This window comes from Oncorhynchus clarkii, chromosome 13 (genome assembly GCF_045791955.1).
Source record: "Oncorhynchus clarkii lewisi isolate Uvic-CL-2024 chromosome 13, UVic_Ocla_1.0, whole genome shotgun sequence".
Taxonomy (NCBI): domain Eukaryota; kingdom Metazoa; phylum Chordata; class Actinopteri; order Salmoniformes; family Salmonidae; genus Oncorhynchus; species Oncorhynchus clarkii.
This window is the reverse complement of record NC_092159.1, coordinates 44,242,085-44,383,656: the sequence shown is the minus strand read 5'-3', so window position 1 is coordinate 44,383,656 and position 141,572 is coordinate 44,242,085. Positions and strand designations below refer to the sequence as shown.

Genomic DNA, 141,572 nt, shown 5'->3' with positions numbered 1-141,572 from the left:
TACTAAATGGCGTGTCTCGGATTTACATACAGAATAAGACAAAATGCTCTGAGATTAGGTATGCTTCACTGCCTCTTTCAGCTTCTAGGGCTAAATGCTCTCATCTGCACAACTCTGAATTATGTATTCTTCTCTCTCCTTATTTAGAATTACAGTCTTAGCTTTTAGGCCACCGCCCTTGCAAAACAGGAATGACACACCCAGAAGCATACTCTGAACCCAACAATACAAAGTATGATTTGGTAAAAAAATAACTAAGGTATAGAAATCAATATGATATTTTACTAGGTTTAACTACCATGTTATTACTTATTGTTTGCCAACATTGATATAATGTATTAATGTGCAGGACTACACATGTGGAGATACATTTATTCACATCTTCAAATTTACTGGGCAGATACTCATGGTGTGCCGAAGAAAAGATTGAGTCTCTACGCTAGATAGGAACTACTACTACAGGCACATTTGAGGAACTTCCAATCTCTCTTGTATTGGATATTAAATTATGGGTCAATTATATACCCATTAAGGGTCAATTATATACCCACAGGTTAGGCCTTAGTTAGCATCCTCAATCTATTTAGCCAGTAGTAGTGGTAGGCGTGGTAGAGTCCGACCGCTAATTGTAGACACCCTCCTCTTGGCCGCAAAGACAAATGTTTTAATTTTTGTTTGTCATGAGGCGGAGAGAAAATGCTACTGTTTTAAAGCTAGTTTCCTGCAATTCCACACATTTTATCATCGGGGTGAGAGAAAATTAAGTCGAAGTCTTTTCTTTTAAGGAGTGTGGCAGTCCCATTCCTTTTGTAATGTTTGCTTTTTTGAAGAGAGTACAATGTGAAAGACAGGGAAGATGGGGTGATTCAAAGGGCAGTGGGCCGGTTTCAAACCCACACCAACTCCGGCATATACGTGTGCCGCTGGACCACACAGAAAATCTGCAGTTTTAAAGCAAATTTTCTGAAATTCTACACATTTTGCCATGGCTTACATGTTCTTATGCTATTGGAGTGAATTCAAATCAAATTCCATAAAATGTTTAGAATTTGAGAATGTAATCTTATTTAAGATATATAGCTCCATTATATATTTTCTACATACTTTATATCTGGTTTAGTTGTTTATGTTTACACTGAAAATGTTTAACCAGCCCGAAAATGTTTAATCATATTTTTTGGAGCAGTGGCAACAATTTAGCAGCGGTGGCTCACCGCTATAGGAGAAACACTGTCCGGTGAGTGCAATTAGCTCCAATGAGTGTCATTTTCTCAATGTTAGGAGTTGAGAAATATAGTTGACATCATTAGAAATAAGATATTATCCTCATTTATATTGTATGTCTAATTTAAAATTAATTGAAACTTGTTGCTAGCAATATTGATAAAAACATTGAAATAAAATAATATTTGTATATTTCCATGAACACCCAGCAGTACCCCTGTATTAGTGTGATCATATTCTGTAACGTTTTGTCTGTCTACAATGGCAGCAGCAAATTCTTTTAAGATGCAATATGCGAAATCACTCACCATTTCCTGGTTGCTAAACTTCTAATACTTTGCCTAATTTAAGTTGGTGACAAAACAAGCAATGTAGAGAATCATTGGACCATCTAAATTGTTGTGAAATATCTTTCCAATAACCAAAAATATAGTATTTTCAGCTGTTTGAAGCTGGTGTACAAAAACAAAAGAATCAAAAATAAAACTTAAGAACATTAAGCATAGAAATAGGGCACATAGAACAGAGCTTTCAATGAGAATGACCACTCTAGAATGACCACATAGAAACTAACATTTCTGTGTGAATTTTCTCAGGTCACCCAAAAAGTTAAACATTGCATCTTTAAATTGGCATAAGACACATTAATAAAGTGAAAGTGAATAATGTTTGCCTTCCAGCAAAATCAGTTTTCATTTGATGGAAGAACAGTTGTGAAAGTTTGACGGTTGTACAGAACAGAAGCATAAATTAATTCTTAATATCCCCCAAAAAGACGTATATAGATTAAACAGACTATTAATGGAGATATTTGGTCAGTACTGTTTTGTTAAATGGCAGTGCTAAATTACTTTTTTCGGACCCAAGATCTCATTTGTTAAGCCCTTAGGAAAATATTGGACAAATAAGGCACTTGCAGTCCTAACCAGCTCAAACAGGTATAAACTGTATTAACTGTTAACTAATAAAGAAAATACACCCCAGGGTTTTCAACAAAACAGACGACTGCTGTCTATTTACAGGTGCAAGTGTCTCACAGGGGACAGGGGCTTCAGTCCTGCAGGAGAAAGTTGTACTTCCCAAAGTCAAACTCGTCTGGCCTGATGAGCATGTCTTTACGGGCCTTGGCCAGCTTCCGCCGCAGGAATTCCCGCCTCTCCTGCCATTCCACCAGCTCCTCAGCACTGTGGGCGTAGTCACAGCTCACCCCCTCGAGACAGCCACTCTCCAGCCTGTCAATCACATTGATCTATTATATACATACGTCAATCACTGTACACCGATAAAACTTGACAGGAACAAATAGGATAAGGGTGTGGTAAGTGAACCCTGCCATATCCCAGGTGTTTTCTGTGTGCATATACAGAGCATCTCTTGATGGGTAATAAGAAAGGAACTACAGTATTGAGCCCCAGTACTGTGACTCTGGGCGAGTGTTACCTGGGACAAAGGGCGAGGCGGAGTCCGGGGAAGCGGTATGTCCAGGTGAGGCTCTCGTCCTCTCCCTCGCAGCTGAATACACGGTCCTTGTGTTTCTCTGAGGAGATGTGCTGCTGCCACTGGCGCTCGCTGTTACTATGCCTCCCACACAGACGACAGTGGAAGCCGCTCTAGAATACACACGCACAGTAAAACTGTTCTTATAGTACGTTACGTATTCATACACACTGACATACGCACACATTGCATGAAGATGCATGCACACTATCAAAATGCAGTCCTTCTTGATAGTGGTAGATAGCTTTTATGTATTGTATGTATTGTTTGAGTTCTACATCCAACAAACAGGTTTTGTGAGTAAGTGCCTTTACTCACCATTGGCTCGGCATAGTCGGTTGGCATGACAATTTGCTTCTCCTCTACGGGTTGGGTGATCAGGGTGTCATCCGGCAGATGGTTTTGATTCGTCATTGTAAGCCACATGTCGTACATCTGCTGCATATCCTTCACTTCAGGATCAGGTTCAAAGAGGAACGTAAGTAACAATATTAATGCGTATACATTGATGTATACACTGCCTCCGTGAGCGTGTTTATTAGCGAGTGCATCGGAGATGTCGTACCCACTGTGACTATTAAAACCTTTCCCAACCAGAAACCGTGGATTGATGCTAGCATTCGCACAAAACTGAAAGCGGGAACCACCTCTTTTAATCATGGCAAGGACACTGGAAACATGACCGAATACAAACAGTGCAGCTATTCCCTCCGCAAAGCAATCAAACAAGCAAAGCATCAGTATAGAGGCAAAGTAGAGTCGCAATTCAACAGCTCAAACACGAGACGTCTGTGGCAGGGTCTACAGTCAATCCCGGGTTACAAAAAGAAAACCAGCCCCGTTGCGAAGATCTTCGTCGTTCTCCCAGACAAATTAAACAACTTCTTTGCTCGCTTTGAGGACAATACAGTGCCACTGACACGGCTCGCTACCAAAGCCTGCGGCTCTCCTTTTCCGTGGCCAACGTGAGTAAAACATTTTAAACTTGTTAACCCTCGCAAGGCTGCCGGCCCAGACGGCATCCATCAGAGCATGCGGAGACCAGCTGGCTGGTGTGTTTACGGACATTTTCAATCAATTCCCATCACAGTCTGCTGTCCCCACATGCTTCAAGATGGCCACCATTGTTTCTGTTCCCAAGAAAGCTAAAGTAACTGAACTAAATGACTATCGCCCCATTGCACTCACTTCTGTCATCATGAAGTGCTTTGAGAGACTAGTCAAGGATCATATCACCTCCACCCTACCTGATGCCCTAGACCCACTCAAATTCGCTTACCGCGCCAATAGGTCCACTGGTGACGCAATCGCCATCACACTGCCCTATCCTATCTGGACAAGAAGAATACCTATGTAAGAATGCTGTTCATTGACTACAGCTCAGCATTTAACACCATAGTACCCTCCAAACTCATCAAGCTTGAGACCCTGGGTCTCGACCCCGCCCTGTGCAACTGGGTCCTGGACTTCCTGACGGGCCGCTCCCAGGTGGTGAAGGTAGGAAATAACATCTCCATTGCGCTGATCCTCAACACTGGGGCCCCACAAGGGTGCGTTCTCAGCCCTCTCCTGTACTCCCTGTTCCATGACTGCGTGGTCATGCACAACTCATTCATCAAGTTTGCAGACGACACTGCAGTGGTAGGCTTGATAACCAACAATGAAGAGACGGCCTACAGGGAGGAGGTGAGGGTCCTCAGAGTGTGGTGTCAGGAAAATAACCTCTCACTCAACGTCAAAAAAAAAAGGAGATGGATCGTGGACTTCAGGAAACAGCAGAGGGAGCACCCCCTTATCCACCTCGACGTGACATTAGTGGAGAAGGTGGGAAGTTTTAAGTTCCTCAGCGTACACATCACAGACAAACTGAAATGGTCCACCCACACAGACAGCGTGGTGAAGAAGGCGCAACAGCGCCTCTTCAACATCAGGAGGTTGAAGAAATTTGGTTTGTCATCTAAAACACTCAAACTTTTACAGTCTAGTTCCAACTGCATTGTCGGAACTAGAAGTACAAGCATTTCGCTACACTTGCTTTAACATCTGCTAACCATGTGTATGTGACAAATAAATTTGATTTGATTTGAGATGCACAATCGAGAGCATCCTGTCTGGCTGTATCACCACCTGGTACGGCAACTGCTCCACTCTCAACTGCAAGGCTCCCCAGAGGGTAGTGAGGTCTGCTCAACGCATCACCGGGGGCAAACTACCTGCCCTCCAGGACACCTATAGCACCCGATGTCACAGGAAGGCCAAAAAGATCATCAAGGACAACAACCACCCGAGCCACTGCCTGTTCACCCCGCTATCATCCAGAAGTTGAGGTCAGTACAGGTGCATCAAAGCAGGGACTGAGAGACAGAAGCTGTTTTTCAATCTCAAGGCCATCAGACTGTTAAACAGCTATCACTAACAGAGGCTGCTGCCAACATACAGACTCAAATCTCTAGCCACTTTAATAAATGGACTTAAAGGTATCACTAGTCACTTTAATAATATTTTCATATCCTACATTACTCGTCCCATATGTATATACTATATTCTATACCATCTACTGCATCTTGCCTATGCCGCATGCCATCGCTCATCCATATATTTATATATTCTATTCATCCCTTTACATTTATGTGTATAAGGTAATTGTTGTGAATTTGATAGATTACTTGTTAGATATTACTGCATTGTCAGAACTAGAGGCACAAGCATTTTGCTAAAATTCGCATTAACATCTGCTAACCATGTGTATGTGACCAATAAAATTAGATGCGTACTGGTGGGTATAATAGGCATCTGAGCCAATCCTGCTCATAGATCAAAGTTAACAAAGGCGATAATGTGGAACAAAAGGTTTAGTGGATAATGAAAATATAGTGTAAACTTACAGCCATTGTTCTTCATATAAGTCCATACTTGCTTCTCCTCTTCACTGTGGGCAAAGGCACAGTTCCCAATGTAGTGGCACTTCTTCTGCTTCACCACATGGGCACATATCTGATGAGGGGGACACGTTATGCCGTTACGCACAGACTACGAGGATGTTTGTGGAAACAAGTTTGCACAGTGTCAATGATTAAGTATTAAATTAAACTGACCAATATATACCGTTACCCATGAGCACACTCTAACATAATAGTTAATTGTAAGTTAAACAGACACAATGATAATATGCTTGGTTGAGTCTATCAAAAATCATTTCTAGCAGATCGTGCATGAGGAGTAGCAGGGGGAAGCACACACGTCATACTGCTGGGGGTAGGTCTTGGCAAAAGGCAACGTCCGCACCATCACCCACTTCTTTCCCTCGAAGAACTTCACCAACAACACCCGACGCTCCTTTGTCCAACTACAGGGAGAGAGATGTAAGAGTTATGGTGGACTTTCCAGAAAGATACTATCCTAAATTACATAGGGCTTTGCTGTAAACGCTCCATACACCTTGGTTTGTGTCCCCGAGATGAACAGTCTCTATTGTCATTCATAAAACTTGAACACATATCTCAGACTACACATCTAATATACAATGGCCATACATTGACCAGTGCTCCCACACATTGGCTAACTGGGCTTACTGCATTGTGTCCCGCCACCCACCAACCCCTCTTTTACGCTACTGCTACTCTCTGTTCATCATATATGCATAGTCACTTTAACCATATCTACATGTACATACTACCTCAATCAGCCTGACTAACCGGTGTCTGTATGTAGCCTCGCTACTTTTATAGCCTGTCTTTTTAATGTTGTTTTATTTCTTTACTTACCTATTGTTCACTTAATATCTTTTTTGCACTATTGGTTAGAGCCTGTAAGTAAGCATTTCAATGTAAGGTCTACACCTGTTGTATTCAGCGCACGTGACAAATAAACTTTGATTTGATAGACAATAGTGAATAACAGTGGTCAGTCATATAGAATTGTTGCATACTACAGTGAAGCATTGGTCTCCATCTGGCTAGGGATGCTAGGTAGAGTGCAGCCTCACCTGTGCCTGGCCTTGGCTGCACAGTACTTAAGCGCTTTGTCCGGCCCGCTGACCAGCCCGTCCCTCCAGCACTGACCACAAACAAACTTTCTCTTCAGGTTCAAGCAATAGCCTCCTCCCCCACTTGAGGATGAAGATGGTGGTGGCATGTACACCGGCTTATAGTCAACAAGTCACAGGGACAAAAACAGAGAGGCAAAAGGTAGAGAATCAGACAAACTACACAGGAGCCGTTGTCTCACCATATTATGAGATGTGGCATAGCAGAGATATTATACCTTGGGTTTGTGCGTGACCTGCTCCTGTTTATGCCAGTGTCGCTTGGATTCCTGAACAATTTCTTCATGAGTGATGCCTAAAGAACAGGCACATACACAGAAAAGTGATGCCTAGTTGAGCCTAGGCATCACTTTTTACAGACAGTATTTACAAACAGTGTTTTACAGTGTTTATCAACTATGACAAGTCTGAACGGCAGTGTCTACTGACACCTACTGGACTTTGTTGAAAGTTTCCTGACTTTTAGTATAGAAACAAACATTTACAAATAAAGATGTTTTATTGTAGATCGGCCTCTACATTTAAAAATGTTTTCACATTTATTAGACAGGAATAAATATGTCTCTCTGTGTCTGAGACCAAGTACAATGTTCATGAGTGTGTGTGCATCAAGTCTGACTGTACCAGAGTCTTGCTGCAGCCTCCAGCACTTGAGCTCTATGACAGAGTGGGCAAAGGAGCAGCTGTCCTCTCGCTGGCAGCCGTAGCGCTGGGCATGGCGGCACACGTCCAACTGGCACTGGGTATACAGCGGGCGGATCTTAGTGTAGTGCACGCTGCTGGACCTCACCGCATGCACCAGGCACCTGCAGGGCAGAGGGGGGGAAGAGTGAGGGTTTGTTTGTGTGTGTGTGTGTGTGTGTGTGTGTGTGTGTGTGTGTGTGTGTGTGTGTGTGGGAGGGAGGGAGGGGAGCAAATGTGACTCACTTGTTTTTGTTGAATGGGTGTCGGGCGCAGGGGTTGGAGCAGGTGGACGGCACCTCCTTACTGTGCTTACTGATGATCCTGGGCTTACTGTCATAGCACTCCTGAGGAGAGAGAAAGGGGGGGAGAGAATGAGGGGGAAAGTTGAGGTAAACAGAGACAAGAAGTAGGGGGGAGCATTGTTTTAGAGGTCTGCGCGGGACAGATTTTTTCCATCACATTTTTATTGCACCTCATCTCACGTTGGTTGAGCGCCTCCACTTCTTTCCATTATCAATATGTATTTATACACTGTAGTAAGCTACAGTCTAATCATATTTAAGTTAACTGCCACGTGATTCTCCGCCCATGTAGGCAGCCAACTCTATTTCAATGAGACCACACATACTAGGCACACTTGAACTCTCACTCCCAACTAGGAGAGGAGAGGTAGGCTACTGAAGTTGAAGCAGTGTGTGAATAATGCGAAAATTGTGCTTTTAGCATACAAAGCAGCAAGACGACCATTTCTAAATAATCTGCGGGACAACAAAAATATTTTAATACCAAAGTCGTCTGTCTGACTGCACGCTCCCCGCACGCAGCATGAAAAATGACGACCGCTCTGCAGCGATCTCTGTCGGGACACGCAGCCCTCTACCATGTTTCACTGGTAAAGCTTGGACATATGGAGGTGTGTCTGTGTAAGGGCACACGTGTGTGTGTGTGCGTGTGTGTCCTACCTCACAGAGGTACATGAACATGCCGTTGTGGAGCTGCAGCAGGCATGTGATGCTAAGCCTGTCATTGTTGGGCCTCTGCGGGTCAAACAACAGCTCTCTGTTCAGGGCTCCCTTCCTCTCCAGGGTCCACACATCTACCTCCTCCTGGCAGTAGGCAAACGTACAGCCCTCCCTATACTTACACTTCTGAGTCTCCAGCACCTCTGCACAGAGGGAAGGGATTACAACATATACAAACTCAGACCAACGCTAACCTTTAGGACCCTTTTTCCACAGATTAAAACGACTGGGTAATTTGAACTATGACACACACACATTATCTTCATCTAAACAGAGCCTCTTTCCCACACCAGTGACTGTTGTTTTCCGTACCTTTGCAGAGCACAAACGGCCCAGTAAAATTGTGCGTGGGGCGGGGTCGCACCCTGTTCCAGACAGGGTGCTCTGCAGCCCTGATCCTGCACAGAAGAATGTCCCGCTTACAACGGTGGGCCAATTCTTCCTGGTGCTGGTAGTCCAGGACCCCTGGACCTGAGAGACAGAGAAAGGGAGGGAGGAGAGAGGGATATACGGGTAAAGGGGAAAAGAGGGGGAGAGAGACAGAGAAAGGGGTAGTTAAGGGGGGACATAAGAATAGACAGGTGAACCTCAGCTATGATGCCTTGAAACTGTCAGTCCTATTAGTTAGAAGTAGGGGGCCTCCCGAGTGATGCAGCGGTCTAAGAAGTAAACTGGGGGAGGGACACTAGCTGAGAGCGAGTTTATCATGTCCACTACTGTACCTATCCAGCTGTAGCACGTGGCACAGGCCTGCATGAAGTCATGGGTGGCTGCTAGGGGGTTCTTGGTCAGCTGAGAAAGCTTGGAGGAGACCTGGCCATTCTTTACCACCTACATCACCATGGTAATAGAAATTAATTTAGGTTAATATGTCAAGGTAAAACTAGCATGACGCTGTAAACGACAAAGTTCTATGTGACCTAAACGTTGCATAATAAATGTTTTAATTTAAATGTACACAATGTACGGGAGGGAGTCCAGCAAATTCTGCTGACAGAAATAAATGGCTTACTGTGTGATTGGACTTCTTGGGCGAACGTGTTGCAGAGAGAACATTGTGGGAGATTCTTGCACCTTGAGATAGTGTGAGAACAAAAAAACAGAACAATCAATTATAACACCTACATTAGGTTCATACCTGCCTTGGTGTTAAATATTAAAAGAAAAATGAACCATGTATACATTGATATAAGCTAACAAGACATTACCACCCTCAATCGACTCACCAGGCAGGTTGAACTCAGAGAGGGAGTCCAGCCCCCCTCCCCCCACCACCACTGGTTTGGCTGCAATTGCGCCCCCAAGTGGGTAGAAACTGTCAAGGGCATCTAAGGCATCAAGTGAATAGAGTGCTGTTGTGGGAGCCGGGGCATCCCCACCACCAAGGCCTGAAACGGTGTCCAGGTTGTTTAAAGTATCTAGAGAGTCTAGTGCATCAAGGCCATCTAAAGATTTCAGAGCACCCAGGGCATCCCCCCCACCCATGCCTGGGAATGTGTCCAGAGAGTTGAGCTGGCTGATGGCTGAGTTGAAGAAGGCTGGGGGGAGCCGGGGCGAGGGGGCGGGCAGGCGTGAGGGAAATGGGAGCTGGATGGGGACACAAGCTGAGCTGGGGAGGATGATGGGAAAGGCACGTTGGGGGGGAATCTGAATGAGAACGAGAAAATAAGAAGTTGCATTGACAGATTCAGGGAAGCTATATCAGAATACTATGTCGACCAGTAGACAAACTCACACAGTCCAGCAGGCTGTCTAGATCGTCTCCCATCAGCTCACCGTCACCCAGATTCTCCGACTCAGGCACAGAGATGGGCAACCGCCGGGGGCCTTGGACAGGGCTACCCAGAAGTTTGGAGTAGACCAGAGGACCAGAGGGAGAGGATTCATCACTAACTGGGATAGCGGCGGATAGAGGCTTGCAGGAGATACCAACTGAAAGACAGGGAGAGGGAACATGTGAGATTAATTTTCTGGAAGTTATTCAATTGTTATTACTACTTTTGACAAATCTTCTTCGATAGTCTTTACATTACAATGAGATAGGTAATTCAACATTTCTGGTAAGGAGAATTACTACCTGATGAGATGTCACTTAAGGAATCCAGACCACTGCCATACATCTTGAGGTGAAAAGAGAAAGACAACAGCTTCTGTTTAAGTGACAATAAATCAACAGGTAAACCAAAGTACATTCCAAATCTCAACCAATTTAAGTGGAAATATGTAACTTTTTGGGCAGCCCAACTAAATTCACATAGAAATGTGGTTATAGATGTATAATTCTACTTGAAAACAAGTCTAAAAGGCGATAGATATTTTCTATGTACTCTCTTCTACGCTTCCTATTCTTATGTTTTGTTTTTGTGTCTATTACTTTTGGTTTTGTACACCAGCTTCAAACAGCTGAAAAAAATATTTTTGGTTATGGAAAATATATTTCAGAGCGGTTTAGATGGTACAATGATTCTCTAAACTAAACTAGCTTATAATTACCTTGTAATTAGGCAAACTATTAGTTTCAGCAACTATGAAATGGCGGAGCGATTTCTGCATAGTGCAACCTTAAAGTGTAATGTGAAAGTTGTTGTACTTGCCTCTCCTGCAAAATGAGCTGAGTTCCCATTACTTTTCTCAGATTTGGCCGACTCCTGCAAAGGAAACAAATACTAACTCCATAAAGAGGCAACCTAATGAAAATGTCAAACTTAATGACTTCAATTGTTATGAATCCAAATTGAGATTTAAACCAGGGCATAAGCAGCTCATGGCAGATTGAGAACAATTGAATCCAAGCCACTTTATCATGGAAGGTAATTTGCCATGCTGTTTGAATCTAGACCTTCTGCTTTGCAAACGGATTCTCACCTGTGTGCTAATGTAGGCTTTGCGTATCTTCAGGCCCAGTTTGTTAGCTAGCTCCTGTGCCAACTCATACACATGTTTGTCCTATGAAGAGTACAAGATAATATATATATTTTTTTTTTTACATTTAAATACGCTTTTTATTAAATTAATTTCACAAACACTTATTCTGAATTACATGATACTGCAAAAGTACGGTGTGAGGTCTCCCCCTCGCCGCATCGTCTTCTCACATTATTTTGAAAAACATCAAAGGTATTCGAAGGAGAGATGGAAATGTGGAAACAAATCCACTTGTATGAAATTAAACTCTCCTTCTCCACTAGCGGATCATCATGAGGAATCCAAAATTACATATGTCAAGTGGTAAAAATAAATTGTTGCTAGTTGTGCTAGACATTTTATAGATAAAAACAATATACTACTTAACCTTTTAAGGGTGTACATGCTTTTCTACTTCAAGAAAACAGCCTCTGATGTGAACATTCATAATGTTACTCACGTTAGGCGTAGTGAGCAGGCAGCCCGTGCTGCAGTTGTAGGCCTCTCTGAAACGGCCCAGCTCCCGCAGGCATAGAGCCTTCCTGTAGAGTGCCCTGCAACTGTCTTTGCACAGAGCCAGCGCACTGTCACAGTCCTGCACACCCTGCTCATACTCCCCCTGAGAGAGATGGAGAGAAAGAGATGACAGGTAACGTGTGGGTTAATACAGGCTAATGAGAATGGGGTAATGATAGATGATACAGGCTCTGTAACTTCAAGGGGATGTTGAGGAAGTGTCTGACTGTTGGCAACATTTCAATGATGAGGCTGAAACACACGTTGCACATGATGCAATAGAACAATGTGATGCAACAACACGAAATACTGAAATTGAGAGATTGCAATGGGTATTCACCATTGGTTCAATATTTACCCACTACAGCACATTTGCTTCCAACACAATTGCTATTAAATATTATATGTAAAAGATGACTTCATACTTTTTGTATACAGAATTGTGAACCTCATTCAATCATCCATATTGTGGATCAAAGACGCATAATCCTGGTGACACACCACTCTGACTCACCATGCTGTGGTAGGCTGCTGCCCTGTTGAAATACAGACTCTCCAGCAGGGCTGAGGGAATTTCTAGAGACTCAGCCTGGGCATAGTGGGCCACGTTAACACCCTCACTGAAGTCCTTTATGGCCTGCTGCCACTCACCCTCCCTGAACATTGCATTCCCCTCATCCAGCAAGTTACACACCAACTGGGTCAGAAACCCCTGGAGGGACATTCAGAGAAGAGGAATATGGCATGGGCGTGAGATAAAGACAGTACACAGGACAAGCCACAAAGGACATGGATGTGTCCAATCAGTATTATGGCTGGTTTTGGTACTTTTTTCCCATGGCAATAATGGACCAAATGTGAAATGGAGAACATCTCTGAAAAGGCCAAGCTGACTGCGAGCACACAACATGTTCTTTGGAACAGTATAGGGGGTGTAGACATGCCTAGACTACGGTCAAGAGAGAAGACAGTCATCGCATTCATTAATCCCTACCTTATAGCCTTCAGGCTTTGGATAAGGCAAAGAAGACCTAGGACACAGAGGAAAAGATAACCTATCAATACAAGTGAACTAGTGCCGTATGGCCGTTTGAGGGTATAGGATGAATGACAAGTAAGAGAGCAACTGGCTACAATTTAGTTGAAAAATTGTGGGAATTGCAGGGGAATGTTTATTTCGCACTGTATGAATCCCAGGGCGTTCTGAATGCCCTCCTGGCGCTTTTGACGGTCCATGTCCATCTCTGCACACTGTAAAAAGAGAAAGGCCCATATCAACATAATTTTGACGTCTACTATCGAATTAACGTTAGGCCCATATCAAAATAATTTTGACGTCTACTATCGAATTAACGTTACCTAGCCAGAATAAATAAACTAGGTTCAGGAGCTCGTGCAAAGTATACAGCAACGAGAAAATACCTGGCCAGTTTAGCCAAATATATATATATATTTTTAGCTAACGTTAAATAGTTAACCATGTCTCAAGTTATCTAGCTTTCATGCTAACTAGCTAGCTAACGTTAGCTGGGCATGATTCGAGGAAGTTACAACCCACCTGGTGATAAAACACATAAATCGACGTTTACTGCTGTGGACAGCCGAAAATCTCGCCACAGAGAATTTAGAGCTGTACAGCAACCAGCCATCCAGTGCAATTCTTTGCAATGGTATTTTTTTCGTGGACAATTTACATGTGAGTTTCACTTCCAATTCCTCAGCTGAACAATGAACACACACTCCCTCCCTAGCTTGTTTTTGAGTTGCTTGGCTCCCACAAGGTCCTAGTGAGATTATTTCAAGGGTAGGGTGAGGTGTGCTCTGAATAAAATGTTTCTTGTTTAGACATGTCATACGGAAGTAATCAATTATACACGAAATTAAAACGTTTGCATTTTTATTTTATTTGAGAAATTCATCTAGCTAGGATAGCTTTCACATTTTTTGTGTTGATTCTCTCTGCAGTTCTAGCGCAAAGGCCGGCAGATGGCGATATTGAGTAGTTTCGTCTCGTTTTACCTCTTAAAGCGAGACATTTGTATTATTTCTAGCTCAATACCGGCAAAGATCAAAGCTATTTTTATTGGTCACATACACATGGTTAGCAGATGTTAATGTGAGTGTAGCGCAATGCTTGTGCTTTTAGTTCCGACAGTGCAGTAGCATCTAACAACTAATCTAACAAATTCACAACGACTACGTTATACACACAAATGTAAAGGGATGAATAAGAATATGTACATATAAATATGTGGATCAATGATGGCTGTGCGGCATAGGCGAGATGCAGTAGATGGTACAGAATACAGTATATACATATGAGATGAGTAATGTAGACATTATTAAAATGGCATTATTTAAAGTGACTAGTGGTACCTTCATTAAATCCATTTATTATAGTGGCCAGAGATTTGAGTCTGTATGTTGGCAGCAGCCACTCTATGTTAGTGATGGCTGTTTAACAGTCTGATGGCCTTGAGATAGAAGCTGTTTTTCAGTCTCTCGTTCCCAGCTTTGATGCACCTGTACTGACCTCGCCTTCTGGATGATAGCGGGGTGAATAAGCAGTGGCTCGGGTGGTTGTTGTCCTTGATTATCTTTTTGGCCTTCCTGTGTGCTGTAGGTGTCCTGGGAGGACAGATAGTTTGCCCCTGGTGATGCATTGTGCAGACCGCACTACCCTCTGGAGAGCCTTGCGGTTGTGGGCGGAGCAGTTGCCATACCAGGCGGTGATACAGCCCGATAGGATGCTCTCAATTGTGCATCTGTAAAAGTTTGTGAGTGTTTTAGGTGACAAGCCAAATTTATTCAGCCTCCTGAGGTTGAAGAGGCGCTGCTGCTGTTGCGCCTTCTTCACAACGCTGTCTGTGTGGGTGGACCATTTCAGTTTGTCCGTGATGTGTACGCCGAGGAACTTAAAACCTTTTCCACTACTGTCCCGTCGATGTGGATGGGGGGGATGCTCCCTCTGCTGTTTCCTGAAGTCCACAATCATCTCCTTTGTTTTATTGACGTTGAGTGTGAGGTTATTTTCCTGACACCACACTCTGAGGGCCCTCACCGCCTCCCTGTAGGCCGTCTCGTCGTTGTTGGTAATCAAGAATACCATTGTAGTGTCGTCTGCAAACTTGATGATTGAGTTGGAGGCGTGCATGGCCACACAGTCATGGGTGAACAGGGAGTACAGTAGAGGGCTGAGAACGCACCCTTGTGGGGCCCCAGTTTTGAGGATCAGCAGGGTGGAGAGGTTGTTTCCTACCCTCACCACCTGGGGGCGGCTCGTCAGGAAGTCCAGGACCCAGTTGCACAAGGCGGGGTCGAGGCCCAGAGTCTCAAGCTTAATGGCGAGTTTGGAGGGTACTATGGTGTTAAATGCTGAGCTGTAGTCAATGAACAGCATTCTTACACAGGTATTCCTCTTGTCCAGATGGAATGGGGCAGTGTGCAGTGTGATGACGATTGCGTCGTCTGTGGACCTAAGCAAATTTAAGTTTTATGGAAGACACATTTAAAAACGTTCTACCCAATGACATCATCAAAGTTAAAAACATTTACATTTTAAAAAACTATGGCTAGATTTCCATCCAATTGGCGACACATTTTAATGCAAATATTTTAAAATCTACATTCAAGAAAATATGTGTTTTTTTCCCACCAATGGTGTTTCCACCAAACTGACTTTTGCGGATAAAAATCACATTTTGTACGTACGTTTTCATGTACAGAATAAAAATCTAAAGTTAAATGTGTTTCCATCGCATTCTCAACTCTACCAATAGTTTTGTCGATAAATAGCAAATGTGGCTACTCTGATCTCCATACATGCGCTCTAACCAACAGCTCTCAGATAGTGTGGTCTTAGTGTTAGTGTTAGTAGTGTTAGTGTTAGTTTACATGATACGATTTGTATGGATAAGCAAGAACGGCAAAAATAAGACCCTTGATATTTATTTATCTCAGTCAGTTAGAAAAGCTACGGCTAGCTTTTTCAAACAGAAATTTGCATCCTGTAGTTCCAAAAAGTTTTGGGACACTGTAAAGTCCATGGAGAATAAGAGCACCTCCTCCCAGCTGCCCACTGCACTGAGGCTAGGAAACACTGTCACCACCGATAAATCTACGGTAATCGATAATTTCAATAAGCATCTTTCTACGGCTGGCATTGCTTTCCACCTGGCTACCCCTACCCCGGCCAACAGCTCAGCATCATCTGTAGCAACTTGCCCAAGCCCCCCCCCCCCTCCTCCCCTCCTGAAAGAGTTGCAAAATCTGGATCCCTACATATCAGCTGGGCTAGACAATCTGGACCCTCTCTTTCTAAAATTATCAGCCAAAATTGTTGCAACCCCTATTACTAGCCTGTTCAACCTCTTTTTCGTGTCATCTGAGATCCCCAAAGATTGGAAAGCTGCCGCGGTCATCCCCTTCTTCAAAGGGGGAGACACTCAAGACCCAAACTGTTATAGACCTATATCCATCCTGGCCTGCCTTTCTGATATAAGAATTTTAATGTTTAAAGGTAATGACTAAAGTATTCCACCCAAAACTGTATAACTGTGTAAAATGTGTTAGAATCATAAGAATATAATCTGAGGATGTGTGTAGCTCTGTTAGAATTCTAGAACTAGGGCATTATATTATTTTTAAGATATGCAAGCAGGGTGCAGCTGTAAAACAGATAACAGTTAACCATTAGAGGTTTTCAAACCAAGGTGCCCCAATCGGGGGGGAGAGGTGAAAGACTTGAAGAATGTGACAAGATTGATAGTTATTTCGCTATTCTGTGGTAGGTGGAAAAATACTGTTTGTTTGAACAGGGAGTAGCCTAAGATAAGGATTTGTGTGTGTATAAAAGACTGTCTGCTTTTGAGGGGCAGAGCGCTCTCTGAATAAAGTGCTGATCCTTTGTATGCTGGACTTTGTCTGTATATTAAAACTTAGAGCTTTACAAGCTAACATACAGAGGGAGTATAAAATTGTTCAGTTAGAACATTGAGATAGAAATTCTCGTGACACATTCTAAAATCTTCGAAAGCCAAATTAACAAACAGATCAACAACCATTTTGAATCCCACCCTACCTTCTCCTCTATGCAAGCTGGTTTCCGAGTTGGTCATGGGTGCACCTCAGCCACGCTCAAGGTCCCAAACGATATCATAACCGCCATCGATAAAAGACAGTACTGTGCAGCTGTCTTCATCGACCTGGCTTTTGAGTCTGTCAATCACCGCATTCTTATCGGCAGACTCAACAGCCTTGGTTTCTCAAATGACTGCCTCGCCTGGTTCACCAACTACTTCTCAGACAGAGTTCAGTGTGTCAAATCGGAGAGCCTGTTGTCCGGACCTCTGGCAGTCTCTATGGGGGTGCCACAGGGTTAAAATCTCGGGCCAACTCTCTTCTCTGTATATATCAATGATGTCGCTCTTGCTGCTGGTGATTTTCTGATCTACCTCTACACAGATGACACCATTCTGTATACTTCTGGCCCTATGGACACTTTTAACAAACCTGCAGACGAGCCTCAATGCCATACAACAATCCTTCCGTGACCTTCAACTGCTCTTAAATGCAAGTCAAACTAAATGCATGCTCTTCAACCGATCGCTGCCCACACCTGCCCGCCCGTCCATCCTCACTACTCTGGACGGTTCTGACTTAGAATATGTGGACAACTACAAATACCTAGGTGTCTGGTTAGACTGTAAACTCTCCTTCCAGACTCACATTAAGCATCTCCAATCCAAAATGAAATCTAGAATCGGCTTCCTATTTCGCAACAAAGCCTCCTTCACTCATGCTGCCAAACATATCCTCTTAAAACTGACTATCCTACCGATCCTTGACTTCTGCGATGTCATTTACAAAATAGCCTCCAACACTCTACTCAACAAATTGGATGCAGTCTATCACATTGCCATCCATTTTGTCACCAAAGCCCAATATACTACCCACCACTGCGACCTGTATGCTCTCGTTGGGTGGCCCTATAGACTTTTTCTATTGTATTATTGACTATATGTTTGTTTATTACATGTGTAACTATGTGTTGTTGTTTGTGACGTACTGCTTGTCACGTTCTGACCTTAGTTATTTTGTTATGTATTTGTTTTAGTATGGTCAGGGTGTGAGTTGGGTGGGTTGTCAGTGTTAGTTTTTCTATGATTTGCTATTTCTGTGTTTGGCCTGGTATGGTTCTCAATCAGAGGCAGCTGTCAATCATTGTCCCTGATTGAGAAACATATTTAGGTAGCCTGTTTTCTATTGTGTTTCGTGGGTGATTTCTGTTTTCTGTGTCTGTGTGTGTCACGTTCTGACCTTTATTTCCTTTGTTTTGTCGTTATTTAGTATGGTCAGGGCGTGAGTTGGGGTGGGCAGTCTATGTTTGTTTTTCTATGATTTTGGGATTTCTATGTTTCGGCCTAGTATGGTTCTCAATCAGAGGCAGGTGTCGTTAGTTGTCTCTGATTGAGAATCATACTTAGGTAGCCTGAAACCCAGGTTTGTTTCCGTGTCTGTGTTTGTTCGCCACACGGTACTGTTTCGGTTTTCGTTTGTTTCACGTTTATTGTTTTTGTATTCATAGTGTTCAGTTTATGTTTTTTTAAATAAACAACCATGGACACTTACCATGCTGTGCATTGGTCCTCCGATCCTTCTCGCTTCTCCTCCTCAGACGAAGAGGAGGAGGAAAACCCTTACAGTGTATTCCACACGAAACTGTTTCGGTTTTCGTTTCTGTCTTTCTATTTGTTATTTTGTATTTTCGTGTTAAGTGATTTTGTTCATTAAAACATGACGAACACGTACCACGCTGCATATTGGTCCGATCTCTCATACTCCTCGTCAGAGGAGGACGAATCCCGTTACACTGCTTTGCTTTATCTTGGCCAGGTCGCAGTTGTCAATGAGAACTTCTTCTCAACTAGCCTTCCTGGTTAAATAAAGATGAAATAAATACTAATAAAATGATTCACATAAAAACTGTGGATGGAAATGTGGTTTATGACTTGAATATCGCCATCTGTCAGCCTTTGGGCTACTGGAGTTCTCCCAAACACTGATATCTCAGAGAACTGATCACAGAAATATGTAAATATAGCTACACTGTTCAGTATCACTGTTTTTTAAAGAATGTTTGCTTTTTGACATAAAATAAAGGTTTAGATGAGATTAGCCACAGTGGCTATTTTGATTGTTGAGATCGATGGCAGCGAGTAGTGTGGACGAAATGGAGAGAGGATTGGTGAAGCAACAGCTGTGCTGGAATGCAAACAATATGGATGACCGTTCTGATGGTATGGAGGAGTAGGGCCGGTCGGTAGTGGAAAGATGTAGGAAGAAGCGAGATCATGATGCAGAAAGCAGTGGAGCATCTGGTAAAGAAAGCATAAAGACTGCCAAGGTAGGAAGCAAGAGTAACTTTGTGTTGGAGTGGAAAGTGGTGATGGTGTTTGATGAGACCACAGGCCTCATTTACACCCTATCCGACTAACTTACTCCATAGAGAAATAAGTCAAATTAGCTTGGTTCATTGGAAATTGTAGATTGTTTATATTTTGTGGTAGCCAGGCTCAGCAAGAGAAGATTCTGAAAATAGAAAAGTTTAATGAGAATCAAATTAAAAGCCATGTCCCAGGTGCTTAAACTAGGTTGAGGGGAGGCATCACTGGGGTCCCAATATCTATGTCCATAGATTATGTTAAAGAAAATGTGAATGCAGTGATTGAGGACAAAAGGTTGATAAGAAGTGAAAGCTTTTCAGTGCTGCTGAGGTTAGATAAGGTTTTGTCTGGAAGAGTACAGATAGGATTCCTTAGTTTAAATGTCAGAGTTATTTGTCCCATCCCCATTGCAGTGTTTTAAATGCCAAAGGATTGGACATGTAGCTGTAGATGGTAAAGGAAGGAAAAGATATGCCATGTGTGGAGGGGAACATGATTCCGGTGAATGTGGGAGCAATGTGAAAGTTAAGTGTTATAACTGTGGGGGGAACATAGCGCAGCATTTGGTGGATGCCAGGTGCAGAGAGAGGCTAGAGAGGCTCAGATATATAGAAGCAGTCATGATGTATTGTATGCAGAATCTGTCAGACAGATTGGTGGAGCTACAGTGTGGAATGATGGAGCTTCCATGGCTGGACCTAATGTCAGGGGTGGGGTTTCTGCTGGTCCTGGCATGAATGTGTAGTGTCAAAGGACACCTTGATAATGAATAAAGTAGACTTCATAGCTTGTATTGGTAAGGTTATCAATGCTACTCAGGTTGTGGAAAGCAGAAATGCAAGGTTGAAGGTCATTGTAGTCATTAAAGGTCATCTCCACTGGGATTCTCTGCCGCAAACCCTATTACAGGGGCTGAGTCACTGGCTTACTGGTGCTCTTTCATGCCGTCCCTAGGAGGGGTGCGTCACTTGAGTGGGTTGAGTCACTGACGTGATCTTCCTGTCTGGGTTGGCGCCCCCCCTTGGGTTGTGCCGTGGCGGAGATCTTTGTGGGCTATACTCGGCCTTATCCCTCTAGTGGTGTGGGGGCTGTGCTTTGGCAAAGTGGGTGGGGTTATATCCTGCCTGTTTGGCCCTGTCCGGGGGTATCATAGGATGGGGCCACAGTGTCTCCTGACCACCCATGTCTCAGCCTCCAGTATTTATGCTGCAGTAGTTTATGTTTCGGGGGGCTAGGGTCAGTTTGTTATATCTGGAGTACTTCTCCTGTCTTATCCGGTGTCCTGTGTGAATTTAAGTATGCTCTCTCTAATTCTCTCTTTCTCTCTTTCTTTCTCTCTCTCTGAGGACCTGAGCCCTAGGACCATGCCTCAGGACCACCTGCTGTCCCCAGTCCACCTGGCCGTGCTGCTGCTCCAGTTTCAACTGTTCTGCCTGCGGCTATGGAACCCTGATCTGTTTACCGGACGTGCTACCTGTCCCAGACCTGCTGTTTTCAACTCTCTAGAGACAGCAGGAGCAGTAGAGATACTCTTAATGATCGGCTATGAAAAGCCAACTGACATTTACTCCTGAGGTGCTGACTTGCTCCACCCTCGACAACTACTGTGATTATTATTATTTGACCATGCTGGTCATTTATGAACATTTGAACATCTTGGCCATGTTCTGTTATAATCTCCACCCGGCACAGCCAGAAGAGGACTGGCCACCTCTCATAGCCTGGTTCTCCTCTAGGTTTCTTCCTAGGTTTTGGCCTTTCTATGTAGTTTTTCCTAGCCACCGTGCTTCTACACCTGCATTGCTTGCTGTTTGGGGTTTTAGGCTGGGTTTCTGTACAGCACTTTGAGATATCAGCTGATGTAAGAAGGGCTATATAAATACATTTGATTTGATTTGATTGTGGAGACGGCAAAATAGATATTGGTATAACAGATGTTACTGTTGAAATGGTTGTTGACATGCTGAACAATCCTAAGTGTGGAGTGTTTCAGCATGATATAGATCAAGTTTAATGGGGTAGGGGGTTGGGGGGGTGGGGCAGAAGTTAGTAGGTATTATTATTTTTTTGTATTATTTTTTCATGCTAGTACAGAATATGGCATGTCATGATTGATCGTACATTCCAGCACAGTAGGTGGCGGCATGTACTTAAACGTTTGTTTGCGGACCGCCATGATGTAATAGAAGAAGATGAGGCAACGAAACTGCCTGGAACTACAAGTCACATGTGTCTCGCGTCAGCCATGGTCATCGAAGTGTTTAAACGTCAGAACCGAGCGGGAGACAGCTTGTGGGACAGACAGCGCTGTTCTGGAAACAACTAGTTATACGCAGAAATTTGCATTTTGTAAGCATTGATACACGTTTCCTACTACTTCAGAGACATTTTCGCTTGCAAATGTATTCAGGGAAACGTTAGTAAGGTCACACGTGAGGGGAGGTGCCATATTTATCAGATCAAGTTGGTCGATGCCCTCCTCTTGCTAGCTTGCTAAGCTAGCTAGCTAGCTAACATGTTATGACTTTACCAAGTCAGAACAACGTTAAGTAACTTGCTTTGATGGCTGTATTCTTGTGGAACATTTCCAGCTTTATCACACCATTGGAAATGATCCACCATGTTCAGCTATTTCCACCTAGCTAGTTAGCCTCAACTATCCTGGCATGAGATGGTGTATGCCAAGTGTTTATAACTACTTACCAGATAGTTACAACGCTAAACATATCTTGCTACTTGGCTAACATTAGTTAGCAAGAGTTTCCACTTCTTCCAGAGAGTAGCACAATGATAGCAAGCTATCAACGTTTACAGACAGAGCAACTTTCCACCCCCTGTGTATATTAGCCAAAGTTAACTAACTAGTTAGCTAACTATGAATAATGTTTATAACATTCAAACTGCATGTGTGTTTGGTAACGCTAGGTCTTTGGCAGGTACTCTACTAGGTGGTAATTGATAATATAGTATGTGTTGCTTAAGTAAGTAGTGCATGTTCTTGTTCATAAGTTAGTATGTTCCTCAGGTGTCCTGATGGCGACAGATGCTGTTGCACAGTTGGCCGACTCTCTGGCCAAAACTCAGGTGACTGAGGGAGAGTTGAGTTATAAAGGCCAAGGACGCAAATTCGACAATGCACAATCTGGTAAGAATTCCAACCATTGTCCATTGACTCATTATGCTTATGCTCCTCCAATTGTCATCCAATAGGTTGTTCAAGTACAATGTGGTGTCCAATGCCAAATGTTTTTTTGTTGTATTTAAAAAAAAAAATGTAACCTTTATTTAACTAGGCAAGTCGGTTAAGAAAAAATCTTATTTACAATGATGGCCTACCCCGGCCAAACCTGGACGACGCTGGACCGATTGTGCTCCTCCCTATGGGACTCCCAAAAACAGCCGGATGTGATACAGCCTGGATTCGAACCAGGGACTATAGTGACTCTTGCAATGAGATGCAGTACCTTAGTCCGCTGCTAACCTCGGGAGCCCAATGTATTGTTCTTCAAACAATCATGGTCTGTCTTTTCAATCTTTCCCTCTGTCTCCTTCTTTCAAGTGGAAGAGATGGTGAAAGAGATCCAGGAGTTCAAGGGGTTGCAAGCGCTCAGGCTGGAGGGGAACACTTATGGGGTGGAGGCAGCACAGGCCATCGCTAAAGCCCTGGAGACAAAGAGTGAATTTAAGGTACCAGTCACAGAGTGATTATGAGATGAGGTGTGTTTTGATTGCATTGTTCGTGGTACAGAGGACAGGTATTCCACTGATAGCCACACAGAGAGAGATGGATGATCTCATATGTTGATTTTGATGAGGTTGGCTCTGTTCTATCTTGCTTTTATATCTGTCATATATATATATATATATATATATATATAAAGCTAGCTAGACAATACTTTAGCTAACCCTTTATATAACCCTCTCTCTCCCTCAGTACTGTTACTGGAGTGACATGTTTACTGGGCGGCTGCGTTCTGAGATCCCTCCAGCCCTGGTGAGACAATAAAAAATAAATAATAATAATACTTGCTCCCTTTGATAGATGAAAGATGGTCCTGGGATTGTAAACTCAGCCTTCATCTCCCCTATTCAGAACTCCCTGGGTGCGGCCCTGATGACAGCAGGCGCCAGACTGACCGTGCTGGACCTTAGTGACAATGCCTTTGGACCAGACGGGGTGAAGGGCATCGAGAAGTTGCTCAAGAGCACTGCCTGTCACACACTGCAGGAACTGAGGCTCAACAACTGCGGCATGGGCATTGGTGGAGGCAAGGTGGGCAGAATGTCTCCAGCTTGATAGGAGCTGCATTGCGTTATTGAGCAGACTCCACAACATAAAGTTGCCCCGTACTAGTTGTAATGTAGTCCGTATAATTTAAGAGAAGATCTAAAGCTAATTTAACTTCTCGTATGAAATATATAGCTTGTGTTAAGGTTGAATAGTGCTATCATTTGAGAAGTGATATCATGATTTAATATCTATCATGACAATCCTAACTTTTTCCAACATAGTTTTTTCACTGTGCTCTGTATGTGGTCTCCTCAGATCTTAGCTGCAGCGTTGACGGAGTGCTATAAGCAGTCCAGTGCACAGGGCACCCCCCTCGGGCTAAAGGTGTTCATCGCAGGCAGAAACCGTCTGGAGAACGATGGGGCCACTGCCCTCGCCCAGGCCTTCCAGGTACAGACACTGGCTCCTGAGCTGAACATATCAGAATTTCTGACAATCTGGACTTGTAGAGTATATGCAGTTAGTCACCACAGTGGTTCACATAGAGCTCTTAGCATTAGTACTGGCAGCAGCATGGATAAAGCTCCTCGAACACTCCAACGTGATGCCACTGAGTCAATAATTAAACTGTCCTGACAGTGACAAGCTATATACTGTCTATATAGCTATCTCTGTCTGATGCTACTGTATGACCTCAGCTGATGGGTAGTCTGGAGGAGGTGCACGTGCCCCAGAATGGGATCAACCACCCTGGAGTGACTGCTCTGGCCACTGCCATGCAACACAACCCCCAGCTCCGGGTCCTCAACCTCAACGACAACACCTTCACCAAGAAAGGAGCTATCGCCATGGCACAGGTACAGTAGTGGTTTGCCTTGTGTACGAAGGCCGTATGACAATGAAACTCATGAAGTTGATGTATGCTCAAATGCACTTGCCATACTATTGACTGACACTGCGTGTTTTGTGCTCCCTTCAGGCTCTGAAACATTTGCGTAGTGTCCAGGTGATAAACTTTGGAGACTGTCTGGTGCGTTCCGAGGGGGCTATAGCCATCGCAGAGGCAATCACTGAGGGGCTTCCCATCCTCAAGGTACAGGGTAGCACTGGTCCCACCCTACTGGGTAGCACTGGTCCCATATTTTTTTTTACCTCTTTGTCAGGAGCTGAATCTGTCATTCGGGGAGATCACAGGAGAAGCTGCACTGCTGGTGGCACAATCAGTTGAGGGCAAAGCCACACTGGAGAAACTGGACCTAAATGGTACATGTTGGATTTGACTTACAACACATGAAATCTGGATTGAAAATGTTGCATCAGCTGGTAGTGTTTTCATAGGATCTGTAGAGTTCATGTGTGACTTTGTGTTGTGTGTGTTGGTACTGTCAGGTAACTGCCTGGGGGAGGAGGGCTGTGATGCTCTCAGAGAGGTAATGGATGGCCTGAACATGGGAGACCTGCTGGGATCACTCAGGTACTGGATTGAAATATTAAATGAGTTTCTACTTTTAGACTTACCCACACTGGACCTCAACCATCCTGTCTTTTATCACAAGCCGCCATGAGAAAATATTTTTTTGTAATCTTTGTCTCTACCTGCAGCGACGATGAAGGGGAGCCGGAGGATGATGAAGATGAGGAGGAGGATGATGAAGATGAGGAGGAGGATGACTATGAGGAGGAGGAGGATGATGATGTGGAGGAAGAAGACAGCAGTGTGAATCAGGTTTCCTCCCCTCTGTCAGTGCCCCGACCCCCAGATGCCTCCTCCTTCCTCTGCTTCCCCTCCCCCGACAAGCTGCTCAAACTGGGCACCAAGAGGGCCCTGCTCTTTGAACAGCAGGTTAACACACCCTGTCATGAATACCTTACACCGCAAACTACTTAGTGGAAACCTGAGGTGACATACAGTGTGTGTCAGTAGGCTGAAATAGGTTGATGGTGACGTGTTGATGGTGACCTTTTGTCCTTGTTCTTCTCTTTCCAGGTAGATGTGGCGGATGCTGGTAAGACAGCGGAGGCATTCCTGAAAATCTCCTCTGTGTACAATGAGGAAGATAAAGATGTTAAGAGTGCTGTCCTAGACAGTATTGGTAAGGGCCACTTATCTTATTTCCGAGTACTTACTGAAGACATGGGGCCAGATGACTGAGTCCATGGATATGCAACTTTTTTCGTTCATCTGTTTGACCGCATGTTAAGTATATGTTCTCTTTGTTCTGCAGATGCAATTCTTAGGAAAGCCTTCGCAAGCCCCACCTTCCAAGGTTACAACTTTATATCATCGCTGTTAGTAATGCTGGGACTCCTCAAGGTATGCACACACGTTCTATGAATTTGTAGAAAAACTCCTGGTTTTCTTCTGCCTTGTATTATTGTAGCCCTTGTGTCTCCCCCTCTCCCTGTCTCATTCAGAGTGAGGACAAGGTGAAGCCGGTGCGTGTGGTACCTGGGCATTTGCAGGCCCTGGAGTACGTTGTGCGTCAGGACTACTTCCCCCAGGACCACATCGCCGTGCTGGAGGCCTTCATGTCCCGGTAAGGGCATGAGTGATGGGTGGCAGCGTAGCTCTCAGGTACCCTCTCCGACTGCAGATTAACACACCACATTGGCACAAAGTTCCCTAAGGATATTGCCAACATGCTCCAAATTGCACAATGTACCCATGTTCTTTTGTTGTCAGGCTGCTGCATTTAACGACAGTAAAGATGAAAGGTGAAACTGTCCATCATTGCAGGTGTATAACTGTATATTTGTGACTTTCAGACACATCCAGGCCCTGGAGTCGTGCAGCAGCGCCAGGAACATCCTCAAGTCCACGCTGGAGCAGGTCAGGCCTGAAAACTGAGTCACACAGGACCGCACAGACTCTCACGGATTTATGAACAGAACAATTCCCACCCCCAGACATATGGGGGCCTTTAGCGCACACAATAAGGACTTAACTGTTGCACTGCACTCTATTTCGCCAGCTCAGAAGACTCACAGCTGGAGCCTTGCCCATCATCTTATGGATGTACATTATTTTATGGATGGACTGATTTTGAAATATTACACACAAACATTTGGGAGATGAATGTTGTATTCTGCCTCACCCTCAGTGAAAGGACTGAAATGTGACCTTAAACACAGGTTTGCTCTCCGTATTTACCCAGTAAGTAATGGTTTATATTAAAAGGGTTAAACGGATATAAAATATAAATGTGTGATATGGGCTGCTGTGGAAATGTGATTATGATTTGAATCAAAAGGGAAGAACTGAATAAATGTGTTGATTTCTTTGTTGCAGCTATTAAACAGACACTTTTTGGGTGTCCATATACTGAATGGCCTGGGAACAATTCAATTTCACAGTTGAGCAAGCACTACCCTGAATAAGGATCTAGTCCAACCATATTTACTTTTTACAGTGGGAAGAAACTATTGATCCGGGTGTAGGTTCTTCTCCCAAATTTTGAAACCTACAGCGAATAAAAATATAAATGCCACATGCAACAATTTCAAGGATTTTTCTTAGTTACAGTTATAAGGAAATCAGTCAATTTAAATAAATTCATTAGGCCTTATTCTATGGATAATGCATGACTGGGCAGGGGTGCAGCTGTGGGTGGGCCTGGGAGGGCATAGGCACACCCACTTGGGAGCCAGGCCCTGCCAATCAGAATGAGTTTTCCCACACAATAGGGCTTTATTACGGACAGAAATCTCAGCACCCCCTGCCCTTTCTGATGATTTTGCAGGTGAAGAAGCCGGATGTGAAATTCCTGGTCTGGCGTGGTTGTCTGCGGTTGGGAGGCCGGTTGGATATACTGCCAAATTCTCTAAGAGAACGTTGGAGGTGGCTTATGTTAGAGAAGTTAACATAAAATTATCTGACAACAGCTCTGGTGGACATTCCTACAGTCAGCATGCCAATTGCATGCTCCATCACAACTTGAGACATCTGGCATTGTGTTGTGTGACAAAACTGCACATTTTAGAGTGGTATTTTGGCATTGTGTAATGATTATGCTGTTTAATCAGCTTCTTGATCTGCCACACTTGTCAGGTGGATAGATTATCTTGACAAAGGATAAAATAACCACTAACAGAGATGAGAAAAATATGCTTTTTGTGAGTATGGAACATTTCTGGGATATTGTATTACAGCTCATGAAACATGGGACCAACAACACTTTACATGTGTTTATAATTGTGTTCAGTGTATAATGCTCCTGTGGCTCATACTGAGCAAGGTGCACACACCTGTTCAAACTTCATTTTTACTTGAAATATTCTCAGATAAGGGAGAATTGGGGCTAAAATGCATAGAGCAAGCCAACTATTCAAGGAAGCAGCAGACCGTTGTACTTGATCCACTTGTATGGGGGGTTCCTGCCACTTCATCTGGGAAAGAGATTAGGCCTGGGGTGTGCTTTTGAATGAATACACTGTTTGTTGGACATTAACTCAGTTGAATGTGCTGAAAAGGTCATAGATATACTACATATCCATAACTGATTCATACAGTATTTCTAATATTAAATGAGTACACCACATCAGACTTTGATCTTTGTTAATTGCATTAACCAATTCAATGGCAAGCTGCTCTACAATTGTTAAACTAGTGAAGGTTAGAGCAATATGCTTTCACCAGACCCATTCTTGGGGACAGTGGGCTGCCTCTTCTCAAGCATAGAAAAACAGCCCTTTGTGAGCACCTGTCAGAACTTTTTTAGAAGGGGCTTTTTAGGTATCATGGGATATAGCCATTTATAGTTTAACTACAGGGAAATACATTTCATTTTATTGATTTGTTTTCCATTAGCTTGTTGTGTTTAAAAATACATTTTATTCAGTGAATTTGCACTCGAGTAACCTTAGGGTAGTGCGTAGTTTACTGGATGTGAGATTGGTAGCCAGCCTGGTCTCATAGACTAGATGTAACATAGTAAATGGAAATCCGGGAACACTAAACGTAGTATATGTTAACGTTTGGTATGGTTACAAAAACAAAAGTAGGGTGGTTGGGTGGTTGGATCGGTGGGCGTATATCGCGAACGTCTAGCAACCCAAAAGTTTTGAAAATCATTGCGGACAATTTTAGCTAATTTAGCAACTTCAACTACTTACTACTCTTTAGCTACTTTGTAACTACTTAGCAACTACTTAGAATGTTGGCTTACCCTTTTAACTAACCCTAACCTTAACCATTTTAGCTAACCCTTCCCCTGATCTTAAAAGCTACACATTAAAAAACTGTCAATTTATAGAGTAATTCACATACTTAGGAATAACCCTGGCAGGTTTGGCGTTAAATTAATTTTCTAATTTCCTTTTATGTAGGTCCTTTTATGTAGGACGCGCACACTGGTTGAATCAATGTTGTTTAACCAACTTGGAATATACATTGAATTGACGTCTATGCCCAGTGGGACAGTTGGCTACCTTCGACCTCTAATCTGTCAGAAAATGTATTGCCAAGGTGTTCATTTGAGGTTAGGTTTCGCAGGGGCCGGGAGTCACGACGAAAGAATTTATCAAAGCAGTGTTTGTGAGACTGTTGCAAGTGCTCAGTCATTCTAGCAATGCAAAAGTCTAGTATATACGTTAACCCCTTGGCGCTCATATTCTCCTTTGCGCGCAGCTCCTCCACAGTGGAAAAATGATATACAGACCTACACTTTTTCTTGAGTAGGAAACTTGATAAAGCTATCTGGGAAGGCTACATACTAAAAGCATTGGATGTCAAATTTGACAAATTCAACCATGAAGGTATGTTTATAATCTTAAATGTACAATAGGAACATTCTAAAAAGTTACAATATTTATCAAATAGCAAATGTTATAGAATGCTGCTGAATAACAACCAGATTCATATTTTTAGATTCAATAACTAAACTTTTACGTTTTTAAAATATGCGTTAAATAAATACATACAATCCTCCTGGCATTGTAAAAGTGATTTTTTGAGTCCAGAGGGAAAGCCTAAGGTTTCCAAGTTGGAGACTGGATTCTCCATGCCTTTGAATATTTTGTTCCATTGTTGCTATAAGAAGTAGTCTATTGTACTATTTCACTGTATTTACAATATATATTCAAAGTTGTGAGACTGTAAAAAGTTGGGTGAGAATTAGTATTTTGAGAGCCGTTCGTGCGTGATATGCATAACTATCATTACGTTAGGCCTACAGTCAAATCCCGTTTGTGTTCGATATCTTTTTCCCAAAACCCCCACAGATGTGTTCCTTTGCGGATTGCCTCTCTAGGTGGCTAGTTGCGGTTTTGATGCTCTTGGTCATACTTTTACCAGCTCAAGCGGGAAAGTGCCCAAAGTTCTGCATCTGCGACAACTCCAAACTCACCATGGCCTGTATCGGCAAGAATCTGACTCAGGTTCCCCCCACGATAGATGAGGTGAGATGCCAATGAATCAAAAAGATCAATGATGGATGTTTTACAAGTTATTTGATATGGTTTAAACCTTCATTTGTGGCATGTATGCAGTGCTGTAATTTTGCTATTCATTCACCCCTTTTTTCCTTTTCCATATTTAAACCTCCCCTACTTTTTCTATTTTTCGTTCCTATTTCCTTTCCCTCAGATTACAGTGAAACTGGACCTGAGTAAAAACGATATCCAGGTGCTGCCGACCCATGCGTTCCTGCACATCCCGCACCTCACGCACCTCACCCTGCAGCGGTGTAACATCAGAGCGGTGCGTGAGGGGGCCTTCCGCACCCTGGGCCGTCTGGTCTCCCTCAACCTGGCCAACAACAACATCGAGATCCTTTACCAGGTGAGGTAGCGGCTGGCACAGTCACCGGGGACATGGGGTAAACAAATAAATGTCAGTTTTGGTGAGGGAAGCACCAGATCAGATTGACGTAGAATCATCTAGTAACATTGATACCTACATGGTACCTTTCAGGTGCAAGTTATGTTGTACACATAGCTGTCACTTCTTGCACAAAGGCCATACTCCCATCCACCAACTTTTCTGGGCCGTTTAATGTCACATGCATCATGCCTGTTTCCTAACTTTCGCTCTCTCCCCATCCATCAGGAGTCTTTTGACGGCCTGTCATCCCTAAAGCAGCTGACGTTGGACCATAACCGTGTTGAGGAGATCCAGCCAGGGGCCTTCACTCAGCTGGGCTTCCTCAACATGCTGTCCCTCACACATAACCAGCTGGTCTACATCCCCAACATGGCCTTCCGGGGCCTGCACAACATCAAGTGGCTGCGTCTCAGTCGCAACTCCCTCAACAACCTGGCCATGGAGGCCTTCGCTGGCCTCTTCACCCTCACACGCCTCAGCCTCAACCACAATGAGCTGCAGTTCTTCCCCACACAGACTATGACCCGGTGGGAAACTTACATTTTCTGTGCAGTTGTCTGACACTATTGTGCAATAGTGTCCTGGTCCAATAGTATTTAAGCTTGATGACACTTGACCTTTTTATGCTCTGTCCATTTTGTCTCCTTTATTTAAGACTGGCTCAAGTTACCCGCCTGGACCTGAGCTACAACCCCATGACCTACCTGGGTGAGGATACTGTCTCCATGCCGAAGCTCACCCATCTCTACCTGGACCACATGTCCCTACAGGACCTCTCAGACACAGCCATGTCCCAGGCCCCCTTCCTCTCCCACCTGGACCTCAGCCACAACCAGCTGCGCTACCTGGAGCCCCTCTCTGGCCCCATGGAGCTAGCCCGCCTCAACCTAACAGGAAACCCCATCCACTGTAACTGCTACCTGAGGCCCCTGAAGGAGTGGGCCAAGAAAGGGAAGGTGAAGTTGATGGGGGTCTGCGCGGGTCCCCCTCACCTCTCTGACGAGCCCCTGGAGGGAGTGGGGCCTATGGAGCTGCGGTGCCGGAGCAGGGAGGACATGATAAAGGAGGAGTTTGAAGAGCAGGAGGAGACCAGGGAGCGTGCACTGCCCACAGCCAAGCCTAAGAAGAAGATCAAGTGTCCTGATAACTGTGACTGCGACGTGAGTTGCTCTTGTTGTTAATACTGAGATGGTGTATGGGGTGCTGAGCGATGGTGCAATGTTGTGCCACAAATAATGTTTAAACTTGCTGCCATGACAGCACACTTGCCATCATACTCAGAGAAGAATTGGGCTGATAATTCAGTCATCCATTAAAAACTGCTCTCCAATTCTTGTTTGGAAATATCCCTCTGAACCCATCTCCCTCTCTCTGTCCCCTACTTAGGTGAAGGCTCAGCACGCCACATGTGAGAACCGTGGTCACACCAAAGTCCCCTACGGCTTCCCCTCTAATTCCCAGCTCCTGGACCTGCGCAGCAACCACTTCCATTACGTCCCTAGCAACAGTTTCCCCGGGACAGACCAGGTGGTCTCTCTGCATCTGGAGCACTGCAAGGTCCGTGAGATCGAAGGCGGTTCCTTCCGGGGCATGAAGGGCCTGGTCTACCTCTACCTGTCTGACAATGACCTCACCTCCCTGGGCTCAGAGACTTTCATTGGGGCCCCTGAGCTCACCTACCTCCACCTGGAAGGGAACCAGCTGGCCATGTTCCCTGGGGCTGCCCTGGCCCCCCTGCCCAGCCTGCTTGTGCTCCACCTGGAGCGGAACACTATCGGTAAGCTGGAGCGGACAGGCCAGCTCTCCTCAGTCCCCAAGTTGAGAGGACTCTACCTGACCAATAACACCATATCCACTATAGCCCCTGGTGCTCTCAACTCCGCCCACCTAGATACTCTTCATCTGGGGTCCAATCAACTTGCTGAGGTGCCTACCGACGGGCTGTCCAAGGCCTCCAGTCTGACCGAGCTCTGCCTCTCTGGAAATTCCATTCGTTGGGTCGGACCAAAGGCGTTCCTTCCTGTGTCCAAGAGCCTAAGGCAGCTGTATATGGATGACATGGGTCTGGAGAAGGTAAGAGAGATAAAGAGGTTTGCGTTGATAAATTATCTCTATCTGCAGAATTGGGGTCAATAGCATTTCAAGTTATCAATGAAAAACTGGCCATTCATTTCTATGAAGAATTCACTTTCTGAGTGGTTGCTTCTATTCCCTCTATAGATGTCCAGAGACTCCCTGGTGGGGCTGGGCTCTGGGCTGACTACTCTGTCTCTGGGGGGGAACCAGCTGGAGGAGCTGCCTGACCTGAGCCCACTCACTGGGCTGGAGGTCATCAACCTGGCCCACAACCCCCTGCTATGTGATTGCACCCTGCTGCCACTCCGCAGGTCAGTAGTCCACTGCTTTGTGAATGACCCGTTTGTGGATGCTGCTGTGCAAGGGAGTCATGCACATGCATGCACATAAATGAAATCAACATTTTATTTGTCACATGCTTCATAAACAACAGGTGTAGATTAACAGTGAAATCCTTACTTACGGGTCCTTCTCCAACATTGCAGAGTTAAGTTAAAAATATCTATATTTTTAAATAGAAATAGTGACACGAAGAAAAAATACACAGTGACTAACAAATAGCAATAACAAATAAAAGTAACATGGTTATATACAGGGAGAACCACTACGGAGTTGAACAAGGTAATTTAGGTAGCTATGTACATATAGGTAGGGGTAGCAGCAGCGTATTTGTACATTTTTTATTAGGATCCCCATTAGCTAAGTCTGTAACGCTAGCTAATCTTCCTGGGGTCCAAATGTGAGAGTGAGTGTGTGTGCCATCAGTATGCATGTGTGCGCGTGTTATGTGCGTGTTGCAATGTCAGTGTAACTATATGTGAGTGTGTAGGTAGTACAATGTGTGTCCATAGAGTCAGTGCAAGAGAGTTGGTGCAAAAAAGGGTAAATGCGGGTAGTAGCAATTTGATTAGCTATTTAGCAGTCTTGTTTACCAGTCTTATTGCTTGGGGGTTGTCAGCCGGTTATTGTCAAGCAAAAGACTGTCGCTCTCACTGTAATTTACTGTTAATTAACATAAACACGTTTAGCATCTCCAGGCCTCCATGCATACATGCTGCATATAAGCGTCTGATGCATGCCTTTGGAACATCTACATTTTAAAATGTCTGATAAATTTAGAAAATGTGGTGCCTTGCAGTCAGATTCCAAGCAGTTGCATAGCAATCGATGATGCAGCCAGTCAAAATGCTCTCAATGGTGCAGCTTTAGAACCTTTTGAGGATCTGGGTCCATGCCAAATCTTTTCATCCTCCTGAGGGGGAAGAGGCATGGTCGTCCCTTCGTCACAACTGTGTTGGTGTGAGTGGACCATGTTAATTCCTTAGTGATGTGGACACAGAGGAACTTAAAGCTCTCAACCCACTCCACTACACCCCGGTCAAAGTGGATGGGCGTGTGCTCGGCCCTCCTTTTCTTGTAGTCCACGACCAGCTCCTTTGTCTTGCTCACATTGAGGGAGAGGTTGTTGTCCTGGCACCACACTGCTAGGTCTCTGACCTCCTCCTTATAGGCTGTCTCATCGTTGTTGGTGATCAGGCCAACCACCATTGTGTCGTCAGCAAACTTGATGATGGTGTTGGAGTCGTGTGCAGCCACGCAGTCATGGGTGAACAGGGAGTACAGGAGGGGACTAAGCACTCACCCCTGAGGAGCCCCTGTGTTGAGGGTCAGTGTGTCGGATGTGTTGTTGCCTATCCTCACCACCTGGGGGCGGCCCATCAGGTATCCAGTTGCAGAGGGAGGTGTTCAGTCCCAGGGTCCTGAGCTTAGTTATGAGCTTGGAGGGCACTATGGTGTTGAACGCTGAGCTGTAGTCGATCAACAGCACTCTCACATAGGTGTTCCTCTGGTCCAGGTGGGAGACGGAAGTGTGGAGTGCAATAGAGATTGCGTCATCTGTGGATCTGCTGGACCAACAAATTAGAGTTGGTCCAGGGTGTCTGGGATGATGGTGTTGATGTGAACCATGACCAGCTTTTCAAAGCAAGAGTGCTACAGGCGATGGTAATTTAGACAGGTTACCTTGGCGTTCTTGGGCAAAGGGACTATATAGGTATATAGGTATACACAAATTATTTAACTCTGCTAACCGTCAGGCTCTAACTACTTTGCGTCCCCATCTCTCTGCTCAGGTGGATGGAGAATGTGAGTCTGAAGATGACAGCCACCTGTGGTCATCCTCCTGAGTTCCGGGGCCAAAGTGTGAGGGATGTCCATGTCTTTAAGAGCTGTCCAGGGGAGAGTGCTTCTCCTGGCAAGACCCTCAAAGGATTCAAGGACACAAAATCAATAAATCCCAAACCCACTCTCCTCAAGGTGACCATGGCAAAAGCCAAGCCAGGAAAGGCTAAACCCATGCCAACCAAGCCCAAAGCCAAGCCTCTGAAGAACCCTAAGGCACCAGCATCCCAAAAAACAAGAAGACTTATAAAAAGTAGAAAATCAGTGATGTAAATGGCTGTAAGTCTGTTTGGGCAGAACTCTATATGCACCAAACGGACAAGTGCTATTTCATCTTAAATCACTGAATGTAATTTGAGCATGCAGAAATGTGTTTTTAAAATTTTATTTTTGAGACTGCAAGTTCATTTTCTGATTGATTTACTGTCTATTTTAGAATCTTATGAAGTCAGGGTTTCGGAAGAGTCGGGATTCAAGAGACCCAAAGCCCTATTTGCAGTACCATATATATCCACCAAGTGTCACGTGACGCAATAAGATTTTTCTGCTCTAGTTCGACCAACTTTTCTATTACTATTCATATAAATTTCATATACAGTGGGGAGAACAAGTATTTGATACACTGCCGATTTTGCAGGTTTTCCTACTTACAAAGCATGTAGAGGTCTGTCATTTTTATCATAGGTACACTTCAACTGTGAGAGACGGAATCTAAAATAAAAATGCAGAAAATCACATTGTATGATTTTTAAGTAATTAATTTGCATTTTATTGCATGACATAAGTACTTGATACATCAGAAAAGCAGAACTTTTTTATTTGGTACAGAAACCTTTGTTTGCAATTATAGAGATCATACGTTTCCTGTAGTTCTTGACCAGCAGGGATTTGGCCCACTCCTCCATACAGACCTTCTCCAGATCCTTCAGGTTTCGGGGCTGTCGCTGGGCAATACGGACTTTCAGCTCCATCCAAAGATTTTCTATTGGGTTCAGGTCTGGAGACTGGCTAGGCCACTCCAGGACCTTGAGATGCTTCTTACGGAGCCACTCCTTAGTTGCCCTGGCTGTGTGTTTTGGGTCGTTATCATGCTGGAAGAACCAGCCACGACCCATCTTCAACGCTCTTACTGAGGGAAGGAGGTTGTTGGCCAAGAGCTCGCATTACATGGCTCCATCCATCCTCCCCTCAATACGGTGCAGTCGTCCTGTCCCCTTTGCAGAAAAGCATCCCCAAAGAATGATGTTTCCACCTTCATGCTTCACGGTTGGGATGGTGTTCTTGGGGTTGTACTCATCCTTCTTCTTCCTCCAAACACGGCGAGTGGAGTTTAGACCAAAAAGCTCTATTTTTGTCTCATCAGACCACATGACCTTCTCCCATTCCTCCTCTGGATCATCCAGATGGTCATTGGCAAACGTCAGACGGGCCTGGACATGCGCTGGCTTGAGCAGGGGGGCCTTGCGCGCGCTGCAGGATTTTAATCCATGATGGCGTAGTCTGTTACTAATGGTTTTCTTTGAGACTTGGGTCCCAGCTCTCTTCAGGTCATTGACCAGGTCCTGTCGTGTAGTTCTGGGCTGATCGCTCACCTTCCTCATGATCATTGATGCCCCACGAGGTGAGATCTTGCATGGAGCCCCAGACCGAGGGTGATTGACCGTCATCTTGAACTTCTTCCATTTTCTAATAATTGCGCCAACAGTTGTTGCCTTCTCACCAAGCTGCTTGCCTATTGTCTAGTAGCCCATCCCAGCCTTGTGCAGGTCTACAATTTTATCCCCGATGTCCTTACACAGCTCTCTGGTCTTGGCCATTGTGGAGAGGTTGGAGTCTGTTTGATTGAGTGTGTGGACAGGTGTCTTTTATACAGGTAATTAGTTCAAACAGGTGCAGTTAATACAGGTAATGAGTGGAGAACAGGAGGGCTTCTTAAAGAAAAACTAAGAGGTTTGTGAGAGCCGGAATTCTTACTGGTTGGTAGGTGATCAAATACTTATGTCAAGCAATAAAATGCTAATTAATTACTTAAAAATCATACAATGTGATTTTCTGGATTTTTGTTTTACAGTTGAAGTGTACCTATGATAAAAATGATAGACCTCTACATGCTTTGTAAGTAGGAAAGCCTGCAAAATCGGCAGTGTATCAAATACTTGTTCTCCCCACTGTATAGCCTTTGTGCAAATGAAGAACAAGGCTGAATATATGTGACATAAGGTTGTTGCATTTTCAGCTGTTACATAACCCTTAGATGCATGTAAATTGATGCACAATGGCTTCTTGCTCATTAAAACTCCTACAACACTAAATCAGTTTCTAACAGTTTTGTTTGATTTTCATGTTCCTGACAGAGGTGTGCAAGGATTGGTCAATTGCATGCTTTATCTGATCCTCTACATAACAATTCTGGGTAAGTACGCCATCAAAGTATTTTATGTAATGCAGCTCCATGCAATACATGTATGTGCCAGTCAGTGGTGCTGTCTTGTGGTAAAGGTGTCATCACATCCCAGGTGCAATCTCATTAGTGCTCTGGCACTATCTCTATTTGCACTGGCACTATCTCTGTTTGCAGAGCTCATCGACTGCCACCAGGTGCCAGAACAGGCCTATGGTGTAAGGGTTAGCGATCTGAATCAAATCTTGGTAGAACCTGACTTTTTACCTTTTCTCTTTTGCTGATACTAATCTTCTCAGAGAGTGGGCCTGCATGGACAGAACCCTGGTCACTGTTAAGAGATACTTTTGACGAGATGGGAAAGTCCATTGGAATTGTATGCTGCGTTAAAAACAACTGGGAACTCGGAAATCTCCTACTTCCGACTTTAGTGCATTTAAGACAACTGGGAACTTGGGAGAAAAAACGAGATCCAACTGGGAAAATGGTTTTGAATGGTCATCAGATTCGGAAATCCAAGTCGGAATCTCTGGCATCTTTCAAGAACCAGGCTGTATCACATCCGGCTGTGATTGAGAGTCCCATAGGGTGGCGCACAATTGGCCCAGCATCGTCCGGGTTTAGCTGGGGTAGGATGTCATTGTAAATAAGAATTTGTTCTTAACTGACCTGCCTGGTTAAATAAAGGTTAAATAAATAAATATATAAAAATAATAATTCTGACTTTCTTACCTGAAAATCAAGTCATGATTTTTACCTAGTTTTTTCTGAGTTCCTAGTTGCCTTGAAAGCACCCCTATTAATGCCCGTTGTGTACATTGCCCATGTGTCATCAGTAGTTACCACAGCCACAAAGTCCTCCTTTAGGGAGGAGGTCAGAGACCTGGCCGTGTGGTGCCAGGACAACAACCTCTCCCACAACGTGATCAAGACAAAGGAGATGATTGTGGACTACAGGAAAAGGAGGACCGAGCATGCCTCAATTCTCAATCGACAAGACTGCACTGTAGCAGGTTGAGAGCTTCAAGTTCCTTGGTGTCCACGTCACCAACAAACTATCATGGTACAAACACACTAAGACAGTCGTGAAGAGGGCACGACAAAGCCTATTCCCCCTCAGAAGACTGAAAAGATTTGGTATGGGTCCTCAGATCTTCAAAAGGTTCTACAGCCGCATCACTGCCTGGTATGGCAACTGCTCGGCCTCCGACTGCAAGGCACTACAGAGGGTAGTGCGTACGGGCCCAGTACATCCCCGGGGCCAAGCTTCATGCCATCCAGGATCTCTATACAAGGCGGTGTCAGAGAAAGCCCTAAAAATTGTCAAAGACTCCAGCCACCCTAGTCATGGACTGTTATCTCTGCTAACACATGGCAAGCGGTACCGGAGCACCAAGTCTAGGTCCAAAAGGCTTCTTAACAGCTTCAACCCCCAAGCCATAATACTCCTGAACAGCTAATCAAAGGGCTACCCAGACCCCTCTTTTACACTGCTGCAACTCTGTTTATTATTATTATTATTATTATTTAAATTTTTTCACCTTTATTTAACCAGGTAGGCTAGTTGAGAACAAGTTCTCATTTACAACTGCGACCTGGCCAAGATAAAGCATAGCAGTGTGAACAGACAGCAACACATGGAGTAAACAATAAACAAGTCAATAACACAGTAGAATTTTTATTTTATTTTATTTTTATTAAAAAAAGAGTCTATATACATTGTGTGCAAAAGGCATGAGGAGGTAGGCGAATAATTACAATTTAGCAGATTAACACTGGAGTGATAAATGATCAGATGGTCATGTGCAGGTAGAGATACTGGTGTGCAAAAGAGCAGAAAAGTAAATAAATAAAAACAGTATGGGGATGAGGTAGGTAAATTATTTATGCATAGTCACTTTTTAACTCTACCTACATGTACATATTAACTCGACTAACCGGTGCCCCTGCACATTGACTCTGTACCGGTACCCCCTCTATAGCCTCGCTATTGTTATTTTACTGCTGCTGTTTAATTATTTGTTACTTTTATTTTCAATTTTTTACTTATCTGTTTTTTACTGAACACTTTTTTTTCTCAACTTCTTAAAACATTGTTGGTTAAGGGCTTGTAAGTAAGTATTTGGCGCATGTGACAAATAACATTTGATTTGATTTTAAACCCCCACCTATTTCTAAAATGTATCTTCTTAAAGGTGCAATAAGAAAAGAAATCGCCCGCAATTTCTTGGTTCCTAAAATTCAAATATTGTATTTTCAGCTGTTTGAAGCTGGTGTACAAAAGTAAAAGATGCAAAAACAAAACTTAAGAACGGGAAGCATAGAAATAACACACATAGAACAGATCTACTCAAGATAGACCACTGCTTGGTGTTTACAAAGGGAGCAAATTAATCATAGAGGGCAGAACAAGCAACATGATGGGCAAAGCCATCATAGTGAGATCCTATTGGCATATTTTAGCATGTATTTGCATATTTCCGTTAAGGAACACCTACTCTGTGAAGTGTGTGTGTGCAACAACTCAATTCGCCTTTGCACTCCTTCTGAATAACACCATTTTTTTGAAACTTTGGCAAAGTAAAGTCTACAAAATTTAGTCCACTCTGTTTGTAACATATTCTAGTTTTCTATACAAAAAAAATTGAGATCAAATGTTTAATCTATGAGAAAATTCTAAGAATGTTGGCCAAAATCCATCTCGCACCATCTTCTCCCACTGCAGGCCACCAGGCTTCCTCTCATCATCACATTTGCTAGTGAGTGGAAATGTCAACCGGTTGCTTCACATTTGTACATCTGGTGAAATATCTGGCTCATTGTTCTATCTGATGATCTACCGCTTCTTAGACTTGTTTTCAAATGAGAATTACAGATCTATAGCTGCATTTCACTGTTAATTTGATCATCACCCCAAATTTTGCCATCATCTGTTTTCATTACTTTTTACGATATAGTCAATTATGACATTGTGGCTGAACTATCTAGTGGAAATGTCATCAATGGGTTGCATGGTGCATTCTGGGCGATTTGTTGGACAAGGAGAGTTCTCCTTCAGTAAGTGAATAGATGCTAATTGGGCGATAGCTAAAACAAAAAAACATTAGGATGAATTTCGTCAACAAGAAGTACAACATTACAAATATTTTCCTAGATGTGAGATAATTCACTTGTTCTCTGTAATATCATATAGCTTTGGAATTGTGACATTATGTACTTCCGAGGAAAATAGACAGGTTTCTCAACTCTTGGTGCTTTTAAGACAACTGGAAACTCTGGGGAAAAAAAACTTGGAAATCATGACGTCAGTGATTACCTCGTTGTACTGTCGGAGCTCTAGAAAGATGCCTGAGTTTCCTCAAATCAAATTTTTATTGGTCACACACACATGGTTAGCAGATGTTAATGCGAGTGTAGCGAAATGCTTGTGCTTCTAGTTCCAACTATGCAGTAATATCTAACAAGTAATCTATCAAATTCACAACAACTACCTTATACACACAAATGTAAAGGGATGAATAGAATATATACATATAAATATATGGATGAGCGATGGCAGTGCGCCATAGGCAAGATGCAGTAGATGGTATAGAATACAGTATATACTGTACATATGAGATGAGTAATGTAGAAAATGTAAACATTATTAAAGTGACGTTATTTAAAGTGACTAGTGATACCTTTATTAAGTCAATTGATTAAAGTGGTCAGAGATTTGAGTCTGTATGACGGCAGCAGCCTCGCTATGTTACTGATGGCTGTTTGAGAGTCTGATGGCCTTGAGATAGAAGCTGTTTTTCAGTCTCTCGGTCCCAGCTTTGATGCACCTGTACTGACCTCGCCTTCTGGATGATAGCGGGGTGAACAGGCAGTGGCTTGGGTGGTTGTTGTCCTTTATCATCTTTTTGGCCTTCCTGTGACATTGGGTGCTGTAGGTGTCCTGGAGGGCAGATAGTCTGCCCCCGGTGATGCGTTGTGCAAGACCGCACCACCCTCTGGAGAGCCTAGCAGTTGAGGGCAGTGCAATTGCCGTACCAGGTAGTGATACAGCCCGACAGGATGCTCTCGATTGTGCATCTGTAAAAGTTTGTGAGTGTTTTAGGTGACAAGCCAAATTTCTTCAGCCTCCTGAGGTTGAAGAGGGGCTGTTGCTTTTGCGCCTTCTTCACCACGCTGCCTGTGTGGGTTGTCGTGACGTTGTATCAGTTAATGTGACGACTGTTGCTCATCGAATGATTAAAGGTTTCTAATTGCATGATTAACTGAATCAAGCAATTATTAACTCATTAACCTGGGGCACCATGGGAAAATTTGTTTTATTGAGTTTCTATTTCCCAAATTAACTCAAAGAATATCAGAATATCGATTTTACAACAGCCGCTAATTAATCAGTTTCCTCTACAGTCTCGTTCTGAACGTCGCATAATCCGGGAATCTGCACAGACCCAGGTCTCACCAATGAGTTCGTACCACACCAATCTTAGTTGAGTATTTATTTACTAGAAAGCTAAAATGATGATAAAAGATACATATACACAGAAACACATTCTAGGCTATTGATTAGAACTTAGTGTAACGGGTCAACACACCATGGTGCGTGTTACCCAAAATGGGGATTTAAAAGAGAGAGATAAAGAAAGTACACGAGAGAAATATACATTTGGGTGAATTTGTCAGCTATGCTTATTCTAACCCTAGCCTTGCCCCAAACTGCCGCTCTTATGGGTCAGAATATAATGATGTAATTACATGTGGAAGGTCTCCGTGGACTCCTTGCGTGGACCGTTCAGGCTGCTCAATGACGCACTTCTCCGGTGCACCTCTCTGTTCGTCCTCACGATGTCAGTGTCCTTTTGGCATAGGAGTCTGTTCCCTCACCCTTGCTCTGGAAGGGCTCTTCTGAGGACAGACAGCTCTGTAGCTCAGAGCTCACAGCGTAGGAATTAAACAGTGTAGATACCACGATTCGATGGGGAGTGGAGGCTAGGTGGTCCGACTTGAATTCACCCGCTTAGACACAGCTACTCATCCGTAGCTTGGGTAGAAAAAGATTTCTTTGTCTTCAAACTTGTGTTGCGTTTTGGGTTTGTTTACTTTTTTAGACCTCGGCTGCAGCTTGGGTGACTTAGTCTGATCTGTTAATTCTTCACTCACAGGTTTTATACCCTCGGGTCAGAAGTGACCGCCTTTAGTGCAATTCTCTGGGCGTACCAAGTTAAGGGCAAGGTCTAGATTTGACTCAAATCCAATTTTAGACAACTAACTTCACATTTCATCTTTACCAAAACATTCTCTTTGATTTGTACATTTTCCACACAACGTACAATGTATAAACATCAAACATATACTAGGAAAACTCTTAACATTACAATGTTTTCGTAATAACGTCATCTATTAACCTTTAATAACAAAACAAAAATGACATACATTTTCATATTCCATTTATCGTCATGACCACCATTGTGGCTGACGGAAACCATTGTTCCAAAGTCCCTTTATTGCATGTTTAATGTTCTGAGGGTGGTTCTCCATATTGAGGGGACACAGGAATGCTGTGTGGCCTAAGATTTACCAGGGGCGTGAGGTGTCATAAAACCCCCACATCTTCAGACCCCTAGATCTCTCCTCCTCTGTTGGGGTTGAGAGATAATCTGTAGGGCTGTGGTCTCCTGTAACCTGACCTGATCAGGACAGTCATGACAGGGTTGACCATTTCAGTTTGTCCGTGATGTGTACACCGAGGAACTTTAAACTTTCCACCTTCTCCACTACTGTCCCGTCGATGTGGATGGGGGGTGCTCCCTCTGCTGTTTCCTGTAGTCCACGATCATCTCCTTTGTATTATTGACGTTGAGTGAGAGGTTATTTTCCTGACACCACACTCGGAGGGCCCTCACCTCCTCCCTGTAAGCCATCTCGTCGTTGTTGGTAATCAGGCCTACCACTAGTTTCGTCTGCAAACTTGATGATTGAGTTGGAAGCGTGTATGGCCACGCAGTCATGAGTGAACAGGGAGTACAGGAGAGGGCTGAGAATGCACCCTTGTGGAGCCCCAGTGTTGAGGATCAGCGGGGTGGAGAAGTTGTTTCCTATCTTCACCACCTGGGGGGCGGCCCGTCAGGAAGTCCAGGATCCAGTTGCACAGGGCGGTGTCGAGACCCAGGGTATCGAGCTTAATGACGAGTTTGGAGGGTACAATGGTGTTAAATGCTTAGCTGTAGCCAATGAACAGCATTCTTACATAGGTATTCCTCTTGTCCAGATGGGATAGGGAAGTGTGCAGTATGATGGCGATTGCGTTGTCTGTGGACCTATTGGGGCAGTAAGAAAATTGGAGTGGGTCTAGGGTATCAGGTAGGGTGGAGGTGATATGATCCTTGACCAGTCTCTCAAAGCACTTCATGATGAAGTGAGTGCAATGGTGCGATAGTCATTTAGTTCAGTTAGCTTTCTTGGGAACTGGAACAATGGTGGCCATCTTGAAGCATCTGGGGACAACAGACTGGGATAGGGATTGGTTGAATATGTCCGTCAACACACCAGCCAGCTGGTCTGCGCATGCTCTGAGGACGCGGCTAGGGATGCCGTCTGGGCCAGCAGCCTTGCGTGGGTTAACAGGTTTAAATGTCTTACTCACGTTGACCACGGAGAAGGAGAGCCCGTAGGCTTTGGCAGCGGGCCATGTCAGTGGCACTGTATAGTTCTCAAAATGGGTAACTATGACACTATGGACACAATGATCACTTGGCTACATAGCTGATGCCTGCTGGACTGTCCATTAATCACGGTACTCCATTCTGTTTATTTCTGTTTATTTCTGTTTTATCTGTCGGCCCCAGCCGCGAACTCAGGCTCTGTGTGTAGTTAATCCGACCCGCTCTGCCTAGTCATCGCCATTTTACCTGCTGTTGTTGTGTTAGCTGACTAGCTGTTGTTGTCTCACCTGTTGTTTTAGCTAGCTCTCCCAATCAAGACCTGCGATAACGTTATGCCTTGCTGTATGTCTCTCTCAAATATCAATATGCCTTGTATACTGTTGTTCAGGTTAGTTATCATTGTTTTAGTTTACAATGGAGCCCTACGTTCCACTCCTCATACCTCTGATACCTCCTTTGTCCCACCTCCCACACATGCGGTGACCTCACCCATTGTAACCAGCATGTCCAGAGATACAACCTCTCTTATCATCACCCAGTGCCTGGGCTTACCTCCGCTGTACCCGCACCCCACCATACCCTTGTCTGCACATTATGCCCTGAATATATTCTACCACGCCCATACATCTGCTCCTTTTATTCCTTGTCCCCAACGCTCTAGGCGACCAGTTTTGATAGCCTTTAGCCGCACCCTCATCCTACTCCTTCTCTGTTCCTCGGGTGATATGGAGGTAAACCCAGGCCCTGCATGTCCCCAGGCACCCTCATTTGTTGACTTCTGTGATCGAAAAAGCCTTGGTTTCATGCATGTCAACATCAGAAGCCTCCTCCCTAAGTTTGTTTTACTCACTGCTTTAGCACACTCTGCCAACCCTGATGTCCTTGCCGTGTCTGAATCCTGGCTTAGTAAGGCCACCAAAAATGTGGAGGTTTCCATACCCAACTATAACACTTTCCGTCAAGATAGAACTGTCAAAGGGGGAGGAGTTGCAATCTACTGCAGAGATAGCCTGCAAAGTTCTGTCATACTTTCCAGGTCTATGCCCAAACAGTTCGAGCTTCTAATTTTAAAAATGAATCTCTCCAGAAATTAGTCTCTCACTGTTGCCACCTGCTACCGACCCCCCTCAGCTCCCAGCTGTGCCCTGGACACCATCTGTGAATTGATCGCCCCCCATCTAGCTTCTGTTAGGTGACCTAAACTGGGATATGCTTAACACCCCGGCAGTCCTACAATCTAAGCTAGATGCCCTCAATCTCACACAAATCATCAAGGAACCCACCAGGTACAACCCTAAATCCGTAAACATGGGCACCCTAATAGACATTATCTTGACCAACTTGCCCTCCAAACACACCTCTGCTGTCTTCAATCAGGATCTCAGCGATCACTGCCTCATTGCCTGTATCCGCTATGGGTCCGCGGTCAAACGACCACCCCTCATCACTGTCAAACGCTCCCTAAAACACTTCTGCGAGCAGGCCTTTCTAATCGACCTGGCCCGGGTATCCTGGAAGGATATTGACCTCATCCCGTCAATTGAGGATGCCTGGTCATTCTTTAAAGGTAACTTCCTCACCATCTTAGACAAGCATGCTTCGTTCAAAAAATGCAGAACTAGATATAGCCCTTGGTTCACTCCAGACCTGACTGCCCTCAACCAGCACAAAAACATCCCGTGGCGGACTGCAATAGCATCGAATAGTCCCCGCGATATGCAACTGTTCAGGGAAGTCAGGAACCAATATACGCAGTCAGTCAGGAAAGCAAAAGCCAGAATTTTTCAAGCAGAAATTTGCATCCTGTCGCTCTAACTCCAAAAGGTTCTGGGACACTGTAAAGTCCATGGAGAACAAGAGCACCTCCTCCCAGCTGCCCACTGCACTGAGGCTAGGTAACACGATCACCACCGATAAATCCGTGATAATCGAAAACTTCAACAAGCATTTCTCAACGGCTGGCCATACCTTCCTCCTGGCTACTCCAACCTCGGCCAACAGCTCCACCCCCCCCGCAGCTACTCGACCAAGCCTCCCTAGCTTCTCCTTTACCCAAATCCAGATAGCAGATGTTCTGAAAGAGCTGCAAAACCTGGACCTATACAAATCAGCTGGGCTTGACAATCTGGACCCTCTATTTCTGAAACTGTCCGCCGCCATTGTCGCAACCCCTATTACCAGCCTGTTCAACCTCTCGTTCGTATCATCTGAGATTCCCAAGGATTGGAAAGCTGCCGCGGTCATCCCCCTCTTCAAAGGGGGAGACACCCTGGACCCAAACTGTTACAGACCTACAGTGCCTTGCGAAAGTATTCGGCCCCCTTGAACTTTGCGACCTTTTGCCACATTTCAGGCTTCAAACATAAAGATATAAAACTGTATTTTTTTGTGAAGAATCAACAACAAGTGGGACACAATCATGAAGTGAAACGACATTTATTGGATATTTCAAACTTTTTTAACAAATCAAAAACTGAAAAATTGGGCATGCAAAATTATTCAGCCCCCTTAAGTTAATACTTTGTAGCGCCACCTTTTGCTGCGATTACAGCTGTAAGTCGCTTGGGGTATGTCTCTATCAGTTTTGCACATCGAGAGACTGAATTTTTTTTCCATTCCTCCTTGCAAAACAGCTCGAGCTCAGTGAGGTTGGATGGAGAGCATTTGTGAACAGCAGTTTTCAGTTCTTTCCACAGATTCTCGATTGGATTCAGGTCTGGACTTTGACTTGGCCATTCTAACACCTGGATATGTTTATTTTTGAACCATTCCATTGTAGATTTTGCTTTATGTTTTGGATCATTGTCTTGTTGGAAGACAAATCTCCGTCCCAGTCTCAGGTCTTTTGCAGACTCCATCAGGTTTTCTTCCAGAATGGTCCTGTATTTGGCTCCATCCATCTTCCCATCAATTTTAACCATCTTCCCTGTCCCTGCTGAAGAAAAGCAGGCCCAAACCATGATGCTGCCACCACCATGTTTGACAGTGGGGATGGTGTGTTCAGCTGTGTTGCTTTTACGCCAAACATAACGTTTTGCATTGTTGCCAAAAAGTTCAATTTTGGTTTCATCTGACCAGAGCACCTTCTTCCACATGTTTGGTGTGTCTCCCAGGTGGCTTGTGGCAAACTTTAAACAACACTTTTTATGGATATCTTTAAGAAATGGCTTTCTTCTTGCCACTCTTCCATAAAGGCCAGATTTGTGCAATATACGACTGATTGTTGTCCTATGGACAGAGTCTCCCACCTCAGCTGTAGATCTCTGCAGTTCATCCAGAGTGATCATGGGCCTCTTGGCTGCATCTCTGATCAGTCTTCTCCTTGTATGAGCTGAAAGTTTAGAGGGACGGCCAGGTCTTGGTAGATTTGCAGTGGTCTGATACTCCTTCCATTTCAATATTATCGCTTGCACAGTGCTCCTTGGGATGTTTAAAGCTTGGGAAATATTTTTGTATCCAAATCCGGCTTTAAACTTCTTCACAACAGTATCTCGGACCTGCCTGGTGTGTTCCTTGTTCTTCATGATGCTCTCTGCGCTTTTAACGGACCTCTGAGACTATCACAGTGCAGGTGCATTTATACGGAGACTTGATTACACACAGGTGGATTGTATTTATCATCATTAGTCATTTAGGTCAACATTGGATCATTCAGAGATCCTCACTGAACTTCTGGAGAGAGTTTGCTGCACTGAAAGTAAAGGGTCTGAATAATTTAGCACGCCCAATTTTTCAGTTTTTGATTTGTTAAAAAAGTTTGAAATATCCAATAAATGTCGTTCCACTTCATGATTGTGTCCCACTTGTTGTTGATTCTTCACAAAAAAATACAGTTTTATATCTTTATGTTTGAAGCCTGAAATGTGGCAAAAGGTCGCAAAGTTCAAGGGGGCCGAATACTTTCGCAAGGCACTGTACGTCTAGTGTTTGAGCCGTTGAATTCCGACTCTACTTTGTCTCTTTACTGACGTTTTGCTTGTTTGATTGCCTCGCGCATTCGATATGCTGATATAATTTCGGGAGAATTGATCTTAGGTTTGCTTTGTTAAAATCCCCAGCTACAACAAATGCAGCCTCAGGATGTATGGTTTCCAGTTAACAAAGAGTCCAGTGAAGTTGTTTCAGGGCCGTCGAGGTATCTGCTTGGGGGGATATACATGGCTGTGACTATAATCAAAGAGAATTCTCTTGGAAGATAATGCGGTCGGGCATTTGATTGTAAGGAATTATAGGTCAGGTGAACAAAAGGAATTGAGTTCCTGTAATGTTGTTGTGATTACACCATGAGTCGTTAATCATAAGGCATACACCCCCGCCCTTCTTATTACCAGAAAGATGTTTGTTTCTGTCGGCGCGATTGCATGAAGGAACCGGGTGGCTGTACTGACTCTGACAACATATCCCGAGTGAGCCATGTTTCTGTGAAACAGAGAAGGTTACAATCTCTGATGGCATGGGAACTCGTGCCTTAATTTCATTCACTTTGTTATCTAGAGATTGGACATTGGTGAGTCTGACCAGTAGGCCTTCTGAGTCTGACCAGTAGACCGCTCCGTTTGCCTCTCCTGCGGCTACTGCGTTGTTTTGGGTCGGCCTCTGGGATAAGATCGCATGTCCAGAGTGGAGGCCCGAACAAAGGATCCTTTTCGGGAATGACGTATTCCTGGTCGTAATGATGGTAAATTGACATCACTTTTATATCCAATAGTTCTTCCCAGCTGTATGTAATAACACCCTAGATTTTCTGGGCGAACAATGTAAGAAATAGTACATAAAAAACTAATAACTGCATAGTTTTCTAAGAACCTGAAGCAAGGCGACCATCTCTCTCGGCACCATCTTGCAAAGGGACTTGGAATCCCGAGTTGGATGACCCTTCAGAATGATTTTCCATAGTTGGAGTTCGTTTTTTCCGAGTTCCCAGTTGTCTTGAACGCACTGAAGTCGCAACTCAGATGTTTCTGGTTCCCATTTGTTTTGAACAAGGCATTCCAACTCGGGAACTCGGGCCACTTGCCCAGTTCAAAACAATTGGAACTCGGTAATCTCAGAATTCAGCGCATTTAAAACAATTGGGAACTCTGAAAAAATGAACTCAGACTGGGAAAAATCTATTTCATTGGTAATGCAACTCGGAATTCCACTCGGGCCTCTTTCTAGAGCTCCAATTTTCCGACCTGAAGATCACTGACGTCATGATTTGACCTCTATTTTTCCAAGTTCCCATGTCATGTTCAAAACAACTGGAACTTGGAAAAATACAAAGCCAAATCATGACGTCAGGGATCTTCAGGTCGGAAATTCGTAGCTCTACAAATGTTCCCGGTACCCCGATTTTGAGAAGGGATTACGTGACGATTAATTTAGCAACTGTGTGACGCAGCATGACAACGTCAGCACGATTGGTCGACATTCTGCTGGGTGGGACGTTACGTCAATCTAGTCATATACCAATGGGATGTCTATCTTCTTCTTTCTCTAATATCTCTGTTCACACGAAAGTTCGATTGTCAACATGGCGGCAGCGATGGATGTTGATACCCCAAGCGCCACGAATAGTGGAGCAAGCAAGAAACGTTTTGAAGTGAAGAAGGTATTTATTTTTCAAATAAATCATAGCAAAATTTTAGACATACTGTAAGGTTCGATATTATCATAGGGTTAATACGGGTTTGGGTACAATCTCCGCGCGATTAGTTAGCATAACTTGCTAGCTCGCGAGCTAGCTGAAACTAGACAGAGTCCCTGTTTGGCTGTATTTAATTTTGGGGAGTGAGTTTGCGTTTCACTTGTAGGGCTGATCGCTACCTAATCAGTTAACTAATCTCACTGTTTGTGGTTATAGTAGCTAGCCAACCACTACTAAGTTCAGCTTTAGATGCATTGACATTTGCTCAACTGGCTAAAGTTAACGTTAGCTTCCTAGTTAGCTTGCTAAAATGACAGGGCCCAGTTGCACTTGTGAGGTTGTCTATTTATTGACACTGAATGAGTGAAAAACTATGAATCAAACACTAACATTTTCACCCTGGCATTGTTTGTGATCAATGTGGATAGTAAAATAGGCCTAACTTGTCTGATCAAATGTAATAGTGATTTGGATGACAAAATGTCTCCTGACACCAGATTAACATGAATAAATTGTGAATAACAATATGCTCCTTTTTTAATACATATTTGAAACAACATCAATATCAAGCAAATACTAACTGCCAGTGATATGATCATAATTTCATGTGACTCTTCTTCTTTACAGTGGAATGCAGTGGCACTTTGGGCCTGGGACATTGTCGTGGACAACTGTGCCATCTGTAGGAATCACATTATGGATCTCTGTGAGTATGCCATTAACATTATTTGACTACTGGGTTAATAAAGGTGTGTGTTACACATTTCTCTTGTCCTCCATAGGCATAGAGTGCCAGGCTAACCAGGCCTCTGCCACATCAGAGGAGTGCACCGTAGCCTGGGGAGTCTGCAATGTGAGTCAGACTTATTTGCTTTTGTATATTTTTCATACATCCTGATCAGTTAGATTGTAAAGTTCAGTTTGAGAGTATTGAAAGAACAACCGCATGATCTAAACTAATCTGCATTATATTGAACTACCCAAAAAGTATAGGATTTTTGAATGTATGTTTTGAGCTGTGTTCGAATACTCATACTAACCCACTAACCATACTATTGGTGACATAAATTGAGTATGTAGTATGCTTATTGGTCATAGTATGGATATAATTCCTGGATGTCGTACTACATTTGCAAAAATACAAATTATACAAGCAGTGGACACTCTTTCTGTGCTTTTTTTGCCCATAAGGCAATTCTTCAGAAAATGGGCGTGGCTTCACAGTGTTTTCAGATTTGAAGAAAATGGCAGGAAAATATGCAGCCGAAGTTCGAGAGCGTATATACAAATTCCTTGCTTTAACTAATTATTACAAATGTTGAGCAATGTAATAAAGTCATGACTTTTCAAAAAAGTAACGTTACGTGTTCCTATTTCGCAACAAAGCCTCCTTCACTCACGCTGCCAACATACTCTCGTAAAACTGACTATCCTACCGATCCTCGACTTCGGCGATGTCATTTACAAAATAGCCTCCAACACTCTACTCAGCAAATTGGATGCAGTCTATCAAAGTGCCATCTGTTTTGTCACCACAGCCCCATATACCACCCACCACTGCGACCTGTTTGCTCTCGTTGGCTGGCCGTCACTACATATTTGTCACCAGACCCCCTGGCTCCGGGTCATCTATAAGTCTTTGCTAGGTAAAGCCCCGCCTTATCTCAGCTCACTGGTCACGATAACAACACCCACCTGTAGCTCGCGCTCCAGCAGGTATATCTTACTGGTCATCCCTAAAGCCAACACCTCCTTTGGCTGCCTTTCCATCCAGTTCTCTGCTGCCAATGACTGGAATGAATTGCAAAAATTGCTGTAGTTGGAGACTTTTATATCTCACTCACTAACTTTAAACTTCAGCTATCTGAGCTGTACACAGCACATCTGTAAATAGCCAATCCAACTACTTACCTCATCCCCATATTGTTTTTATTTACTTTCTTTGCTCTTTTGCACAACAGTATTTCTACTTGCACATCTATCACTCCAGTGTTAATTTGGTAATTTATAATTACTTCGCTGCTATGGTCTATTTTTTGCCTTACCTCCTTACTCCATTTGCACACACTGTATATAGACTTTTTCTGTTATTGACTGTACTTTTGTTTATCCCATGTGTAACTCTGTTGTTTTTTGTCGCACTGCTTTGCTTTATCTTGGCAGGTCACAGTTGGTTAAATAATGGTGAAATAAAAAAATGTTGTCTGACAATTTTTTAGCTACACTATACTTAGGCACAGCATAGCATTACAGCAGTATGTAATGGTATGTTAGCTAGTTGGCTACTAATACATCGATCTTGCCAAGCAGTATATTAACTATAATCTAACGAACTACACAATGTTTGACTTGATTATTCATGTAATTCTTAGCTAAGTGTTATAGTCGTTGTGCGTTCTCAATGGACATGGTTAATTCTGGCTATCTTCTCCTATTTCAGAGCACTCTGAGTGTGCCAGAGCGCAGAATAACTGATGAATTTACAAATGCTCAACACCTGATATGGCCAGTGTCAGTAAACGTCCGGGGGAAAAAAGCGTAATTAAATTGTTGCCAGCAGCACATTTAGTCACCAACGCCCTGGATAACATGAAAACAGCCTAACCAGCTCTGCTATGCCGAGTAACATGGTCAGTGAGGTGTTCTCTCATTTGTGTGGAAATGGCTCACAAGCTAGGCACCGTTTTCCAATCTGCTTGTGTGCTTGACTGCCGTTGTGAGGTCAGAAGGCTCGGATCAACCCTATTCCTCTGCCAGAGCGTCCAGTGACACGCTCCGAGAGCGAAACGCTCTGAATTTATGAGCGGACAATCTGACAACGCTCTGATTTTTCGAACACCCAGAGCGCACTCTGGCACTCCAGATTGAATTCACGAACACACATGAAATTGTAAAATGTCAAGCTAGTCATTTGTTATGCTAACAAGCTAGCAAGAGGTGGCATAGCAACTGCATCAACTTCCGAGTAGACAGGCGAAGCGCGAGTACGCTCAACTGAAAGAATACCGTTCGTTTACAGTCTACTAAAATTAACTAATAGTGTATGTGCTCATTAAGTATGTAGTATACAGTATGTGTATTCAAACACAACTGTTGTCTTGGTTTGCTGTTATGTTAATAATATCTTCTCTCCCAGCATGCATTCCATTTCCACTGTATCTCTCGTTGGTTGAAGACCAGGCAGGTGTGCCCCCTAGACAACAGGGAGTGGGAGTTTCAGAAGTGAGTGTCAATTTGATTCATAACACTTATTCAAAACACTACTCCATGGTCCTAGTGAAAATGCTATCTATCAGAGCTGCAGTATGCTTGCCTTTTGGGGAAATAGATGGATGATTAAAAACAACAGCCATGTGTCCATGTTACTGGTGTTAATGCATTATTCATTGTAGATGAGTTGTGTATGTCAAACAGTTAATAACTAACACTCCCTTTCCCTCTCTTACAGATATGGACACTAGGTGCAATACTCTGGACCATTACTTGGGCTTCTGCAAGTTTCATGCTTTCTGTTGCTTTCTCCTTCTTCGTATGATAGACTCCACTTTGAGTACATTGCAAATACTGAGGACATCCACCCCCACATCTAATTGTTTTAGGCTTGCTGGAAAACAGTATTTTTTTAAGTTGAATTTGCAATGTTGTAAATTATAAATAAACAATGTTCTGTGTAACTGCCTCGATTTGGAATTGAGGACTAGACATGGAAATACAATTTTAGAAATACCATGTAGGCCATCATTGTAAATAAGAATTTGTTCTTAACTGACTTACCAAGTTAAATAGGTTAAATTAAGAGTTTTTTTCTAATGATTAGATACAAAAAATAGTGTTGGAAGTTAGATCATTGGCTGAAAGACCAAATTAACTAAACATTTTTGTAAGATGAAATTATTCATAACTTAAAGTTACACTATGCACAAATTGCTCTGCATTTCCTGGTTGCTAAAACCCTAATAGTTCGCTTAATTTCAGTTAGTGGAAAAACAAGTTAATATACTGTAGATAAATATTGTACCTTCTAAATCGCTGTGAAAATAGCAAAAATAGTTTCAGTTGTGTGAAGCTAGTGTACAAAATTGAAAGTAAGACACAACTTAAGAACGGGAAGCATAGAAATAGCACACATGGAACATATCTACAGCTTCTTAGGCTTGCTTTCAAGTAGAATAAAACATCTATAACTCACATTTCTTTGAATTTGGTCAGGCCACCCAAAAAGTTACATATTGCCACTTTAACACAAATGACCACATCCAGCACTAGCTTGCAGTCCCATTTTCTATTTGCTATGATTCTTTATTGTGAATGACGGTCATAATACCACATTGATTATACTTTAGCTGCTGAGACTATAGTAGTGGTCGATGTGGTTTGTTATCGGACTGGATGGAGGGTAGACCTTTCCAGAACCTCTCATCCCCAAAATGGAGCCATTTAATTGCGGGAGGCAATTTTGAAGAAGATATTTCATGGAGCGAGCATGCACTGTGTGAGGAGCTGACCCACTATTGGTCACTAATAGTCACCGGCAGAAGTTGACCTTGTGAGACCGGGGTATAGTTGGTTTTATATTCAGACATTCGCCAAAAGCCATTTAAGAATGTAAAAATCAATAACTAATTCACCGTTTGTCCCAGAATCATCAAGCTAGATATGATTTAGTCTATGCATGTCTAGCATTCTTAAACTTTGCTTTGAGTAGAAATTCCAGTTTTGATTTGATAGAAATACATAAAATCTCATATTGCATTTAAAGATGAAATCTAAATCAGTGATTGTCTCAGAAAAAAAGTGAAAATATGCATTTATTTGCAATAACTAAAGAAATGTTAATTTCAAGTGCAATTTGTTCTATATGAAGTTAGACAATATTTGCATAAAGTTGTACAATGTTTACAATCTTACATTTTATGCCAAATCAATGTTTGCAACAGTTCCACATTTTAAAGTAGTTACAAGGCACAACAGTCATTTATTTATACATCTCTAATTTAACAGCAAAGAGGCCCCTTCCAATCATTTTCTATTTTGGCTTTGTTGAAGTCCTTCTTTGTCATCCCCAGACAAGCTGAATGGTACCATCTCTGGCACACAGCATTCTATTTTCAGTATTAAAAACATTAAACAGGGTTATGTTTATTTACATATAAATTGCAGTTCTGGAATACCCAAATTCTGTTAGATGCTTTTACAATTAGGAACATTTTCAAATTGAATTAGATTTTTGTTCAATTGCCAAATGTACTTGAAATGACATGCATTTGACCACAACCCTGACAGCAGCACACACAGCTGTGGTGTTAATCATCGTTGAGTATTCAGGCAATATAAATCATATAGTGATAAAGACATACATTTGCAAAAAACGTATGTGTTGATAAAAAAGGTATCACACATCAATGTTGTAATATCAAAAATGATAATAATGGCAGTCTTTGACATCCAAATCAGTTTAATCGTCACTTGTGCCAGATACGTGAATTGCTGCCATAGTATGTATCTAGTATCTCTCATAGTAGAGTAATGAAATATAGTAATGATAATAGAACATTGGAGCATTAACGGGTTGCAAAGAAGACGGAAATGTTCCATGGGAAGTTAAGCCCGGGAATTTAGCTTAAATTCATCAAAAAAGTTTGCTTATAAAAGTTAACCTTTTTTGTGGGATACGCATAAGGCAATTCCAGGTCCTGTGGCATTTTTTGGTTAAACAATCCCTAATAAAATGGAATTGCAACCCTCTGCATGCACAGTGTATTCTTCCATCACATGTACAGATGATTCTCAAGATCTTGCACACTAATGAGATGCTATTGAGCCCAGACTACTACACTGTCTGAGCCAAGCACTAGATGCTTTCTGGTAAGTTTTGATTACAATACTGGGTGGGGTGAATATATTTTATATGACATACATGATTTTTTGTTAACTAGTAAATAGTAGCCTACATGAGTGTTAATTCATTCAATGTTTCCATACATGTTTCATTTTAAAACATTTATCTTACGAAGTTGTTTAATCCAACTGCTTAACTATTTATCTGTACATGGAATTGTATTTTTTTAAATTTAAATTAGCTCCCTTTTTTCTGATCTTCACAAGAAAATGCCATGGGCACTATCTGATGTGTGGAGACATTTCACTGCAGCTAATGTAGATGGAAAAGCTGTGTACATTTGCAAGTACTGTGCCAAATCATATGTGAAGAATACAACAAAGATGCAGAATCGTCTGGCCATGTGCATAAAGTTCCCTCGGCGCTCACACCATCAACCTCTGACAAAAGTCCCTCTACTTCTATTCAAGGTGAAAATTATGAATCAGACACCTTATCGATAGCAATGGCTCATGGTCCTCCTGGAATCAGACACCTTATCGATAGCAACAGCTCATGGTCCTCCTGGAATCAGACGTTTTTTTTTACTCAATGTAGGAACGTAGTCAGAGAAATGCTGATGAATGTCTTGCTCGAGCTGTGTATGCAACTGGTTCACCTCTGATGCTCACAGGCAATGTGTATTGGAAGAGATTTCTGAATGTTCTTCGCCCAGCATACACCCCTCCAACCAGACATGCTTTATCTACTAATTTGCTGGATGCAGAGTTCAACAGAGTTCAAGTGAAGGTCAAGCAAATCATAGAGAAAGCAGACTGTATTGTAATCATCTCTGATGGGTGGTCGGATGTTCGTGGGCAAGGAATAATTAACTACAATCTCCACCCCTCAACCAGTATTCTACAAGAGCGCGCAGACACAAGGGACAACAGACACCGGTCTCTACATTGCAGATGAGCTGAAGACAGTCATCAATGACCTTGGACCACAGAAGGTATTTGCACTGGTGACAGACAATGCTGCGAACATGAAGGCTGCTTGGTCTAAAGTGGAGGAGTCCTACCCTCACATCACACCCATTGGCTGTGCTGCTCATGCATTGAATATGCTCCTCAAGGACATCATGGCACTGAAAACAATGGATACACTACAAGACAGACAATGAAATGGTTAGGTATGCGAAGGGTCATCAAGTTATAGCAGCAATCTACCTCACAAACAAAGTGAGAAGAATAAGAGCACCACATTGAAGCTGCCCAGCAACACCTGTAGGGGTGGTGTTGTCATCATGTTTGACAGTCTCCTGGAGGGGAAGGAGTCTCTCCAAGAAATGGCCATATCACAGTCTGCCGATATGGACAGCCCCATCAAGAGGATCCTTGATGGGGCTGTCACCATAGCAGCACCCACCTGTAGCACGCGCTCCAGCAGGTATAGCTCACTGGTCACCCCCAAAGCCAATTCCTCCTTTGGCCGCCTTTCCTTCCAGTTATCTGCTACCAATGACTGGAACGAACTGCAAAAATCACTGAAGCTGGAGACACATGTCTCCCTCACTAGCTTTAAGCACCAGCTGTCAGAGCAGCTCACAGATCACTGCGCCTGTACATAGCCCATCTGTAAATAGCCCATCCAACTCCCTCATCCCCATACTGTATTTATCTTTTTCCTTTGCACCCCAGTATCTCTACTTGCACATTCATCTTCTTTACATCTACCATTCCAGTGTTTAATAGCTATATTGTAATTACTTTGCCACCATGGCCTATTTATTGCCTTACCTCCCTTATCTTAACTCATTAGCACACACTGTATATAGACTTTTTCTACTTTATTATTGACTATGTTTATTTATTCCATGTGTAACTCTGTGTTGTTGTATGTGTCAAACTGCTTTGCTTTATCTTGGCCAGGTCGCAGTTGTAAATGAGAACTTAGCGTACCTGGTTGAATAAAGGTGAATTTTTTTTTTTTAAATGCTCAAGATGTGGACATTGAGGATTTCCGGGGAGAAGACATGGACGCCTGAGAGGTATACAACCAAAGCTTTAGCTTTTAGCTTTAGCATTTTACAGATGTATGTTGACAACGTTTTTGGGAGATGCGATGGATCATTGGGATCATTCAATATTCTCTTTCTTTTGTTGTTCAGTGAAATCATCCCATGTGAAGAGTTAACTCATTTAATTAAACTTCAATTTGTAACTAAATTGTTTTTTAAATGTCTATTGCAAGGAGTTAATCAATTGCAATTGTCTATTTATGATAAGGTAAAATGTTTGTTTCTGTCTCCATATGATATGGTAAATATATCCAATGCAAAAGACATTACATTTAAATGGTATTAATATTATTTTGCATATATTTCCGTTAATTCCCATATATTCCTGTTAATTTCCACAGAAAATGTCCACCTCTGAATATTCCCCAAAATGTGCAACCCTAGAAATAACACAAGGATAACCCTGCTAAAAAAGTTTCAAGACAAAGTTTCTTACTTCTAAATTCCTTGAAGGATGAAACTACGAGTTTTCATAGCTTAATATTATATTACACCATGATGACATACCCAGTTGGTCAGATTATCATCATTTTTCTCTGAATGATGCAAAGCACACATTGAGCAGTCTTCATTTGCATTGAAGACTGCAAACAAAAGAGGACCACATTTTTATGCATTGTTGACACATTTAAAGACACTTTCTGGAACCATTAGTTCTAATGGTTGTGCTTCAAAGACAAAATCTGTCCCTCACAGTTGCATGCTACATTGTTCTCTCGCTGTCTGTGCTTTGCCCCCTTCCCACGCCCTGTAGCAAACGGTTCCCCAAAGATCGTTTTTCTGCTTTACACAACCCATTGGAGCCAGAAGTTTACCTGAAAACACATAGTCAACCTGGTTGTAAGCTACTGTAAATCTGAGAATTTCCCTCCCTTTTTCTGTGTTTCCTGTTAGCCTAATGCAGAATTTAAATAACACCTCCCCTAATGGCTAAGACATAAAAACAGCAAGGTTCCATGAGATCACCATGTGGGATTTAGAAATATATGTAACATGAATTACAACAACTACAGTAGGTATTTCAAACCTACATCAAAGTACATTAAACCTCCCAAAATGTATTTTCCAGTATCAGTATTTCCTTTTTCGGGCATTTTTTCCTGAGGTAATAGATTCAACTGTTCAACATTTACAGCCAAATGTTTTATACCCCTGTTATTCCCAGAACACATTCTGGAAAGGCTATAGATACACTGGTCACTTTATTAGGTACAACCCCCTTTGCGTCTGGAACAGCGTGAATTCAAAACTGTTGATTAAACTGAGTAAGGAGATAGACTGTTCAAGTTTTTAAGTCCAGTTGGAGTTTACTACAGTCAGTACAAGTTGAGTGTTGGAATTATAAAAATAAAAAAAACTGTTTTTCTGAGTTACAAAAGACCATCACAGACTGTGCTGTCATTTTGCACACTCTAAAGTTCAAACAAACAGTAACAGATTATCTGAATACTTCTCTGCATGCTTTATTGTCTAGCAAGCCAAGACCACTGGACTTGGTGTGTGTAGGAGCAATGTATTTTTGTGAATAGGGTGGTGATCCTAATAAAGTGGCAACTGAGTGTAGATATCACAAACAAATCATTTTGAGCAGTGTGTGTCTGTTATACGTTAGATCAATGGGTATAATTGTAAATCTGATCCCCAAGGTCCTCATTGGCTCACTTGTATATATAGAGTTGGAGGTAAAGAAATAAATATTCAACAAGGACATTAAAACACTGACAGAATTCTTTCATCCACATCCAGTAGCATAAATATGTATTTTAAAGTATAAATACCCTTCTAAGACCACTGTCTTTCTGGACGTTTTAAAAGGTTTGCAAATAGTTCTTTCTGCAAGGAACGTGAATTGAAAGGGATTTGGTAAAAGCTATGTAGGTAACGTAGTTTCTACACTGGTATAATGGGTATAATGTGTGGCAGTTGCACACCTCCCTGCTGAATTATGTAGAGCTGATTTGGGCCAGTTGATTATATTGTTTTCATGATCTTTTGTGAAAAACCTAATTTTCACGTAGGCTTTGTACTAGCAGTTTAAGAGAGCAAATAGCATAGGGACAGCTTGGTTGAAGTCCTAGTTTTTAATGGTTAGTTTCAGTAGATTGCAGAGGGGTTCACATACAGTTCAGAGGCAAATAATAATGTATACATCTTATCCACCCGCGGGTATCTTTCAATACCCATGCTGATATACAGCGGGGCAAAAAAGTATTTAGTCAGCCACCAATTGTGCATGTTCTCCCACTTAAAAAGATGAGAGAGGCCTGTAATTTTCATCATAGGTACACTTCAACTATGACAGACAAAATTATAAAAGAAATCCAGAAAATCACATTGTAGGATTTTTAATGAATTTATTTGCAAATTATGGTGGAAAATAAGTATTTGGTCAATAACAAAAGTTTATCTCAATACTTTGTTGTATACCCTTTGTTGGCAATGACAGAGGTCAAACGTTTTCTGTAAGTCTTCACAAGGTTTTCACACACTGTTGCTGGTATTTTGGCCCATTCCTCCATGCAGATCTCCTCTAGAGCAGTGATGTTTTGGGGCTGTTGCTGGGCAACACGGACTTTCAACTCCCTCCAAAGATTTTCTATGGGGTTGAGATCTGGAGACTGGCTAGGCCACTCCAGGACCTTGAAATGCTTCTTACGAAGCCACTCCTTCGTTGCCCGGGCGGTGTGTTTGGGATCATTGTCATGCTGAAAGACCCAGCCACGTTTCATCTTCAATGCCCTTGCTGATGGAAGGAGGTTTTCACTCAAAATCTCACGATACATGGCCTCATTCATTCTTTCCTTTACACGGATCAGTCGTCCTGGTCCCTTTGCAGAAAAACAGCCCCAAAGCATGATGTTTCCACCCCCATGCTTCACAGTAGGTATGGTGTTCTTTGGATGCAACTTTGCCCTCCAAACACGACGAGTTGAGTTTTTACCAAAAAGTTATATTTTGGTTTCATCTGACCATATGACATTCTCCCAATCTTCTTCTGGATCATCCAAATGCTCTCTAGCATAACTTCAGATGGGCCTGGACATGTACTGACTTAAGCAGGGGGACACGTCTGGCACTGCAGGATTTGAGTCCCTGGCGGCGTAGTGTGTTACTGATGGTAGGCTTTGTTACTTTGGTCCCAGCTCTCACCAGACATCACCAGCAACAACGTTGCCTATGGGCACAAACCCACCGTCGCTTGACCAGACCGGACTGGCAAAAAGTGCTCTTCACTGACGAGTCACTGTTTTGTCTCACCAGGGGTGATGGTCGGATTCGCGTTTATCATCGAAGGAATGAGCGTTACACCAAGCGGGATCAATTTGGAGGTGGAGGGTCCGTCATAGTCTGGGTCGATGTGTCACAGCATCATCGGCCTGAGCTTGTTGTCATTGCAGGCAATCTCAACGCTGTGCGTTACAGGGAAGATATCCTCCTTCCCATGTGGTACCCTTCCTGCAGGCTCATTCTGACATGACCCTCCAGCATGACAATGCCACCAGACAATGAACCTTCCTGTCTCAGCCTCCGGTATTTGTGCTGCAATAGTTTATGTGCCGGGGGGCTAGGGTCAGTCTGATATATCTGGAGTATTTCTCCTGTCTTACCCGGTGTCCTGTGTGAATTTAAGAATGCTCTCTCTTTCTCTCTCTCGGAAGACCTGAGCCCTAGGACCATGCCTCAGGACTACCTGGCCTGATGATTCCTTGCTGTCCCCAGTCCACCTGGTCGTGCTGCTGCTCCAGTTTCAACTGTTCTGCCTACGGCTATGGAACCCTGACCTGTTTACCGGAAATGCTACCTGTCCCAGACCTACTGTTTTCAACTCTCTAGACACAGCATGAGCGGTAGAGATACTCTGAATGATCGGCTATGAAAAGCCAACTGACATTTACTCCTGAGGTGCTGACCTGTTGCACCCTCTTCAACCATTGTGATTATTATTATTTGACCCTGCTGGACATCTATGAACATTTGAACATCTTGGCCATGTTCTGTTATAATCTCCACCCGGCACAGCCAGAAGAGGACTGGCCACCCCTCATAGCCTGGTTCCTCTCTAGGTTTCTTCCTAGTTTCTGGCCTTTCTATGTAGTGTTTCCAAGCCACTGTGCTTCTACACCTGCATTGCTTGCTCTTTGGGGTTTTAGACTGGGTTTCTGTACAGCTCTTTGTGAGATCAGCTGATGTAAGAAGGGCTTTATAAATAAATTTGATTGATTGATTGACCAGTCATACTGCTCATTCTGTGTGTGATTTCCTGCAAGACAGGAATGTCAGTGTTCTGCCATGGCCAGTGAAGAGCCCGGATCTCCATCCCATTGAGCACGTCTGGGACCTGTTGGATTGGAGGGTGAGGGCTAGGGCCATTCCCCCCAGAAATGTCCTGGAACTTGCAGGTGTCTTGGTGGAAGATTGGGGTAACATCTCACAGCAAGAACTGGCAAATCTGGTGCAGTCCATGAGGAAGAGATACACTGCAGTACTTAATGCAGGAGGTGGCCACACCAGAGACTGACTGTTACTTTTGATTTTGACCCACCCCTTGCTCAGGGACAGATTATTTCATTTCTGTTCATCACATGTCTGTGGAACTTGCTCAGTTTATGTCTCAGTTGTTGAATCTTATGTTCATACAAATATTTACACATGTTAAGTTTGCTGAAAATAAACACACTTGACAGTGAAAGGACATTTATTTTTTTGCTGAGTTTAGTAGAACTCGGCTAGGCGAGGACAACATCTGTGCCTCGCATACTCCCTGTGTAGTGCCAGGGCAAAAAACAAAACGCTTGGAACCCGGGGACAGAGTTTGGGAAATCCTGCTCTATACTATTGGATAGAGAGCAATCACTGCAGCTGTTCACGCCATGTTAGTGGCCAAATTAACATCTTCAAATCAAAACCCAACCTTAATTTATCCGTTGTGACACACAGATGTTCCAAAATCCGCTTTAGATGAGACTGACTTTATTACCAAAATGATTTTATTTACACGTTGTAGTCAATTTGGACACTAGAATAACTGTTTCTGACTCAACTCGATGCAACATAGGCCGTTTTCAAAGCGATTCGTTGCTTTTCAAAAGGCAGTCCTTTAAAAAAAAAATGTAAGTGGCAATATTACTGTGTCCCTCTTGCGATGACATAGCAACAACATAGTTTCCTCAAAATAGTTCATCTAAACTAAATCAGGAAATCTGTAATTCGTTTAGATGTTTTGCCGACGAGGTCTGAGAAGCGAAATTGTACATCTAACTAAAATGTTTGGTGCAGTATTTCTCAAATGGAAAAATGTGCACGAAAACTCGTCTTCTCATTGAATGAATTACAAGAAACAGTTCATTAAAGAATCCTGTACATATTTCCCACTGAGGGAGTTATATTACTCTGACCCAGATTGAACCGGGCAATGGCCTGTCACGTCATTGTGGCGGAAAAAGGGAGGGACTGGGCACTTTTTAAATCAAACAGTAAACTGCGCCCGCTCGGTCATATTGTCAACAAGGCAGCATGGTGCATCTTCCAGAAACATACATCTCTTTTACATAAAATACATTTTGCATTTTCCAACTACTTTTCATTGGGATGGCAGATAAAGCGTTTTTTTTTTCATGTAAAAACACAGAATCCTACTCATCACTCAATGTGCTTAATTATGTTACTTTTGTTTTAAGACGATTTTGCTGTCAGCCAGAGTGGGCATCTGGCTCACGCCCAGGAGGCAAACCCGTTCCAAAACGAATGCAATCACTTTTCCTACTCAGTGTAGTTTAAACCGGGAAAGTATGAGTAGTTTAAACCGGGTGAAAGGTGATTGCGTTCGTACTCCTACTCGGAGTAGTACTTATTGACCAGTCACCGAGGAAGCGGGTAGATTTCAGCTATCGAACTTCGTTTTGCATCAACAACAAACAAAAAAAGTGTGTGCACGAACAGCCGACAAAAAAACATCAAAATGAACAGAAACGTCACAAAATGTCGTCTTAATATTTTTGGCGAACTGTTCCGACTGGGAATCATGCGACAGGCTTTAGACACTGGTCCCACGTGACACAAGATCGTAATCCACAGCAGGAAGACAAATAGCAAGGGAAAATTAGCTTTGGTGGCCTTAACTTCATGTTGTTTTGCAATTATAATATTGACAAAGTTCCAGTGAAACTTTCTGCTTTTCATCGGCAGGTTTTCTTTTCATGGTCCTTAATTTATAAACACAATTTTTCTCCACACAGATATTATATATGGAATAATCGGGATATATTGTATAAAAATACCTCTCTGTTTTTAGAATATTGGTTCCGAAATAATATCCTATTGGTGAGCCAACTGGTAAATGCAGAGGGTCTTTTACTCAGTTATAAATAATTCTTATCACTTTACAAGGTCCCTGTAACACCTAAAGATTTTGCAATTGTTTTAGATGCCATTCCCTCAGGTGTTGCTATGTTATTCAGGAACGTGTCAAGACCTGACCCTCAGAGCCTACCTTCTATTGACCCTGTTGACTCATCAGTAGGAAAGATTTGTTTCTCCTTTGGTCCATTCAACAACAGAGCAATACGATCCTTGTTTCAGCAGGATGTTGTAATCTATACCTTATGTCATGCCTTATTGGAATGGATTTATTGATAATATCTGTTGGAAAAAAGTTTGGATGTTGCCACACACATACCTACTTGTTAACAAAATTAAGGAAGTTTCCTTTAAAATTATTCATAAATATTATCCTGCCAACCACTATATGAAGAAGTTTAAGGAAAACATCAACTCAAATTGCTCCTTTTGTAATGACCACCCAGAGACAGTGTTGCATCTTTTTTGGCATTGTATGCGTGTAAGAAAACTGTGGCAAGACATCAGTAGGTTTATAATTGAACACATTTATGAAGATTTTACACTATTGTGGAGAGATGTACTGTTTGGATTCTTTACATACAATAGAAATAAGCTGAAACATTTTTATGTAATTAATTTCATTATTATTTTGGTCAAATTTCATATACACAAATGTAAATTTACAAACAGAAAACCACATTTTCGTACCCTACAAAAAGAAATTGAACTGTATTTTAAGACTGTTAAATGCTCTACTAACAAAAAATCTGTTAGAATTGTAAGTATATGCATGTCCCTTAAGGTCCTTGTGTAATTGTAATGTGATGTTGTACCCCCTAGCTCGATTGTCTATTGTTTGTAATCTATGTATGCTTGTGTTCCCTCATGTGCTTTATGCATTGATTTGTTGTTAATAAAAAAATAATAATACAAATAAAAAAACTGTGAAAATTAGCACAGCAGCCTGTGGTACAGGCTGGAGGCCACAAGGCCCAATTAGTCAGTGGCTAGGTTTCCATCCAATTGACTACAGATATTCATGTTTATATTCTAAAATCAGCATAAAGAAAATATGCGCATTTTCCCACCAGTAACAAGGTTTCCATACAACTTTTTTTATGTGAGTAAAGTCTAATGATAGGCCTGATGGAAACTGAAAATGTTACGTTAAACTATCCAAATGTCGACAAAAAATATGGGATATTTTTCTGTTGGTAAAATTAATTGTGCGAGAAATGTCGGTGGAAACGCTTTTATGTACAAATATTAATGAAGTAAACTTGGAATCACGTGATGACATGTTGTGTGGTCCTCCAACTATGACTCCCCGGGAAAGCATGCAGTTGATTAGGCTACAGATTAAATCAAGTATGTAGCTAATAGCCTACATAATTTGACTATTATGGATAAGAGTGATACTATTTTATTTAGTAAACAGCAGTCAAGCATCGATCATCATCTCACCAGAATCAGAACCTCAATATTTATTGGAAAGGAGCATGAATATCACCGTGCACATTCCGCACCCTTTGAAGTTCATAAATTATTTCATTTTATCCTAATAAACTGCATGGTTTCTTGGGTCGTAGTGGGAGGACCACACACCGGATCATCGTGTTTCCAAGTTTACTTTGATGGTTTTTATATCATTATTTGCGCATAAAGGCGTTTCAATCGCCATTTTCACCACAAGATCCACCATGTCATACTAGCAATTTATCAGTAGCATTTTTACAATAATACCGAAACCTGTTTCCATCAGAGCGGTCTTCATTTTTTTTTTTATATACATAAAACTGTGGATGGAAACATGTTATAGAGCATCAAAACTGTGATCTATCATGGGTGAATTGGGACCGACTGACTTATCTACAAACAATATTAAATAGTTATTTATGATGCAAGGTGATTTATAAATTAGTCAGTCACGCCTTGCATTTAAATTCGTCTGCAATGACGAACGCGCCCAATGATTGCCACTGCCTTTCGAAGCATTATGGAGATAACAATTGTCTGACTTGCGCCTGCCTACGTTTGTTAGGGCGGAGGCAAGCCATCTATCTAATCATTATATACAGTATCCCTGCAAGTTTCTGCAGTTGCTCTTCAACAACTTCATTCTGCAGCCATCGCCTGCATTGTGGGAGGTTCTACTGTCAACCAATATGTTAGGGTGTTTGTTTGACCCACGTGACCAAATGCATGACTGAAATGGGAACCAACGCGATTCATACAGTGGATATCAGTGGAGGCTGGTGAAGGGAGGACGGTTCATAGTAATGGCTGGAATGGAATACTCCATCCACAAATTACATTTCATCTACGCCATTCCAGCTACTACGGCCATCCTCTACTCACCAGCCTCCACTGGTGGATATATACAAATAAATGTGATATTCATTCTGATTGTAGCCAAAAATGTACACACCTTGTGCCTCTTGACAAGTAGATTAATGATACATTATTGGGAATTAATTGACAAATGCACCAAGGGCATTCAGAACTGGTGAAATGAAACAACGTTTTCCTAATGCCATGATCCGTGTTCACTATGGGGAATAATGGGAACTTACATTTTAATAACCAACTCATCTGATTAAAACAACCATGACAAAATAATTTGCAACAACCAAATATTTATTGATTTGATATTTCCATTACGGTTTCAAAATCAAACAATCAACAAGAGTAATATACTTGTTTTTTTGCATTTGGAAGGAGAGTCAGACATGAAAAAAAATGTACGTTACAGTGAAAGTGAGTAAAACAGAAAACCTGAGGGAAATAGTTTTACCACATCCACTCCTGATAGAAAACAAATAGCCATAGTTTTGATTGGCTCAGTAGAGAACACAGAAGATGACAACTCCATATAATAATGTCTCTAAAATGTTTCTCAGAGCTGGTGTCTAATGTGTGAGTCCTGTTTGACTATTCCAGATTCAGGTAAAAAACAACAAGGGATGGGGTGGGTGGCAAGAGAAGTCAATGGGAATTCTAAATGAGAAGGCTCTGACAGGCTGTTTTGATTCCCCATTATTAACCAGTAGTGTTCCCATCAGTGTCCATGAGTTTGCTTGAGGAACCACTAAGAGCTAACAGCCCCAAATAGGTGGGCTCCATTTAAGAACATACAGTATAAGAGTTGCTGTTGACCACCCCTCCACAAACCCTTGTCTAGTGTAAAACTTGCTGCATGGCTCTAGTCTCCTCTTTACCCATCTGCCCATCAACATTACCCATTTGATCCATACACAGTGGAATAATCTCAAGTAAGCTTTTTAGCTCTCCCAACACCTGACAACATCCATTTGCTACTCTCCCGCCACTCGTTTTTCTTCCCGCTCCCCTCTTTTTTCTTCACCTCTCCCCTAGGGCGAAGGGCTCCCGAACTTGGCACTCAGCTTGGTGATTAGGGCCATGACCTTGGGGTTACCCTGGTACTTGGCGATGTTAGCTGGGTTCTGAGCCACATCCTGGAAAGCTGCCATCACCTCAGGGTCCTTGAGAAAAAACACAGGAGAGATGGGATTAGATATGGATACTGACATACAATCCAAGCGCTAACTGTAAGACTGCAAACACTTCAATTTAAGGAGCGTCGTACCTTCATGGCGTTGAGCACCTCTGGGTCGTTAAAGAGCTCTCCCAGACCAGGCATGCCGAAAGGAGAGCCTCCAGCACCCCCTGGGAAACCGCCAGCACCCCCTGGGAAACCGCCAGCACCCCCTGGGAAACCGCCAGCACCCCCTGGGAAACCACCAGCACCCCCTGGGAAACCACCAGCACCCCCTGGGAAACCACCAGCACCCCCTGGGAAACCACCAGTACCTACAGCATGAGACAAGGAACCCAGGATTAATGCGATTACAGGGCTCCAATGGACCCTTGGGCGATGGTCAGATAATGTAGAGCAGTGGTCACCAGCCCAGGTACTGGAGAATTACAGGGCCAGGGATTACAGGCCTTTGTTCAAGCCCTGCACTAACAAACCTGATTGAGCTAATCGACTTATCGTCAAGACATTTCATGAACCCATATTCCCTATTACCTGGGAAACCTGGGAAGCCACCTCCTCCTGCTGCTTGTCGAGCCTCCTCCTCCTATGCAGAGTTTTAAAAAAATGTTTATGTTGAGACACTATTTTGAAATTCTTATTCTCCTCTGTTCTTGCACCAAACACTCACCCTCTGAGCTTTCTCATGTTCTTCCCTCGCTTTCTTTACCCTCTCCTTCCTGTCCTTGATTTCTTGCTCCTCCCTCTTGCGCTCATACTTGCGCCGGTGCTCAATGATTTTGTTAGCCTGAGTAGAGAAATAGCATGAGTTGAAAGTCAGACCAGAACACACTGATTGACCAGACAACCTTGAAACTGCTCTGGTTTAAAAGACAGTTAGTGGCTGGGTACCTTGGGCTGGACCTCTTTCAGCATGGCACTGGCGTCCTCGTCGTAGTCCAGTTTGCAGGCAGTGGCCAGGTCCTTCGCTGCCTCCTCCCAGTGCCCCAGCAACCTGACACACAAAAAGGAAAGAGACTCAAAGTATTGTATTAGGGGTGTGCCAAAATGGCCATACTCGTAATCGTATCTGTAAATTGACAGTTGATAGTCGGATCGGATGATACCCGTGACCGGAAAAAATAGAAGTGTTTTAATATTTTATTTACCTATGGACTTATTAGATGTTGACAAAATACCTCATTGCACATTCACTGCAAAATAAAGCTGCAGATTAGGAGCAGCACGCGGAGGTGTGTCTGTCCTCAACTTGCAGCGGGCAGCCAAGTTTGCTGACACTCAGTCAGAATGCCCATCAGCGTTTCATATCCCCCCCCCCTACCTATGCCTCACATGTTAGATATTATGCACATAGATAGCAAACGTCCTCGCCATGTGATTTATCATAGTAGCAGGAAGCAGCAATCTAAATTATCAGACCGAAAAATATGCAAGGAAAACTGATCTTTATCAGAACGAAAAATATGCAAGGAACACTGATCTGGTGAAATGATGACGTGAGTGGACAGAAAAATACAGCTTCACTCTATCCAATCAGAGCAGCATGATCAACGTACAGCCATCTCTTTTCTTTAGACAGACAGCCAGTTGAGCTATTTAGACCATGTAGAACCTTGCACATTACTGACTAACTTGAGAAAGATGCGTGCTGACACTCAAATGTATTTTTCCGATCACAGATTATAACAAAATACTCCGATCACAATCGTATCCAGAAAATTGCCCATATCCCTTACGATCCTCATTTTGTCCGAATACTCGGTACCCCCCTATATTGTATTACTTATAAATCATATACAACTGCACTGTGTCTGAGTTTGAATATGCAGCCTATCTAGCAGCATACTTGTGAGCTTTCCCCCTCCACTTGTAGGGCTGTGCAGAATCTGGGTTGATGTCAATGGCTCTGTCGCAGTCCCGCTTAGCTGCATTGGGTTTCTGCATCCGGATGTAGACGCTGGCAAAGAACATATGTCAGTCTGTATGAATACTACGTGATCATGTACTAGAGCACATCATGTGGTATGGCATTGTTAAGTCTAGCAGTGGGACTCACCTAGCCCTCTTGGCATACATGATAGCTACCCGTGGATTGAGTTTGATGGCTTCAGTGAAGAGGTCCAGGGCTTTCTGCAAGTCACCTGTATTTGACAGCACCAAAAAGTGATACTTATAACCACTGGTCATTAAAATGTCTTCCCGATTTACTACAAGGTCAGTGCAATGTCAATGCAAGAACCTTAGAACAAACAACCCACCTTCTCCTAACGCTTCGATAGCGCCCATCTTCTTCTCGTTGGCCTGGTCCATCATTTCATCTGTCACCTAAAGGAACAAGAACACACTATTTATCTGCAAGACATATGAGATGCCAAGAGGTATTCTGCTTTGGCTGGTAAATTTCAAGCAGTCTTCTTCAGGGCTTGCATGCTCACTAGATGCATTTCTCATTAGTTCTCATCTGCAGAAACTCCCCAAATGAAAAGCACTTCATGCACTCTCCCATCCTTATGTTATATTTATAACGGATGTCTTCAGTAGAGTAAATATTCTCACCTCCAGATTTTCTAAGTCTCCCATCTCCTGAGGTTCGTCTGTGTCTGGCTCAATCACCCCATCTTGGTCGATCTCTGAAGAAGCAAAGGGATCCATCAAGGACTTCAGAATTTTAGCAGATATGAGAGACACTGAAAGCTTGCGCCTCTAATTCCATTATTGTATGTTGTATACAGTGGCAACCCGTCATTCAGGAGGGGTGGGACAGAGCCCCACCTGTTTTAATCCCCACATTTTTTTGTGGGCTTGCCTGTTTTGCATGTTATTTTGGCATTAATACGAGTCACATATCAGTTTGCAAACAATGTAAAATAAATATAATTGAGTTAATAAAGCCACATACAAATATGGTCTTTCAGCCTAGCTCAGTGCTTTCTGTGGCGGTGGGGCAAGCCAGCAGAAAATAGGAGCGTTGCACCGTGATTGGCTCAGTGTTCTGTCACTCATGGGGACACTAAGTCACAACCAAGTAGTAAGACATCGAAAATTCAAGCCCTTTGGCTCCTGCCATTGAATTACATTAGTAGTGCCCTTCCAAGAAGGCTCAAGGTCATTGGCCACAGATAAAAATCACGTCAAACCATGATATGTACAGTAGCTTTGATTGGACTGATCATGTCAACATCTTACTTTCAAAATCTTTGCTAGCAGTCATCAATTAGACAATCTACAGGCAAATCCTTTTGAATCCTTGTCATATGAAAATAAATAATGGAGAAATTATAGTTAAATGTATTTTTTTTAAAATTTAAACTTAATTTAATAGATAAAATGCATCGGTGCTCATTGGAAATCGCAAATTCAACAATGAGTGGTTTGGAAGGAATTTGTGACAGTGGCTAACTGCAAGAATTGCAACTGGGAAGTCGGGAATAAATGAGCTCAGACTGGGAATATACGTTTTGAACGGTCATCCAAATCCAACTCGGAAATGTAAATCTGGCCCCTGTCTTTTTTTGATGACAAAATGTTCCTGCGAAGGACCACCTTCGCCACCTTCCTGTTCAAGTGAGCACATCACACAAGTCCAAAAATGTCTTGTATGCTGCTGCATAAATGATGTAACATGCCAGGGAGATATGTATACTGTAACTAAGAAAGTAATACTAAGTATATGCTGCGTAGTAAACTGTTAGTAGACCATGTGCCTCACCCTAATAATTTGGTCTATTTTCACCTCTTAATTTCACCTAACGTTACTGTTCTGACTCAGTGGTGCACATGTAGCCTATAACCTGTTTGAGAAATGTCATCATTGAATATTGTAAGAGCTTTCATTGTGTGCTTATATGCCCCCTTTATTTATCCTATGGTTCTGATTTGGTATACAGGGAAAACACTAAGAACAGCCCATGTTCTGAATTATGTCGCTATACATTTCAAAAGTGCAGAACAAATAGTTATATTGACTACATCCGTCCTGGTTCGCTCATTAATGTCTTAATCGAAATTACAGATGACCTCTTATCCGCTTGCCGTCCCCTTATGCCATAGTTTGAACATCTCAATTGTCAGTAGAAACCACATTTGTTTAAGCAAGTCAGTCATATCATCTGTTTTTTTAATTAAAAAGGCAGTAAATGAGGCTGAATGAACTGTTTCGCTGCCAGACAAGGCTCCGTTAGTGGCCAAGTATAGCAGTGGTAAGGTGTTGGAACTGCTGTAGGGACAGCTTTATGTAAGTCTTAACAGTTTGTGGGCACCGTGTCACCGTTATAGTGCAATTCATTTATCGTTTACTGGTGCAATTATTATTATTTTGCCCCACCAAGATTTACATGCTATAATCACCACTCTTTGTATAAGCACTGCTCAAGAGCTTAGCAATCAGTTTATAAGGCAGCATTACAAACTGTGTGGTCATGCAAAGTATTGTTTGTTATTCACTGTATCACTGAATCTATTAGATGGAATGGAACTATAAATGTCTGGGTGATGATTTATTGGTATGGTGTGTGAGTCGAAAAAATAATTTCCTTTTGGCCTGTGTACCCATTTTCTTTACGAACTCAATGGGTGACTGTGGGAAAATGTGTGGGCCAGGTGTGAGAAAGCTGCCATGGACATACCTAATTCACTCTCCTCACTCTCAGAGGGGGCATGGGGCTCAGGAGCAGAGGCAGGGGGAGGAGCTCCAGCACATGGACACCCACCCTGAAATTAATTAGTTTTAGGTAGGCTGTCAAATATAGCAACTGGATGGATATATGAAACAAGTCATACTTATACCTTGCATGAAGAGTCATTTTGGGGGGCTTGTGGAATTGTAGCTCCCATTCTGAAAAAAAGAGAATCTTCTTTCAAATTTGAATTCTCTCCAATATGAGCCTTTAAAATTTGCCAACTGCTGCCAGTAAATGTTGGTGTATTACTTAGTACAGTAGGAATTCCTATATTTTATTAAATTAATAAAGTACTTTGTACTGACTATATCAGACAGAGAGAAATATGCCTGATATTTAGCAGCAGTGAGTGGGTGTGACTGCGGCGTTCCCGTTCAGGGTAGTTGGGGAATTGGCAACAAAAATCACACGAAATAGCATTAACAATGACTTCATTCAATTAACTCTAATACTATTGATATCCGGGGAATAAACCGGGTTCTTAACATGGGTTGATCCGACTCCTAACAGATAGTGGCCCGCTACTTTTGACGATAAAGAGCAACTGCACGCTTGACGCTGTGCGATAAACAGAAGGATTATCAACTGACCCTTGTAACCAGGCCCGGAGGAAGCCGAGCTCGGGAAGATGCAATATGGAGGGATTTTCGTCGCACAACTTCACGAAGGCCTTCAACTCATGCACTTTCCGCGGGTCCATTCTCACTTCACAGGTCCAGCACACGCTACACAACAAGAAAGTGCGAGGAAGTAAAAATGAAACTGCTAGCTAACTAAGTATGAGCATTGATAGCATACACATGTGCTGCACAGCCTCATTTAGTATTATTAGTAAACTAGCTAACTCCTTTATCTCAGAAAACAGTTTGTCCCAGGGCACGTGTAGAAATGTAGCATGGATTGTGAGGATAGAATATTCTGGAATTTTGTCGAGTTAGTCATGCCGTGGGGATTATATGAATTCATGATAAAATCAGGGAAAACAAACCAGAAAGGTGAATTATTTCCAATAAAACAACGTATAAGGGTTAGATTAGCTACCTGTATGACCAGACAGCTCTTCAACGAGTGGTAGCTTCGAGTAGAGGGATGCAACTAAACCGCCACAACAATCGCTATAAATTACTAGTCGATGGTGTATGTTGTTCCGTAGATGTTTTTAACGCAGGCATTAATTAGATAGAAACATATGACAAACAAAACAAGCGATGAGGTCCTGCGTAAATGGATCAAGTCGCAAACAAAAGAGGTCATATAATTGCTATCCAATCAAAAAACCTAATATTGTACTTCCACCAATGGTAACGATTGTCTTACAGGGGAGGCTGAAACTTGTCACCTTACAAGCACGGCAGACCGACGCATATATCGACATGATACAGTCACAAATTCCTACATGTTGGCTGTCGTATGAAGATGTAGTCGTTTTATATAGTTTACGTTTGATGTTTAGTCTGCTAAAGTATTTATATTTTATGTAATTGTGTATACCGCAATACAATTTAGCGCCACCACTTGTGGACATCATCATGATGATGGGAGTTAACTGTCGCTGATAGTCTGACCGACTTGCAACAATGTTGCCCTCACTTAACATTTTGACCAGATCCACTACCCAATTGGTGTCACACTCAAAGTTTTGGAGTCAATGTGAGTGGTGAAATATTTGGTTATTTTTATTACAATGGTAGATTGTCATTTTTATATCTGGCCACTGTCCAGACAAATGAGCTGTAGTCAGGGTCAAGATCACAATTGTGTACTCGTGACGTACTTTTCTCAAATCCTATTGGAGGAGAAGGTCCGAGGGGCGGGACCTCTTGCTTTCTCATCCAATGGGTTTTAAAAGAAGATGCGTGGAGAAAGCAATTGAGATCTTCCCTATGATTTATGCAAGCTAATTTCACATTGTATGTTTGTATAACACAAATGCTTGCCTCAGCAAGATGGAAGGTATAATGCATGTTATTCCCCAATTATATGTCATACTTTTATTATAGGATCAACTCATGTATAAATCTTAAATCATGTAGATTTGTATGGCCAGCTGATTGTGGAAGATTCTGTAAGACCTAGGTGAAAAATAACTGAATTTATTAGCAAACTTTTCCCTCACTGGTAACCTCTCTGCAGGTCATCTGTGGTGCCCATACCGGAATGTCTCCGTTATACCAGGAGGGTGGAAACCACGGAAGGTTCCACCAAGATACCTCGGCCAGCTAAGCCCCTTCACTCATCCACACTTCATAAAAAATGGTGAATGTACTCATGGGCATACAGCTATGTCCCATTTCTGCCAATCCGTTACTCTACATAAATTTACCTGATATCAAAGCTCATTGTTATCTTATTCACAACAGCAAACTATGGGTATGAATACTGTTGTGTAGTACAGTGCAGTCGCTTCAGGGAGTTTTGAATGGTGGGTTTATAACTTCTTCTTCCCCTTCTTGCTCTCTGTCACAGGTGAGGTGACCCCTGGCTTAACCCAAACAGAGTTTGATCTCCGTCGGCAAAGACTGGCCTCTCTCATCGAGGTTCAGGCAGATCGGCTGGGACCCACTGCTTCGTCCAACAAACACCTAGTCATTGTCCTGTCCCACCCAATCTGCTACATGACCAATGACATCCCCTACCCCTTCCACCAGAACCAGGACTTCCTCTACCTCACAGGCATCCTTGAACCAGACAGCGCCCTTGTTCTGTGTGGTACTGGCCGCCCGGACCAGGCCATCCTCTTTGTACCCCGCAGGGACCCGGCCAGGGAGCTGTGGGACGGGCCCAGGTCAGGGAAGGATGGGGCGGCAGCGTTGACCGGGGTCGAGAGGGTCCATTGCATAGAAGAGTTGGGACTTGTACTCAAAAGCCTTAAAGGTCGGGGGTAACTAGGGGAAAGTCATTCAAACATACATATTTTAGAGTAAATGTTACTCTTTGGATGAAAAATTAGGGATTAGAAGCCTGAGCAACGTAGCTCCAAATTGTGGATCAAATTTTAATTCCGAAACAAATGCAACTGTTTGAACCATTTCAAAATGATGTAAAGAAATTAGACAAACTATATCACTAACAATTTTACTCTGATTGTTCCCTCTCTCTCAGGTAGCACTGTGTGGTATGATGGCTCCAAGCCCTGCCACCCTGGGCTCCACCAAACCCATGTTCGGCCTCTGCTGGAAGGGGGGCCCATGGTGCGCTCTCTCAGACCCCTTACACACTCCCTCAGGGCCCTCAAGAGCCCAGCCGAGGTGGCTCTCATGAAGGAGGCTGGTCGCATCACAGCACAGGTGAGTCACCTCACACACGCCATGAGTGAAGCACTCTCAACTGTTCACATAAACCCTCTGCATCCCCTCTTTCAGGCATTCAAGAAGACTATGAGTATGTCTCAAGGGGATATTGATGAAGCTCTACTGTATGCTAAGGTGAGTTACAGGTCTTTAGACACTTTATAATTATGGTGTGTTGTCATTGAAAATATGGTTTAACACCTATGGTAGCAACGATAATGATGAAATGTTAATGTGAATCTCTTTCTCAATCCCAGTTTGATTTTGAGTGCCGAGCCCATGGAGCCAATTTCTTGGCCTATCCTCCTGTGGTTGCTGGTGGAAACCGAGCCAATACACTTCATTACATAAACAACAACCAGATTGTCAAGGTGAAGGGACATATGCAATGTTGCTGCTGAATGTGGGCCCATAATTCTGAGGTCAGAAGATTTAGAATTCTTAAAACCCCAGCATTGCCACGATGGCACATACTACATCTACCAGTAACTCTGTGTCCAGACAAATAAGACTTTGCCCAATTCCTTGTCTTTTCTTTCTCTCAGAATGGGGAGATGGTGCTACTTGATGGAGGGTGTGAATACTTTTGTTATGTCAGTGATATTACTCGCACCTGGCCGGTGAACGGAAAGTAAGTTGCATCAACAGAGATACCATTTTGGATGTTCGCTCCTTCTCTCCTCTCTCCCTCCTTTTAATGAAGTCTCCTTTTCTACCCCTCTCTTGCATTGTGAGCCCAGGTTCAGCCCTGCCCAGGCAGAGTTGTATGAGGGGGTGTTGGAGGTGCAGAAGGCCTGTCTGTCTCTGTGCTCCCCAGGAGTCAGTCTGGACCACATCTACAGCACCATGTTGGCTCTGCTGGGACGCCAACTCAAACAGCTGGGTATCGTGAAGGGCTCCACCAGTGATGCTGATACACTTAAGGTACGCTCAGTGTCGCTGTGTCCTTCTGCTCAAAGTAGTTCCATGGTTGGAGAAAATAACTCCAGGTCCAGGTTAACTGATAATGATATCAAATGCATAAATAACTGAAGGGTGTTTAGCATCAATGTAAATGAAATCGCTTACTTACTCAAATGTTTTAATAGTAATATTTAATTGAAAGTAATAGGTTATATTTTGTGGCTTAAGGGGACCATGGAGACTCAATGGCTAGGAAAGGGTATTAGAGGTTAATGCTGTGTATCAAAAAACCTATTGGATAACAAACACTAATACTAATAACGTTCAGTAATAAACCATATAATCCTAAATTATTACATTTATGTGTAGAAACTTCAGACCATTGACCTTTTTCATTCAGATTGGTAAGGAATGTCAGGACCTGAGTTAGATTGCACATTTCCTGAGAGTAAAAGGGCTCCCGAGTGGCACAGTGGTCTAAGTGCAAGAGGTGTCACTACAGACCCTGGTTTGATTTCCGGCTGTATCACAACTGGGAGTACCATAGGGTGGCGCACAATTGGCCCAGCGTCGTCTGGGTTAGGATTTAGCCGGGGTAGGCCGTCATTTTAAATAAGAAATTGTTCTTAACTGACTTGCCTAGTTAAATAAACATTTTAAAAATCAGCAAAAATAATGTCAAGTCTAGATTGGATTTTACATTTTGATTCAGACAGTACAAGAATCAGTCTTTAACACCACTGATTTCAAAATGCGTACAGTCCAGAGACATGGATAATTACCGACAGAACAATCTAGACATGTAAACGCAAGCGTGCAGTTTCTTCCGTGTCGAATGTGAAAAACAGGCAGAGTTCTCTGGTGCAATACCCAGGAAAGCCTATAGTTTCTCCCAGGATGCAACATGGTAAAAACACTAAAATCTCTCCGTGTTTATGGGGCATCGGTCCCTAAATTCATCATCCTCAGTGTAAGAGTCTAGGGTAGACAATGGCAACATGTTTGTTTGTAGCTTAACGATCAATGTTAGAAATAGCCATACGTTTTCTAAGACTCCGATTAAAAATATTAGGCCTATGAGGTTGCACAATAATCAGGCCTTGATGGTAGTTGGGAGAAGACCGAAAGGTCGGGCCAAGGGTTGCAGCACGCCACCGGAGTAGCCTAGGTATCACACCGGCTTGTGTTGGGAGGCTGGGTAGGAGAGAAGGCAATCAGCAAGACCAGCGTGTGGTGGAGGAGCTTTCAGCAATGGCACCGGAGCGATTGATATCGGTTTGCTTTCTCGATTTATAGTTATTTTATAAATGTTTAGAGTGACCAGTGTAATTTCTCACCAAAAGATGGACATGCCATTGCCATGTTAGGCATTCTAGCAGTACCAGATGGTCTCAAAATGGCCTAGAATAGTGGTTCTTAAACTTTTTTTGGTCTGGGACCCCATTTGGATAAAAAAAATGAATAGTGACCCCACCTTGTAAAAAAAAAAAGAAAAGTGATGTAATCAACGGCCAATGTTCACTTTAAAAAGTTTTGGCTCTGAGTCTATTACAAATCACTCTGACAGTATTTTTGACAGTATTTCAATCGGTATGGTTTGAAATGCATCAGAAATGTATTGGGAAATGCAGAAGATTATCACGCAATAATGTTGTATGATCTTCTGTGTAGAAAAGAACATCACCCCAAGTCTGATTTAGTGCCTAATCTTGTCCACTCGGTTGTAGTAAGAAAACAGAAACCGCTCTGTTCATTACTGCATTTAGCATCAGTTACTGATGCATCAATTACTGATGTAACCCTAGTTCTATGAACTAAATGCAAATTCTCTCGTGACCCCACTACAAATCAGGTAACCACACATAGGGTCGCAACCCCTAGTTTGGGAAAACCTGGCTTAGAACGTGTTAAAGTTAAAAGAACACAACACAGGATGTTTAAGGAAATATATTGAACATTTTATTCCAAAACCATCACACTGTTGTAGTAGTGTGATGTACTAATGTTGGAGTAATGATTAATAAATGGTGAGCAAACTGTTTAAATGCCTTGTAAATGGTTTGTTACTGACCGTTATTATAAAGTGTTAGGCCTACCCATGATGGCAGTTAGCCTAGCGATCAGAGCGTTAGGCCAGTAACTGAAAGGTCGCTGGTTCAAATACATGAGATGACAAGGTGAAAAATCGGACTGCCCTTGAGCAAGGCACTTAACCCTAATTTACTCCAGGGGTGCTGTACTACTATGACTGACCCTGTAAAACAACAAATTTCACTGCACCCATCCGGTGTATGTGACAATAAATATATGTCAACATGAAAGGCAGACACAGAACTGAAAGAAGGGACCCTATAAGTCACAGTTAAAATCTTTTCTGGGCAAAGAATCCTGGAACTTTGGATATTTTGTGTTTACTTTGCTCTCTCAAATGGTCTGTGGTCAGGAAATGACATTAACGTCTTCTGGCCCATTTTAAACTGTAAAGTAGTGACCTAATTACACCCTTCGTAAAGCACAAAATCCCTGTGTACTACCTATAATTGAGGCATCACTTTTCTGTAGCAATTCAACTCGGGGGGAGAAATCAAGCCAAACCAAAGTTTAATATACATTTGATTGAGCAGCTATGCTCTTTCAAAAGTTTTGGATTGCGAATTAAAGTGTAATCAATTACTGAAATATTTACTAACAATCCTGACTAGCAAATGCCTCAATATTGAGATTAATAGTGTACTCCAATCCAAATGTTGTCCAGTTGAGCAGGTATATTTAGCATATATGCTCATTGAATAAGAAAGCAGTAGTCTAGCTGTGGTAATTTTGGTAAATACATTTTTATTTGTACTTATGGGACCAACACAGTCCTTCCCTCCTGAAATACAAATTTTAGATGTCATTGATAGATAAAAGTAGATGAATACCAGCAGTAATAAATTAACTTACATTTCTCAAACTGAAACTTGACCATAGATAAACCTAGATTTGTAATGGAAGGTAACTTTATCACCACATAGAATGCATTTTCCGTGAGATATTGGGTGCAGAGCTTGAGCATGCAGTGTACTTTGTTGTTTCGGTGACCTGTATTGCTGCTTCTAGGCGGCGCGGCGCTACTGCCCCCACCATGTTGGTCACTACCTGGGCATGGATGTGCACGATACCCCTGAGCTTTCCCGCTCTCAGCCCCTCCAGCCTGGAATGGCAATCACAATAGAGCCAGGTACTGTATACATGAGCAAGGGTACAATCTCTCTCTCACTCACACAGTTCAGTTCTTCATATTAGTCATATTCAACTGATTGACAAACTTTGAGAAACTGTGCACTCTTTAGGCTGGATTAACACTCCACTAGGGGTATTCTGCCTTAGAGGCAACACTTTATTACTGCACCACTCACCACACGCACAGTGGGCTCCACATAGTTTACATGGTAGAATGTAACTTTACACAAGTATCCTTTATGTTTAGCTAAGGAGAATGTTGTGTAGTGTAAACCCAGCCTTCCCAGTGAAACAACCAGAGATTCCTATACAAACACTGAAGCACTACTGTTCCAGTGTTTAATGCATGTGTGTGCATGAATGCATCAAGTGACTACACTCCAGTCCATCTCTCTCTTTAAGGGCTGTACATATGTGAGGACGATGACCAGGTTCCAGAGCGATTCCGTGGACTTGGGGTGAGAATAGAGGACGACGTTGTGATTCAAGACGAGATAAACCCCTTGATCCTGTCCTCTGACACACCCAAAACCATTGCTGATGTTGAAAGAGCCTGTGCACAGAGTTAGGGCTGAGATAGACCAGACACGGGGAGGGTATATACCTTGCTCCCAACTGAAGTGTGACCGTATACACTCCTCAAAATGCTGAGTGTGAGCAAGAGTGAGTGTTCATCCCTCTCGAATGACTGGTCACATTTCAGTAGGTTCTTCTTCGGTATTGGCGATTGCACAATTTAATGTGCATCCTGCCAGCTACTGTGCGGGATGGAAACAGGGTTTCCCCAAAAAGCGTAACTACCAACAAAAAATGAACAAACTACCAAAAATAAAATATCAAAACAACTTCACTGTTAAAAAATAACCGGATCTGATCCCTACACAGGCTCAGGGGGAGCCTGGGAGGGCGGGCTGTCTTCCGGCGCCAATACCCCTTCGAAGTGCTTCAGATGTATACTAAACAAAAATATAAAGTGTTGGTCCCATGTTTCATGAGCTGAAATAAAAGATCCCTGAAATGTTCCATAGATGCAAAATGCTTATTACTCTCAAATTTTGTGCACAAATGTGTTTACATCTGTTAGTGAGCGTTTCTCCTTTGCAAAGATAATCAATCCACCTGACAGGTGTGGCATATCAAGAAGCTGATTAAACAGCATGATCATTAAACTGGTGCACTTTGTGATGGAGACAATAAAAGGCCACTCTAAAATGTGCAGTTTTGTCACACAACACAATGCCACAGATGTCTCAAGTTTTTAGGGAGCGTGCAATTGGCATGCTGACTGCAGGAATGTCCAAACAGAGCTGTTGCCAGAGAATTTACTGTTAATTTCTCTACCATAAGCCGCCTCTGACATCGTTTTAGAGAATTCGGCAGTACATCTGACCGGCCTCACAACCGCAGACCATGTTTAACAATGCCAGCTCAGGACCTCCACATCTGGTTTCTTCTCACCGGGGGATTGTCTGAGAAGGGGGAGGGTGTATTTCTGTCTGTAATAAAGCCCTTTTGTGGGGGAAAACTCATTCTGATGGGCTGGGTCTGGCTCCCAAGTGGGTGGGCTTATGCCCACCTATGGCTGTGCCCCTGCCCAGTCATGTGAAATCCATAGATTAGGGCCTAATTAATTTATTTAAATTGGCTGATTTCTTTCTATGAACTGTAACTCAGTGAAATATTTGAAATTGTTGCATTTTTGCGTTGATATTTTTGTGCAGTATAAAATCCTTAAATCCCCAAAACGTTTCTGCTGCAGCCACAATCTCCAGTTTCTTAGACTTCTTTGAGAGTTGAGCCGCAGTTTATAACTGTGGCAATGAACACCACAAAATCCACTTTAACACAGGCTATCTTTTGACTGGCAGCAAACATTTACTACAGGCTGTGGTACATCCACTACCATGTATTCACTAGCATCACTTGTTTTCCCAATTATTTATATGGGTTTCTGGAGGACTGCTTGATTATTCCTCATGGATCTGAATGTGGTAATGTTTTCATTGTCTTTTCTACTATAAAAATAGAAAATGTCTGTTCTCACAAACTAATACAATTCACAGGTTCCTTGCAGGATAGGAGAGCATTAGATAATGGCTCTATTGTGCAAGAATCGTCTCATTTATTAGGAATATTGGGATTTGAGATGAGTTTATTGAAGACAAATGTATATTTGTGTGTGTGTTATAGTTTTTATACATAGTCATGTCTAATTAAATGCTGTTAACAGAATATTCAGTTCTATTATTTATAACAGTTGGTCATAAATCTACTTAAATGAGACACCTGATATAGCCTATATGAGCGTCCTTTGCCGCAATGATAATCTTATTTGTATCGAGAAGTGAAGCGCCCTCTTAAATATATTCTGATATGTTGGTGGAACACGACTGCCCCCTACAGATGATAGCACTAGTATTGCCACTCCGAAAAAATACGAAATGATTTTCCGGGCAATCCCGAGTACCAACCCCCTTCACGCCTAATATTGCTGTACCTCAACCCTCCCCCGTGTCAGAGGAGTAGAAACAACAAGCCGCCATTTTGTTTGTGCGGACAGACCGAAAGAGGCAGGAGATACCGAGAAAGAAAGCGACTTCAGCGCGGATAATAGCGACTCCGAGACCCGCCGGTGAAAGAGTGGCGATGTCGTGTCGGTGCGAAAAGAGGGATGAAAGTAAAAACAAAAGATAAGGCAGAAGAAGAATGAGGGAGTGAAAAAAGGATATTATTTGAAAATCCAAGGAAGGGGTGTTTTTACGGAGCGGAGAGGAGAGGCGGAAGAAGGCAATATATTTAACGAAGAAAAAAACCTGCGATACGAAAGAAAAAATAAAACACGAAAAAAAAAATCATAATTTACCCATCGCCACAGATAAAAAAAAATGCCCGCATAGACAAATATACCGATAAATGTATATTGGGTATTTGAGGGGGTGTAAAAGGCAGGTTTAAAGGAAAATATAAATTAGGATAATCGTGAAGGGGGGGCATTTACCACCACAAAGACTCAATGAAAGGATTTTGTGGACCACAAATATGTTTGGGGGTGTTGCTATCATTATTTTATGGACGAAGCTTGACACTTTTCTAAAATAGCCATAATATTGCTGCGACCCCCCCTCGCTTTATCAGATTTTCGCTCATCGCTGTATTCTCTTGTTCTTGGTCGGGATTTTTTTTCGTCACTTGCATTGCAACCTAAATCAGCATACGCAGTGACCGATTTCTTGTAATATTTATCAACCAATTTAATCTTTCTAATCAATGTTGATCTTATTGCAGTGGGTTATATGATTACCTTTTGAAGACCTTTCTTGGGTAAGCTTTAAATCGCAAACACTTGGGCAAGTAAACCAAACGTCCTCTGCAAAATAAAACTAGGACTAATTGAATCAATCTGATAGGACATGAATTGGCACATTCTGGGCTAGAACTAAGCGATTTTTGCCTTAATTAGCCTAAATTATTTTTCAGGACACAAACTAATTGCTCAAAATTGTATTGCTTCAATTTAACCTCATTGCATGTAATTGGCATAATCGCGCAAAGGGGTGCAACATCCAAATGTGCATTGTGTCCGTTATTTTTTCCAATTCAGTGCCGTGCATTGACAAACTAACAAAATAATGACACGATGTAGACTACAAGTAGATGTTAAGGGAAATGTATTAAGTGCATCGAATTAATTGATCGAATAGGAGCCCATAGGTGTAGTACAGCCTATCCTATTGGAGAACGGAACTTGATCAGTCAGCTTCACTGTATTTTTTTCAGATCTGAATTGCACCCCTATACAATTGTATTTATCTAAAAGACAATGCGAATTGTTTTCAGTGTTGAATTCGAGGTTTTTAACCGATGCTTTAAATGCCTCTTAAACCACTATCACTCATTGGGACTGGGTATCCCGGTTTCATAGCCCAAAATATAGATAAGCCTATCAAGTTAATGTTTCTTGACGATCCCAATTTACGTATGGGGATGATTTTGATATTCTGTCACTGTGGAACACATTCATCTGTGGTTTTTTATTAGACTAAGGACCTAACGCCATAATTGTATTATTTGACAACTCATTACTTTGTGGTAATGTTGGGATCAAATTGCATTAACTGCAATGGCAAATCAGACAAAGTGGAAGATTTCTCCGTTTTCGGGTCCCTCATAACTGTTGCATGAGACGAGGCCCCCAAAGGTTACCACTGGGGTACGGTTCGCTTGTGTTTATCGCGTTTCCCATTTTGCTTCCCTGGACCCCTCAGCAGAGTGCTCTAGAATTAAACACTCGATTTCGCCGGCGACTATGGCGGAAAAGACTGATGCTGCTATGGAGGACAGGTCTTGGGACAATTTTTCCGACTCCAAAGAGGCTAAATGAGATTGTCGAAGGCCTACTTGCTTGTCTTTTTCATCGACTCCACCTTCCCTCCTACTTCTAAACTCGGAGAAATCTGTAAAGGAACAACATCTCTGACAGGGGAGGGGGATTGATAGCGACGGATAAGCATAGATCGAGAGTTGGAACGCTGAAAGGAGGAAGAGTGTATAGCAATTTCCTCCTTTCCCCCTACCGTCCCTAAACGGTGGGGGAAGAATCACAAACATTTACAGAAGGGAAGTTTGAAAGAACTCGGACGCAAACAAGGGAATAAGCCAATCCTTTGTGGATATATAGCTATTTTTTAATTCGTGAAAAAATATGGCCGATAATGTTCTGGAGTCCGGCCCGCCTTCAGCCAAGAGGCCTAAACTATCATCCCCTGCTCTCTCAGTCTCCGCCAGTGATGGAAACGGTAAACATTTTAAATGCTGTTCAGGGATGTTATACTACCTAGCAAGTTAACCAGCTTGTTTTACTAAGTTCCCAGGAATGAGCCACATCCATCATCAGCCAAGTTGTGATGCCAACGTTAGCTACCAATTAGGTGGTAGTAGTAGTAAAGGTTTGCTTGTTACCCAACTGGTCAAAGTAAAGTTGACTGGCTAATTGCCCTCCCAGTGTGATGGTCTGAAGTGAAAGTTTGAAGTTATCTGCCCGCTTGAAACAATGGGATAGTCCACGTAGAGCAAGTTGTGAACTCACAGTATTGGAATGTATTAGGTAGCTAGTTAGCCAATTTAGCTAGCTAAAGTTACTATAATTTAACTATCTGAAGATTGCTACCATTTATGGATAGCCAGCTAGTTAGCTAACATTAGATATTTAACTTGAGCGTTGCAAGCAAGATGCATGCTTTTGATGTTTGGGTAGCTATCTAGCTGAACGTTAGCTCTTATCAATCTTAGGTAAGGTGGCTAGCTAGCTTATCAGATAGGTGACACCATGTACATTTATCAGTATTGGATTGGTGTAGGGGTTTATTTATTTGAACCTGTTCAGACAACTTCGCTGTAACATGGTGTCTGAAGTGTTATTATACTTACGGCAGTTAGCGTTGTGACCGAGCCATCCCCACTTATGTGTGTTGTGTACTGCTGCATTGTTGTCTAGTGGCTACACTTGATAGCGAGAGTCAAGTTGCTCGTGAGCAGACGAAAGTTGTAGTGCCTTTTGTCGCCACATATGTAGCAGCGTAATGTTATTTTATGCGTTTGTATGCATGTGTCCAGCTTTTTCATACCCTTTGTTTTAAAGTCTGAATTGTTTGGACTGACGTTATTCCTACCATTGAGTTCTCTCGTCGTATTTTGCCCCTAATTTGCAGGACTGCTACAATGTTAACTCATTTGAATACTTTGATAACATGGTACAAGTTAAATGTAAAGTTTAAATTATTATAGGCCAGATTGAAAAACACAACAGATTTCCTAATAGTGCAGACCCCACTCCCTGACGAATGCAATTCATATTTATTCAATGGGTAGGCTAAATTAGCTGCCTTGGCTGGTAGTTGGCACTCACGATTCCCCATTTTGTTTGTTTCTCCATGTTATGTCTGTCATCAGGATGCTTTTATTCACAAATTAAACAATTCAGGATTGCCCAAATAAGTTTTAGCTTTCGTTTTAATGCAATTTCTCACATGACACGAAGTCTAGATGTAACTTTTTTTGGAGCACTATGGCTACAATTCGGCAAAATATCATAATCTGTACTCTACTAGCTCAACCAAGTCGCCATTTCACTTGAAGCATATGCCTTGTACAACAAGCATGTTCTCTCTTAACTTACAGCTCTGATTTAAGTCTCATCCAAGTTCTGTTGTACCAAGCAAGTCATGACTGGAATTCTAAGAAAGGCTCTGCACAGGTTTAACAAGTGAAACGTTTATTCTGTTGGAAGGGAAGAGCAAATGCAACATGCAACCCCCCCTCCTTTTCAAAAAAAATATATACTTTTCACCCTGTGAAGGATCAATCGGTTGGGCTGTGAAAATGGTGGATGTCAGAGAAGTCAGTCCAGTAAACCTCTGCTGTCTGTTGCCTCCCATTGTGATGGGAGTCTGAGGCATCTTGTGGACCAGGTGTAGCTCACAGTAGCATTTGCACAACCAAGCATTTGCAAAATCACTGCTTTAGAGGTAGCTACTGACATCATAACACAGACACAAGTGTACACAGCTTACCATGTGTTTCATTGGACATGTTGGGGGGTGTATTAGCTTAGATCATAATTTTAATAAGTCAGGGGATATAGGAGGTAAATTGAGAAGGCTCTCTTGTTTATGAGACTGACGGGTACAGCTCCTCTGTCTTAAACTACATGTACGGATGTTGTATCCATGCCGTGCAGAAGAACAATTTGAGTGTTCCCTGTGCTATAGTCACTGCAACTTGGGGGATAGTGTAGAAATATTAACACACCCACCTGTTTCTCTAAAAGTGAATCAAGCTTGACTGAGGATGCATGCTTGCATATTTTGAGTGGATCAGCTCTTGTGTGTTTCATGGAAGATCCCCCCCCCCCCTTCTAAGATTGCTGCAGTCTACTGCTGCTCTAAGCTAGCGATTGCAAGAGGTGAGACTGAGATGCTTCTGCCGCCATAGGCGTTTCAAGTCTCTGCCAAGTACTTCCTCAACCTGGTGTCATAAATGTACCACTTGCCCCCCGTTTCTGAAGTTCTATATCCAGAGGTGTTTGTTTGCCAAATGATGGTCATAAAGTACATAAAGGTTTGCCTTTGTTTGATATCCACCGTGCACTGTAAGTGAATGCACGTGTCTCAGCCAGGGGCAATTCAAGTAGATCTTGCAACTTAGCAGGTATGTCTGTGCACTTGCTATTTCCCTTTCTCTATGAAGAGGCAGAGAAATGGCCTCTATGCACACACATCTACCTGCTACTCAGTCAGTGTTTACTTCTGTGGCTTCGCACTCTGACCCTACCCTGTCCACCTGTTTGGCACCCCTTCAAACCACAAACTGGCCCAGGAGAGGAAGCTCTTGGGTGGGAGGCTGTAGCCAGCCACTGCACTGACTTAGGGTCCAGAAAGGGGAGGGATTCATTTAGTTGGTTGCAGCCAGCCGCTGCACTGACTTAAGGCATCCGCATGCTTCCCACCCGAAACAGTTTGTGCATATATTATGACATTTTGTGATGTTTTTGTGTTCGGCAAGGTTTTTTTTAGCTGTTTGTGCACACCACATTTTTTTCATGAGGCAAGCTGAAGTCCCGTAACCGAAGTCTACGCCCCTTTGTCGGTAATTGGTCAACAGTACGGATTCTTCAATAAAGTGTTTGTCATTCAACGAGAGACGACTTGTTTTCATGCACGTTTTTTCACTTGCAAAATACTGCAACAAACATCTTAGTTAGATGTGAAATTGCATGACTAAGACCACCTTGGCAAAAACATCAAAGGGAATTATAGATTTCTTGAGTTATCTTAAATTAATTCAGACCATTTTGAGGAAGTGTATACTGTCTTTTTAAAGGATTATGCTAGGCACAGACCTTCACCTAGCCAGGTTTTGCTAGGAGCAAACGGAACATAGTATGCAGTCGCCGTTGGGGTCCAGAAAGAGGAGGGAGTAATTTAGTTGGTTCTTTTTAGATGAAGTTATTTCTCTTTCCAGAATGAATTATTGCTGCACGTACATTTTGAAGGAGGTTAGAGCTTTGTTAGTGAGCTTGCAATGTCAAGGGGCACAAGTGCATTTATTTGCTACTGCTCTCAATGTACACCTCAGGATATCCCACTTACCCTGCCCTCTCTTTCCTCTTACCCCCCTCCCAGATTTCAGTTCACTCTTTGACCTGGAGCACGACCTCCCCGACGAGCTCATCAACTCGTCGGAGCTGGGCCTGGTCAACGGAGGGGACCTCAGCCAGCTGCACACCAGCCTGGTAGGAGGAATGGGAGGAGGCCAGGACGCTGCTGCCAAACACAAACAGCTCTCGGAGCTTCTCCGGGCTGGAGCGCTGCCACACTCGGGTCAACAGGGAGCCACCAACAGCCCCGGTGGCTCCATGGGACTCCTGGGCAGCATGAATGCCTCCCCTGGGCCCCAGAGTATGGGCCCCCAGGGGCAGCACACCTCACCCCAGCAGGCTGGCATGATGCAGCAGGCGGGCATGGTGGGTGGACTGAACAGGGCCATGATGGGGGCCCAGAAGGGCAACGGGTCCATGCCCCAGGGCATGATGGGAGGCCAGGTGATGAATGGCTCGCCCCGAATGGGTTACCAGGTCAACCCAGGCATGGGAAGTAACAGTAACCTGCTGGCAGAAACCCTGCAGCAACAGGGGGGGCAGCAAATGGGGGCAGGGGGTCAGGCTGGGATGAGGCCACAGCAACCTGGAGCACTGAACAAGGTAAGACCTGTTAATTGTTTTGTAGATGGACTTCTGTTCATAAATGTCTATAGGAGCAGGATCCTCTTTTACACATATTGACGTTACTGCACTTTTGCTCTGTGCTGGTCTTGGTGTTCAGTGCATCTGGCTATGCTAGCTGTCTTGACACCAGACAACAGTGAGATGCTATGTTTAATATGCCATTAGATGGTTTCAAGATTGCTCTGAATGAACGCCAGAATCGAGAAGAGTATTTAGTGTGTGAACCGTGAAGTGCCTCTTTCTGAACTGATCAAGTATGTCTGACGGCAGCAGAGCAGATTCATCAACTTTTACCCTGTTACTGTGTATCCCAGCTATCATGTTGCCATAGGCTAATTTTAAATACGCACTTCACATTGCTATGAAAATAATTGGATCAGTATGTCGGTGCTTTTCAGTTCAAATGCTTGTTTGTTGGTGCTGTAAATATGACAATCCAATCATTTGTCAGAGCTGTTTTCATGAGGGCCGGGGATTGCTGGGTGCAGTGGGATGCTGTCATGTTCAGGCTGATGTTGCTTTGCTTAACACCTCCAGAGCTGTAGACTGGCTGAGGCTAAAAGCACAAACCATCAGTGCATGTTCTCTTTTAGTGTTTGGGCAGCTAAGAACATAGATGTTCATTGCCAGTTGGGCAGTGTCTACATGCGTTTCCATAAGGTGTCTAAAACAGTGGGGAGTAAGAAGGGTGCAGACTTACAGCCGTAAAGTTCCATCCAAAACGATCCTGATGGGACCCAGCTGAGCAGTGACCAGCTTATTTATCTGTTGGCCGTATCTGTCTTTTGTTGGAAGTAGTTGATTACATTCCTTTAGGCTGATGATATTTTGTAAGGATAAGGGTTAACAGATGATGGAAAGCTGCTGGAGTAAGAGCTGATTTGACGTTTCTCCCCCTTAGCAAGCAGCTGTTCTGTCATTGTCACCCCTAGATCACTATTGTCTTCAGCAGTGCTTGGTGTTTGTGTGAAAATGCTAGGAAAATTCAAGCTATTTGTGCTTTCTTAACAACCTCTGTGAATAAGACCGGACTGACTACTGCTCAAAGCAGTGTAATGCCTAATGGTTCAGAGATTGAACTCTAATATTATCTGTCAACAAATTATCTCAGGTTGCTAGTGATTTTAAAGTTAATGAAGCTTCATTAGTTTCGTTTAATCTGCTCTAAAAAAAAAAAATCTGGCAATTATTTATTTTTGACCAATAAAGAACCAGGAACATGAGTGTAAACTAGATCTCACTCACCTAGCATTCCCTTAATTTCTCCCCATCTCTTCCTCTGCCCTCTCTCTCTCTCTCTCTCTCTCAGATGAATATGATGGCTAATGCGGGCCCCTATGGTGGTCCGTACGGTCAGTCAGTAGGCCAGGGTCTGGGTGGTGCTGGGCTGGGCCCACAGCACCAGAACAAGGCTGGTCTGGCCAACAGCCTGGCCCAGTTCAACCTGGACAAGAAGACACCTCCTATACAGGGCATGGCTGGGATGGTGAGGGCATGCTCCTTCTGACTTCTGTCTTTTTCTGTTCCTCTTATTTTAGTGAAAAATATAGGGCCGGGACAATACCAGTATTGTGATACAAACAAGTATCGCTGCAAGGGGAAAAAAACACAGAGTGGATTTAACTTCTTTAGGAAAACAGCCCTAATGTTGGAAACAAACATCATTATGTTGTCATCCAGAGCCACATGTATTTATTTTCCGAGCTTTAGCACACAATATTTTACAAACAGCAGGTTTTTAAAGAACTAAAGAGTTTGATCTGCTTCGTGTTTTCATTTTTGCCATGGAAAAAACATTGCGATACTGGTATCGTCAGTCCTACTAAAATACTAGATTAAAGACCCTCTGGACTTAAGTGTTAATCAACTCACAACCCACTGCTCTTAGTTCGGCCCATCCCACCTTGTCAACTTGATCTCCCTTTTTAAAGGCCCTCCCTTGTCTTTAATCCTCCATACAGCCCCTCTATCCCAGCCATCTTCTTTCTATATCCCCCTATCCCCTCTGGTTAACTCACTCTCTTTTTGCTCTGTGTCATCAGGCATCACAGCAGGCCTCGGCAGTAGGGCCAGTGTCGATGGGTGGAGCGGCGGTTGGAGCCGGGGCCCAGGCTGGCCTTGGTACTGTGGCAACAGGTCCGGGGGCAGCGCCCCCCACGGCCGACCCGGAGAAGCGCAAGCTGATTCAGCAGCAGCTGGTGCTCCTGCTCCACGCCCACAAGTGCCAGCGGCGGGAGCAGGCCAACGGGGAGGTGCGCCAGTGCAGCCTGCCCCACTGCCGCACCATGAAGAATGTCCTCAACCACATGACCCACTGCCAGGCTGGCAAGTCCTGCCAGGGTGAGTTCATGGTCCTTTTCAATACTGCTATTTTTAGTTTGTTAATATTCTGAAGTGGCTCCACTCTCTCCTAGAGGAAGTAGAGGAAGCCACTTTAGACTATTGAGATGCATCCTTCCTCTTGGTTTGAGATTTATTGAATTCATGTTTCTGTAGGTTGCTTTTCAGCAATCAGGCCTGCTCTGGGGTTTCCCTTGTTTTTACAGTTAGATTTCCCGCCTTACTGCTGACATTAGGTCTTTACTGGGACACTGTCATTGTGTTACGCTGTCAGTTGTCTCAAGTTCTCTCCTTCTTTCTCTCTCTTCCCCCTCAGTGGCACACTGTGCCTCGTCACGACAGATCATCTCTCACTGGAAGAACTGCACTCGGCACGACTGTCCTGTCTGCCTGCCGCTCAAGAACGCTGGAGACAAAAGGAACCAGCAGTGTGAGTGTGGTTTGTATTGAGCTATGTGTCCGTCCTCTGCATTGTGATGTACTACGTGTGTTTGAACCAAGATGGCTACTTGTTCAACATCGGTTCCGTTCAACATCGGTTCCCATCATCGTTCATGGCAATTTGATTATCTCTCCCTCACTACTTTCCCTCTCCCTCCATCTCCACAGCTCTACTAAGCAGTGCTGTGGTTGGCCTGGGCAACTCATTAGGAGCAGTGCCAGGGGGTCAGCCCAGCACCCCTAACCTCACCCCGCCCAGCCAGATCGACCCCAGCTCCATTGAGAGGGCCTACGCTGCCCTGGGCCTCACCTACCAGGGCAACCAGATGCCCCAGCAACCGCCTCAGTCCAACCTGCCCAACCAGCCTGGCATGAGGTCGCTAAATGCCATGGGTGAGTGGGCATTGACTCCTCAAAACAGTGTTGAGGAAGAGTCTAGAAAAATGAACAACAACCAGGGGCAATGTAGCAGACTTCTTAGTTTAGTCATTGATTGAGCAGTAGAAAATTTTTAAAGTGAATGGTTGTGATTCCGAGGAAAGGAACTGCTTTGAACCTGTCCTCTCTATATCTGCCCCTGTAGGAGGGAACCCCATGGGGATGAATGGAGGGGTGGGGGTGCAGCCCCCCAATCAGTCCAACCTGCTACCAGACGCCATGCTTCACAACAATATGAATGTGCAAAGGTACAACAACACACTCATACCCTCCCCCTGAAATCAAATATTATTTGTCACTTGCGCCGAATACAGGTGTAGTAGACCTTACCGTGAAATGCTTACTTACAAGCTCTTAACCAACAATGCAGTTCAAGAAATGGCGTTAAGAAAATATTTACTAAATTAACTTAAGTAAAAAAGAAAAGGGAAAAAAATAAATCTAGTCAATCAAAAAGTAACACAAGAAATGTACATAACTGTAATGAGGCTAAATACAGGGGGTACCGGTACTGAGTCAATGTGCAGGGGTACAGGTTAATCGAGGAAAGAACTTCCTATTCTTGGAATTCAATACAGATTTTTATGGTCCTGCCAGCTCTAAAGACTCAACATTATTCTACACAGCAACACTCACAAGTTCACAAAGTTACTTTGACTACCTTGAGCAAAATTATAGCTTCCAGCTTGTTGTTTCTGTCCCTCTCTCTTCATCTCTCAGTTTGATGAACGACGGCAGCCTAGGCTCCATGCCCATGGCGACCCCTCCCTCAGCCGCGGGCATGAGGAAGAACTGGCACGAGGACATCACCCAGGACTTGCGCAACCACCTCGTCCACAAGCTGTGAGTCTGCCCTGACTGCACCAGAGTCACAGAGGGGGACACGTAGGCCACTGCAGTTTTAACAAAAAAGTGTTCTTCTGCTGTTGCTATTAGACGAGTACTCTGTATATGTGACTCTGGACTGCACCCACACCACACAATTATGGTTCATTGCAGGCTGTCAGTGTCTTTTGGCTTATCTCTCTGTATCTCTTTATCCGTCTGCTGGGTGAGCAGTGTGCAGGCCATCTTCCCCACCCCGGACCCGGCTGCGCTGAAGGACCGGCGGATGGAGAACCTGGTGGCTTACGCTCGTAAAGTAGAGGGGGACATGTACGAGTCGGCCAACAGCAGGGTGAGAACTGACTCCTCGATGTTGTGGGTGAAGACTGGTATTACAGTAGTATACCAGAAAGTTTAAATCACCGTATTCAATAACTGACCACAACAAGTAATGGCGGACTAGAGGGTGTATATACATTTACTGAATTTCCTAAATCGCTACCAGGCGGAGTACTACCACCTCCTGGCTGAGAAGATCTATAAAATCCAGAAGGAACTGGAGGAGAAGCGGCGGACGCGGTTACAGAAGCAGGGCATGATGCCCACGCAACCCGGCATGCCCCCCTCAGGCCTGCCCCAGGGACCCCTTGGCATGGGCCAGTCACCTCTGGCCCCCGGACAGCCGTCCAGTGAGTAGACACTTTAAACACGCACACACATTTGACAACATAGCTATTCTCTTTCAACATAGGTGTGATTAGCACTGCTTGATCCCAATTGCATGGCTCTATTTACTTCAATAGCTAGATTTCCATCCAATGGGCTACAGATTTCCAAAAATCTGCATTAAAAACTAAATTAGCATTCTCCCAGCAGAGGTGTGTGTCCATCAAACTTATTTTATTCCTCGTGTTTTTTTTTGTTGTATTCTTTTTTAAAACTATCATTGGGAAGGGCTTGTAAGCAGTCATTTCACTGTAAGGTCTACACTCGTTGTATTCGGCGCATGTGACAAATACAAATTGATGCGTGTGTAATGACAGAGTGCATATAAAAATGTAAAAAATGCGGTTAATTCTCAGGTACTGTATCTAGTAACAGAAGTTCAATGTGTTTCAATCACATTTTCAACACTACTGATGGTTTTGTCACACAAACTGTTAATTTGACAATTGTGCTGGTAAAGTGGACAGGGTTATATGATATGAATAAGAACAAGATCCTTTTATTTGATAATTGGCAGCCAAGCACTAATCATCATGTCACCAACATTCAAATAATGGCCTACCATCAATTTTTTGGGGGAAATTTGCATGATCACCGTGTACTTAACCACCATGTGAAGTTCATCATAGCTATAAATTATTCATGCTTTTCCACATCGTGGTGGTAGGCCTACAATGTAACATATCATTGCGTGACTCCCAAGTTTACTTCGATATGATGGTTATTATTAGAGGTCGACCGATTTAATCGGCATGGCGATTTAGTTGGGGGCGATTTCAAGTTTTCATAACAGTCGGTAATCTGCATTTTTGGACGCCGATTACATTGCATTCCACGAGGAACCTGCATTGCAGGCTTACCACTTGTTACGCAAGTGCAACAAGGAGCCCAAGGTAAGTTACTAGCTAGCATTAAACTTATCTTATAAAAAAACTATCTATCTTCACATAGTCACCAGTTAACTACACATAGTTGATGATATTACTAGGTTAACTAGCTTGTCCTGCATTGCATATAATCACTGCAGTGTCTGTTCAGTTATCACCTAATCACAGCCTACTTCGCCAAACGGGTGACGATTTAACAAAAGTGCATTTGTGAAAAAAGCACAATTGTTGCACGAATGTACCTAACCATAAACCTCTTTTGCCTTTCTTAAAATCAATACACAGAAGTATATTTTTTTAAACCTGCATATTTAGTTAAAAGAAATTCATGTTAGTTTCATACTTCCTATAATAACTGCAACCTAATATTTCTTTCTTTACTGGGAATATTGAGCCACCAGCTTTCATGTGTTCTGAGCAAGGAACTTAAACGTTAGCTTTTTTACATGGCACATATTGCACTTTTACTTTCTTCTCCAACACCTGTGTTTTTGCATTATTTAAACCAAACTGAGCACGTTTCATTATTTATTTGAGACTAAATAGATTTTATTTATGTATTATATTAAGTTAAAATAAGTATTCATTGTTCATTCAGTATTGTTGTAATTGTCATTTATTTTCTATCTATCTATATAGAAAATCGGCATGGGCTTTTTTTGGTCCTCCAATAATCAGTATCGGCATTGAAAAATCATAATCGGTCGACCTCTAGTTATTATATCAATATTTCTGCCGCAATTGAGGACATTTTACCGACACATTTCCTGTTTCCATTGGCCGTCAGGTAATTCATCCGCATTAAATGATTGGATGGAAACCTGGTTACTGAAGCCATAGATGCAAAGCTAATGAATGTGTTTCTCTTCACTCTCAGATGGTTCTCATGCTGACCCCTCAATGATTCGACCCACCGGACCCAATCAGATGGTGAACAGGATGCAGAACCCTGCAGGTAAGTTGTTCCTACAGTCATGCATGCTCAGCTCAGTTTGCTGCTTGGCACAACCCAAACCAGTCTGAAGGGTGGACATATAATGGTGGCTTAATGTTTGTTACTGGTTTGCTCTCTCTCGTCTGTCTAAGGCATGAATCAGTTTGGACAAATGGCTATGCAGTCATTAGGTCAGAGGTCAACGCCTCCCCTCCCACTTGGTGGACCTCTAAATCAGGTTAGTCGCCCTCTCTCATTCCCAATGTCCAAATGAAGTTGGAAAGAACTGCATTCAATATTGACTGAAATTGATTATATTTCAACATTCCAATCACAGTGACTATAGAAAATAACCATGGTCTCATTAGAACAAAATTGAATCATTTATCTTGTTCGGTCTCACTCAGATGGGTATGGGGCCAACGCGGATGGGGCAGCCCAATGTGGCCCAGCTCCAGAACCAGTACCTCCCTCCTGGTCAGTTCCCTGGGTCCAGTCCTGGCCTCGGGGCTGGCCCAGTCGTCATGAACCATCCAGGGCCACAAGGTGTGACACAGGTAAATAGAAACTGGAACCAATGCTGTAAGTAAAGGGTGACAGTAAAGTAGTTGTTATATTTGATGTTGGGTATAGACTCTAACCGTCTCCTCCATGGTGTTTTCCAGCAGGCCCAGATGCCCACGCCGCCCTCGCTCCCGGTCAGCAGCCCTGCACCCCAGCCAGGCTCAGTGGCAGGATCAGGGCCCTCCCAGGGCTCTATGGGGCCAGGCAGTGTAGGTGGAGGCCCTCCTTCCAACCTGCAACTGCCTAACTCCAACTCCTCTCAGCCCAACTCGCACCCGCATTGCCCCCCCATCCGACAGAACTCCCCCTCCCCGGCACCCAGCCTCACGCCAACCCCTCATCAGACGCCGCCTGGTCTGCCAGGTTCGCAAACCCCCCAGCCTCACACGCCCAACCCGCCCCAGGTTGCCGCTCCGCTCCCGCAGCAGCAGCTAGAGTCGTCACAACCAATGGGGCAAGGAATGAACTTGGAGAAGCCCAGTCAGCTCCAACAGCAGACAAACGGTGGTGGAGCTTCTGGAGGCCTCCAGACGGGGCAGGCTCAGTCTGTGCCTACCCAGAATGCCCATGTTCCAACCCAGCTTCCGCAAACTCCAGTGAGTAGTTTTCCCCGTAGTCTCACTAACTCCTCATGGTTGTCAGAAGTGCTGTTCTTTGGATTTCTAAGCTGATCCCTGGTCTCTGGCTATACCTCCATACGTCACGTCTCTGAGATTTCCCTCTTTGCCTGGACAGACACCATAGTCATTCTCTTGCTATCCATTCCTTGTTGGTCTACGTCTCTGGCTGTTCACTCTTTTCACAGTTTTTTTTGTCTGGATCTGTTAATCATTTTTATTTCCGTTAACGTTTCTCTCTCTGTCCTCCCAGCTGTCTCAGAAGTCTTCTCTGACGGCAGACGGCCAGGCTTCCACTCCGGCCTCGGTGAGCAGCGTGGACCCTAGCTCCCAGCTGACCTCGTCGGACGCCCCCGCCCCAGCTGAGCCAAAGTTGGAGGTGAAACAGCAGGACGATGAGGATGCCGAGGACCAGGGAGAGGGGAAGGCCTCTGGGAAGATGGGCAAGGGACAGGCAGACATCAAGTCAGAGGAGAAACCTGAGGTGAGGCTTCCAGTTTTTCAAAGGCAGGGGTCCAAAAGCAAAAGACACAGTGCTAGCTAGCCAGCGGGGTGAAGATTATTTTACACACAGCTAACAGATTTTATTACATTCAGGATGATGTCTGGAAATGTGTATAAGATATTGAACATGATGTCCCCTCTCAGATTAAGAAGGAGAAGCCTTCAGGCGACGGATGCAAGGGCGAGCCTATGGACACATCGTCATCGGCAGCAACGCCGAAGATGGAGGACAGAGACAGGAAGCCAGAGGTGAAGACTGAGCCCAAAGACGAAGAGGAGAGGTCGGGGGCATCGGGTACGCACAGCTCCCCCGCCAGCGCTCAGAACAAGAGGAAAAGTAAGACCCCCACCCCTTACTCTTTCCTCTCTTCTTCAAAGGAGTAATGTACCTGTCCTGATCTTCATATGCAAGCATTCCTCAACATGTGTTTCGGACCTAAGTCAGACATGGTGTATAGATCTAGGCTATGAATCTTTGAAGCTAAGTGTATGTTCACCTGTAAACAGCCTAATCAAAAACAATTTTTCCCATCTTTCTTGATCCTCCTTTTCCACTACTTGCACTGCCAACATCCCCACTTCCTCTCCTCTGTCACTCCCTCTCTCCTCCTTTTTCCACTACCCCAGTCTTTAAGCCTGAGGAGCTGCGTCAGGCTTTGATGCCCACCCTGGAGGCCTTGTACCGCCAAGACCCTGAGTCTCTGCCCTTCCGCCAACCGGTGGACCCCCAGTTACTGGGAATACCCGTACGTATTCGAACTAGTAACAAAACTAACCTGGTAAGGGACTGCGCTGGCTTCCATTTTGCTTCCCTCTTAAAAACGTTCTTACCGTTCTTTTTAGTTCATTTTTCTCTCATCTCTTTTTCCTTTTCCTTTTTCTTTCATCCCTCTTCATCCTTACCACTGCCACATGTGTGCAAGAGTGGGGTGAGGGAGTGACTGTTGGCAAGGGAGTTGTAGCGATACTGTGTGTGTGTTAGTGAGAGAAAGCTGTCTCAATCCTGAATTTGAGTGTTATGTCTTTGCTCAGGTAGAGTATACTATACATCAAACATAGGTCAGTTGGTTTTTACTCTAGGTTCTTGGGTAGGTGCCTGTGTGTATATGTCAGTGTGTGTGTCAGCTCATGCTTGCTTCTCTCTACTTCTCTTACACCACAAAAAAAATGTACATTTTTGAAAAACTTGTTTTGCTTGTAAACCAAGTCAAAAGAAATCAATAAGTCTGTCAGTAATATTTAAGAGATGCAAATTTAAACCTTTCTGCCTGTTGGAATTTAACGAAAATATTTTGGGATTGGTTTCTACCGGTCAGTTTTGATTAAGATCAACACTTGAGAGGTGGTTTGGCCCTGGCCATGAATGTTAGACCCCTGGGCCTTGTTAATGGCGGCTTGTGTTTCTGCCTTTCATCAGACTTCAAAAGGCCGAAAATAAGCTGCCATTTTATCAGTGGCACATCACCGTTCTGCATTTAAAGTAACCTGCCCTTAAAGGGAAATTTACTAGTCAAAAACGTTCATAGCCCATGACTTTCTTTTATTCTTTCAACTGATTTCTTTTAATTGCATTTTTTTAATGCTTTTACAATTCTAATTTGGATATGATTTAGCATTACATTTTTTTCTCCCACATATGCCTATTCATAGTAGAAGCTTTCTAGACAGTTCCTCGCCAGTAATCAGTATTGTTGAAGTTGATTGTGAGTTATGTGAAGAGTTGTGCCAATGCCTCTATGCAGCAGTAGTGTGACTCAGATAATGCTAATAGCTAGCAAATCAAATATCTCAGACCTCCTATTGAACACCTGTGAAGAGATACAATAATTGTTTGTACGCCATTGTACACCGGCAGCCCAATTCGGATATTTTTGCCCAATTATTGGCAGAGGAGCTGATCGGTCATAAGACCACTTAGTAGAAAAAGATCAGCACTATAGGCTGACTGTAAATGCAGCCTGAGGGGGACTTGATATCGTATGGTCCTCACCATAGTTTTAACACTCCTTTAACTCTCCTCAAGCAGTGCTAGGGCACACTTACTCCATTCTCAGAGGTCATGGGCACACTTCTCCTCAGTAACCCTCAATAGCCCTAGTGATGCACCTGACCCCAGAACACCACCTGGGTATTCAACATGGACACTCAACCAGGCTCAGGAACTGCTCAAATAACCAACAAAACCACACTTTTATGAGTGCAAGGATTTATCTATCCACAATGGGATTATCACATCTCAATTTCCAATACACTCATAGAAACAGCACTCATAGTTGTTGTAATTGAGCTCAGATGAATGGAATGCAGCATACTATGTGCCATGTGTTCATGCATCACAGGCTGTTGTGTCCTCTGTTTGTCAAAGTGAAGGGTCTCATTTCCTGTTTGTGTTTCCCTGGAGACGGAGAGAGATCCTTGGCTTTGCCCCTTTGTCTCAGTGCTCTTGGCTTTGACTGTGCCGTGTTGCCAACCTCCATGCTGCCAGTTTACCAGCGTGTGTTGTTACTGCCTGACTGTTACTGCTCTGTTCACCTCAGCTTTGCACCCTGACTCATGCCCTGAAGATGCTCTCCTTTAGGAGAGTCTGTAGAGGAGGAAGCGGTTGCACTGGAACCGTCTCACAGCTTGAAAAACAAACACACATTTACAGTGCACAACAGGTGCTTTTCCTGTAGTTTCTGATAACTGTTGGATGTAACAGTTGGTCTGCCTTCAGAGTTCTAATCTAGCCTTGATTTGAGGAGAAGTTTGAATTTGGGCAGAATGGGAGGGGACAAGCCTGGCCACCCCAGTGTCCTTCCTTGGCCTGTTCCCCATTTTAATGTAGAAATGGTGCAAAGTTTGAGTGGTGAAGGGGAGAAGCTGTCATGTCTCTCTGTGTGCATGTGAACCTCTCTGCAGCCGTCAACATTGTCCCCTGCACCCTCTTCTCTCCCCTGCTCTGGTTCCACCTGGATGTCCACCACAACTTCTGCTACTTCATCGATGACCACATCCCTTTTCTCCCCACCTTCCTTTCCGGGCTGAACCGTACCCTCGCTGACACCTGGACTTGGTCCCCTCCAGGACTACTTTGACATTGTAAAGAACCCCATAGACCTGTCGACGATAAAGCGTAAGCTGGACACGGGACAGTACCAGGAGCCCTGGCAATACGTGGATGACATCTGGCTCATGTTTAACAACGCCTGGCTGTACAACCGCAAGACGTCCCGCGTCTATAAGTACTGCTCCAAGCTGGCCGAGGTGTTCGAAGCCGAAATCGACCCGGTCATGCAGGGCCTGGGCTACTGCTGCGGGAGGAAGGTGAGTGGAAGTGTGTGTAAATGGATGTGTGTAACATCAGTCGTTGAAGTCAGCACAGCTTTCACCTTTTCTCCTTACCACTGCCTGTTAAACATACCATCGTACAAAATAATTGGGTTCCTGGATAAGTATTTTTCAGTACATAGACTATCTCTTACTATGTCCTCTTATGTTTGCAGCTTGAGTTTTCCCCCCAAACTCTATGCTGCTATGGGAAACAGTTATGCACCATCCCGCGCGACGCTGCTTATTTCAGCTACCAGAACAGGTAAGGGGCGTACAGAAGCACTAACATACTCAGACACTGAAAGGAAACAGGGTCATTCATACCCTCAAGGGTTCTCTCTCTCTCACACACATGCACACAAGTCATGTTTTCTGCATATTTTATATAAATCTATATTTCACAAATCTACTTGAGTGATTGTCTTATTGTGATGTTATTGTGCATGCTGATATTCTCTGCAATATAGCATTGTTCAATCACAGATGAGTTAAGTTTTAATTTGCTTTAAATGGTTACACCCTGCCACCATTTTCATCTTCATCCTTCACCCAATTAATTTTTACTTTTGACATTTACAAAGTGGGTGCCCTGTTTTGAGATTATTTTGAAATCTACACTTTTCCACTAGTCTACTTAGAATGCATAGAGAAATGTATTGATCAATTACAGTAATTGAATCAAACTGATAATTGGTAAATGGATAGATAATTCCTTTTGGACACAGTACTTCAGATAAGACGCAGGGCGATATTGCCGCACAGCTGTAGTGAACACTTTGATCTGCAGAACATTTCAGTGAACAAAGCTGTGGAGCTGATTGGCTTGATTCATTTCACCGTGAGGACAGAATCACTATAGTGTAGTTACGTTAGGGCAACATGGTATTAACAACCTCGCTAGATGGAAAGGAATTATCATACAACACAAGAAAGGGACCCTCTTTATAAATGGAGCAGAAGGATGGTGGGTCGCTGTTGCACTACCACTTGCTTTTCCTCATCCACACTGTTTTTTGACCCCCCCCCCCCCCCCCCTTTGTTACTGTGCTAACTTAAAGGGATACTTTGGGATTTTGGCAGATGAACTTGTGGATACCATTTTATGTTTGTCCAGTGTGAAGGAAGTTAGGGAGATTTTCATGAGGTAATGCTAACTAGCATTAGCACAATTACCCACTTTCTTCCAGTCATTGCTCTAACGCTAGTTAGCAATTGCGCTAGTTATCTTCCTTAAAACCGCACTGAGTCATAAAAATGTTATCCACAAGTTCATCGGACTCTGGGGAAGTAGATAAAGGGCTTCACTTCCAAAATCTCGGAGTATCCCTTTAATGATGTTTTTGTCCACGGACTGTCTGTGACACTAATCTGTGCTTTGCATTGGATCTCTGTCCTCGTTGGATGTTATGTTCTCCATGTTCCTCACTCTTCCCATCCTATTCATCCCTCCATCGTCCTCGTCTGACCTGTAACGATTTATTTCACGCTTTTTTAATATTCATTTTGCCCTCCCTTCCCCCATCTCTTCCCTTCTCTCCCTCCTTTTTTAACGCTTGTGATGTCTGCATTGGCCTGCTTTGGTGTGACCAATCATCCACTCCAAAATTTAACTGCAAAATCAAAACACCTGCCCACACAAAAACCCTGCATCATGATTGGCTGCTACCTGGCGACGACCTTGCCCTCTGCTCTTCTCCTGGCCTGTCCTGCCCTGCCCTGATTGGTGACTGCTTCCTCGTGCCTTCTCTGTGATTGGCTGTGCGGTTGGCGAACGGTGTAGTTCACCACAATTTGGGCTTCTTGCTGACAGGTACCACTTCTGTGAGAAGTGTTTCAACGAAATCCAGGGCGAGTGCGTGTCCCTGGGGGATGATCCTTCTCAGCCTCAGACGTGAGTACCAGCCTCCCCACCCCTCCTAAACCCCCCACCATGTTAATACTGACATGGTTCTTCTATTGCTCATTTTGATGACATGTAAATATTGTTTGGTTCCTTTTGATTTAGAAATACTCTCTATCAATGCGATTTGAGAAATGTTTAAGCTCTTCAATGGGACTTCTCTTTCTCCCCATCACTGAATACCTTCTCAGTCTCTCCCTTAGTGAAATAGTCAAACTTTTAAAAATCAAATGTATTTCTCTCTCCTCTACCTCTTAAGGCAGCAGTTCACCTCAACTGCCGTCTCCATCCTTTTACTTGATTTCTGCCTCTTCTCAGCTAAAACCCCAACATACTGAGGGCTCCTAATGTTCTGGAAGTGTTAGATGATGTTTTTGAAATGGCTGAGTCCTAGCCTGTATAAAGCCGGAGCCTGCTCTTGTTGCTTGTGACTTCTTTATGGCTGTAATATAGTACATTGCATTTCTGGCCCAGTGATTGGCTTGAGTCTGTTCTTACCTCCCACACTCCTGGGCCTCTCTCCCTCCTCTTCACAGGTCCATCAGCAAAGATCAGTTTCAGAGGAAGAAGAATGACACACTCGACCCAGAATGGTACCCACTCTTTTTCCCCTTTACATTTGATCTGTACTTGGTGTCAAACCATACGTTTTCCATGTGGTACATTTGCATAAACTTTAGATACTGTGAAATATTTGTTAACTGTAATCATCTTTACTGTGTTTTAGTCAGTTACCCTAGGGCCTGTTTAGGTTATCGTCATGGCCTTTGTTTTGAAATGTTCTGCTAATAATGACTATTTTCGTGTGTGACACATGGTATCAATAACCCGTGACTCTCTATCAACCTCTCTCTTTTCTGTAGGCTTGTGGAATGTACCGACTGCGGGCGCAAAATGCACCAAATCTGTGTCCTGCATAATGACACCATATGGCCGGCAGGGTGAGCCAACTTGTGTACACATTCTGTACATCTTACGTTAATGAGACTGTTAGAACTGTGAAACTGCCCACTTTATTCCAAGGTGCAATCTTGCCGTGGTTGTGTTGCCCGTTTGCCATCATGACCCTCAGTAATACCTTACATCATTCATTGCTGCCAACTTCTACAGTAGGGCAAAGAAGTGAAGCTGAAGGCCACTGAGATATGATAAATAACAAATGCATGTATGATGTATTTGAAGTAAAGCGTGTTCCTTTTCATCTCCACAGCTTTGTATGTGACAGCTGCCTTAAGAAGGCCAATAAGACGCGGAAAGAGAACAAATACGCGGCCAGAAGTAAGTGGAGTAAGTGACAAACGGGGGGGCGCTCATCTACCGTCATCTTCATCCGGGGTGTCAGTCTGTGTCTCCCCTCCCCTCTCCAGTCACTCAGCCGTTTCTTTTCGGTGTTCTCTTTATCCCTCTTCTCCTTTGGTGCTGTTACTGACACATACCAATTTCCTAAACGCACATCCCACAAGTATAACACCATACTTTCATGTGAAGAGTAAACACACAATTTAATTTTTCCCCCTTCAAATCTTTGTTTAAATTTATGATTTGGTGCACTGTTTTTTCCAAATAATTTTCTTCTTTCCTCTGGTTTAATTCCCTACGCCCTGATACACTACTCGAGAGGACGAGTGTTCCAGTTAACACATTCTACCTTTTTTCCATGACCCAACCCTTTCGTATCTCCCCCTCCCTCCCCAGTGAAAATGTTATATGTAACCAACCCTATTTTTTTATTTCAGAAGCCAGTCCTCAGACAATAGTTGCCGCTGCCATTCTGCTGCAGCCTTGTGGTTCGATTACAGTCTTCTCCCAGGCCTGTACACACTGAAGGACATGGCAAAACATGGTCATTTAGGGGTTCTCGGTTTATAGTTAGCTGTTTTTAAGGTTTGTGGGTCACCGGGGCAATCATGGACTTTTTTTTATCTTGTTGGAGCCTTATTTATGTCATCCTCTCACAAATCTATTTTTCCTCAGTGGGTGTCCACTGTCCAGAAATCTACTTGAAATCATATTTTGGGTAAATTTTTTTCCGTTTGCAATGGCATCGATACTCGCGCTTTTCCCCCGAACTTTTTGACAGTTGTCGCGTGCCTACAATCCTTCCACGTGTGGAAATTCTTACCTCCCCCATCCCATTCTCCACACCCTCAATGAAGGCAGAGTTTTTAGGGAGCCACAGGTAGGCGAGCGGGCGTGCAAATTAAAAGGACCAACTGGCCTACACTCATACAAGGATCTCAATGAAATATGTCTTGAATGGAAGAGGGGGAAATGTCCTTATATGGTGTCAGATCCAGTTTACACCTTGTCATCTCTTCTGATTTATTGAGTGCTCAGAGCAGAGGATTAGTCCAAGTCTCAGATATGCTGTTAGTTGCCAAATTGACAACGCTATCAGGGCATTTTAGACATTGATTGACAAAGTGCCTCAGACTGACTTCAGAGTCCTCTAGAAGCAGTCAGTGGTTGAGTTTATGCTTCTGACTTGCCATTTTTATAAAAACATTTTTTTAACTGTCAGATTAGAGCCCAGTGGTTCTTCTGTCTTTAATATCACCAGTGAAAATCTCTGCTCTGAGCTACTTAACAGACATAACCCCCATACACACCCCCAGACAGGTTGGCTTTAACTGAAACCATGTGACCTTTTCTCTAATTGCTATCACCCATTTCCTTTCTTCCTTCTGTCCTACATTGTTTTATTATTTCTCCCTCCCTCTCACATTCTATTCTTTCCATACTTCATTTTCACAGGGCTCCCCCAAACTAAGCTGGGAAGCTTCCTAGAGGGGCGAGTGAATGACTACCTCAGGCGGCAGAACCATCCAGAGTCTGGTGATGTCACTATCCGTGTGGTCCATGTCTCCGACAAGGTGGTGGAAGTCAAGCCAGGCATGAAGTCCAGGTGAGAGTCTTGAGGGCACAGGGGGGTAGTGAATCTTTAATATGGAGTCAAATATAGACTACCAAGGAAGATGTCAAATTGATCCTAGCTTCAATGGACTCAAGGTTCATGTGGGCTTTCAATTAGTCCCATTTGTAGACTAGAGTTGAGACTTATCCTAATGTTATCTGTTCTCGTGAGACATTGCCTACACAGTGTTTGTGTGGGTGTGTCTACTTACGCTCTCCTTTAACTGATACGTGTTTGTGTGGGTGTGTCTACTTACGCTCTCCTTTAACTGATACGTGTTTGTGTGGGTGTGTCTACTTACGCTCTCCTTTAACTGATACAGGTTTGTGTGGGTGTGTCTACTTACGCTCTCCTTTAACTGATACAGGTTTGTGTGGGTGTGTCTACTTACGCTCTCCTTTAACTGATACGTGTTTGTGTGGGTGTGTCTACTTACGCTCTCCTTTAACTGATACAGGTTTGTGTGGGTGTGTCTACTTACGCTCTCCTTTAACTGATACAGGTTTGTGTGGGTGTGTCTACTTACGCTCTCCTTTAACTGATACGTGTTTGTGTGGGTGTGTCTACTTACGCTCTCCTTTAACTGATACGTGTTTGTGTGGGTGTGTCTACTTACGCTCTCCTTTAACTGATACAGGTTTGTGTGGGTGTGTCTACTTACGCTCTCCTTTAACTGATACAGGTTTGTGTGGGTGTGTCTACTTACGCTCTCCTTTTAACTGATACAGGTTTGTGGACACCGGGGAGATGTCCGAGTCCTTTCCCTACAGGACGAAGGCGCTGTTTGCGTTCGAGGACATAGATGGGGCTGACGTCTGCTTCTTCGGCATGCATGTGCAGGAGTACGGTTCAGACAGCCCTCCGCCCAACCAGAGACGCGTGTATATCTCTTACCTGGACAGCGTGCACTTCTTCCAACCTCGACATCTCCGCACGGGCGTCTACCATGAGATACTCATAGGGTACCTGGAGTACGTCAAGAAGTTGGGGTAAGAGCCAAGGCCCTTTTTTTTTTACTAAGCTCAACCTATTAGTGGGTATAGACTCCTGAGAACACGACTTGACCTCATCACTCTAAACATAGTGTAATGATATGTACTACATTTCTAAAGGCTCTGTTGCAGATTTCATTCTACTTTACTGTTCTAATAAGATTCACTCTTTCCAGTTGCTGGTCTGATTCTTCAACTATTCCTCTCCCATGGCAGGTTTACAACAGGGCACATCTGGGCTTGTCCCCCAAGTGAAGGGGACGACTACATCTTCCACTGTCATCCTGTGGACCAGAAGATCCCCAAGCCCAAGCGTCTACAGGAGTGGTACAAGAAGATGCTGGACAAGGCCGTAGCTGAGCGCATTGTGCATGACTACAAGGTGACTACAATCAGTTTTGTTTTGTCAGACATAGCACAGGCTGTGCCAGGCAGAAATCCAACTGCTTTCTTCTGAGGTAATTGTATACGTGGAGCCCCCCCCCCCCTGACACTTCTTATTCATGCTCTGTTTCAGGACGTCTTCAAGCAGGCCACAGAGGACCGTCTCACCAGTGCCAACGAGCTACCATACTTTGAGGGGGACTTCTGGCCCAACGTGCTGGAGGAGAGCATCAAGGAGCTGGAGCAGGAGGAGGAAGAGAGGAAGAGGGAGGAGAACAGCACCTCCAGCGAGAGCGTAGATGTGAGTGTAAGGACTTCAATATAACAGGAGAGAGAGGAGTGTTTTTGTGAATATGTTACAGGATCTGGGGTGTGGGATATATCGGTGGTCCTCAATAATAACATGATAGGTTTAGCTGTTGTTAAAAAGTATTGCTTAGAGGATAGATATTGAACCATTGCTAATTGGGTCAATTTCGAGGCTGCTTCAGATTCAGTGCTTAATAGAATGTATTGGAGTCGATTTTAATCTGGTGTTCTCCACACACAGGCCCCGAAAAGTGACAGCAAGAATGCCAAAAAGAAGAACAGTAAGAAGACGAGCAAGAACAAGAACAGCAGCCTGATCCGAGCCAATAAGAAGAAACCAGGGATGCCCAATGTGTCCAATGACCTCTCCCAGAAGCTCTACGCTTGTATGGAGAAACACAAGGAGGTATTTGATGCTGTCGCCATCTTCTAAATAAAGCCACACACACACATATTCTCAGTCCCAGTGCTCATCCTTTCTTCTCTGCCTCATACAGGTGTTCTTTGTGATCCGTCTCATCGCCGGCCCTACTGCCAACTCCCTGCCCCCCATCACGGACCCGGACCCCCTAATGGCCTGCGACCTGATGGATGGGCGTGACGCCTTCCTGACGCTGGCCCGGGACAAGCACCTGGAGTTCTCCTCCCTGAGGAGAGCCAAGTGGAGTTCCATGTGCATGCTGGTGGAGCTACACAATCAGAGCCAGGACCGCTTCGTCTACACCTGCAACGAGTGCAAGGCCAGCGTGGAGACACGCTTCCACTGCACCGTCTGCGAGGACTACGACCTGTGTATCACCTGCTATAACACAAAGGGCCATGAACACAAGATGGAGAAGCTGGGCCTGGGCCTGGACGACGAGAGCAACAACGCAGCGGCCGCTGCCACTCAGAGCCCCGGGGACTCCCGCCGCCTCAGCATTCAGCGCTGCATCCAGTCCCTGGTCCACGCCTGCCAATGCCGCAATGCCAACTGCTCCCTGCCGTCCTGCCAGAAGATGAAGCGTGTGGTGCAGCACACCAAGGGATGCAAGCGCAAGACCAACGGTGGCTGCCCCATCTGCAAGCAACTCATTGCTCTGTGCTGCTACCATGCCAAACACTGCCAGGAGAACAAGTGCCCCGTACCCTTCTGCCTCAACATCAAGCACAAGCTCCGCCAGCAGCAACTCCAGCACCGCCTACAGCAGGCTCAGATGCTTCGGAGAAGGATGGCCAGCATGCAGAGGGTGGGCCAGCCTGCCTGCGGTGGAGGAGGACCTCCTGGGGGGCTGCCATCACCAGGTAACAATGGCACCACAGCCCCCAGTACACCCACATCAGGAGGCACCCAGCCCCCAACACCACAGACACCCACCCAGCCCAACATGCCTTCTGGGCCCCAGCCAGGGATGGGTGGTGGAGGAACTATGCTGCTCCAGCAGCAAGGTGGGATGCCTCAGCAGCACCACCAGCTTCACCACCAGTTCCAGCAGATGCCAGGAGGAGGTGGGATGATGAACTCCCCCCAGCAACAGCAGATGGTTCCTCAGGTCCAGCAGCAGTCCCAGGCCTCAAACCCCCCACAGCTCCAGCAACACCCCAACAGCCTGTCCCCTTACACCAACAGGCCTCCAGGCTCCTCACCGCACCCTCAGTCCCAAGGCAAACCGGGCCTGGGACCAGCCACACCACCTCAGCAGCAACCACCACAACAGCAGCCCAACCCTGGGCAGCCTTCTATGCCCCAGCAGCAGCAACCTCCTTCAGGGCCTCCTCCAGCGGCTGTGGAGATCGCCATGAAGATTCAACAAGTGGCAGACGCACAAAGGAAGATGGCCCTGCAGAGGCAGGCGGCGCAGGCAGCTGGCATGATGCCTCCGCACCCTCACCACCAACAGCCCCAGGGCCAGATGGGCATGGCCCACCCTGGGGTGGGCATGGTGGGGGCCCAGGGGCTGCCTCCCCAGGCTCAGGCTGCTGCCAGGGCTCACATGGAGCAGCAACAGCAGCAGGGTATGATGGTGGGCCCTGGCCCCATGCAGCAGCAGCCCCAGCAGCCTAACCCCCAGGGCCAACTGCCTCCACAGGTGCAGCAGCAGAGGGTTGGTCCCCCGCTTCAGATCCCCCAGCAACAGTGGGCCGGCCAGGGAATGCCACCTCAGCAGAGGCAAGCCATGATGGGACATCCAGGCATGGTGGCGCCTCAGCAGCAACAACCGCAGCAAGTGCGGCAGCAGGCTCAGGGACCCGGTGGGTTGATTGGTATGGTGCAGCAAGGTGGTACAGCTGGGGGTGGGAACCTCCCGCAGGCTGCCCTTCAGGAACTGCTGCGTACCCTTCGCTCCCCCAGCTCACCCGAGCAGCAACAGCAGGTGCTCAACATCCTCCGCTCAAACCCTCAGCTAATGGCTGCCTTTATCAAGCAGAGAGCCTCCAAGTATAAGGGGGGCCCAGGACCCCCGGGAAACCCTGGCGGGCCAGGTCCAGGCAGAGTTCCAGGAGGTATGGGTGGCCAACAGGTCAATGTGAATGCTGTGGCTGGTCAGCCAGGTATGCACATGGGTCAGGGAGTCAACATGCCCACCATGACCCAGCTACAGCAAGTACAGCAGCTACAGCAGCAACAACAGCAACAACAACCGCAGCAGCAGCGTCCTATGCTTAGTAGTTTGCAGCAGCAACAGGTGGCAGCACTTCAGCATCAACAGCAGCAGCATCAGCAAGGAGGGATGCCAGGCCAGCAGGCACCTAACATGGCCAACATAAACCCCCAGTTCAGAGAGCTCCTTATGAGGAGGCATCTCCAACTACAACAGCAACAACAGCAGCAACAGATTGGGAACCATGCCCAGTTCCAGCAGCAGGGCTACATGGGCCAGCCAGGCATGGCCCCCCAGCAGCCTGGTCAGGGCCAGTCTGGACTGCAGCAGCAGCCTGGAGCCCAGCCAGGGCAGCAGCAGCAGGGTTACCCCAGCACGGTGGCCCAGCAGCAGGCTGCTGCAGTGCTCCAGCAGAGGCTCCAGCATCAGCACCAACTCCAGATGCAACAGCAACAACAACACCAGAATGCCATGGTGGGCCACCAGACTGCTGAGGGGGGTCCGGGTACTGGAGTAGGCGGCCCCCCTCAGCAGCCCCAGCCCCCGCAGGGCACCCCCCAGCCGCAGTCCTCCCAGGCTCTGCTTCAGCAGGCACTGCACCAGAGGCTGCTTCAACAGCAGCAGCACCTGGGTGGGGGCTCTCCTGCCCAGCACAGCAGCCCCATGAGCCCCCAGCAGCAGATGGCCCAGTCCCCTCACCTGCAGGGCCAGACGCTGTCCACGTCCCTCAGCAACCAAGTGCGCTCGCCCCAGCCCTCCCCGCGACCCCAGTCCCAGCCACCACACTCTAGCCCCTCCCCGCGCATGCAGCCCCAGCCTTCCCCTCATCATATCTCCCCACAGACCCAGACGGGCTCCCCGCACCCGGGCCAGCTACCCCAGCACCACCCTGGTATGGTGGTCCCCTCTCAACAGCCGCCTCAGCAGCAGAACTCAATGGACCAGTTTGGGTCAGACCAGAATGCCATGCTGTCTCAACTCAGTGGGATGGGTGGTCTCCATGGGCCTGGAGGACCTGACATGCTGTCTGGGAACAGCCAGGACCTTGGGCAGAACATTAATCATAACACTTTAGACATGTAGCCTCACCGTGCTTTCGGGACTGCACCTGGGACAGTGTTAGCCTTTCTTTTTTTTACTATTAATATTATTTAATGTTTTCAATAAAAAATACATTGAAGTGAACTTCCTATGGGAGATGCAACTATAAATCAACACGTCGATTAATTAATAAATGAATGGTAAGTTATTGCTGTTAATATATTTTTTGCCAATTGTGTACAAATAGGGGGATGGTATCTCCCTTAGAGAATACGACGCAGGTAATATTTTTGGGGTTTGGGACTATGGGAGTATTTGCCTTTTTAAGAAATGTTTAAGATTTGAAATGTAAGAGCAAATAATTGAATGCAATGGACTTATTGTAATTTCTCCATAAATCAGTCATCAGTTTTAGTGATTTGGATTAATATTATTATAAATCCAAACATCATGCATATCTTTCTTTTAAAAGTTTGGGTTTACTTTATTTATTTTCATTTTTTGGCAGTGTTGGCATATACCCTAAGACTGCTACAATTCACATAGAATATATTTTTGTTATTGAAATGGGGGTGGGGTTATTTCACTGATGTCTGGGTTGGGCTTTCAATCTGGAATAAAATGAGTGTTTGTGGTTGAGGGCCTGCTGCAAGTTTCAGTGGCCAATGGAGACTACATTTGAAATGCCGAACCATTGGACATCAGTACTAGAAGGGCCAGCCCTCTGACTGACCACACATGCCCTCCCTCACCCTCAAATGTGTGAGCACTCCTGTAAGACACTTAGTGTGGGGGGGGCACATACCTATATGCCTGTAAAGTTTAGAGTGTGGGGGGGGGTCCGCCAATGTATAGGACATTACTGTTCTTGTAAAACAGAGGGAATGGATCCAAATGAACTGTGCTGCATAGAACTGAGGAAGGGGAGAGACGTGACCAGTCGCTCTCTGCCTCACCCTTACTTTTCCCTCTGGACTTGAGCCCAATGCACTGGTCCCCTTCTCCTGCCCCAGAATAATTGCTGTCCCTCGTCCCAAACCCAATTTATCTTTCTGCTCAGAACTTTGAGAGTTTAATTTAATATTTTTTACTGTACAAAGAACTGTGGACTCAAATACTGTTTTTTTTTTTATAATAAAATGAAAGATGTGCTGAATAATTTTGCTTGTAGCTAGTCAAATTAGTTTATTTTTTATTTTTGGGGGGTTGGGGTGGATCGACCTAAGTACATGGTTCCCTGAGGTGACTGACCCCTAGTGGTGGTAAAAGGATGCACAAGTTGCTGCACATGCATTTCCAAAAAAGCTACTAAAATGGACCAGTGAGGACACTTCTGTTACTGCTAACATGTTTTATTCCATGCTAAAATGTTGAGGTTATATAAATCTCAAGCACAAGTAGATTTGACACTATATATATTTCTAGGCATATGGTATAGAGAAGACATTTGACATGTCATTGTGACCAAAGATACATTTTTCAACACGTGACATTTAATTTAGCTTTTACATGTGACATGCGATAAATACAACCGAGAACATTTGCTTCAGTTTACACCATTGTTGCAGTAGGACATGTGCAAGCTGATATCTCCTCTTCAGAAATGCACAAAGGCTTAGTGAGAGGGGTGGACTATCAATTGGTAATAGAAGAATATGCCTTTTTGTTTTACCTGGAAGTAAAAGCAATACTTCAACGTAGCCAGCCTTCATCTTGGAATGCTGAACTTCTATCCTTCCAGGAATTCCTTCTTTCCTTTCTATTTTTGTCATAGAAATAAACGAATGAAATGAAGGACAAGGCTGTGCGTGATTGACAGGACATGCATAACTTACTGTAAACACTGAGGAAGACAGTCGACTTTATACAAATGCGTTAGAAAAAGGATTAACTGAAATGAGACTTAAAACACATTTGGGAATGAGTGGTGTAAACTGATATCCCCTCTTTAGAAATGCACAAAGGCTTAGCGAGAGGGGTGGACTATCAAATGGTAATAGAAAACTAGAATCAGGTAGGCTCTTTTAATTTGAGAAGTAAAATAAAGAAAAACAACAATACTTCAACGCAGCCAGCCTTCATCTTGAAATGCTTAAACTTCTATCCCTCCAGGCATTCCTTCTCTCCGTTTCTTTGTTATAGAAATCAAACTAACAAATCGAATGGAGGACAAGGGTGTGCATGACATACGGGACATGCACAACTTACTGTTAATACTGAGGAAGACGGACGACTTAATACAAAAGCGTTAGAAAAAAGAGCAACCGAAATTAGCCTCCTGGAATAAGAGAAGTTGGAGAAGTAGTAATGTTATAAATATGACATTCAGGAGTCAACTGCTCTCTCCCTCATCCTCTCTTACTACTCATCTTTCCAGAACCAAACACAATGTGAAAATTACCACCCAATTCTCTAAGGTACAATACCTCTCCAAAACCCTAGTAATTGGTATCAATTTACTCTCATAGGCTTTGTAAACATCTTTAATGACAAATTATATTGTGGTTGTTTATCTAAACATGTTCCTAAGTGGTAAATTCAACATATGGGCTGCATTTCATGTATAACCTCACATGTTCTCTAATCCTCTCTCAGAACTCTGTCCTTCAGCTCTTAAAAAACCCTTCAGCTGCCAAAGCCTCTTTGAAAGTTACGGTCAAAGAGTTGATAGTCACATAGGTCACAATCACTTTGCCAGGATTCACTTCTGCGCCACTACTGTCTGGACACTGTGTCACAACTTCTTCACCTTGCTGTTTTGTGTCATTCTCCACCACTTCCTCTGCAACCTCAACATCGGTACAGACCACTGAACCATCAGCCATGGTTTCATCTCCAACATCCACCACTGAAGTGCTATCCCTGTCAATCAGAATATGTGTCCCCATCTCCTCTACCCTGTCAATAAAATAATCTGTCACCAACCCCTCTACCCTCTCAATAGCATTAGCTGTGCCTAACCTTTCTACCCTGTCAATCAAGGTATCTGTCCCCAATTCCACTTCTGTGTCACTGTCCACTAACCTATTGCTAATGTTAAGGTCTTCTGGACCCTCTGCAGAAACACAGCTCTCTGATTGATCAGTCCTATCCATTTGTTCCTGTCCAGTTTCAGAGGTCCCACCCTCTGACCTGTACCCTGCCCCTGTCACCCTCAACAAGGCCCCACCCCCCAATGTCTCATCTCCAGAGCCCAGTGTGGAACCACAACTCTCCACTCTGTCAGTCGTCGACTCCACCTCCTGCTCCATCATGGGATAGCTGCACTCTGACCGGCTATGCCCTTAAGAGAGAAAGACACAGGAAATGAGATCAATATACCACGAATAGGACCAATCCTGACCTTCAAACCGAGATAAAAAAATAGATGATCAAATGTTTCATTAAATGTTTGATAGAAAACAAACTGAATAGACTGTTTTCACGTGTGTCTGTTGTTAACTCTGATTCCGGTCTCTCCTCTGCGCCTTGCCATTCATGCTCCATGGGGTCCTGTATGCGGGTCAGTGGTTGAAGGGAATTGTTGTCAGACACAGGTTTGGACACCCTCTGCTTGTTCTTGCGTCTTGCCAGGCGGCGGTAGACGCTCCCTCCCTCCCCCGCCCTGTATGGCAGACTGCCCTGGTCCAGCTCGGAACCCATGGAGCGGGTAAGGGAGAGGCGCAGACGAGGGGTATCTGGGACTTTGTGTGCACTACGGAGGTCCATGGCATAGATATTCTGTAGGAGAAGAGAAGACTAAAGCCGATGTCACACGTAGCAATCTGGACGCAATTTCTGTTGATTGCAACAAAGTGGCATCAGTGATGCTCAGTGTGTCACCCCTTAAATTGCCTGCAACATGGTTGCAACGCAAGAGATAGGATTGATTTCTATGTCACGCAACTGACTGTATGCAATGTCCAATCAGGGCGCAGAAAAAAGTTTACATGAGTGGTCATATCGTTCCGTTCGGAACTCCGACCCAGTACGCTAATGGTCAATCTTCAAAAAGGGCTTTAGTCTTTGAGATACCGCTACCCGAGGTATAACAAAGCACAACCATGTTTTTCCATATCTCTAAGGTCTTCCATACAATTCCTTCGATAAGTATTCAGACCCCTTAACTTCTTCCACATTTTGTTACAGCCTTATTCTAAAATGGATTAAAGAAAGAAAATCCTCAGCAATCTACACACAATACCCAATAATGACAAAGCGAAAACAGGTTTTTAGAAATGTTTGCAAAAAATAAAAACAGAAATACCCTATTTACATAAGTATTCAGACCCTTTGCTATCTGACTCCAAATTGAGCTCAGGTGCATCCTGTTTCCATTGATCATCCATGAGATGTTTCTGCAACATCATTGGAGTCCACCTGTGGTAAATTCAATTGATTTGACATGATTTGGAAAGGCACACACCTGTCTATATAAAAGGTCCCACAGTTGACAGTGCATGTCAGAGCAAAAACCAAGCCATGAGGTCGAAGGAATTGTCCATAGAACTCCGAGACAGGGTTGTGTCGAGCAACAGATCTGGGGAAGGGTACCAAAGGTCCCCAAGAACACAGTGGCCTCCATTCTTCTTAAATGGAAGAAGTTTAGAACCACCAAGACTCTTTCTAGAGCTGGCAACCCAGCCAAACTGAGCAATCGGGGGAGAAGGTCCTTGGTCAGAGAGGTGATCAAGAAGCCGATGGTTACTCTGACAGAGCTCCAGAGTTGCTCTGTGGAGATGGGAGAACCTTTCGGAAGGACAACAGTAAAAGGCACATGACAGCCCACTTGAAGTTTGCCAAATGGCACCTAAAGAGTCTTAGACCATGGGAAACAAGATTCTCTGGTCTGATGAAACAAAGATTGAACTATTTGGCCTGAATGCCAAGCGTCACATCTGGACAACACCTAGCACGATGAAAACAGAGCGGTCAGGAACCTCAGACTTGGGCGAAGGTTCATCTTCCAACAGGACAACGACCTAAAACACACAGCCAAAACAACCCAGTATTGGCTTCGGGACAAGTCTCAATGTCTCAGCCAGAGCCCGGACTTGAACCAGATCGAACATCTCGGGAGAGACCTGAAAATAGCTGTGTAGCGACGCTCCCCATCCAACCTGACAGAGCTTGCGAGGATCTGCAGAGAAGAATGGGAGAAATTCCCTCAATTTTTAATCTCACCTTTATTTAACCAGGTAGGCCAGCTGAGAGCAAGTTCTCATTTACACCTGGCCAAGATAAAGCAAAGCAGTGTGACACAAACAACACATAGTTACACATGGAATAAACAAACGTACAGTCAATAACACAATAGAAAAGTCTATATACAGTGTGTGCAAATTAAGTAAGATTAGTGAGGTAAGGCAATAAATAGGCCATAGTGGCAAAATAATTACAATATAGCAATTAAACACTGGAGTGATAGATGAGTAGAGGATGAATGTGCAAGAAGAGATACTGGGGTGCAAAGGAGCAAAAAAACTAAAACAATATGGGGATGAGGTAGTTGGGTGGGATATTTACAGATGGGCTATGTACAGGTGCAATGATCTGTAAGCTGCTCTGACAGCTGATGCTTAAAGTTAGTGAGGAGGATATGAGCCTCCAGCTTCAGTGATTTTTAAAATTTGTCCAATCATTGGCAGCAGAGAACTGGAAGGAAAGGTGGCCAAAGGAGGAGTTGGCTTTGGGGGTGACCAGTGAAATATACCTGCTGGAGCGCATACTACGGGTGCGTGCGGCTATGGTGACCAGTGAGGTGAGATAAGGTGGGGCTTTACCTAGCAAAGACTTATAGATGACCTGGAGCCAGTGGGTTTGGCGACAAATGTGAAGCGAGGGCCAGCTAACAAGAGCATACAGGTCGCAGTGGTGGGTAGTATATATGGCTTTGGTGACAAAATGGATGGCACTGTGATAGACTGCATCCAATTTGCTGAGTAGAGTGTTGGAGGTTATTTTGTAAATGACATCTCCGAAGTCAAGGATCGGTAGGATAGTCAGTTTTACAAGGGTATGTTTGGCAGCATGAGTGAAGGATGCTTTGTTTTGCGAAATAGGAAGCTAATTCTAGATGCTTGAGGAGAGTTTACAGTCTAACCAGACACCTAGGTATTTGTAGTTGTCCACATATTCTAAGTCAGATCCGTCCAGAGTAGAGATGCTAGACGGGCGGGCAGTTGCTGGCAGCGATCGGTTGAAGAGCATGCATTTAGTTTTACTTGCATTTAAGAGCAGTTGAAGGCCACGGAAGGAGAGTTGTATGGCATTGAAACTCATCTGGAGGTTTGTTAACACAGTGTCCAAAGGGCCAGAAGTATACAGAATGGTGTCATCTGCATGGAAGTGGATCAGAGAATCACCAACAGTAAGAGCGACATCATTGATGTTTTCAGAGAAAAGAGTCGACCCGAGAATTGAATCCCGTGGCACCCCCATAGAGACGGCCAGAGGTCCGGACAACAGGCCCTCCGATTTGACACACTGAACTTTGTCTGAGAAGTAGTTGGTGAACCAGAAATACAGGTGTGCCAAGCTTGTAGCGTCATATCCAAGACGAATCGCTGCCAAAGGTGCTTCAACAAAGTACTGAGTACAGGGTCTGAATACTATTTTTTTTATTAGCAAAAATGTCTAAAAAAACATTTTTGCTTTGTCATTATGGGGTAATGTGTGTAGATTGATGAGATGGAAAAAACGGTTTAATCAATTTTAGAAAAAGGCTGTAACCTAACAAAATGTGGAAAAAGTCAAGGGGTCTGAATACTTTTTGAAGGCACTGTATATGAAATGGATGGTTGTGTAAAAATATTTTACTGCAAAAGTAGTTAAATTTATAGATGTTGGGACACACCCCCAAAACTCAAACAGGACAGAATAATGCCTGGCTGGAGGGATGGTGGGCCACAAGCTTATTTAACCCAATATTGCAAGCTCTGATATTGCTCAAATTTGGAATATGAGCAGTCAATTGTCTGCCCTACATACAAAAAAAAACATTAGGACATTTGACTCCAAATCCATTTTCAAACACATTCATCCACAAAGACCATTGAAGTTTTCCAATGCCTCGCAAAGAAGGGCACCTATTGGTAGATGGGTAAAAATCATGGATGGTGTTTCATCACACCGAGTCACTACAAATATAGAGTAGTCCTTCCTAACTCAGTTGCCGAAGAGGAAGGAAACCACTCAGGGATTTCACCATGAGGCCAATGGTGACTTTAAAACAGTTTGAGTTTTACTTAATCTTGAAATCGAGTTCTTACTATGCTATAAGTAGTAAGACAAAAATAATAATTTTAAACTATGAAACCACCCAAGTCCCGTCTTGGCCACTGCAGGCAGTGATTGGCCCCTTCCCAGAGGGTAAAATACGCACTGCCCTGCCGGAGAGTGTTACTCTTGCCTTATTCAGCAACTGCTGTTTATCAAAGCCACCATTCGTATCATCTGTAAATTCATCTATACTTATTTTTCGTCTAAACTGCTCAATTTCAGACGGCCTACAACTTCGACCGAGCGGCAAAAAACATACAGTACCAGTCAAAAGTTTGGACACACCTACTCATATGGAATCATATAGTAAACAAAAAAGTGTTAAACAAATTAAAATATATTTGAGATTCTTCAAAGTAGCCACTATTTGCCTTGATGACATCTTTGCACACTCAGGGCATTCTCTCAACCAGCTTCATGAGGTAGTCACCGGGAATGCATTTAAATTAACAGGTGTGCCTTGTTAAAAGTTAATTTATGGAATTTCGTTCCAATCAGTTGTGTTGTGACAAGGTAGGGTGGTATACATAAGATAGCCCTATTTGCTAAAAGTCAGTCTCTTTTATGTCAAGAACAGCTCAAATAAGCAAGCAGAAATGACAGTCCATCATTACTTTAAGACATGAAGGTCAGTCAATGCAGACAATTTCAAGAACTTTGAAAGTTTCTTCAAGTGTAATTGCAAAAACCATCAAGTGCTATGATGAAACTGGATCTCATGAGGACCGCCACACAAAAGGAAGACCCAGAGTTACCTCTGCTGCAGAGGATAAGTTCATTAGAGTTAACTGCACCTCAGATGGCAGCCCAAATAAATGATTCAAATAACAGACACATCTCAACATCAACTGCTCAGAAGAGACTGCTTGAATCAGGCCTTCGTCTGTGAATTGCTGCAAAGAAACCACTACTAAAGGACACCAATAAGAAGAAGAGAATATTTTGGGTCAAAAATCACTAGCAATGGACATTAGACCAGTGGAAATCTGTCCTTTGGACTGATGAGTACAAATTAGAGATTTTTGTTCCAATTGCTGTGGCTTTGTGAGATGCAGAGTAGGTGAATGGATGATCTCCGCATGTGTGGTGCCCACTGTGAAGCATGGAGGAGGTGGTGTGATGGTGCTTTGCTGGTGACACTGTCTGTGATTTATTTAGAATTCAAGGCACACTTAACCAGCATGGCTATCACAGCATTCTGCAGCGATACACCATCCCATCTGGTTTGCGCTTAGTGGGACTATCATTTGTTTTTCAACAGGACTATGACCCAACACACCTCTAGACTGTGTAAGAGCTATTTGACCAAGAAGGAGAGTGATGGAGAGCTGCATCAGATGACCTGGCCTCCACAATTACCCGACCTCAACCCAATTGAGATGGTTTGGGATGAGTTGGACTGCAGAGTGACGGAAAAGCAGCCAACAAGTGCTCAGCATATGTGGGACCTCCTTCAAGACTGTTGGAAAAGCATTCCAGGTGAAGCTGGTGGAGAGAATGCCAAGAGTGTGCAAAGCTGTCATCAAGGCAAAGGGTGGCTACTTTTAAGAATCAAAAATATATTTTGATTTGTTAAACACTTTTTTGGTTACTACATGATTCCATATGTGTTATTTCATAGTTTGATGTCTTCACTATTATTCTACAATGAAAAACCCTTGAATGAGTCGGTGTGTTCAAACTTTTGACTGGTACTGTATATTTTGTTATTTTCTTTAGATTCCTTCAACATCGGTCCGTTTAGTAGCCTGAGTCAGCTAGCTTGCTAGCCACTCTTAGCTAGTGGTCCTTCTAGCTAGCTAGCTAATGCGTCACACTTGCAGGAGACCAAAGATTCTGGGGTCATTATTTAATAATCGCCTCCCCAATCACACTCAAAGAGTGTTCATAAGCTTTGAGTAAAGGTACCAGACGGATTCCATTAGGTTTTTCTGAGTTTGAATGATTTTTCTCCTTAGGCCGAGATGACGTTCTCTGCCAGGATAAAATAGTAATTCAAGTGCAAGGCACACATGTCGGGGAGGGACGGTCACAGAGACTACGCCCAATGGCTTGGAACAGAGCACGGAGGTGGCTCTTACGGACCCCTTCTTCTGTATCCACTGCTCCGGGGTTCCCCTGCCTTCCCTCCACCACCCAGCTCCCGGGAGCCTACGGACGAGTGGGTGAGGAGCAGCTCTCCAATACTCGACAGAGCCTCCACACCTCTGCCCTTCCCCAACCTGCTGCTTATTTCGAGGACGCAGCACACCGGGAGCTGAGAGACTTCTATGCCAGTCAGTGGGACGCCTATGGAGATCCTGGCTCAGATGAAAGGGCTCAGAGTGAGGGTGACGATCTCTGACAAGGACCCTTACAACAAGGAGTTCATGGAGGTCCTGGGCAGGGCTGTGACTAAGCTAGGCCTGTCTTGGCCAGATCCACAACCAGCCCCTGAAACCATACTGGCAGGGGCTTACTTCCCACCGTCAGTCACCCAGTCTCTGGCATGATAGCCAGCCCCGCCCTAGACCCCTCCCCCTGTTCTCAGATGTCAGGAATGAGGTGAGGCAATCCTGGGAGAAGCCACAACAGACAAGCTCTCCCAACCAGAGCTTCAACACAGAGCCTCAGCTGGGATATATATCCATGCCCCTGCTCAAAGAAACCATAGCCTCACACCTCTCAGCAGTCTCTGCGGCAGTGAAGCCGCAGCTATCATCCAGTCTTACAAGGCAGCCGGCCAAGTCAGCAGCCATGTTAAACACCATGGCCATCGTCCAGGCCTACCAGGCCCGGGACAGGGAACAGCAGGCTACTGCAGAGATGTACGTTGAGCTCAGGAAGGCGACAGACTTCGCTCTACACATGACAAGGTGTGCTGCCCAGGACACGGGCAGAATCATGGGATTCTCGGTCGTGGTACACCGTCACTTGTGGCTCAACCTCACCCAAATGTCAGAAAGGGAGAAGAACGTGCTGTTAAATGCTCCTGTCGCAGTATCTGGGCTCTTCGGGCTTATCAAAAATATAAATCGTCAAACTGCACAGCAGCCTCTGCCTGTAGCCCAGTTAGCTATTCAAAATCAAATGACAGCCCTGCCCTCTCTAATAGAAAGAGCAGACCTGTCCAGCAGACTGAGTGTATGGAAACATGCATGCGCAGCTCCCCCTTGTGTACTGAATACAATTTGGAAGGGTTACGCGTTGCAGTTCGCTGGTGTCACACCCACGACAGTTTCAGCTCAAGTGGCCCCTATTCTAGAACAGGAAATAACCTCCCTTGGAAGAAAAGGAGCTATTCGCCCAGTTATGGAAGCAGACAAAAACACGGGTCATTATCAGATATTTTCGAGTGCCAAAGAAAGGCAGTGGCATGAGACTGATCTTAGATTTGAGGGTGTTGAACAAATCATTACGAAAACTACCTTTTCGCATGTTAACACACCGCTGTCTATTCAAAGTAGTCAGACAGACAGGATACGGATATTGTGCTATCTAGACGACTGTCTTATAATAGCGAAGTCGAGAGAATTGGTCGAGACACACACCAGGATAGTGATAAATCATGTCCATAATCTGGGTTTCCTGATAAACTGTGAAAATAGTTGTCTCACTCTTCGCCAATCACTGCCTGCTAGGGCCAAGACAGGACTTGGTTTAAAAGCAGAAAATTATTCAGTGGTGCTGTCTAGTGACAGCTTATAGCAAAGTCAGAACTCTCGTTCTTCATTCATAAAACCAGGGTTGTAGTACAACCCAAATATTCCAAAACATTTGCAATAAGGCACTAAAGTAACCCTGCAAAATTTTGGGCAATGAAATTTACTTTATGTCCAGTCTACTTTCCAATAGACACTGGGAGACAAATGCACCTTTCAGCAGGAGAATAACCTAAAACACACAGCCAAATATACACTGGACTTGCTTACCAATAAAACACTGAATGTTCCTCAGTGGCATAGTTACAGTTTTGTCTTAAATCGGCTTGAAAATCTATGGCAAAACTTGAAAATGGCTGTCTAGCATTATTCAACAACCAACTTGACAGAGCTTGAAGAACTAAAAAAAATAAAAATGTGCTAATCCAGGTGTGCAAAGCTCTTAAAGACTCACAGCTGTAATCACAGCCAAAAGAGATTCTAACATGTATTGACTGTGTCAATACTTATGTAAATGAGATATTTCTGTATTTTTCCCCCAATATATTTGCAACAATTTCAAAAAAAATGTTTTCACATTGTCATTATGGGGTAGTGTGTGTAGATATGTGAGAGAAAAAATATATATTTAATCCATTTTGAATTCAGGTTGTAACACAACTAAATGTTGAATAAGTCAAGGGGTATGAATACTTTCTTAAGCCACTGTATAAAAAGGCAGCAGACTGCTTGGGATGGCAACACCACAAGCCTATGAGTGTCAATGAGGCAACTGGGAGGCTCCAATGAAAGGAAAGAGAATCATCCAACCCTGGACTCCTCACTGTACTATAACTTGCACCTCCAGGATTGGGCTCTTAAGTCACATCCTTATCATGTAGAAGTGAGCTTTGATTCATTGCTAGTACAATACGTCTGCCTGAATAGAACATGACCTTCCTCTGGCTCACTGCATTTGTGATGCACATTGGGATCTTTCCTGTGCACTCTTATACTGTTCAGGGTGAGCTGGCACATTGCTTCGTCCAGATCATGTCTGCCCGGGAGTTGCCGTATATGTTGACTTGGTGACATTATGGTGTATGGGGAGAATACAACCACACATGACAAGCGCATAAGGCAGGTGTTCACTACAATAAACCAACACAATCTGACACTCATTGACAAGAAATGCCATCAACTTAGTGGGCATGTCATAGGAATTGCAGTGATAGGCCCACTCCACCACCAGTCCTCTCCTCAGGCAGTTACTAGAGACAGAGACACCATGGAACTGGACTGCCACATGTCAGGAGGCCATTCAACAGCCAACATGCTGTCTGGAAATTGATGGCGTGCATTGCCCTCATACATATTAGGCTACCAACCATGGCTGGTCAGCCCATGTGACACCTGAAATGGGCTGCATTGTAAAGAATGAGCTCTCATGCTGGGGTGACATATGCATTGGTCTGGAAAACTGTGCAGTAATTCCAACATGCAGTTGAAGTCAGAAGTATACATACACCTTAGCCAAATACCTTTAAACTCAGTTTTTCACAATTCCTGACATGTAATCCTAGTAAAAATGATCTGTCTTAGGTCAGTTAGGATCACCACTTTATTTTTAAAATGTGAAATGTCAGAATAATAGTAGAGGGAATGATTTATTTCAGCTTTTATTTATTTCATTGCATTCCCAGTGGGTCAGAAGTTTACATACACTTAGTGTTCGGTAGCATTGTCTTTTAAATTGTTTAACTTGGGTCAAACGTTTCGGGTAGCCTTCCACAAGCTTCCCACAATAAGTTGGGTGAATTTTGACCCATTCCTCCTGACAGAGCTGGTGTAACTGAGTCAGGTTTTTAGGCCTTCTTTTTTCAGTTCTGCCCACAAAGTTTCGATAGGATTGAGGTCAGGGCTTTATGATGGCCACTCCAACACCTTGACTTCGTTGTCCTTAAGCCACTTTGCCACAACTTTGGAAGTATGCTTGGGGTCATTGTCCATTTGGAAGACCCATTTGCGACCAAGCTTAAACTTCCTGACTGATGTCTTGAGATGTTGCTTCAATATATCCACATCATTTTTCTGCCTCATGATGTTATCTACTTTGTGACGGGCACCAGTCCCTCCTGCAGCAAAGCACCCCCACAACATGATGCTGCCATCCCCGTGCTTCACGGTTGGGATGGTGTTCTTCGGCTTGCAAGCCTCCCCCTTTTTCCTCCAAACATAACGATGGTCATTATGGCCAAACAGTTCTATTTTTGTTTCATCAGACCAGAGGACATTTCTCCAAAAAGTGCGATCTTTGTCCCCATGTGCAGTTGCAAACTGGCTTTTTTTATGGCAGTTTTGGAGCAGTGGCTTCTTCATTGCTGAGCGGCGTTTCAGGTTATGTCGATATAGGACTCGTTTTACTGTGGATATAAATACCTTTGTACCTGTTTCCTCCAGCATCTTCACAAGGTCCTTTGCTGTTGTTCTAGGATTGATTTGTACTTTTCGCACCAAAGTATGTTCATCTCTAGGAGACAGAATGCGTCTCCTTCCTGAGCGGTATGACGGCTGCGTGGTCCCATGGTGTTTACTTGCGTACTATTGTTTGTACAGATGAACATGCATTTGGAAATTGCTCCCAAGGATGAACCCCTTTTTCCTCCAAACATAACGATGGTCATTATGGCCAAACAGTTCTATTTTTGTTTCATCAGACCAGAGGACATTTCTCCAAAAAGTACGATCTTTGTCCCCATGTGCAGTTGCAAACTGGCTTTTTTATGGCAGTTTGGGAGCAGTGGCTTCTTCATTGCTGAGCGGAGGTCTACAATTTTTTTTCTGAGGTCTTGGCTGATTTCTTTTGATTTTCCCATGATGTCAAGGCACTGAGTTTGAAGGTAGGCCTTGAAATAAATACACCTCCAATTTACTCAAATTATGTCAATTAGCCTATCAGTAGCTTGGTTGACATCATTTTCGGGAATTTTCCAAGCTGTTTAAAGGCACAGTCAACTTAGTGTATGTAAACTTCTTTTTTTTTTTACCCCTTTTTCTCCCCAATTTCGTGGTATCCAATTGTTGTAGTAGCTACTATCTTGTCTCATCGCTACAACTCCCGTACGGGCTCGGGAGAGACGAAGGTTGAAAGCCATGCGTCCTCCGATACACAACCCAACCAAGCCGCACTGCTTCTTAACACAGCGCGCATCCAACCCGGAAGCGCACACTGCGCCCAGCCCGCCACAGGTGCGCGATGAGACAAGGACACCCCTACCGACCAAGCCCTCCCTAACCCGGGCGACGCTAGGCCAATCGTGCGTCGCCCCACGGACCTCCCGGTCGCGGCCGGTTACGACAGAGCCTGGGCACGAACCCAGGGACTCTGATGGCACAGCTGGCGCTGCAGTACAGCGCCCTTAACCACTGCGCCACCCGGGAGGCCCTAGTGTATGTAAACTTCTGACTCACTGGAATTGTGATACAGTGAATTATATGTGAAATAATCTGTCTGTAAACAATTGTTGGAAAAATGACTTGTGTCATGCACAAAGTAGATGTCCTAACTGACTTGCCAAAACTATAGTTTGTTAAACAATAAATCTGTGGAGTGGTTGAAAAACGAGTTTTAATGACTCCAACCTAAGTGTATGTAAACCTCAGACTTTAACTGTACCTATAAAGGAAATATGCCATTTATGGCAAACAAGAGGCACCCCTGGATGGTAAAACTTGCTGTATGTGATCGTGTATGGTGGCTGGGGATTGACTGAGATAGTGGTCTTTGTGCACCATGCTTAATCAGCTCCACTTCCTCTGCAACCCACCAACTGTCCATCAATGCCCATGGATCAAATGTATATGTGTCTGGAGCTGTGCTATGTCCAGTTAGTCAATGGGTCTCATTGGCATACAAGCTGCATTTGCTGACTGCCTATACTGAACTGTAGAAATGGAAACTGATCCCCCCACAGCCCCAATACCCGCCAGTCATACAGGAAGGATATTGTGCAAGCTGGTCAGGCCCCAGAACTCCAACCACCACAGGCTACTTTGTCTCCTCACCCTATTAGGACACACTCATGTCCTGGTCACCTCAGAGACTTTGAATCAAAGTTGCACATTTCGTTTTAATTGGGGAAAAGAGTGCTGTAAATATACAGTAAATACAGAAAGTATTCAGACTTCTTGACTTTTTCCACATTTATTACGTTACAGCGTTATTCTAAAATTGATTAACTTGTTTTTTTCCCCTCATCAATCTACACACAATACGTCATAATGGCTAAGAAGAAAACAGGTTTTTGGAAATATCACATCTACATAAGTATTCAGACCCTTTACTCAGTACTTTGTTGAAGCACCTTTGGCAGCGATTACAGCCTCGAGTCTTCTTGGGTATGATGCTACAAGTTTGGCACACCTATATTTGGGGAGTTTCTCCCATTCTTCTCTGCAGATCCTCTCAAGCTCTGTCAGGTTGGATGGAGAGCATCGCTGCACAGCTATTTTCTGAGTAGTGGCTTCCATCTGGCCACTCTACCATAAACGCCTGATTGGAAGAGTGCTGCAGAGATGGTTGTCCTTCTGGAAGGTTCTCCCATCTCCACAGAGGAACTCTGGAGCTCTGTCAGAGTGACCATCGGCTTCTTGGTCACCTCCCTGACCAAGGTCCTTCTCCCCCGATTGCTCAGTTTGGCCAGGCGGCCAGCTCTAGGAAGAGTCTTGGTGGTTCCAAACTTCTTCCATTTAAGAATAATGGAAGCCACTGTTCTTGGGGACCTTGAATGCTGCAGACATTTTTTTGTGTACCCTTCCCCAGAACTGTGCCTCGACACAATCCTGTCTTTGAGTTCAATGGACAATTCCTTTGACCTCATGGCTTGGATATTTCTCTGACATGCACTGTCAACTGTGGGTACTCATATAGACAGGTGTGTGCCTTTCCAAATCATATCCAATCAATTGAATTTACCACAAGTGGACTCCAATCAAGTTGTAGAAACATCTCACAGATGATCAATGGAATTAGGATGCACCTGAGCAAAATGTCTAGTCTCATAGCAAAGGTTCTGAATACTTAGGTAAATAAGGTATCTGTTTTTTATTTTTAATACATTTGCAAACATTTCTAAAAACCTGTTTTCGCTTTGTCATTATGGGGTATTTGTGTAGATTGATTAGGAAATGTTTTTATTTCATCCATTTTAGAATAAGGTTGTGACGTAACAAAATGTTGAAAAAGTCAAGGGATCTGAATGCTTTCAGAATGCACTGTATATTGATGTTGTTACAATTAGCAAACATTTGGATTATCAAATAATTTATGTAACCGTGATGTTTCACAAGATTGGACGTTGCATGCAATTTCAATTGCGTTTGAATTGCTTCATGTATCAGCAAAGTTGCTTGAGATGACACATAAATTGCTTCGTGTGATGCAGGCTTAAGATAACTTAATATACTATTAAGTATTGTCATTTGTGTAATTGTTATGTTAATGTAAGGGACATTAAGAAAGTTAAGAAAGTGGATGTTCTGAACAAGGAGAAAGGTAAGCGCTGTACCCGCAAGACGAGTCTCCGTGGTCTGAGTCCTTTCCTGCGGTATGCCAGGGCTCGGTCCTTCTCCTCCCTGATAAGACACAGAGAATATGAAATTGCAATGGCTAGAGAAGAAGTAGTATGCAGTATTCATACTAACAGCACTCTCAGTAGTACTCACTTCTCTTCATAAGCCAGCACCAGGCGTGGGTCCAGTATGTGGTCCTCTGGTTCCCAGGTGCTGTACCTGTAAAACAATCACACTCTATAAGCACTGTTTATGCAGGATCATCATGGCATGATCCCCTTGAATAAGGCAAGGAGGTACAATGACAGGAGTTGTTATAGAATCATATGGGAACTTTCAATTAATTTATGTATAGAGACTGCAAGCGGTTATACCTTACCTTTTAAAACCCTGGCAGATTGTAAATTGTCAATAGATATCATTACAAATACACCAAATTAATCACCAGACACTTTTAAATGTCAACCTCTATTGCGCAAGTGAGTCGTTCTGGAATTTGTTATGTTTTTCCCACTTGTCTTGACTCCTGAGGGGTATACTACGTAGCGGGATAGAGGAGTTAGCGAGCTAACTTTGGTCAATTCTGAGTTCAACTCTGGATAACTGTTGACACGAAGGTGGCTCACCTTTTAGCCAGGTAAATTTATATGGCAACAAATACTTTAGCTCTAACCTGCTCTGGGGCAGGCTAAATTCACTTTATCCTAAATGAAGTGCTTGAGCTGAGAGTTGAGGACCAATCAAATCAGATCCCCTCCCTCTCGCAAAAAGCGCGTCATCATCCCCTTCATTCTTTGAAACCACTTAAGACGGCTGGTTAAATATTTTATTGTTAATAATATTCAAATACCCTACAGTATCTCACTACACATTTACTAATGTGTAGTGAGAATTTGAAACATCACAAACAGTACAATTTTCGTCTGACTTAATACAATAATTTTATCGATAGGTGTGGGGGGGGGGGAGGTGCTCGTGCACACAAAGACAGCCTTAACAATTGTGTAATAAGAAGACACCACTTCTAATAACCCATTTCACACCCTAGCCTGCTGAATTTGCAGGATAAGTTATTTCATTTCAGCAAAAACCTAAAATGTGGCACAGACTTGCTGATGGATTGCTGTTTCAGCATTTTATCAATGAAGATTTCTGCATTCGACTAGCCATGTGCGACATGCAAGCGCAGTTACAAACCTGGCTGGAGTTAGCGGCAGCTGAAGAATCTAAGTGCATGGTCGTAACATGGATGAAGCCTGAGCTGGAATATGAAGCTTAGTGAAGCTAGCTAGCTTTAGAAAATCCTGAGTAGATCTAGCTAGCGTCGTAGTATACCCCTCTATTTCTATTGAAAGTGTTGGTAAACAAGGGTACCCTTCAGTTTTAGATGCGTGCGGAATCGGATTAACGCTGGATCTGGACGGACTCTTCACATTACGAAAATGCACCAAATGGCGTACGGTGGTTGCCAGTTCTCCTGTCAGTGTACTTCCTTGATTAAGGAAATCGGAATTAGGGGTGTTAAATATAAGAGGCACTTTAACCAATGATATGAGGTTTTTACTAAGACATCAGAAGCAGAGGGAACATTACAGTGCCTTCAGAAAGTATTCACACCCGTTGACTTATTCCACATTTTGTTGTGTTACAGCCTGAATTCAAAACGGATTAAACATATTTTCTCACCCATCTACACACAATACCCCACAATGACAAAGTGAAAACATGTTTTAGACATTTTGCCAATTTATTGAAAATTAACTACAGAAATATCTCATTTACATAAGTATTCAACCCCCGGATTCAATACATGTTAGAATCAGCTTTTGCATCGATTTCAGCTGTGATTCTTTCTGGGTAAGTCTCTAAGAGCTTTCCACACCTGGATTGTGAAGAATTTGCACATTATTGTTTTCAAAATTCTTCAAGTTCTGTCAAATTGGTTGTTGATCATTGCTAGACAACCATTTTCAGATCTTGCTATAGATTTAAGTCACAACTGTAACTCTGCCACTCACCGTCTTCTTGGTAAGCAACTCCAGTGTAGATTTGGCCTTGTGTTTTAGGTTATTGTCTTGCTGAAAGGTGAATTCATCTCCCAGTGTCTAGTGGAAAGCAGACTGAACCAGGTTTTCCTCTAGGATTTTGCATGTGCTTAGCTCCATTCCGTTTATTTTTTAATCCTGAAAAACTCCCCAGTCCTTAACGATTACAAGCATACACATAACATGATGCAGCCACCTCTATGTTTGGATATATGGAGAGTGGTACTCATTAATGTGTTGTATTGGATTTTCCCCAAACATAACATTTTGTATTCCGGACAAAAAGTTAATTGCTTTTCCACATTTGTTTGCAGTATTTTACTCTGTACAGGCTTCCTTCTTTTCACTCTGTCAATTAGGTTAGTATTGTGGAGTAACTACAATGTTGTGGATCTATCCTTAGTTTTCTCCTATCACACCCATTAAAATGTTTTAAAGTCACCATTGGCATCATGGTGAAATCACCCAGCGATTTCCTTACTCTCCAGCAACTGAGTTAGGAAGGACACCTACATTTTGTTTTACCCATCTACCAATAGGCCTCTTGGCGAGGCATTGGAAAACCTTCCTGGTCTTTGTGGTTTAATGTGTTTGACATTCACTGCTCAACTGAGGGACCTTACAGTATGTATGTGTAGGATACAAAGATGAGGTAGTCATAAAAAAATCATGTTCAACACTATTATTGCACACAGAGTGAGTCCAAGCAACTTATTATGGGACTTGTTAAGCAAATGTTTACTCCTTAACTTATTTAGGCTTACCATAACAAAAGGGTTGAATACTTATTGACACAAGACATTTCTGCTTTTCATTTGTAATTCATTTGTAAATATTTCAAAAAATATCATTCTACTTTGACATTATGGGGTATTGTGTGTAGGCCAGTGACCAAACAAATCTACATTTAATCAATATTAAATTCAGGCTGTAACACAACAAAATATGGAAAACGTCAATGGGTGGAAATCATTTCTGAAGGCACTATATGTACCCAGGTCATACATACATGACTCATACAGATTTGTATTGCAATAAGAATAAGAAGAGTACTTACTTTGGTGGCCATCCCTGCCACTTCAATAAGTATTCCACATTACCCTAAGAAGCAAAAGAGAAAGGCACATTTAGCAAGAGAGCAAATAACACAATTAGTACTCTTTGTACGGTAGTTCAAGGAGAATAAAAAGATGACTGTCGCTTTAAAGGGTCGGTGTCGAGCTCATTGGGGTAATTTTATTTTCAAATGGAGATTGTACGAGATGACGTCAATGTAAAGGCCTCGAACTCTACTATTGTGATGACGTGATCGCACATGGATGGGTTTTATGTAAAATAATTTTCTTGAGCGTCAAAAAGCGATGGAAATAGGTAGGACTTTACATGTAAACAACTCGTATTGCGCAACGTGCTGCACAGCGAAGGTCTCCGCTTTGGACCACCCATTGATAATATAATTGTATGGTGTGCGTGTATAGCATACTCAATACATAGAATGAAACATTACTGTATTATAATCTTCCATTTTCAAACCAACTTTACAAAATAAAGCATAAGTAAATGCATAGTAAGATTCATACCATACAAAACAAAAACATAGGCTCATTGTGATGATCATACTACAGCAACATAATAGGACAATATTGAATGGATCATGCGAGGTGTAACATTACACAGCAGTTTTTTTTCACCCAGATACCCCAATCCATCTTTCCGTCCTCTGTTCTCCTCCTGTTGGCGTAACGTACAAATAAACTGCGTAGCTCACACACATTGGCCGCGCGGACAATCCCACCAGTGATACCCCACGATGAGACCCGATTTTGCTAAACACACCCCTTTTATATTTTACTACTTGAGGTAGTAGTCTGTATCCAGAACATACAACATACACAAACCAAGGAAAACGAAAAGATTCCACAATTTCTTTATTGAAAATTATGCAGCCTATAGGCAACATTATGTGCAGAGAAAATATATTTTAAACTTTTTGCGTGTTAGAATTAGCAGCTTTCACCGAGCAGAATGACAATATTAATGTCTAGCGTAAACTACGGAAAGTGCGTAGCAATACTTTTGTGTAATGGCTGATATATACTCTGTAAGAGTACAGGTAGTACATTGGCTGTTAAAACCATAAGACACCAATGATAGGTAGACTACATTTCTATTCGGAAGCACGGCTACATTGCTTACCTTTCTGACTCTCTTCTTGGTTATTGATTCAACTGCAAACACTTGTTCGCCTATAGATGACAGTTCCATCGCTCCTAGGCTGCTTGTCGCACGCTCAAAACAGGGAACGCGAAATGTTTCTCGTTCTTTCCAAGAAAAATACCCCCCAAATCCCCAAAACTCCCTGCAGCGGCTAAAACAAGCTTTTTGCCTACTCTACAACCCTTTTCTATTATCGGAGTCTTTGTCACTTACTCACATGCACGTATTAGATAGTTGAGCGGTATTTTAGGTTATCTTTCTGAGTTTTAAAAATCTGCGACACATCACTGCCTGGCGCGTGCTTTAGTCAAGCGCGCTCCCTCTGACTCTGGTACAATGCGCCGAGCCCCCAATAATGGACAGAGAAGAGGCTAAGCGAGAGGGTTTACTTCGCCCAAAATCTGTCCCACGAAAATAGGATCACGAACTGAGTAATTTTTGCTAATTTGCTACGTGAGGATTATTTGATAGAATAGAACTTTCGTAATGTTTAGGTTGTTGCGAATGCACTGATATAAGTGGACACACGTGGTATTTCGTCAACTGAAAAAACCTACTTTATATTGGAGTTGTGCCTCTTGTTCACACGCGTATCTGCCCTCTCATTGGTTAGAATGGTCTCACCTGATCGCGCCTTCTCTCGCTGCCTTCCATATTTGAGGACATGTATTTCCATTGTTAGAATGGCCACTCGACTATCTTGTCAATATAATTGATCATCTTTGGCATGCCCGGGTCTTTCGCTATTACAAAATACATTATTTCAAGAATATGTGTATTATTCTATATCACTGCGTTTTATGGGTTGTTTTCTTTAAATACTATTGAGGAACATCTGTCCTATTTTTGGCACATGACTGTTTTCCATATTGTTAAAATATCCAGGATAATTATCTAATGTCAACACAATTCCAGGTCCCATGTGATGCTAGGCTATCTGTTATCAAGCTACGTACATGCCTCTATCCCGAATTAATAGGAAAGATAGGCACCATCTCATTTCATAATTTTAGTACCTATTTTATTTCCCTATTCATATGGAATTGATGCATAAACTGTAACTTGATCCACACAACAGATGGCATGAAACAGGCTCATCTCAACATTGAACCAACAGAGAACGTGCTTTAAATCTCTTTAAACAATTGTGGATCTGATATCCAGAAGATGTCTGTGCACCTATTTGTGTGATGGTTAGGAAATGATATAGTATATTGCAAGAATCTGGGACTGGGACAGTGTAGTTTTATGTAACAGTTGAATGGACAGGAAAGATCTGAATTGGAAATGAAAGCCTTCTGCAGTTTGGTTGGGGAATGTCTACACCTCCATCTGTGTGCATAAATGGTTCCAAATATGGCACTCCGGCCATTAATTACACAGCAAGGGGCTTCTAAAATAACTAAAAGAAGGCATATTTCTTCTACAGTACATGTAACCCGAAAACCAAACAAGATAAGTACAAGATTGGAAAAACGACAATGGTTTCTAAAGGAAATAGGATTATGTTTTTCAACCAAAATATGTAGAGCCTTATTTAATAATAATTTGATTGATAACACAAATAATTTTCTTACACAGACTTGCCCCAACCACACTCTTATCGTAGGGTAATTTGATAGAATGTTTATTTCATTTCTCCATGTACAACACACAGTGGTGACCCGCCATATCGGGCAGGCCCACCAGTTTTTTTGTGTGTGCCTGTTTTGCATGTTATTTTGGCCTCAATATGTGTCACATAAGTTTGCAAACAATGTAAAAAAAAAAATAAAAAAAACAAACAATATAATTGAGTTAATAAAGCCACATACAAACATGGTCTTTTTTTTGCTTTTTTGAATAAGGCAGCTCCAAAATGCAGGTGTTTCAGCCTAGCTCAGTGCTTTCTGTGGTGGTGGGGCAGGCAGCGAAAATACAGAGCGTAGGGGTTGGTAATGTTCTCTAGTTGTACCATGATTGGCTCAGGTCATTGGCCACAGATACAATTACGTCAAATCACGTTATATCTGCAGTAGCTTTGATTGGACTGATAATGTTTACATCATATTTCAAAATCTTAGCTAGCAGTCATCATCATGAATCAAGTTGACAATCTACTAGTAAATCCTTTTCAATCCTTGTCATATGAAGAGAAATGATAGATAACACGTATTGGTGCTCATCGGCCATTGGACATAAACATTACACAACAAGTTGGAAATCGCAAATTCAACCATGAGTGGTTTGGAAGGAATCAGTGGCTAACTGCAAGCATTGCAAAGCAATCACTAGCATGCTATTCAGTGGAGTGAACGGTCATCCAACTCGGAATTCCAAATCGGAAACTCGGGCCTCTTTCTAGAGCTCCGCCCTGAAGATCACTAACGTCATGATTCGACCTTGCTTTTTCCGAGTTCCCAGTTGTCTTGAAAGCACCATAAATCCAGAGAATGCCAGACTTTGATGACAAAATTTGCCCACGAAGGACTGCCGCGCCACCTTCCTGTTCAAGTGAGCACAGCACAACAAGGTGAGACATTTTTTTTATTGTATGCTGCTGCATAAATGATGTAATATGCCAAGGATATATGTATACTGTAGCTAAGAAAGTAATACTAACTGTATGTTGTGTAGTAAGCTGTTAGTAGACGATGTGAATCACCCTAACTATTTGGTCGCTTTTCATCTCATAATTTAGCCTACTGTTCTGAACTGGTGGTTCACATGTAGCCTATAGCCTGTTTTAAAGAAATGTCATCATCAAATATTGTAAGAGCTTTCATTGTCTGCGTATATGCCCCCTTTATATGCTTATTTGACCCCTGACTTGGAAATCTGTAAGAACGGCCCATGTTCTGAATTCTGTCGCTGTACATTTTAAAAGTGCTGAATAAATAATTATATTGACTATGCCCATCCTAACTCGCTCATTACTGTCCTAATCGAAATTACGGATTGCCTCATATCTGCTCGTCATTCCCTTATGCCATAGTTTGTACATATCAATTATCAGTAGAAACCACATTTATTTAAGCAAGTCAGCCACATCAGCTACACTACCATTCAAAAGTTTGAGGACACTTAGAAATGTCCTTGTTTTTGAAAAAAAAGCAACATTTTTGCCCATTAAAATAACATCAAATTAATCAGAAATACAGTGTAGATAATGTTAATGTTGTAAATGACTATAGTAGCTGGAAACGGCTGATTTTTAATGGAATCTCTACATAGGCCCATTATCAGCAACCATCCCTCCTGTGTTCCAATGGCACGTTGTGTTAGCTAATCTAAGTTTATCATTTTAAAAGGCTAATTGATAATTAGAAAACCCTTTTGCAATTATGTTAGCACAGCTGAAAACAGTTGTGCTGTTTTAAAGAAGCAATAAAACTGGCTAGTTGAGTATCTGGAGCATCAGCATTTGTGGGTTCGATTTCAGGCTCAAAATGGCCAGAAACAAATAACTTTCTCCTGAAACTCATCAGTCTGTTCTTGTTCTGAGAAATGAAGGCTATTCCATGCGAGAAATTGCCAAGAAACTGAAGATCTCGTACAACGCTGTGTACTACTCCCTTCACAGAACAGTGCAAACTGGCCCTAACCAGAATAGAAAGAGGAATGGGAGGCCCCGGTGCACAACTGAGCAAGAGGACAAGTACATTAGAGTGTCTAGTTTGAGAAACAGATGCCTCACATGTCCTCAACTGGTAGCTTCATGAAATAGTACCCACAAAACACCAGTCTCAATGTCAACAGTGAAGAGGCGACTCCAGGATGCTGGCCTTCTAGGCAGTTCAACAAGCTGCACCTTTGAAAGCATCTTGACTGGCTGTATCACCGCTTGTTACGGCAACTGCAAGGCAGCCGACCGACCGCAAGGCGCTACAGAAGGTGGTAAGTACGGCCCAGTACATCACTGGGGCCAAGCTCCCTGCAATCTAGGACCTCTATACTAGGTGGTGTCAGAGGAAGGCCCAATTTAAAAAAAATAATAATTCCCAATCCATAGACTGTTCTCTGCTACCGCATGGCAAGCAGTACCAGTGCACCAAGTCTGGAAGCAGCAGGATCCTAAACAGCTTCTACCCCAAGCCATAAGAATGCTAAATAAGACTGATAAATAGCTAATCAAATGGATAACCAGAGTACTGCATTGACCATTTCTTACACTAACTCTCTTGCACTGATTATGCACACACACTGGACCACACAGTCACACATACACACACTACATACGCCCACACATGCATACTGACTACACACACACACAACTGTCTTATCTATCCTGTTGCCTAGTCACTTTATAGCTACCTCAATTACCTTGTTCCCCTGCACATCAACTCGGTAGCGGTACTCCCTGTATATAGCCATGTTATTTTTTACTCGTTATTGTTATTTATTATTCACTGCATATTTATTCCTCGTGTCACTATTTCTATTTGTTATTTTTTTAAATTGATCTTTAACTCTGCATTGTTGGAAAAGGACCAGTAAGTGAGCATTTCACTGTTAGTCTAAACCTGTTGTTTATGAAGCATGTGACAAATACAATTAGATTTGATTTGAATCTCTATTGGGGAAGCCCCAAGCTGTATCCACTTTTGTCCCAGGCTTTGCCCCATTGTTGAAAAGCCTACATACCCCTCCCACAGCATCCTCTCTGCACCTGGGTCTCTTGCATAATCGACAATCTCCAGATGTCATGGAAACTGTTTCCAAGGTGACCAATGAAAAGCAAAAGGAGGTGTTGTTAGATCAACCTCTCTACTTTAACCTTTGACCTTTGCTAGAGTATAACAAAACTATTGTTTTTATCATTCCAAAATGGATAATACATGGTACATTGATTGCTCTACTGGACTGAACATGTAAATGAAATCAGGCAGGATATGACTCATGCAAGCACAAGCGAATGCGTGCGCACACACAAACACAGTGCACCCCTATTAAAATCTATAAATATTCCTTTTGTGATATAGTATAACACTGATATACAGCATTGTTCAATCACAGGTTCCAATATGACTTATGGTCTGGCTGTGGACAGTCTCTTTTCAAGAGTGTGTAAATTTACTTTGCAAATCCTTAAGTGGTCTAAACAGTTCAGGCAAACAGAGCCGATGGAGTCTGTTTGCATCACTCTCTACGTAGTCTATGTACATTTGTGTCTGCATTTTTGGAACGCGATGCAAACGGACCTTGGTCGGATCCATTTGGGTAGACTGTGTAGAGCCCTTTACAGTGGGTATCATAACTATTCACTTAAGAGACTGTCCCCAGTCCACCTGGTCGTGCTGCTGCTCCAGTTTGTCCTGTGGCTATGGAACCCTGACCTGTTCACCGGACGTGCTAACTTGTCCCAGACCTGCTGTTTTCGACTCTCTATCTCTACCGCACCTACTGTCTCTAACTCTGAATGATCGGCTATGAAAAGCCAACGGACATTTACTCCTGAGGTGCTGACCTGTTGCACCCTCTACAACCACTGTGATTATTATTATTTGACCCTGCTGGTCATCTATGGACGTTTGAACATCTTGGCCATATACTGTTATAATCTCCACCCGGCACAGCCAGAAGAGGACTGGCCACCCCTCAGAGCCTGGTTCCTCTCTAGGTTTCTTCCTAGGTTCCTGCCTTTCTAGGGAGTTGAGTTTTCCCTAGCCACCGTGCTTCTACATCTGCATTGCTTGCTGTTTGGGGTTTTAGGCTGGGTTTCTGTATAGCTCTTTGTGACATCGGCTGATGTAAAAAGGGCTTGATAAATACATTTCATTGATTAATTCACCCTCCTTTTTTCACCCTCGTTTGTTGAGTTACACATTTTGATTGAAATATTTCATTGTGTGATGTTTTTTTGTCATTGATCTACACAAAATAATTGAACATTTCAAAGTGAAGAGGAAATTAAAATGTACAACAATTAAATAACTAAAATATAGTCATTGCATAAGTATTCACCCCCCTTGTTTAGGCAAGCCTAAATTAGTACAAGAGTAAAATGTACATGGACTCACTCTGTGCGAAATAATAGGGGTTGATGTGATTTTTGAATGACTAACCCTTCCTCTGTCCCCCATACTGTACATACAACATCTGTAAGGTCCCTCAGGCAAGTATTGAATTTCAAGCACAGATTCAACTACAAAGACCAGTGAGCTTTTCGAACACCTCTTAAAGAAGGGCAGTGATTGGTAGATGGGTAACAACAACAAATCAGACATTGAATATCTCTTTAAGCATGCTGTGGATTGTACTGTATATTAAACCACCCAGAAACAGTCGTCCTTCTGAACTGAGCTGCAGGACAGTAAGGAAACTGATCAGGGACGTCACCATGAGGCCATTGGTAATTTTAAAACCGCTACAGAGTTCAATGGCTGTGATGGAAGAAAACTGAGGATGGATCAACAACATTGTAGTGTCTCCACAAAAATGACCTAAATGACAGAGTGAAAAGAAAAATACAAATATACAGAATACAAATGTTCCAAAACATCCATCCTGTAAGCATTGCTAAAGTAGGGCAAAGGAATACAATTTTGGCCTAAATGCAAAGCCTTATGTTTTTGCAAATCCAACACATCACTGAGTAACTGCCTCCTTATTTCCAAGCATGGTCGTGGCTGCATCATGGTATGGGTATGCTTGACATAGGCAAAGACTGGGGAGTTGCTTCAGTCTGCTTTACACCAGACACTGGGAGAGTAATGTACCTTTCAACAGGACAATAACCTGAAACACAAGGACAAATAACCCAGACAGGAAGACCACGCCACTTTGACAATACAGGGTATATTGTGTAGATCGTTGACAAACAAATGACAAATAAATCCATTTTAATTCCAATTTGTAACACAATAAAATGTGAAGAAATTCAAGGGGGTGAATACTTATGATAGGCACTGTATGTGACATCAACCTTCACACTTATTTAGTGAGTAAACCTGTGGGTGAACAAAGTGGGAGTGAACTACAAGTTCCTGATGGATCATAACCGAATATGTAGAGGGTTTTGTTATGCCAACCAAAAGTATGCAAATGTAAAAATAGTTTTATATGAGACACTTGTTAGAACCCTTAACTCACCTGTCAAACCTTGTGAAGTCTCGAAATGCAATCAATGTTGGTTTTGCTGTCCAATTCCATGATTGATGTACACAACACTGCAATCACTATGCCCTTGGATCTGAAGCTTGAAGACTCAAGTGCAACAATAATACACACATAAATATGGGTGTATTGTATTTACTTGCTTTAGACTTGGTGGAGGACAATCACATCACCCCCAACTAACCTTTGCACTATGAGGACAAATGAAGATGCTGATGCACTTTCACCTCATAATAGCTAGCCCATTACTAAAGGCTGCCTTGATTTTGGTTGGGGTAAGTCTTACATGTTGATGGTGTTTGAAGGGCTAAGACTTCGTGAACTTTGTCATGAGTGTAGAAAGGTACGATGTTGTTCAAGTAAACAAACAGGCTAAAAGCAGCAAAATGAGATTCAGCACCATGGACAGCGGCGGGAATAGTAAATCCGAAATTCGGCTCCCGGACATTGGGGAGCGACTGTCTCGCGCAATGGTCACTCCCCAGTCCACACTGGGTGAATCCCATTTAATAGGCTAGAAAGACTATTGATAATGTTCAGATGCGAGGAGCTGTAGTTGGGGATTTGATAGAGAATACCATGGCAATGCTTTTTTATAAGAGAGACATTCTACCACAGAACCTCTACAGTGCTATATGGACGCATGGAGGAACCTCTACAGTGCTATATGGACGCATGGAGGCGCTGATGCACTACCATGCCAATCTGCAATTTTATGGGGGACAACTGTCTCTGGCAGCCAGGGTACTTGTAGATTGTAATCAGACATAGATATTTATAACGTCATAAATACAACGCTCAGGTAATTTAGCTGATAATATAATCTCGTGACATTTTTCAGTAGACAAGCAACCGTGCAAAACCAGCAGTCAGTAGAAAGGCAAGACAGCTAACGTTATTGTTAGCGTAGCTAGCTAACAAACACATATTTGGGGCTTTAACGTAATGGATAAAATGACACAACAACATACAGTGTACAACTGTGTATATATACGAGCTGTCAAGAGGAGTGGCTCGCAATCTCAGCCCCATCATGTTAGGTAAGTGAAGCTCAGAAACGACAAATTCCCCAGATAATGAAGCCGTGTAGCTATAGTAGCTAGCTGCCGGTTGAGATTGATTGAGCACGTCGGCAAGCCTTTGATCCAGTTAATGGCTAGCTAGCTGGGTTGGCCAACATTACTCTTGCAATGCATCATTTTTTGTTTGTTATTAACTTGCTAGCTAGTTCCATACAACCTGCCAATTGAAGTACGTTTGAGCTTGGTTTATACAGTATATAGTCGAGCTATTCAAAGGCTTATTCTTCAGAATTTCAGCTCAACAATATTGCAACGTTTACGTTAGCTAAAATGCTAGCTAGCTACACACAAGACAAGAGTGAAACAGGTGTGTGCGAGCTTGATTGACATGCATGCTAATCAGCAGCATCAAGCCTCGGTCACACACATACAGTTGAAGTCGGAAGCTTAGATACACTTAGGTTGGAGTCCTTAAAACTCGTTTTTCAACCACTCCACACATTTCTTGTTAACAAACTATAGTTTTGGCAAGTCGGTTAGGACATCTACTTTGCGCATGACACAACAATTGTTTACAGACAGATTATTTCACTTGTAATTCACTGTATCACAATTCCATTGTGTCAGATGTTTACATACACTAAGTTGACTGTGCCTTTAAACAGCTTGGAAAATTCCAGAAAATGATGTCATGGCTTTAGAAACTTCTGATAGGCTAATTGACATCATTTGAGTCAATTGGTCTACCTGTGGATTTATTTCAAGGCCTACGTTTAGTCTGGTTCATTCTTGGGAGCAATTTCCAAACGCCTGAAGGTACCACATTCATCTGTACAAACAATAGTATGCAAGTATAAACACCATGGGACCACGCAGCCGTCATACCACTCAGGAAGGAGACAATCCCAGAACAACAGCAAAGGACCTTGTGAAGATGCTGGAGGAAACGGGTACAAAAGTATCTATATCCACAGTAAAACAAATACTATATCGACAAAACCTGAAAGGCCGCTCAGCAAGGAAGAAGCCACTGCTCCAAAACCGCCATAAAAAAGCCAGACTACGGTTTGCATCTGCACATGGGGACAAAGATCGCACTCTGGTCTGCTGGAACACAAATATAACTGTTTGACCATAATGACCAACGTTATGTTTGGAAGGCTTGCAAGCCGAAGAACACCATCCCAACTGTGAAGCATGGGGGTGGAAGCATCATGTTGTGGGGGTGCTTTGCTGCAGGAGGGACTGGTGCACTTCACAAAATAGATGGCATCATGAGGAAGGAAAATTGTGGATATATTGAAGCAACATCTCAAGACATCAGTCAGGAAGTTAAAGCTTGGTTGCAAATGGGTCTTCCAAATGGACAATGACCCCAAGCATACTTCCAAAGTTGTGGCAAAATGGCTTAAGGACAAGAAAGTCAAGGTATTGGAGTGGCCATCACAAAGCCCTGACCTCAACCCTATAGAAAATTTGTGGTCAGAACTGAAAAAGCGTGTGCGAGCAAGGAGGCCTTACAAACCTGACTCGGTTACACCAGCTCTGTCAGGAGGAATGGGCCAAAATTGACAAACAATTTAAAGGCAATGCTACCAAATACTAATTGAGTGTATGTAAACTTCTGACCCACTGGGAATGTGATGAAAGAAATAAAAGCTGAAATAAATCATTCCCTCTACTATTATTCTGACATTTCACATTCTTAAAATAGTGGTGATCCTAACTGACCTAAGACAGGGAATTTTTACTAGGATTAAATGTCAGGAATTGTGAAACTGAATTTAAATGTATTTGGCTAAGGTGTATGTAAACCTCCAACTTCAACTGTATCATGCTGAATCATGTATTGAATCATCATCATGTATCATGTATTTTAATGTGTTACAGGAAAACAACTTGATGGCATTTGGTAAGAATTCTCCCACCTATATTTTTGTGACAATACAATTAATCCACACAATGTTGTCTTTACTGTCACTGCAATCCTTCAAATGATTATTTTCATGTCCATATTGTAACCATCCATTACTGTACACTCAGTCTTGTGTTTCAATTGTCACAGGCACTCAGCCATTGTGGTTTATGGAGACGAGTTCTACTTTGGAGGAGTGTGTATTTCCAGCTGCTCACTGGTAAGCCTAAAATGATGTATTGGCTAATATCCTCATATTTGTTAAGACCTACTTCAGTGTGCCCTCTACTCTTTATCATAAGTTTGCACTAGCTGACAGTAAGACTCGGCCTACATTGGTATGACCGTCAAAGAGGAGGGAAGTTAAACGCATTGGATATACAGAGAAGTTTTGGGGTTGGTGTTTTGTTGGATAATATGGACTTTATGCATTTTAGGGTGGAACAATGCTTGGTTCCCCAGACATTGTGGTGGAATTGGGAACACAGAGGTGACAGAGGAGATCTTCATGGACTACCTGTCCTTGCTAGGAGAGAACACATACAGGTGTGTATGTGTCACAAGCGAGCGACAGATACTAGTAATGCATTACTGACTTGTGTACCTCTCTGACCCTCTGACCTGTTCCTCTGTCTAACCATTTAGACCCTTTGGCCAGATACTCCGGCCTATACTGGACTCAAATCAAATTTATTTATATAGCCCTTCGTACATCAGCTGATATCTCAAAGTGCTGTACAGAAACCCAGCCTAAAACCCCAAACAGCAAGCAATGCAGGTGTAGAAGCACGGTGGCTAGGAAAAACTCCCTAGAAAGGCCAAAACCTAGGAAGAAACCTAGAGAGGAACCAGGCTATGTGGGGTGGCCAGTCCTCTTCTGGCTATGCCGGGTGGAGATTATAACAGAACATGGCCAAAATGTTCATAAATGACCAGCATGGTCAAATAATAATAATCACAGGCAGAACAGTTGAAACTGGAGCAGCAGCATGGCCAGGTGGACTGGGGACAGCAAGGAGTCATCATGTCAGGTAGTCCTGAGGCATGGTCCTAGGGCTCAGGTCCTCTGAGAGAGAGAGAGAGAAAGAGAGAATTAGAGAGAGCATACTTAAATTCACACAGGACACCGGATAGGACAGGAGAAGTACTCCAG

At 43.4% G+C, this 141,572-nt stretch overlaps 8 protein-coding genes across 33 annotated transcripts in view; 5 read left to right on the top strand and 3 right to left on the bottom strand.

Moving 5' to 3' along the window:
* LOC139364792 (zinc finger CCCH domain-containing protein 7B-like) overlaps positions 1-13,637 on the bottom strand; it is a 14,893-nt gene extending 1,256 nt beyond the window's left edge. The window contains exons 1-23 of the mRNA XM_071101890.1: positions 13,451-13,637; positions 13,076-13,143; positions 12,887-12,923; positions 12,407-12,604; positions 11,837-11,995; positions 11,338-11,418; positions 11,067-11,120; positions 10,550-10,592; positions 10,208-10,404; positions 9,699-10,119; positions 9,485-9,546; positions 9,195-9,303; positions 8,785-8,943; positions 8,413-8,615; positions 7,694-7,794; positions 7,391-7,572; positions 6,985-7,061; positions 6,707-6,864; positions 5,962-6,067; positions 5,607-5,715; positions 3,040-3,173; positions 2,665-2,834; positions 1-2,456 (exon numbers count right to left, since the gene is read on the bottom strand). The exon at positions 1-2,456 is cut by the window's left edge and continues 1,256 nt beyond it. Coding sequence (XP_070957991.1) covers positions 2,276-2,456; positions 2,665-2,834; positions 3,040-3,173; positions 5,607-5,715; positions 5,962-6,067; positions 6,707-6,864; positions 6,985-7,061; positions 7,391-7,572; positions 7,694-7,794; positions 8,413-8,615; positions 8,785-8,943; positions 9,195-9,303; positions 9,485-9,546; positions 9,699-10,119; positions 10,208-10,404; positions 10,550-10,592; positions 11,067-11,120; positions 11,338-11,418; positions 11,837-11,995; positions 12,407-12,604; positions 12,887-12,923; positions 13,076-13,134 — 3,000 coding nt within the window. The 5' untranslated portion in view covers positions 13,135-13,143; positions 13,451-13,637 and the 3' untranslated portion in view covers positions 1-2,275. The remainder of the gene's footprint in view (positions 2,457-2,664; positions 2,835-3,039; positions 3,174-5,606; positions 5,716-5,961; positions 6,068-6,706; positions 6,865-6,984; positions 7,062-7,390; positions 7,573-7,693; positions 7,795-8,412; positions 8,616-8,784; positions 8,944-9,194; positions 9,304-9,484; positions 9,547-9,698; positions 10,120-10,207; positions 10,405-10,549; positions 10,593-11,066; positions 11,121-11,337; positions 11,419-11,836; positions 11,996-12,406; positions 12,605-12,886; positions 12,924-13,075; positions 13,144-13,450) is intronic.
* A 7,900-nt stretch (positions 13,638-21,537) lies between these two features.
* On the top strand, positions 21,538-26,895 carry LOC139364791 (ran GTPase-activating protein 1-like). 2 transcript variants are annotated; one of them, XM_071101888.1, is made up of 15 exons: positions 21,538-21,686; positions 22,363-22,482; positions 22,897-23,024; positions 23,272-23,331; positions 23,431-23,610; positions 23,884-24,018; positions 24,267-24,425; positions 24,548-24,661; positions 24,732-24,831; positions 24,958-25,042; positions 25,171-25,411; positions 25,556-25,661; positions 25,794-25,882; positions 25,984-26,105; positions 26,335-26,895. In XM_071101888.1, the coding sequence occupies exons 2-15, from the start codon at positions 22,371-22,373 to the stop codon at positions 26,414-26,416; spliced, it is 1,713 nt and encodes a 570-aa protein (XP_070957989.1). In that variant the 5' UTR covers positions 21,538-21,686; positions 22,363-22,370; the 3' UTR covers positions 26,417-26,895. The 2 variants fall into 2 exon arrangements, with proteins under 2 accessions (XP_070957989.1, XP_070957990.1); XM_071101889.1 differs by having other exon boundaries at positions 25,984-26,143.
* Positions 26,896-29,787: 2,892 nt separating this feature from the next.
* LOC139424147 (chondroadherin-like protein) lies at positions 29,788-38,064 on the top strand. Its single transcript, XM_071175837.1, has 8 exons — positions 29,788-29,964; positions 30,152-30,346; positions 30,614-30,915; positions 31,044-31,548; positions 31,775-32,461; positions 32,609-32,775; positions 34,597-34,898; positions 37,883-38,064. Exons 1-8 carry the CDS (start codon positions 29,788-29,790, stop codon positions 38,062-38,064), a joined length of 2,517 nt encoding a protein of 838 aa, XP_071031938.1.
* An 11,124-nt stretch (positions 38,065-49,188) lies between these two features.
* Positions 49,189-53,005, top strand: LOC139364790 (E3 ubiquitin-protein ligase RBX1). The gene is made up of 5 exons (XM_071101886.1): positions 49,189-49,295; positions 49,959-50,037; positions 50,114-50,184; positions 52,468-52,553; positions 52,780-53,005. Exons 1-5 carry the CDS (start codon positions 49,218-49,220, stop codon positions 52,790-52,792), a joined length of 327 nt encoding a protein of 108 aa, XP_070957987.1. The 5' UTR covers positions 49,189-49,217; the 3' UTR covers positions 52,793-53,005.
* Positions 53,006-66,190: 13,185 nt separating this feature from the next.
* On the bottom strand, positions 66,191-72,991 carry LOC139364788 (hsc70-interacting protein-like). Of its 4 annotated transcripts, none has more exons than XM_071101882.1 (13): positions 72,809-72,991; positions 72,358-72,492; positions 71,874-71,922; positions 71,714-71,798; positions 69,645-69,718; positions 69,347-69,413; positions 69,145-69,229; positions 68,935-69,045; positions 67,980-68,082; positions 67,759-67,875; positions 67,623-67,674; positions 67,179-67,402; positions 66,191-67,074 (listed from the first exon to the last, which is right to left on the bottom strand). In XM_071101882.1, the coding sequence occupies exons 2-13, from the start codon at positions 72,465-72,467 to the stop codon at positions 66,943-66,945; spliced, it is 1,209 nt and encodes a 402-aa protein (XP_070957983.1). In that variant the 5' UTR covers positions 72,468-72,492; positions 72,809-72,991; the 3' UTR covers positions 66,191-66,942. The 4 variants fall into 4 exon arrangements, with proteins under 4 accessions (XP_070957983.1, XP_070957984.1, XP_070957985.1 ...); XM_071101883.1 differs by having other exon boundaries at positions 67,179-67,382; positions 67,624-67,674; XM_071101884.1 differs by having other exon boundaries at positions 67,179-67,361; positions 67,624-67,674.
* A 98-nt stretch (positions 72,992-73,089) lies between these two features.
* On the top strand, positions 73,090-81,414 carry LOC139364787 (xaa-Pro aminopeptidase 3-like). 2 transcript variants are annotated; one of them, XM_071101881.1, is made up of 10 exons: positions 73,090-73,417; positions 73,901-74,023; positions 74,234-74,641; positions 74,870-75,054; positions 75,130-75,192; positions 75,315-75,428; positions 75,603-75,688; positions 75,798-75,981; positions 79,060-79,180; positions 79,585-81,414. In XM_071101881.1, exons 1-10 carry the CDS (start codon positions 73,345-73,347, stop codon positions 79,749-79,751), a joined length of 1,524 nt encoding a protein of 507 aa, XP_070957982.1. In that variant the 5' UTR covers positions 73,090-73,344; the 3' UTR covers positions 79,752-81,414. The 2 variants fall into 2 exon arrangements, with proteins under 2 accessions (XP_070957982.1, XP_070957981.1); XM_071101880.1 differs by having other exon boundaries at positions 73,113-73,417; positions 74,870-75,192; positions 79,585-81,411.
* Positions 81,415-81,728: 314 nt separating this feature from the next.
* LOC139364784 (histone acetyltransferase p300-like) lies at positions 81,729-110,833 on the top strand. 13 transcript variants are annotated; one of them, XM_071101867.1, is made up of 29 exons: positions 81,729-83,978; positions 87,363-87,940; positions 89,274-89,450; positions 90,007-90,304; positions 90,621-90,734; positions 90,914-91,138; positions 91,329-91,431; positions 91,904-92,026; positions 92,243-92,360; positions 92,514-92,697; positions 94,499-94,576; positions 94,708-94,793; positions 94,963-95,112; positions 95,224-95,715; positions 95,990-96,220; positions 96,385-96,577; positions 96,868-96,986; positions 99,307-99,546; positions 99,726-99,814; positions 101,333-101,443; positions 101,989-102,045; positions 102,316-102,393; positions 102,663-102,730; positions 104,207-104,357; positions 105,095-105,355; positions 105,575-105,740; positions 105,876-106,043; positions 106,293-106,457; positions 106,549-110,833. In XM_071101867.1, the coding sequence occupies exons 1-29, from the start codon at positions 83,885-83,887 to the stop codon at positions 109,714-109,716; spliced, it is 8,085 nt and encodes a 2,694-aa protein (XP_070957968.1). In that variant the 5' UTR covers positions 81,729-83,884; the 3' UTR covers positions 109,717-110,833. The 13 variants fall into 13 exon arrangements, with proteins under 13 accessions (XP_070957968.1, XP_070957958.1, XP_070957970.1 ...); XM_071101857.1 differs by having other exon boundaries at positions 96,868-97,019; positions 102,663-102,739; positions 105,876-106,049; XM_071101869.1 differs by having other exon boundaries at positions 95,221-95,715; positions 101,363-101,443.
* Positions 110,834-111,010: 177 nt separating this feature from the next.
* LOC139364786 (chromobox protein homolog 8-like) lies at positions 111,011-130,928 on the bottom strand. 9 transcript variants are annotated; one of them, XM_071101878.1, is made up of 7 exons: positions 130,367-130,708; positions 129,228-129,271; positions 127,500-127,617; positions 126,279-126,344; positions 126,122-126,188; positions 113,082-113,412; positions 111,011-112,957 (listed from the first exon to the last, which is right to left on the bottom strand). In XM_071101878.1, the coding sequence occupies exons 6-7, from the start codon at positions 113,380-113,382 to the stop codon at positions 112,281-112,283; spliced, it is 978 nt and encodes a 325-aa protein (XP_070957979.1). In that variant the 5' UTR covers positions 113,383-113,412; positions 126,122-126,188; positions 126,279-126,344; positions 127,500-127,617; positions 129,228-129,271; positions 130,367-130,708; the 3' UTR covers positions 111,011-112,280. The 9 variants fall into 9 exon arrangements, with proteins under 9 accessions (XP_070957979.1, XP_070957978.1, XP_070957980.1 ...); XM_071101877.1 differs by having other exon boundaries at positions 113,082-113,394; XM_071101879.1 differs by lacking the exon at positions 130,367-130,708 and adding an exon at positions 129,862-129,925 and having other exon boundaries at positions 113,082-113,394.
* Positions 130,929-141,572: the final 10,644 nt, after the last annotated feature.

Bases quoted from the DNA above. Each gene is read 5' to 3' on its own strand.
- LOC139364791 (XM_071101888.1), top strand. From the start codon at position 22,371: ATGGCGACAGATGCTGTTGCACAGTTGGCCGACTCTCTGGCCAAAACT. The intron at 25,662-25,793 runs GTAAGGGCCACT...TTTGTTCTGCAG, and splicing joins TGCTGTCCTAGACAGTATTG to ATGCAATTCTTAGGAAAGCC. The intron at 26,106-26,334 runs GTAAGGGCATGA...TGTGACTTTCAG, and splicing joins CTGGAGGCCTTCATGTCCCG to ACACATCCAGGCCCTGGAGT.
- LOC139424147 (XM_071175837.1), top strand. From the start codon at position 29,788: ATGTGTTCCTTTGCGGATTGCCTCTCTAGGTGGCTAGTTGCGGTTTTG. The intron at 31,549-31,774 runs GTGAGTTGCTCT...TCCCCTACTTAG, and splicing joins CTGATAACTGTGACTGCGAC to GTGAAGGCTCAGCACGCCAC. The intron at 34,899-37,882 runs GTAGAAAATCAG...ATGTGTCATCAG, and splicing joins AACAAGAAGACTTATAAAAA to TAGTTACCACAGCCACAAAG.
- LOC139364790 (XM_071101886.1), top strand. From the start codon at position 49,218: ATGGCGGCAGCGATGGATGTTGATACCCCAAGCGCCACGAATAGTGGA. The intron at 50,038-50,113 runs GTGAGTATGCCA...TGTCCTCCATAG, and splicing joins GAATCACATTATGGATCTCT to GCATAGAGTGCCAGGCTAAC. The intron at 50,185-52,467 runs GTGAGTCAGACT...CTTCTCTCCCAG, and splicing joins TAGCCTGGGGAGTCTGCAAT to CATGCATTCCATTTCCACTG.
- LOC139364788 (XM_071101882.1), bottom strand. From the start codon at position 72,467: ATGGACCCGCGGAAAGTGCATGAGTTGAAGGCCTTCGTGAAGTTGTGC. The intron at 71,799-71,873 runs GTATAAGTATGA...AATTAATTTCAG, and splicing joins AAAATGACTCTTCATGCAAG to GGTGGGTGTCCATGTGCTGG. The intron at 67,675-67,758 runs GTGAGTGTTTGG...AACTCTGCATAG, and splicing joins AACATGAGAAAGCTCAGAGG to GAGGAGGAGGCTCGACAAGC.
- LOC139364787 (XM_071101880.1), top strand. From the start codon at position 73,345: ATGTTGCCCTCACTTAACATTTTGACCAGATCCACTACCCAATTGGTG. The intron at 73,418-73,900 runs GTGAGTGGTGAA...ACCTCTCTGCAG, and splicing joins CTCAAAGTTTTGGAGTCAAT to GTCATCTGTGGTGCCCATAC. The intron at 79,181-79,584 runs GTACTGTATACA...TCTCTCTTTAAG, and splicing joins GGCAATCACAATAGAGCCAG to GGCTGTACATATGTGAGGAC.
- LOC139364784 (XM_071101856.1), top strand. From the start codon at position 83,885: ATGGCCGATAATGTTCTGGAGTCCGGCCCGCCTTCAGCCAAGAGGCCT. The intron at 87,941-89,273 runs GTAAGACCTGTT...TCTCTCTCTCAG, and splicing joins AACCTGGAGCACTGAACAAG to ATGAATATGATGGCTAATGC. The intron at 102,046-102,315 runs GTACCCACTCTT...TCTTTTCTGTAG, and splicing joins GACACACTCGACCCAGAATG to GCTTGTGGAATGTACCGACT.
- LOC139364786 (XM_071101870.1), bottom strand. From the start codon at position 130,435: ATGGAACTGTCATCTATAGGCGAACAAGTGTTTGCAGTTGAATCAATA. The intron at 113,413-126,121 runs GTACAGCGCTTA...CATCGGCTTTAG, and splicing joins CACGGAGACTCGTCTTGCGG to TCTTCTCTTCTCCTACAGAA. The intron at 112,958-113,081 runs GTTTGTTTTCTA...TTCTCTCTTAAG, and splicing joins ACGTGAAAACAGTCTATTCA to GGCATAGCCGGTCAGAGTGC.